The sequence below is a fragment of the Pieris brassicae genome, chromosome 2 (assembly GCF_905147105.1).
Source record: "Pieris brassicae chromosome 2, ilPieBrab1.1, whole genome shotgun sequence".
NCBI classification, from domain to species: Eukaryota; Metazoa; Arthropoda; class Insecta; order Lepidoptera; family Pieridae; genus Pieris; species Pieris brassicae.
In genome coordinates, this window is record NC_059666.1 from 9,781,989 (window position 1) to 9,903,884 (window position 121,896).

General features: G+C 34.3%; 4 protein-coding genes across 4 annotated transcripts; 3 read left to right on the forward strand and 1 right to left on the reverse strand.

Annotated features, from left to right (window-relative positions):
* The first annotated feature begins 31,695 nt into the window (after positions 1–31,695).
* LOC123720231 (putative odorant receptor 92a) lies at positions 31,696–39,168 on the forward strand. The gene is made up of 3 exons (XM_045676770.1): positions 31,696–31,716; positions 32,234–33,235; positions 38,840–39,168. Exons 1-3 carry the CDS (start codon positions 31,696–31,698, stop codon positions 39,044–39,046), a joined length of 1,230 nt encoding a protein of 409 aa, XP_045532726.1. The 3' UTR covers positions 39,047–39,168.
* Positions 39,169–45,515: 6,347 nt separating this feature from the next.
* LOC123719928 (laccase-1) lies at positions 45,516–98,797 on the forward strand. Its single transcript, XM_045676246.1, has 8 exons — positions 45,516–45,781; positions 93,478–93,922; positions 94,812–95,096; positions 95,403–95,878; positions 96,020–96,204; positions 96,940–97,135; positions 97,215–97,427; positions 97,504–98,797. Exons 1-8 carry the CDS (start codon positions 45,685–45,687, stop codon positions 97,890–97,892), a joined length of 2,286 nt encoding a protein of 761 aa, XP_045532202.1. The 5' UTR covers positions 45,516–45,684; the 3' UTR covers positions 97,893–98,797.
* A 1,772-nt stretch (positions 98,798–100,569) lies between these two features.
* On the forward strand, positions 100,570–108,992 carry LOC123720232 (trypsin-2-like). The gene is made up of 6 exons (XM_045676771.1): positions 100,570–100,621; positions 106,115–106,266; positions 106,925–107,076; positions 107,690–107,841; positions 108,622–108,752; positions 108,843–108,992. Exons 1-6 carry the CDS (start codon positions 100,570–100,572, stop codon positions 108,990–108,992), a joined length of 789 nt encoding a protein of 262 aa, XP_045532727.1.
* Positions 108,993–109,013: 21 nt separating this feature from the next.
* LOC123720532 (L-ascorbate oxidase-like) lies at positions 109,014–121,651 on the reverse strand. The gene is made up of 9 exons (XM_045677187.1): positions 121,473–121,651; positions 120,525–120,866; positions 118,348–118,558; positions 116,863–117,026; positions 113,724–113,875; positions 112,140–112,335; positions 111,336–111,530; positions 110,406–110,544; positions 109,014–109,977 (listed from the first exon to the last, which is right to left on the reverse strand). Exons 1-9 carry the CDS (start codon positions 121,594–121,596, stop codon positions 109,746–109,748), a joined length of 1,755 nt encoding a protein of 584 aa, XP_045533143.1. The 5' UTR covers positions 121,597–121,651; the 3' UTR covers positions 109,014–109,745.
* Positions 121,652–121,896: the final 245 nt, after the last annotated feature.

Sequence of the window (121,896 nt, forward strand, 5' to 3'; positions counted from 1 at the left end):
AGCCGGCTCCCTCACGATGTTTTCCTTCACTGATCAAGCAAATGTTTAATGCGCACATAGAAATAAAATTCCATTGGTGCACAGCCGGGGATCGAACCTACGACCTCTAGGATGGAAGTCGCGCTCTAAAGCCACTAGGCCAACACTGCTCTAACTACTACTTGCCTATTAGATTAACAAATGATCATGAAATAGATACAGGAATCTAAGGCCTAAAAAAAGGTTGTAGCGCCATTGGTTTTTTTTATTTCCTTACACATAATGGAATGTACATACGGACCATTTGGGTCCCATTATGTAGTACGAGTACAAAGAATTTCTCGGAAACTAAATGTCAAATAACGATAGTGATGATTTTCAATTTAAATTAGGTAAATTCAGGTTTAGTGGAAGGCAACCAGGGACCCCCTACGGTAGAGACTCCGGAAAAAAAATATTTAAAAACCGCCTACTAAGCACCAGTGAACAATTTTCTTTTGATATGTTTTTTTAAATATTAAAAGAATTAAAAAAAATATTAATTGAAAAACTCAAATGAAAAAATTTATTTGGAAAATAATTAGTATTTTTGTAATTTGTCTCCACTCGTTTGTTGCTCTGATGCCTCCAGGCCTCTAAATCTGGCACTGGGTATACTCAACTTGAAACAGTCAAAATTATATCAAAATCGCATCTGTATTTTTTGAGATATACTCATGAATACATCAGGACGATATAGATAAATAATTATGACCAGATATTTACTTAACGTTAAGACTGACTCCCGTCAAACGCCTCGTCTCTCAATCTCACCCAAACTTCTAAATAACTAAACTGAATTACGAGAAGCAAATCCGTCATGTATTGTCTTATTACAATGTTTACATCCACAGATACGGCATATCACGAATTTAAGGTATGCATTTAGAGGCCTATTAAAATTACGACAACTTGACACTGACGGCCCATGCCCCGAAGGGCGAATTTACCGGTAGTTGGTACTGGGGCATAGTTGAACCAGCGAACTGGTTAATTGACCTTACACGTCATACACTTTCAATTTTTATTAGCGGCAACTATTGCGCAATAGTTATACTGCTAGTTAAGTTTAACTGTTTAAATTTACATGAGACCTAACCGTGGTAAAACAAAACCGTTACCACCTTCAATAATGGGTAAAATCCAGGGTAAACGACGGTAGAAGGAGAATTATGGCTTCGTAAGGTTGAACGGTATTGCGACTGCGAAAGAGTTGCAGATTCTGGCAAACGACAAGACCCTCTTTCCGAGACCGGTCAACCTCCAGAGTGGCACCGAAAGAAGATGAAGAATTATTGATTAGATTTTGATAAGAATATATTGGGAAATGTCCTCAATCTGTAACTTCCAATGACAACCTTCACTTATATATAACGCGGTGAAAAATTATTATTTTGAAGTCGAATGCTATCTGTGTTGGAACTTATACAGATATTTACATCTGGTCAGTTTTGCCATCTGTTCAATTAACATAATAAACTGTCATATTTAATATTAATTAGGTAATTAATCCGTAACTAAATCTGGTGAAACTATTACACAGTTTCATAATGGTAGGTTTATTGCTTAAACGAAAGATAAGTTTTGTCAAAGGCGAGGGCGATTACGACATTGATATGGAAACCGCCTCAGTAGTTGCGTTTTTTGTAGGTTTAATAATACAATTTTTGTGCCTGGTGACGCTCGAGCTGGTGGTTTTTCGCTATCTATTAGGGTCAAGTTGAAGAAAAAAGTAAACCAGGTTACTCACAGTGATAAATATTGTTTTTATTGTAATTTGCCTGATGTTAATTATTTTAAAAAGTACTTTTTTTGTATACCAAAAATATTTCGCCTAAACCAAAATAACACCAACGGTATGGCGGTGATTAAGATTGATATGTATTGCTTTGGATAGGCCAAAGCTAGATTCAAAACAATAATAACAGTATACGCGAAACATCTATTTTGTTACAAACTATTAAAATAATAGATGTCCTTTGTGCCTGGTGAATAAAGTGTATATGAATAAAGTTATTTTGAGTTTGAATTTAATACCCATGTAAGAATTCCAGGACTTTAAAGTTTATTTTATGTAATTTTAGGCGATTTTTTTGCGAAATGTTGACGTTTCTTTTTTTGCGAAATGTTGACGTTTCTTTTTAATAAAGTGAAACTACTCTTATATATGTTAAATAATTATATACAATGAATTAATGAAATGAAACCGTTATTATGCAATAGTCAAATTCATCATATTACGAAATTCACTAAGTATAGACATTTTTATTTTATTTTATTCACAAAAGATTGCCAACACTCAGCACACTGATATCACGAAGGAGAAATAAACAAAAATTCTAAAATGTATAAGTCAAAGAGTCAGGGGAGCGACTATGACCTCCGGACCTAGCGTAAATCAGCTACATTTTTTGAGTTTCGGCCAATAACGCGTTCTCTTAAAAAGGAGGGACAAATACACACACAAAATATTTTTTTTTTAATATTTTGTGTGTGTATTTGTGTATTTGTATTTCGTTAATTTTCTAAAAGATCGAAAAATAACGAGCATTAAAATATAACCTTTCTAAAACTATATCCGGCTCTGCTCAGTTGTTCGCGCATTAATTAAATGTAACAAGGAAGTTTCTTGTTTCCTGGAAAATTTGGAAGGCGGTAAATATCTTAGTGATTAGCGTTACCCCGACTACTTGGTAGCGATATCTATAATCTGTGAATACAATGACTTCTATGACATATTGAATCAGTGTTTCCAAGTACTGTGGACATATACATCCAAATATACATTAATGGGGTTTTCGAGTCGGTCAGTTAGACTAGTCGAGGTTCCTCACTTTAAATCAGAACATTACAACTTACTCCCTCCACTGGTCCAATAGATATAATTGGCCAGATGAATTTAAATTGATTTCGGTAATTGGCACATCAAATGTAGTCAATGACGAGGTCAAATGTAGGCTCACTTGATGTTAAGAGATGCCGCCACCTATGGACACTCAATCTCAAACGGTTATGTCTTTTGTAACACACATCGATTTCTGGGTCTGCTTTCTTGCATTTGTTTTCCTTCACTGTACTTATAGATTAACTGCTGCGCCAAAGTAGGTCTAAAAACTATTACTCTGGCCGTGACAGTTAAGGATTGCTTTCTCTATTATAATACCAAAAATTGTAGCAATGAGAGGGCTGGACTATATTTGAATACAATGGCAAAGTGTATTTAAGTACGTGTCTGAGATCATCTAAGATAAACATGCATTCCGTACTATTTACAAACAATAACAAGTGCCTAGCAAGTGCATAATGTTTTGACACTTCGTGGGAAATTGGGACATTGGCTTTACGCAGTTAGGACACGAACACACGATCGAAGCTAAAAGCGTTTTCTATAAAACGACAAGTCGTTTAATTCTCGAACTTGAGATTTAACATCTGCGCCGGTATTCTATAAATTCTAATAGTGATTGCGACGTTTTAAATGCAATTACTGTGTAGTTCCTTAACCTTGGAATTGCGTGGTACTAACTCAATATTGAAATATGTATTACAATCGCAATCACTATTGGGAGTTACAGGGTACCGACGCTGAATGTAAACGAATTCTACTTCCAATTTATTATTTTTCGCGTTCATTGCTCAATTGAGATTCTTTACTAATGGCGATGAGAACTTCGAGGAACTGATGGTTGGTTGACTTGCACAGAAGGCAAAAGATCACATGGCCGTTCACCAACCAGACTGATCAAGTGAAAGACTGGTCGTCCTCAAAACTGTCAATTGTTATAAGGGAGGCGCTGGACGGAATCTGGGAGAAACAGATTGGTCGCTACAGATGTTTCCTTTCTGACAACGACGCCTAGACATGAGCTACCGACTGAAGAGAGAGAGTTGGTAACTGAATGCAAATTGTTGAAAGGTAAGTTATGCGGGAAAAAACGTAGGTACGCACCTTAACAATTGAGTCATTCAAATTCCAAATGTTATTTCAAAGTCGTGAACATAAAAAGAAGTTAAAGCGTTTTATGGAGACACTTTTCTGCATAACAAAAGAAATGGGTGTCTCTTGGCGATATTGTGCCATTATTTATTATGAAATATATTTTCTAGGTGCATTTGATATGATAATTAACTTTCTAAAATGCTTTTTAAAATTATTATTTTCTGACAGAGAATACCGTTACTGCGTAAGATATTCGCTAATTAGCAGGCATGGAACTACTTAAACTGAAATAATTAACATAATACATTTCAGTGTCCATTAATATATATAATGTTTCTAACTTGAAATTAAAATGTAGTAAAGAACTCAATATTGGAATCGAAAATTCGGACTTTCCATACCGGAATCACAAAGTAGGTTGCAAGCAACAAATTGGTATAGAAACTACATGGAGCACTCCTGGCTGATCGAGGAAATCAAATAATACAACATTTAAAGACTGAAGAACTTTTATTATCATAGACATACATACATTATTATCATAGAATACAAATAATACAATTATTTCATTTTACCTCATTACTACTAAGATTATTACAGTATTTCATCAATTGTAATAGAATTATTACTATCATTGTAATCGTTATTACATATTTTTGTTATTGATGGCTTTGAACCTCTTCGAATTAACCGTGGTAAGGACAATAAAAGATTGCGTGTAACGGAAAAATGTGACGCGTAACGGAATAATGTGAAGCGTAACCGAAAAATGTGACGGTAATTTTTAACGCCGATAAAGAAGTTTCACTTCAAAAATCTAGTACTTTATATATGTACCCGACGGGTAAAAGCCTACTCCAAGCCAAGGAACTCCAGTATCATTTATATTTTTCCTACAGCAAATCGCTCGTCGTCATCGCAATTTCGTCAGCCCATCTAGCACGACTGGCGATTTGATTTTGTGTCGCGTGACTTCGAATATTTCAACAGTCTTTGTGTCTGATGAAGAGATACTTGGTAGAAAAGACTAATGCATTAGATACTTGGATACAAGAGAAAAACAATGAAACATATGTTCTATGCAATTCAATTTATTATTAAGAAATATAGCGTGGCACTAGAATATAGTCATGTTATTTTTATAGAACAGGGACAACGCAGAGTATCTTATGTAGTAATGCTGCTGCTCATGGGTAGTCACCACCACAGGGCTCGCAAGTTCGTTGCCGTCAATTTAATAATTGGTACGCTCTTTTCTGGCCCCACATAGCGGTGGTGTTGGCCAAAAAGTTCCATGTTCCATACACAGTTGTGGAACGACGTCGTCGAGGAAGAATATAACATTCCACCCAAATCACCTCGACGTCCGATAATGTAGCTCAGCTGGAGGTAGGCAAGGTTTCAAGCCGCGAGGAAAGTGACAGCTCCTCACTGATATCAACCGCTTTTCCTTGAATACAGTCAAGTGGAAGAAGCTGATGGTACCGGGGAGGTCACAGCGATGAGAACAGTACTGGCCGAATTTGCGCTGTAAAATGCAAGCGATAGCCCGGAGTGAAGTAGCGTCTCGCCTATGTTACGCTCGTAAAAATTACTCTTACTAGTAGAAGCGGATAAATATCACCTCAGTATTTTAGCATACCTATATATTGCGTAACGCAATTTACGTCTGTAACTAGTTCACGTTGCAATATCATAAACGTTAATTTATTATGAAAATATTTACCTTATCTCAGATAGGTACATAGTATGAATATCATGAGTTTTAATTAGTTAACGTAATCATTTATTCATATACACTGTGCTACTTTATAGTCAAAAGCTGGAGAAACAGATGTCATTATCCAAATGGGCCAGTGTATTAAAAATGCATATGATTTACTGTTTTTTATGGTTTTTCTAGGCCTGAATAAAGACCAATTATTACTATAGGGCAGGATTTGAGAGTTTGAATACAGGAGGCGTACTTAGCGCAAAATGTTTACTTTGAACATTATCCTAAGCTACCGGTTCTAAAACTTCATCGAGAAGCTACATATACCTAGTAATAGTGCGCGACATACAGTGCCTAGTTACTTAGAAGGAAAGATATCGTTTTTAGGACTCGTTCTTTGTTACAACTATCAAATTGAATATGTGTTATTATATAAATAATAATAGCCTTTTGATTCAGATACTTTTATATTTGAGCACGTTTTCTTCAATCTTCTTTTAGGTATCTGTGTGCCCTTTTTGCCAAAGACCTCCTCTAAATCCTGCCCTTCCACTCTGCATCAGATAACTAATTGCTTGCTTATAATTAAGAATTTAAATTATATATATTTTATATTTATTTTCATTAACCTAATGAGTTCCAGGTATCGTAGGAGAATTAGTGGTATTTTAATTCCTGAGAAGGGTCGAAGCGCCGAAATAAGTATGGCGTAGGAAAAATTGTCGATGTGAAATTATGGAGAGCTCTATTTTCCCATAAAAATCAATAGATCTTATGCAGAGGTGGGGGCAAAAATATTAAATACTATACAACTATAACTATATATAATTATACATATATACAATTATTTTAAATTCGTTTATTTTAAAATTGCATAGAAAAATGTAATACATCAGTCTTTTATACCAAATCAGACACAAAGACTGGTGAATTGTCCGAGGTCGCAAGTCACAAGATCAAAACGCCGGCCGCGTTATAGTCAGACGAAATTGAGATGACGACGAGCGATTTGCTGGAAGCAAAATAAAACTTTGTTTGTCTGTAAAGTCGGTTTACGGACGTTAATTTTACGTAATAACGTCATAAGAAAACTTTCATTCATTATCACTTAATATAAATACAATACAAAAGATTGAGTTAATTTTTTTTTTTTTAAATTTAATAAGATTTGTAATTTGGTTTAGTTGGTTTCAATAAACGGCATATGGTTTCAAGTGAAATGACGCGAAATAAATGTAAATATTATATAATATAGGTTAACAAATAATTGCAAGGCAAAGCAAGTGAATTTGATAGAAAGTTACCAGAGCAAGGCCTTCTGGAGGTCACCCGGAAATTTTCATATGTAATTTAAAGCATGCTTAATTGTTCACACTGAAGTGTTGGGAAAATTTCATGATAACTCGTTTCTTGTGTCAGAAATATTTCGTGTTAATAATTTTAATTTATTATTGTTAATACAACCGCTACAACCCTGTATGGCCTAAGAGAGTATCTGTTTTTTTTATAATTTTTATTTTATAGACATCAGTTCTGTTTCTGACACATGTCGCCCATGTTTATTGAGGTTTGCCTTCACCGCAGAAGTAAGTGTTAATTTCAAACTAATAAAGAAATGTCCATTGGTGCAACGCCGTGATTCGAACGCACCTGACCTCACGGTTCAGGGTCGCACAGGCCAATGCTGCTCAATGACTATTATTGTGGTAATAAATAAATATGTTTTGGAATATTTTTTTTAATTATTTATAAAAGTTTAAGTGCTTTATGGGAATCGTTATCAAGATACTACTTTAATGTTGCGATATTAACGCCATCTACTGACGCGAAGATGAATTAGAAAGAAGTCAGGAGTCAGCTGTTACACGTGATATCTCCTTACAACTAAGGATTTATTAGAATTAACTTTTTTAGTTCTTACATGTAAATTTTGATTCAATTTAATAGTATAAATATTTGTATTTTGTAACAGTTGTTAAAGGTTATTTTTTAAACAATTTCCGCGTAGTTTGTCCTACGCCTTATCGATTCACGCCCATGGACACTCAATTTGCCAGAAGGCTTGCAAGTGCTTTGTCCGCCTTTTAAGAATTTCTATGCTCTTTCCTTGAAGGCCAGGAAAAACTTCAGTGGGCACCGGGTTTACATAGAGGTGTTGCGTGACAAAAATTGACTTAAAAACGATCAGTTGTAGTACGGAGCATGTCGTGGTGATACGGTTAAAGTTACGTATTCTGCCATGACATTGATGAAACTCAGATGCGGGTATTAATCAAACATCTTACATGAACACTTTCCATGTTAAATGTGGTAGAAGAACCAGAGATACCCCACAACTCTACGTAAAACTAAGGTATGAAGGCGCTCGGAAAGTGACTGGTCGTCGAAGATTTGTCCGGTAGTACAAGTTTTAGATTTATTATTGTAATGCTTTTATGCAATACGCAAAAGAAAAACTCTCTGATCTTTTTTCTAAATATCTTTTCGCACATAATTGTTCCGACCTTAAGACCAGGGCGTGTCAAGTGCTAGCAGTGATCAAATCTTTTATTACACCAATTTGTAATTGTAGTTATAACTAAAACAATTTGTGGTCATTTATTACTATGACACTCGAAGGTCATTCGAACGCAATTTTAAACCATAAAAACTATACAATGTGAATATCCGGTACATTTAGTACAATTACAGCTTTAAAGATACCTTGAACATGATAGAAACTTTACTTTTAAAGAGACACTCTTTCTTCTTATAAAGTCAGTACTGGAAAGTACGTTACTACGAATATACAACTAACATAAAGCTGCAAAAATTGGTACAACTAGCTTTCTAATTACTGAGGGGAAAATAAAGTTTACTAACGCAGCCTAAACAAACACGTTTATAATTTTAAATAGTGTAACTAAGCTAGTTTAAAAGAAATGAATTAAATTGAAAGGCGTAAACACTGGGGTACGAATTATAATCCAAGTCACGCAGATTTACCCGCATTTATAAAAATATGTAATACTCTATTTAAAATAATTTAGTATGGATAGCATTACTAGTTACTTTTATTATTTTTTGTAATTGTATTGTATTGTTTGTTAAGTTAGTTTGTGTAGTTTTTACCAGGCCTTAGGATTATTGACATTTTATTTTAATTATACTCTCAAACATCACGCGTGTTAAATCGAGGACAATTAAATATATGAAACATATTATAAGAAATGAGATGTATACGTGGGTAAATAACATATTGAGAACTTAAGGCGCTGCGCTAAACAGATCCATGCATAATTGCGTCACACAAATCCCGAGTGGACTTTTGTGTCGAAGAAGTCTGCCAATCGTCGCCGAATATATAGAAAACCAACTTTAATTAATCACAGATGCAGAAGCTTTATTAAAAGATTTATTTCTAATGTTTATTGATCATTTTATTGAAAGATTTATTTCTAATTTATGATAGATATAATATATTCGTAACGAGTTAATAATTTAAACTGATTTATTTAGACATTAAGTTCCGTGAATTATTCTTTTTATATAATAGAAATCACGAGTTCACACGAACCAGGGCGCTACCTTGACGGGATATCTTAAGGATTTGTAACTTTTGTTTATTCTATTATACTGTAATCAAAGCTATGACTATTACTTAAAATAATAATTCGGGGTGACTGAGTTTGAAAATTGACTTCAATTAGACCTCATCGCTTCCACAAAAAATGAAAACTGATGAAGGCTGATCACCTTCTTGCCTATTAGATTAACAAATGATAATGAAACAGATACATAAACGAGACCTGAAAAAGGTTGTATGGCAATGATTTTTTTTTTTATAAAACGAGTCTAGCTCTTTCAAGAAGCAGAAGTTTCCTTCGCAGGCTTCGCGACCTCACTGCTCTGTTCATTTCTGATCCACCCAATTAATTCAACTTTGGGCCAATACAGCCGCATTCCAGAACTGCGTGGATGACTGATTCCTCTGCGCTGAAACAGACACTTCACAAGAGACTGTTTGTCGTGCCAAATACTCAGAGATGTTTATTTAAGGGACAAAGGCCCATCATTGTCCTTATCATTCAGGATTAATTCTGTTGAGGCTTACTCGCTTTGTCACTAGCGGGTTAACTGTAGTGCCACTTTGGACTTGTCTGCAATCTGCGTTACGACCAACGATTTTGATTTTGGTGTTCTGTGGATCTTTGGCGTTAGTCCGTGACAATAAGTACTGAAACAAAAACCTATCGAATAAATCATAGTGGGCAGGGGTCCATTGTACCACACCGACCGACCCCCAAACTCCCCGCGTCACTTTTAAAAGAGGCGTGGGCGGCAGGGGTCTGTAAATTGATTTCCCAAAAAAAAAGCGTTCCATTTCTCTCCTTTCCGGAGAACGTGCTCTGGCCAAAACTCACCGATGTCCAGATTAAGTATTCAGATAAACGAGCTGGGTCTGAATAAACATAGTGGTTCCGGTCACACTTTAAAATCGATTTTCGTTTAGTTTTTATAATTTGATAGATTTGTTTCTCTTTATTATCTCTTAGTGTATGCCTATAAGTGCTTGTCACATTAAAAATTGTATTTGATTTTTTTTTGTACGAATGTATCAGTGTACCGAGCTGTTGGCAATATTCTATTGATAGAAGATACATTTAAAAAGCTCCGATCAGGGTCCCTATCAATTGTAGATCTTCTGAAAGAAGTTGAAAAAAAGTAGTGTATTGTGTTGTGTTATGTTGTGTTGTGTAAGGGCCTCATAGCCTAGCGGTCTTTGTATGTGACTGCTGTGGTGAGGGGTACTGGGTTCGATTCCCGGTTCGAGTGCAAGTTTTAAATTTGTTCTCGGCCTTTGGTAGGGTTGTACGGTACCGGGCGAGTGCTTAAACCGTACATGGAGGGCACGGTCGAATTTCTATAGTATGCAGTGGGCATCGAACTATAGAAAGGAGACTGTGTAGGTTTAGAATGTAGCAAATACGTTCTAGGCCGAGAATGGAAATTACAAGTGGTCAGTAATTCAACATTCCTTTTAGCGCAGATACTGTCTGGGCATGGGTGCTTTGGGCGGTATCTGCACAAGGTGGCGAGGCGGGAAACCTTTCCCATCTGCCACCATTGTGGTCCCCCAGAGGACACGGCGGAGCACACCCTGGCCGATTGTGCCACTTGGTCGAGGCAACGCCATGACCTAGTGTCGGTCGTCGGGACGGACCTCTCGCTACCGAGCGTTGTTGCAGCAATGCTTGGTAGCCAAGAGGCATGGCGTGCGGTGGCCTTCTTCTGTGAGCATATCCTGCTGCAGAAGGATGCTGCCGAGCGTCAGCGGGAGGTGCGTGGCGATGGCCGGAGGGGTTGTGCTCGGCGGCGGCGAGGCGGGGGTGCGGGGGCAAGACGCGAGGAGCGTTTACCCAACAGTATCCCCCTGCGCCGTCGCTGAGCCCGTATGCAGTCATATTCGCCTGAGTTCCCTGGGTTGAATGCCTAGTGCGACCCCCGGGGGACTCAATGCGGTGCCAGACGTCATTCATTCAGAATGAATGTGTCCGGCATAGCAGGCGATATGGAGGGCTCAGGAGGAAATTTTAGTGGGTCGGGTTTCTCCCCTCTGATTAGCAGAGGGATAAGAGTTAACCATCCCCACAGTCCCCGCGATAGCGACTGCATGCGCTCGCGGGCCTGCAGTTGTGCATTTTTACCTCCTTCATAAAAAAATATAAAAAAAATGTTGTGTTGTGTTGTATGATAAACTAAGCTGTATATTCTGGTTTTGTAGCAATTGGAAATTAAACGAGCTTTATTATTATTCTAATAATCTCCACTGAATCTAATTCTTATTACACGAGTATTAACAAAAATAAATATGTATGTTATAATAGCTATTTTGTTTAATCGTGCTTACACTAGCAAATAATAGCAAATTATATATATGGGTTATACAAAGTGTTTCAAGAGCGATGATAATTTTAGAATCTAAGGTTGAAATGTACCGGTCACTTGTTAACCAGGTCGCCGCTTGAACACAAAAGATATAGCCTTAATCCAATAAAGGATTGCATGGCGTCGATTACAGACCGTTGACATAATCGAGCCTGAACATTTCTTAACCGTGACCAAAGGCTAGTATTTCAATATTTAAGATTAAATTTTAAATAACGAATAGGTACTTTATAATTGCAGACATTTATGTGTTCGGTAGTAATTTTTGAATTCGTGAAGCAGGTTACTACTAAAAAACAATTATTTGAAATATCTAATAAGTAACAAATTAATTCTTGATTAAAATTGATATTAGTAGGAAGTTGAAAACATTTTTTTGTTTAATTCTAATAGTTTACACAAATTTGAATGTAAATTCTAGTATTTATACTTTAATACTGTATCTCAGTATCTTCAACTGTCTGTTATATAAGTATGAGACAGTGGGAAAGTGGCCAACGTGTGTGAAATATTAAAAAAAGTTATCTGTAAATTAGTGACAAATACATCAGAATCTAGACGAGATTGGTAATAAGGAAAACTGGAGGACAATGAGGGAGGCCTTAGCCCGTAGGCACAACGAATCGGTTATTGTAGATTAAAAAAACAATAATGTATATATTTTGTGTTCTGATATAAGGCTATAAATAAATAAATATTGTTACAGTCGTTGAATAAATAGTAGGTACAAGACTACTTAGCGTGAAATATCGACTCTGAATAAAAACGTAGGTAAAAAATTTCACTACAGATAATATACCATAAAGATCTTCAAACATCTCTCAACAAAATCCTCTTAATGTTAAAAAATGTCATACCTATAAAACCTAACCATGTGTCTCCAATTACCTACCACCATTTTTCAAATAGCCACATTCTACGTAAAATAGGTGCATCAAGCTATCTATTTAGACATCCAATACATTGTAAAACACGTCATTAAAAAAATATTGTCTTGATCTCCTCTCTACGCTGAATTCAGATGATTTGTACAAGTTAGGATACCTTCATCAGTGAGGGTGTATCAAAAATTGCAGTATTATGCTGTCATTATTAAGTTAATTATTTTAATGTACTGCATGCGCATTATAAAACTTAAATTTATTAGAAAAGACACACCTTTACGTGTACCTAGTAATTTTCCGGCGGACGTATACAACTGTTACAGTCCTTATATAACATTAATTAACTACAATTGAAGCATCATTGCGCAAAGAACCTCATTGATAACTCGAGCGGTAAAGACATTGGAATCAAATCAGTTTTTGTTACGCGGAAGCGAAATAATAATTTACTGATATTGCCTTAAAATACACACGAATTACCGAAGGTTTAGGACCTTCATGGACCGATTTTTAAAAATCACACTATCAAAATGTTGTTTGGGGACGCGAGACTGGGGTACACTCAACCACTCACCTTGTCCTTTGCGTTCTTGACGGTTCGCCAAGGCATTCAATCTAAGGAAAACATTTGGGATTACGTTTTTTATTTTGATACACAGGTTGGTAATATCCAAAATTGTTTTTAAAAATATCCAGAATATAAAAAAGAAATTTAAAGTTTACGTTCTGTTCTTTTGTTAACCAAAGACAATTAAATTAAAAGCCTTATTTCAAATACTTTTAAACTTAAACACATTTATATTTCTATCTATTTTTTTGGTATCTGTTTGGCGTTTTTTCCACATCCCACCAGTCCTGTCTGCACTGTGCCACTCCATGTACCTGCTGTTTTCTTCTCAGTTGTTTGTTTATTGTACTTGTACTGTATTGCACCAGTTTAGTTGTTTCTTCCACCACTTTTCCGTTCCTTTGATTTCTGGTAAGAGAAGTTAAATTGGCGTAATAAGACTGATTGTTATTAATAAAAGTGTTTTTATTTACGCAGCTCTTAAGCCAAACTTAAATTTTGTAACGTCATTGTTTTCAAGTACCACGTGTCAATTAAAATTGCACATAACATCTTTAGTATAAACCACATTACACCTATAATTATGTTGTAATATCTCATAAAAAACTTAATTGAAATAATAAGGACAAGCGAGGCGCTAACAGTTTAATTGCTTGCGAGCTAAACGTGACTGTGATTACAATAAACATTAAAAGTGATATATTTTCTTTTGTTTTATGAATTAGAAAAATAAACCAGTGTCGCTACAAGCCTTAGGATTTATGCAGTGTTGAGATTTTACAATAAGTATGACTGTATCTCAGGGATTCTCTTAGCTTAAGATTTCTTTATTTGTTTCCTTGAACATTTTTAATAGGATGATGTGGGCGTTCAGATGTCGTTCACACCAAGCTTCTTGGAGGCTAATTTAGCCTTTCCTTCCTCATAACTACGAAACTGAATGCCGTTAGATATGTCAACTGGACATATCCGGACTGGATGGCTGGCTAAGGGCCTGGCCAGCATGGGAGACGGAAAGGAGACCGTTGCTAGATGCACTCCAGGGCGAGAATGCAACACTACCAAACGTAGTAAAAGCTTTATTGAGCGCGGGAAATGACAGCCCGTGGATTTTTTTTTTCAATTTCTGCGAGGTGGTCATGAAAATCAAAGAAGAGGCGGAGAGGACCAGGGAGCTTTGTCCCGAAGCCCACCCGCGACAGCGAAAGAAACCGCAGGCCCCTCGCGTAAATGCGCGACACGCCAACTAAATCTTCGCCGCCTAAAAAGTGCCCAAGCGGGGATGCAGGGGTCCATGCGTTTAAAAGAAGGGATGGTGACCCATCCCTGCAAGTACTGAACCCGATCTTCCTAGCTATCTGTAAAAGCGTATGGCCCGGTCTGTGAAGAATACTTGCTGTGTCTGAATCTTTACAAACAAAGGGCGTGGAGAGGCGGACGCAACCGCCGCATCGCATGTCGGGAAGCGGATAGGGCTCTGCTATTACCGCATCCCGCCTAAGGCGATTATTGGTGGCGCCTTGGGGTTTTAGAGGGTATGCACAATAGCGAGTCCCACATAACCCTCACGCTCCAAGAAGTCAAAAAAGATATAACTTAACCTATATTCGAAATATTTTTTTAGTTCTATCTTTCTCTGACCTATTCTGCTATATCAATAAAACTTTTGAATAAATCTATTAAAAGTACAGATCCACAGTTTCCATTATATGTAAAGATTGTTAATCAAGTCTGGTTAAAAGTTAAGTAAATAATGAATAAACCTTAATATATTTAAGGTTTCTCTCTATTCAAGGACTTTAGGATAATTAAACGCCAAATTTAATTGATATCGAGGGTAATGTTCTGACTCCAGTAGCTTTCTCTCTATTGAAACTGGGCAACGCAAATATTATAAGTGTGCAAGTTCTCAATTCCATAACTCTAGTATGTAGAAGGGACGGATGTTTGATACAGTCAGTTTATGTAGTCAGAGATAATTTCCTAATTATAATTAATCAAAAGCCTTTTCTTTCAGATACTTTTACACCTAAACACATTTATATTTTTATCTTCTCACTCCTTATAGATATGGGTGACCTTTTTTGGCAAATCCTGCATTTCCTGTCTGCATTGTGCCTCTCCGTGCCATGTACCACCGTTGACATTGGTTTCGTCTGTTCCTTGGGCACCAGTTGTATACTTTCTTGCTCCACTGTTCTGTAGTATTCTTTATTTTATCTATATTCTTTCCTTTACTAAATATAAAAAAATGCAAAATTTTCAAATATTCGAACCTAGGACCTAACAACTGCTCCTGCAATCCGTAATCATACTAACTTAATTATTAGATTAATAGTGTGGTCAATTAAGCGATAGCGTGTTGATATAATTGATTAATGATTAGAGAATGCTAATTATAGTCAGTGTATAAAATAGAAAGTTATATGTTTCTAGACATCAGACATTTATTTGTAGTTGTAAAAAACGATGTTATTAAAAGGAAAATTAATATATCATTAGAATAATTCCATAATATATATCGTGGCTGTTGCTAAGATCAGAATGCGATACATTATATCATAGTAATATTATAAATTAACTCTGAATTTAACTAAAGAATTGATCTTGTTCTTCATATAGTGCCATCTCCTTGCGAAGGTTGGCAATCATCATGGCTACTTTAATTTTGGATCCCGCGCCTCTAATCTATGACTTGGTGCTTTGGCCAAACCATTGTCTAAGGTTTATCAACCAAGACGTGCGTCTGCGGCCAGGTCTCTTTCTACCTGCCACTTCGCTTATATGACGGAGCTCGTATTTTCGGTGTTACGTAAGACGTGTCCGAAATACTCAAGTTTCTTTTCCTTAGCCGTCATAAGTTTGTTTTTCTACACTCTGTCCAGCACGGTTATATTCCGTATGCGGATCCGTTTCCAATATGTTTTAAGCATACGTCGATAAACCCAGATCGTGAACGCTTTTTTTTGATAAGCGAATCACTTCTTTACGTCCTGAATTACTAAATTTATTTATTTATTTTATTTTTATTTATTTACACTTCGTTACACTACAAAATAAAAATAAAAATTAACATAATTAAATCAAAAGGAGGGCAACTGGCGGCCTTATCGCTTACGAGCGATCTCTTCCAGGCAACCACTACATTTATTCAGGACTTACAGAAATGCAAAATGTTCTTAAATGTAATTAATCTGTGAAATTGTCTATATCTATATCACTCTCCTATAGGTCATGAGCTTGACATTTTGAAATATCATTCGATTGTAATAAAGCCTTAATATTTGTTGGTAATTTAGAGAATATCAACATAGATTTTATTGTAAAGAGAACTGTGTTAGCCTAGTGTGTATGTGTTCATAAATAGCAAGCACCAATAACACCAGCAGTCTGGCTGTGTATTTAAAAAAATCAATGGCGCTACAACCTTTTTAGTTCTAGGCCTCAGATTCTGTATCTGATTCATGATTATTTGTTAATCGAATAGACAAGTAGGTGATCAGCCTTCTGTGCCTGACGCACGCTGTCTACTTTTTGGGTCTAAGACGGCCGGTTTCCTCACGATATTTTCCTTCACCGTTCGAGCTAATGTTATGCGCACATAGAAATAAAATCCATTGGTGCACAGCCAGGGATCGAACCTACGACCTCAGGGATGAGAGTCGCATGCTGAAGCCACTAGGCCAAGACTGCTCACATCTTTTTTTTAATGTAGACATTTACCTGTTATGCTTACGGTCCACGGTGGATATACGGAGAGGTTATATGGGACAGTTATTATACCCTCTCGAAAGCTTCACGATCGTCTCCTTGCTATAGGACGGAGCTGGGTTACAACGAGGTCTGATAACCGCGGCCCGACCAGCCACTCATTTGAGATTTTTCCTTTTTTTTCCTATTAGATATTTATTGATACAATATCCTACCCTAGTGATTACAATAAACCAAATAGATTGTACCAGTGACCCCAAAGCTGATGCTTTCCTCATACAACGAATAAGTATCGCAATACAGCGAGGAAATACTGCCAGCGTTAAAAATAAACTGCCACAGGGACAAAACTTTTTAAATTTGTTTTGCTTTTTTATTATATTTAGTATTGTTGTTGTTTAGGGTTTAATAAAGGATTTATTAATAATAAAAAAAGGAAAAAATAAATCAAATGAGATTATATTTATAATCTAAAATTGATGCCCAGTGCTAGTGTGCATAAACTAAATACCCTCAATATAATATTTATATTTATATCTCTTGCTAACTGCAGATTTTTGACCTATTTACATTTTCGGATTGTAATATATGTCCGAAAAGTCTGTTTAAATGAGTAGGAAACCTTATTTTCTTAAATTTGTTATGATATTATTAATAAAAACATGCCTCGTGCTCTGATAATTTTCATTTTCACTAATATTACGCAAATTATTTGGAAAACGTCTACTTTCGCTATTATATTATGCCTAGACTGTACTAAAACCCAAGAGAGATTCTATAACTTATAACTTTTACTAGATGTTACGACACATTTGAAGCATGAAAACAGTTACCTTTTATTAGTAAACCAACTACTAACAACATTTTAATTTCAGCCTATAGTTTAACTCCCTGATTTACTTATACTTATGTGTATGTGTGTAAATTTTGTGATGTCCTATTTTCTTGTATAATGTTATATATACTCGTTGTTTTAGAACTAATAATTAAATATAACGTTTTCATCGGGCCATATATAAGTTTGACCACGAAACATATTATATATTATATCATCAGTTTCGAACCCAGGAAGCGCCATGTACTCAGCCAAAGAAAAGTATATTATAACATTCAAGGGGAGTTTATAGTGTGAAATACGAAAAAAATATAAAGGAAGTCTCGAGTAAAATCTAATTGGTGATTCTGATGGGTCAAGGGCGTCTCCAGTCAAAAACGCATTGACACGTGACATGATACGTCAAATTACGTCCGTTCCAATCACAATTCGTCTTGCGTTGTTTTACAACCCAGATCACATTCATAAATTTTTCGCACTTGGAGATGAAAACCATTTTATCATGAGACACTTATAAATGTTATGTTCTCCAACTCTATCACATCAACAACCCTTTGCTTTCAAAAAACGTATTTTTCTGACCGAGAGAAGTAAATGTTAATGGCGCTCCAACCATTTAGGTCTGTATCTATTCCGTGATCATTACTTACAGTCCGTTGACTTCTTCGGTCTAAGGCTAAGCTTTACCGAACGATGTTTACTACCTGCAATCGAACCCACCTCCGGAATAAGTGTCACACGTTGAAACCACTAGGCCACACTGTTACTCATTTTAATTATGTCAATTGCTACCTGTAAAAGAAAGAGACGCAAGTTACCGTGTAACAAAATCATCTTTTTTTGTTCCAAAAACTTTCAATTCGATTACGATTTTAATATCGATACTAATAATGAGTTCTGCAGGGCGTGGCGTAACATTGATGCGTCCGGCTTGTAACAATTATTTTGTTATGCAATTTAGAACGTAATGATAACAGGAAAGTATTTTTGCTTGAATAATAAGGCATTGTACGCTATCTAATCACACGTTGTTAAATATCGATTATTATATTACCGGATCGTAACTAGTGTTTTAATTATTATATGAATACACTTCAAATTTTTGATAGGCTCAACTGGACACCCTAGTTATGAAACGTGAAATTAGTTCCAATCATTGCCTTGTTCTCTACTTTCTAAACAAATAAAATGTTTTAGTACATTTCTTCTGAAAAGCCCTCAGAGTTTTTCAAAGACATTTTAGGTTAATACTCGTTTCTGACATGAAACACTCAAAATCCAGGGCATCTTTGCGCGTCTACCGGGAAACACAATACTCCAAGCGTAAAAGTATCAACATTAAAATCTTACTTCATTAAATTAGAAACTACTTAAAATTTAACACGACGTAGCAGGATTACTCAATATTACCTCATTTCTTAATATTTTCTATCAAATTTTTGGGCTGTATACAAAGTATTGTAAAGACTGTGATGTCCACAATAGAACGCCTTGTCGTCCAGGGGAAGATAGAAGGCACTAGACCGCGCGGAAGGTCACCTACGCGTTGGACTGACCAGATCAAGTCTGCCGTAGGAGGTACACTCAATGAGTGTAGCAGGATGACCACTAATAGGGAACGATGGCGAAACGTCGTGAAGCGCATCACATCTGCTCCTTTGATTACCACTACTAAATCGCGATCACGACCGCTCTGTCAAGAGTGTACCGGATAAGAAGGAGTCCACAATTATGACATGTTTATAACTTAAAATAAAAATAATAAATTTTTGATTTGGTTTGATTTCTTGGCCTCTGATTTTTATAGCCATTTTATGATCATTTATCAATCAAATAGACAAGAAGGAGTACAGCCTCCTGTGTCTAACACACACCGTCGACTTTTTGGGAATAAGGCAAACCGGATTCCTTACGATGTTTTCCTTCACCGTTCGAGCGAAAGTTAAATGACCACTTAGAATGATAGTCCGTTGGTGCACAGCTGGACATCGAACCTGCGACCTCACGAATTACAGTCGCACGCTTAAGCCACTAGGCTTTTATATAAGTAAAATGTTTTTAAAAATCCTCCCCTTAGCTTCTTAATATATTTATGTATCCAAATGCAAAAACCTTTGAAACGCAACGCAGCGCTATCGTGTTTATACTTGACAATGCCCACTCTCATCTTAGTAGACAAAATATATTTCACAAGATAACGCCATACATTCCTTCACATTCAACTTATTATTACTTCCTCTTGGCTAACGTAACTGCGCCCGCGCAAGCAGCACGCGAGCTCGCGTGCGCCTTAGAATACGCCTTAAGATTATCTTTAACGATTGTTCTGATATGTAATGTCTTAAGAGGCTTGTTATTTGAATGTCCCCTTGATCATTATCAAGTAGAGTGATTTTTAGTTTATTGTGAACGAAACTAGGCTTAGATATTTTGCACACAGGCGTGTTACAAAACAGATGAAATTTTTTTATGGAACTGACTATTAAATCTGGGATTTCTTTACTTAAAAGGGTTCCCAAATCTTACACAATATAAAGAATTGTTGTGAAATGAATAAAATGTTTTTTTTTATTTCTGTATCCATTTTCTTAATAGATTTTTAAATAGCCTTCTGTGCTTGACACACTGACACTGTTCATTTATGTCTTGAGACGACGCGACGCACGTAAGTAATAATTGACACAAAAATGAATTGCGCATGACAACATGACCTGACATGAGCGAGTCACTCAAATAACAAACGCCTCACTGCAATTAGGAACGAAAGATCTTCAAATGTGTGGAACAGATCAAGTTTCGCTGAGTATGTATGCCCTACGTAGCCTACCTACACTATAATTTCAATAAAATAAATAGACTGCTTAACATCTACCCGCTCACCGTTTACTATTTAAACTGTTAAGGACTAGTTTCTAAACACACCTTGCGCAGAGACAGATGCTTCTGAGACCTAGCATGTCATGTCACTCACATGCACCCACACACTCACACATGCATTACGTCACGCGTGTTACGCGTCACGTACTTAATTCTATTTTAAAAAAAAGATAAGACAATTGTAAACAGTTCAACCATTTCAAAACTTTAGTTTAAAAACCTGATACAGGTATTACTTTACTTAAATGGGCTCCCAAATCCTACATATTGTTACGAGCTAGGGGATCGGATAGAAAATGCCGTAGATTTATTCAAGGGTTTATTTCTTGATAAATCAATGAGGAATTTATGGGCACAAAATTAATTGCAGAGATTCACTAATAACACACAAAAACACAGTCACTAATTACTTCACTTATGCACACTTCACACAGTACTTTATCACTTATATTCACTTTATTCGCACTTTATCGCTTCGGTGTTTCGCTCTTGTTATCGCATTCAAAACTAAGTGACTAGTCGCGTTTCGGCTCGCTTATATATCCCTGGGAATAATTCTAAACAATATTCGAGAACTTTCTAGGCGGGCTTGCTACTGAGTAGCGATTGCAGAATTCTAGAACGTTCGCACTCTTTGTCTCTTTCGCACGTTGCTCCGTCCTTGTCGTACGGCGTTCTAGAGTGCTCGTCTAGTTTCGAGAAAGATCTGATCTTCTCTCTCTCTCTCTCGTATCATTTCGTCCTTGTCTCACACCTAGAAAGTTTGGTCTAGAATATTCCTTCATCCAAGGGGTATAACTAGGCCTGAAAACGGGTCTCCTGAAAACTGCACTACTCGACTACACATGTTCTGAAACCGACTGAAAAAAGGTTTCAGCTTCCTGAAAACTAGGGTAACATTATGAAAATTACAATTTTCTAATATGTGATTGACCCTCTCCTGAAACGGTCAGAAATCATATTACAGCTTGCTGAAAAGTTCTCTAACTAGTGGAAAAATCTAGAAACATTGCAGTCGACCCGTCTTCGTAACAATATTGTAATGATTGTTACTTATATTGAATAAACACTTTTATTTTATTTGTATTATCCGTCGTCTGTGTACACCCTTTTTATATTCAAGACGGAAAAAAACATTTACGCACCCCTCGTAAAATATTCTACATCCCTTCCACGCTTTGCATTTGGAGACTCAGTCGCCAAATATTTTAAAGTGATAAACGCTTCAAAGTATTAAAGGTAACTCTATGTTCAGAACGTACAATTTTATAACATAATATATTTATATATTATGTTACTATAACGTGTTCAAAACTATAAAGTCGATTTAATAATTATCATTCAATTATAAATTTACGTTTTTAAATTGTGTACGAACCAAGGCTTTTGCTCACTCAGGCTTCCTTAGTTTTAGAAGTTTTCATGGGAGTTACGCCCCGAGAGTATAGCCAAACTTGCATTAATTCGTTACATAGCAATTAACATTACATTATTTTGCTCATTTATTTAATTTAGCTAAGATACATATTATAAAACAAAACACTAAGACAATACAGAAAGCCAAAACAAATTACATAGATACACAATATATTATATGAAACAGAAAACAAGTAAGTACATGAATGTAAAAAATATATTTATTAAAAACTAAAGAAATCTGAAACAACAAATAATACTCAATATTTTAAATTACTGGTAAAGAAAATCAGAGTCTTCCCGCCTCTTCCAATACTTCCTCACGTCTTCTTTGGTGAGGTGGATAATATCAATATCCTCATAATTGGTGACATAGATAAAACCCGAAACATTGGCGAATTATGCAGGTTGCAGGCATTTCGAGTTTGTACGAGGCATATGAAGCAATTTCGTCACATAAGGAGGAGAGATTTTAAGAGAAATTAACGACAGCAAATAAGGGCTATCTATCTTCCCATTGAGAATAGCAATTCTTGCTGACTTCGCCGACATTCTAATGAGACAAAATTAAAATATTTGCAAGAACCTGCATAACTATCGAAACATTGATATTTTTTAAAACTAAGCAATTTACAGGAATATTTTATCGTTGTACGCGAGTGGGTAATTGAGTAGAACTAAAATCCACCCCCATGATCCAAGAACCATACAAATGGGATTACGTAGAAAACCTCGTTTTATTGAATGGAAAAAGGTTCTAAATTTGTTTATGCTATAAGTCTAAGAATAACTTTAAGGCTTTAAGAAATAGTTGTTTTCCTTTAAAACGATTAAGGTAACACTAATATACTTCCTGATTTTTAATATGCATATTAATTGCAATTTTATATGAAATTAATATTTAGGAGCTTTCAGAAAAGCTTCAAACTCCGCCAGCGCAACTTATAATCTAACATGTTTGAACTAAGGGCAGGAACATTATTTTTATTAGATCACAGTTAGAAGGATGCATTTATGAGTTAGTTTTTGTTAAAGAGCAGTGATGGCTTCAACGCGCGACCGTCATCCCTGACGTTGTAGGTTCGATCCCCGGCTGTGCACAAATTTACTTTCATTCTAAATGCGCAGTTGACATTCGCTCGAACACGAACTTTTTTAAACGTTAAATACATAATACGTCTGTTTTCAGCTTATAGAAAAGGGCATAATAAGGAAGCCACTTCTATTGGATGAAAATGAACATAATTTAAAATACTCTGCAAGAGTAGAAATTTAACGGTTTCATCACCAAAAAATAACTAAACTCAGTCTTTATAAATCTAGACACAATTATGTATTTGACGCTACAGTTAAACCCGGAATTTCACGTTTTTTACAGCCTACAAGGTTACTGGTTGACTTTTGAAATTTAATCTATTTGTAAATTATTACAATTGAAGGTCATTTTATAAATATATTCTATTAACTAATATCATGATACACTTTTTTAATATGTCTCTTCGAGTGGTACATCCATGGGGGCTGTGTACCGCTATGCAAGCGCCTTAAGGATCGAACGGATAGTTTTGTTTTGCCTGCACCCTTCTTTACCTATTGTATCCCCAGTTACAATTACCGTGGACTTGTAAAAAAGAAGATGCATACAGATAAATACACCATATCCTGTGCTGACTTACCTCTCTCGCTTCATCCACTTTCATGACATTCACGCATGCATGTTCATCGGGTATGGGTATCAATTTTAAACTTGTCCCTTCTCTAGTGTGTCCAGGTATGTACGAGGAGGCCTACCCAACCCGACTTCACGATCCACGGTTGCCTTGTATATCCTACTCGTTAATCTCACTCGTCCAGTCTACATGGCCAGACCAGCTAAGCATTTTATTCGTATCCTTGTCTCTTCTCTCTTAACCTAGACTGCTCATGTATCTCACTATAACTAATAATTTAGAATAATAACGTAATATAAGGAGCAACATTAGTAGTGGTTAGTTGGTGAGGCACAATCCTGAAATTGCGCCTTCAAATCCCGGCAGTGTCAATGATTGATTGAATGTCAGGAAAGCAGCTTGAGTAAACCAGCAGATCTAAGACCCAAAATCACAATTTGTCATGAAAAAGATAACTAATATGATCAAGAAACATATTTGTATATGTCTTTGTAGAGATGTCTGGACAGACGTGCCCTCCATTAGGCCACTTCCGACTGTACATCAGGTGGGACTGTGGCGAAACGTCTATCCAGTTATATATTTTAAAAAAGATCTGAATTCCAAGGCTGGAAGTGTCAATGTCATAGTGTAGTGTGAAGACCAAGGGTGAAACTCCCTGCGACATAATCACGTATGTGGTCAGAGCTAAATCTCCATTCTGACTTACCCCAAGGGTCAAAGCAGAGGTCAGTTCATTTACTTGTTGATTGTGCGACTTTTACAGGAGCCAGGTGTGATCTTAAGCTCGAGACTGGCATGAGGGTATCCCGGCATGGGCTATTCATGTTGCTTCAGCTCATATCACAGCTGAAAAAAATCTACTGCAAGATTGTCAAATATGTCCCGAGTATGTATGTAAATATTATGAGGATATTTCTGGAGTATTTGTTGCAAGGCGGGAGACGCCAAACCTTTAAGTTAACAAAGTCCCTCTCAAGATCTCGACCCTCTTCTTCTGCTTTGCCTCTCAGTCACATGCCTGCCTAATTGCATGCCTGATAGGCTATGGTAAGGGTCAAAGCACAATTCGAAAATACTTGTTGGCTTCTAATATAAAACGAGTTGAAGCTGTAAAAATGAAAGTAATTAAATTGAAATAAAAATTATTCACACGCTTTCTGTCTGACTGAGTTATCTATATAATAGAATTTAAACTACAAGTCTGTACATTGTATTTTTAAAAAGTTATCCTAATTTTTTTCTTTACATTATAAAGTATTTTGTATAACATACTAAAACATATTTGTATATGTTGTCTACTTATATATTGTATATATAGTCTACTTTTATATATATTAATGTGGGGAAATGCCGCAGTGGATGATTATGGGTGTACATGAAAACATTCAATGTAACAGACCTAGAGATGTGTATGTATTTTTTTATTAAAGTTGAGTTGATATAGTACAACATACATCTACGGTATATGTTATAACTATTTTATCTAAAATAATTGACATTTTTTTAAGAAATATTATTATTAAATACAATCAAACTATGTACAAATAAAAATAATAGAAATTTTTGTTAAAAAATTACCAGGAAATAGAGTTTCGAGTTAGATGCCTATGTTCAAAAACCAAATATATCCAGCTCCAGATAAGTACTTTTGAATACTTTAAACGCGTGAAATTCGAAAGAGAAGTGCCTGTAATCCAATGTTGGTTTTTGCAGAGCTTTTATGGTATTGGTAAAAAAACGAAACTTCTAATATGACGAGCTTTCCACCTGTGCTTAAGTCACTTGGCGATATTACGTGCACTCCCTAGACATTTCTTTGAAGCTTCATATTATCGATTGATTTGACTTATTTACTGATTCATAGTTCCATAAATTGTTATACGATTTATCCTACTTAATAATTTGTATTTAGTCACTGCTTATAAATACGTTCTCACGAAACATTTATTGAATTATTTAAACTGGATTAGGAAGGAAGGTTTTATCAATATTTAACAAACAAATTATATTATAAAAAGCCGGTTACATCCATACCACGTCAGGGAGAAACTCGTATAGGTTAGAATTGAGCAACTACGCTCCAGATACTAATAATAATAAAAGCTTAATTATAATCAGTACAAAAAATATTCAGCATAGATTTGATAATGACTTTTTCTTCTCATCCTATACTATACCTAGCTACCTTCAGTACCGACGATCGGAACCCCTTCACGGATAAAGGCCTTCTCCAGCTCAGGGCCAGTTTTAGAGGTCTGGAGACCTCGGGGTAACAAAGGAGTGAAGGCAAATTACAAAACACAAATCATTTTATAAACAAAATGATCAATTTGGTTCAATCGAGTTTTACAATCAATAATTTTTGTGAAACTAAGTAGATTCTTGTAGTATTTAACAAACATATAAAAAAATATTTAAAAAAATGTTTCTTTACTACTTTGTGTGAGCCCTCTTTTACGGAAGCCCTGGGGCTGTAGCCCCACTTAAATCCGGCAGGTTTTTCCAACTGTCACTGTACATGGCTCTCTTTCTCCATTCGCTTCCTGCTTCCGCTTCTATTTCATCCATTCACCTTTTTTGTGCAGCTTCGCTCGAACTCAGTATAAACAAAAACGGAAATAATTGCTAGTCTCAATTACTTATTTTATTATCTATGAAAAGTAGGACAGATGAAAGCTACACTTAAATAAAAATTAATAACATTATCTTTGCATTTTAATAACACTTTATAAACAAAGCAACATTGTTTCTTGGGAAAGCTCCCATAGTTTACTGGTCTTGTAGTTTTTATGACATACACTCTATTAGCATTTCTCTCAAATGCATGCGCACACTCACTCACACATTCACTGATATCTAATGTCTTATAAGACTTATGTTTGATTAGTTGTAGCACTAAACCTAATTTTTCTCAAAAAACTGTTTAAGGCATGTACCACTGTCAAATTGTTATCTAGTTACCCACAACACAGGGACTCCCTAGTCATAGAACAGGGGGCAAATAGTCAGGAGGCTCATCTGATGTTAAGTGATACCGCCGCCCATGGACTCTAACATTGCCAGGAGGCTAGCAAGAGCGTTGCAGGTCTTTTAAGAATTAGTACGCTCTTTTCTTGAAAGACTCGAAGTCAAATTGGTTCGGAAATACTTCAGGGAGAAGCTGGTAGGTATAAAATTGGGGATTGCGACGCTGGATTATCAAAAAAATAAATTGATTTAGTTCTCAAATCTAAGTGACACTTTTGGGGATAAACAATATAAGTGGACCTGGATACCTATTGGACATTATGGGAAACGAGAATGTTATATTACAATTAAAGAGTGTGGGAAAAACTATAGTTCATTCTGACTTCGAGTGACAATTGCGTACATTCTATTTACGCTTAAATTTATTAACAAAAATTTATATGTAACCTAATTAATGTTAGGTTATACATAACTCATGCATAACTTTTTTTACAGAAAATTTTAATAAAATCATGATATGTTACATTTGAAACCACTGTTATTTGTATAATGGTAAACATAGCTGAAGATTTGTGTTCTAAACAAATAGTTTTTAATTTAATTCTTATGTTGATTAACGTTAGGTTATGTAATAACTGACTGGGGAGTCCATTTATTAGTCGCGGTTGCAAATACGTTTTCTCTCGATGTACAAACTTGCTTCTGTACGTCAAACAACCGCTCAGGCCAGTACGTCAGTCTTCTTTTTTGAAGCCATTAGCTTTTGTGTCTTGCTTTTTTAGCTCTAGCCTATAATATATTGAACTTTTCATGTTCATCATGTCCTAGAAGCAATGTTGATCTAATAAATTTGCTAAATTTCTATATTCTAAGTTTAACGTCGTCAGTTTGAAATTCATGAAGGGTATTACGGGTGTTACATTGGAATTGATATTCCGTTTTATAAGCGTCGATTATGCATATTAAGCACTTCTTAATAATGTATATCAAAAGGAGGTTATTCAATCCATGGAAACTTTACTTTAATTACACAACGTCAAGGTGAGACAGTAATTATTTGAATAATTAGAATTCATTATTGATATAGTTTCGTTACATTTCCCCAATTTATAATTTTCGTTACATTTCGTTACAATTACCCAAAAATTGGGTCAATTCGAAAATCGACAAATATTTGTGATTGTGTGAGAATTATTTAAATTACTTACGCACTAGTGGTTCTTTTGAAATTGTTTTCACTGGGCCCACGAACTCGTGTTGCCTTGCTTTATTTTTTACTTAGCCGTATTTCCAATTTATCGATAAAAACCTTCCTCAGAGTTCAAGAAATAAAAAATACTCGAATTGATCCGGCCGTCTTCGAGTTTCGCTACTAACTAAGCATCATATATTTGTTTAAATATGATATACGTATATGTGACCATATATACTATGTATCAAATGACAGTAATTTTTTTCGATCTAAAATAGAAATATTAATGCACTTATTTTTGGTCAAACTGCAACTTATTCAAATACAATATATTCAAGTATTTTAACTTCACTTTTAATATGTTTACGGTTTGCATAATAATTTGTTAAGTCAGTGATCGTTATCCCGGGTAATCGAACATATAACTGCAGGTTGTAGGCACGTGCTTCCATGTATATTATGCAAGGAACGTATAAAGATTCATAACGATTTTCTTAAATCTAAGTGTATTCGTTTTTAATTTAATTATTTTGTGAATTTTTAATAAATATTTCCTGATACAATATGAATTGTAATACATACAAATATACGTTGTATGGTATCCAATCTTGGGTATTAACAGCAAAGGTTATGTTAGATCAATACAAAGAGGTATAGAAAGAAGTTTCATAAATATAAAGTTCCCCAAAGTAAAAAGTGATTACAATAGACAAAAAACTAAAGCAACCGCTGTCCTAACACAAGATTTGAAATTACAATGATAATGGCTGTATATTTAACACTATACTTAGACAACATTAATGACAACTCAATGAAAGGGATCACCCGGGATAAGAGGAGTGGGCTGGCCAAATGTGTCCATATCATCAGGCGACATTTAACAAACAACTTTTAAAATGGAATTTATGGTATGGAAATAAAATAAGGCTTTATTATTATTATTAAAATATAACGAAGTAGAAAGAGATTTTACAAAGAGAACGTTTAATCTCTAATTATCAATTTTCAGAGACAGTGAAAATGTAGACAAAATTTAATGACACTCACAGTGTTTTATCTATCTTAACAGCTTACGGTAAGTAAAATAGCGACATTTATTAAAGTAGCTGAAGAAAAAATCTCCTTCGAATTCCTTAATTGAGCCTGGGATGTTTCAGTGAGGTCTATTTCGAAGTCTTCAAGAGAGAGAATCATTCTTTATGCTCCAAGATCTTAGTAGAATAGTGACAGTATAGCCGTGGAGAGAAAGTAATGGTTTGAGAAAAGCTTGCTTAAGACCTTCAAAATGTCAAAGGTTCGATGTAATCAAATCTTCCATGAAGACAAAGCAAATTTCTACTTCAGGTATCATCATGTATTGTGGTCTTATGAAATATGGTACAATTTATTATAACATATATATAACAAAATCAAAGTCAAATTTTCCATCATCTTTCGTCATCTTTAAAGTTAATAATATATATATATACTATACTATATATTTAGTCATAAAACCGATAGTCGTAACAGCGGCGAGACGTTGATTTTGGTCAATATAACCGGTATGTTGTTCTAAACGATGTCGTCGTAACTGGTTTTGTCTGTTTGAGGACATTAGAAACTAAGATTTTAGTTTTGATGGCCATAAGCCTGGCCTATGTCAGGAGGCCACCATGTTGTTAAAGAAAAATAAAGATCGTTTTTTCAAGTATTCGTAAGTGTTATTTGCATTACTAACGGTCTAAGAGTAAACAGGGTTACAGGAAAAAATATATTTTCCCAATTTTGACATTGTTCCCTTTAGAGTAAAGGCTCTTGGGCCTTGGAGTTCAAGCACAGGCGCTAAATAAAGATTTAAGTTGACGCCTGGTAGATATTATCGGTGACCCTAGAGCTGGTGATTTCCACGCTGAACCTCACACGCTCACCTAATGTTAATGCCAGGGAATGCTGTCAGCATTAAAGGTACATTGCCACGGGAACAAAACCTGTAGATTTGCTATTATTTATTAATTTTTATTGTTATTATTATGTAGGTTAAGGAAATTCTAAGTACTTTATGTGTTGTTTTTTGTGTTGGTAATAATAAATTTCCATGTGATAAGAATGATTGCCGCGCGAGGATTTTCCAAAAGTTTCTGAAGTTCAAGTCAATCACCACGCAAGCTTCAACATAAGTCGCGGGCATAATCTAGTAATAGAAATACCGTACAAGAAAAAGTGAATATAAATGTTTCGGTCATTGTCTTTACACAATGAACCTTTCCCATTATAGTTTATCAAAGTTCATTATCACACAAAAATCATAGCAATGTTAAATTTTTATCTCAAAATCAAATTAAACCTTTGTCCATTGTTTTAAATCGTACAATGACATGATTTCAAAACATCATTCATTATTAAAATAACAGTTCGACCGGACAACTTATAAAACTACATTTTTTACACTACGGAAGTGTACCACAGATAAAAATATACATATCTGTTTGTCTTTTGTTTTGTTATAAGATCCATAATTCTTAATATAAAGCATGTCAAGTAAACATCACATGATGAATATGAATCAATGATTCAGAACAGAAATCATGCATAATATTATGCTGTATATTTTCTGTTTCCATGCGTTTTTTAGTACTGAACGGAAATTACACATACTCAAATTGAAGAAAAACATTTGTTAGGACATCAGCATATCAAAAATCGTTGGCTCGTGTCAGGCACAAGACAAGTTATCAATAGACACACAAATCAAGAGCGGCAATTTTTATTTACAGAATTAAAATTATATTTGAAAAATGTGTTCATCATAAAAAATATATTAAGTGTAAGTTTGTCACCTTATATTGTTGAATTAAGGAATTTTCCTTTTATTCAATAAACGAGGTTGTACTAGCGAGTTTTTCTTATAGCAATATTTTCGATTGATTTCTATATATGTATATGATATGTGTGTGTATATTTACCCATATAAATATGTACCCTTAGAAATGTGCATTCCTAAAGGATAATGTTAAATAGTCAAAAAATACTCGCCTTATTCAATTAAATACTATGATGCAATTCTACTGCTGTTTTTTTTAATTGCAAATATAAATCAATACCGACATCTTAATGGTTCTGCAATTATGAATACATATATGCTTATCTAGCCACTCAACAGGTATCCTGTCAGAAATCTCTCACGGGCTTGAAAATTTAAAAGCGAAAACAGACCATTCAAATCGAGATTACATGTACGGCAAACCCAATTACGAAATTTACCAGTGGGCGTTGAGAATGGGCTCGTTAAATCCTATTTTGTATATTTGAGTTTAAGATAACATGGATCTAATCAATAAAGTGAAAACTGGACCCTACTGACTTTGACGTAATGCCAACGTGTGCGTGACGTATCTCGTTGTATTTCATACAAATAAATCTAAAAGGTTATATATATTCCGAAACTAACCTAGTGAACTTCGTACCACCTAACAATAAATGTCGAGTTACAGATTAGTTGCTAATTTATGATTTTATTGAGGAAATACAATGAATATAAAACTAATACTAAGTTCACTGATTTATTAAGAAACTAATACAAAACACTTCTAAATCACGCATACATACTTGACAACCATTATATGTGTCAATCGTTTTATTACTGACATTATTCTATATTTTTAAAATATTGTTTATAATCGTATATAACATATATATTATTTTTTTCTTTAATTTGAGGAAACAGTTTACCGTGTCTAAGAAATGAACATTACATGTTTGACAGTTATGAAGCTAATGAACATTTTGTACTGTACTTTGTTTTTGTTCGTAAATTTTTCAATGTTTAGACAAATACAATTAATCAAAAACCATGAATATCGCTGCAGCCAGTATATATAATTATAACTTATAATAAGTTATAATGGTTCAAACAAAGCCAAATTTATTTTATAAATTTAATTTAATTTTATACTTCGGTCGGTTACTGTTACGGGTTGGCTGAAATTTTTCTCGATGTTTCCACCAGTGAGAGACGTATTAGAAAATTATAATTTGCATAAAATAAACAATAATAATAAATAAACAGATTCCTCGTCGATTTATTTACAAATGAACTCGTAACATAAATTAATTTAACACAATTCTGGCGAAATTTTGATATATATTTAGTCATTATCTAATACTCACGAAGAATGATTTATCTTAATACTAACGTAATCTTTCACTAATATATAACTTGCCATTTAATTATAATGTGACACACAATTTATTATTTCCTAAAGACACGATAAAAATTACCAAATGCATGGCTAATAAATTATTAGAAACCACTTAGGCATATCAGGTATGCAAATTACGTTTACGCGATAATCTGTTTAATTCAATTCTAGTTATGCAACATTAGCCGATAAGGATTTAGCAGATGGTATCATTACCGACGCCGTAATGACGCTAAAATGCTTAGCAATTTTCTCGTGATTACGCCTAATGTTGATGCCAAGCTTTCGCGTTAGAAAACGTCTTCACACAATTTATTACGTTCGGTCGTCAGATCTTGCCGGCCAGCTTTGCAACAAAGTCACTTAACATGGACAGCAGATTTAAATCATTTAATGAAACGTTCACGCGTTGTGCCTTCGCTTTGGCATTCGCCCTCATCTATCCCAACTCCCGTAACCTTAAAAAGAGAGTATATTACTTCATCGTCGTTATTTTTATTAACTCTCTCATATTGTACTGGTTTTTAATTTATTTATTTAGGTGCCTTTTTACTCTCGACATGATAAATTTCGCGAATAACATCACTATCGGCGTCCTTGCTACTCTTTTCTTCTTCAAAACACCTTACTGCTTATATAAAACGGGTATCTTTGCTAAAGTTTTAGATAAAATTTCCTACGATATGCTCAAAGGTAACGATATGGATGAGGAATACCAGGAAATATATGAACATTATATAAAAATTGGGAAGCTCGGTCAAACTTGTTGGATTCTGATACCGATATTACTGAGTTCACAGTTTCCTTTATATGCAAGCTTTTGTATGATTTACGAAACTTTTACTAGTGGTGAAGGTAAAAGATATATGGTACATGAAATGAGATTAAAACATATTGAGGATAAACAAGACGAAACGCCATATTTCGAGCTGGTGTTTGCTTATAATTTAGTGCAATGCGTCGTTCTGTCGGTAAATTTTGTTGGATTCGATGGATCCTTTTGCATCGCAACAACGCATTTGCGTCTAAAATTGAAGTTGGTGAGTCATAAAATACACCGAGCGTTCCGGGACTCGAAGAACAGATACGAGTTGAAAGCGCGGGTGATAGAAGCTATAGTTGACCACCAAGATGCGCTAGATTTTTACAAGGACATACAGGAAGTGTATGGCGGTTGGCTATTCGTAGTTTTTCTACTCACGTCGTTGTTGATTTCCTTCAATCTATATCAGATATACTTAAGTCGGCGCGTTGACCCTAAATACACGATATTTGCTATCAGTGGTGTCATCCACATGTTTGCGCCTTGTTATTTCGCCTGCAAATTGATAAAGGTACCAGTTTTTTGTTTTTCGTAAATACAGTAACACGATCGTTGTTCATTTGTTTATTTTTTAGTAATCTTATAGCTACACACATACATATTATAAAAGAAAACACTTAAACAATATATGCAGACAAAACATTGTTAAACAAAATATACGAAACAGAAAACATAAGTCAAGTACATAATAGATACAAAATTAATTTAAACAAACTACAACTTAATATTTTAAAGTAAAAAGAAATTGTTACTACTGCTAAAGAAAGGCAAAGTCCTCCCATTTCCTAAAAAATTTCCTCACCCCTCTTTGGTAAGGTGGAAAATGATTACATCTTCATATATTGTATTCTAGTTAGCTAAAAACTGATTAAAGAATTACGCAGATAATTCATGTTAGTACAATCTTGATCTCTTGATCTTATCACAAGCTAAGACGCTTTTAATTTTTTCGATCATGTTCAAAATTTTCAACTGGCAACTGCTTTCCAAGCATCATTAAGGATTATTATACATTGATATCTTTAGTTTTACAATAGAATTAAACTTTATTAATTATGACGTCATCAAATTAGCTTTTAATCATTTCCCTCTTTTATTTATGCCAACTGGGCACAAGGTACTTCGCCAGTGTCGTGTAGATGGAGAAGACACGAAGGAGATTGATCGGTAAAAATAATAATTAAGCTAATTTTGAATATGCATAAAAAAATAGTTGAAATTGGATTGTTAGTTTTGAGACAGCACAGACAACACAAATATGAGTAAAAGCATTATTAAATACTGTTTACTATTAATGAATAATTATTATATATTACACTTTAATTCTATTGCTTTCTATATATTTACATAAAAATCTACAATATGGACTAAACACAAACATTAACAAACATTTAACACTTAAAGGGCGGGGGACTTTAGAGGGAAGAATGTCATAAAGAGGATAAGTTAGTTTGAGACAATTAAATAGTATGTGAGATACAGTGCCTTCATCCAAGCCACACTCACAGATAGAGTGATCCCTAATCCGGAGCTTGGCTAGATGAACAGGGGTGCAAGCATGTCCAAGACGCAGACGCGAGATTGTAGATGTAATCCAGCGATTTGCATTTCGATAATAACAAAACCAGGGTTGTCTTGGTATGTTTGGTTGGATGGAAGCATAAAACTTACCCTTAACCGATTTGGAGTCATTCCAAAATGTCTTCCACGTTCTGTCCAGATATATCTTTGCAAGAGAACAAAGATCCTGAGCTGAATTTTTAAAATGATCTAGAGAACCTGACTCAACAGCTGCTTTGGCACATGAATGAGCAGTCTCATTTCCTGGGATACCTGAGTGGCTAGGAATCCAAACTAGTATGATAGACAATCCTTTTTGATTTGATTGAAGAGGAGTTGCGGGTGCAAGGAGCATGTGATAGTCGGGTTAATCGATGCCAAAGAGGGTGGGATGATATCTGTAACATCTTGCTAACAAAGCGGTCACATAAATACTGCCGGCGGATGTGTAGAGGAGGATCAACACACTCAACCTGCAAAGCATTAGTAGGGGAGGATTTCATTGCACCTAGAATGATTCTTAGGCACCTATACTGAATTTTGTTTAATTTTCCAGCAGCTGATTTGTTAAAGGGATCCAGAACAAACATACAGTAATCCATATGACTACGTACTAAGGCATTATACAATAACTTTAAAGAATAGGGGTGAGCACCCCACCAAACCCCCGCTACTGCTCTTAGTACGTTAATACCTTTTTCACATTTTTTTATTATGTGTTCAGAGTGGGCAATTCCGTTCAGCCGATTGTCTAAATAAATACCTAAAATTTTTACTTTATCTGTCAGGTTGATTGCTTGATTTTCAAATGAAATGAGTAGAGTAGGAATGTATCTCTTCCTTGTAAAAACCACTGCCTGAGATTTGCCAGCTGACAGGGATAAGCCGTGGTCAGACAACCACTGGCCTAGATAATGCAAAGCAGCATTGATACGACAGGATACTTCCCCTATACTGCCTGAGCTGTGATAGAGGACAATATCATCAGCATATTGTAAGATATTACAAAAACTGGTGACAGACAGTTCGAGGTCGTGGGTATAAATGCTATAGAGCAGAGGGCTGAGAACTGAGCCTTGAGGGAGACCTTTCCAGACTAGTCTGGGGGGAAGAGAGGTATTATGATGCTTTATCAGAATAGATCTGCAAAATAGCAGATTACATATGAGATGAACCATCCTCGAAGGTACACTCAGCTTAAGCATTTTCTGCCTGAGCGCCGGAAGTAGGACATTGTCATATGTATGTAAGTAATATCAAGAAACACACCCACAAGGTACTCTCCTTTTGTAAAGGCTAGGCGAATGTCTGTTGTCAGTATACTGAGGCTGTCTGTGGTACTCAAACCCCTCCGGAACCCAAATTGGGAGGAGGGGAGAATATTTCTACTTTCCATTAACCATTCCAGTCGTTCCATGACAAAGCTATGGGTCGATATGAATTTGAATCTGAAGGGATTTTTCCAGGTTTGAGAATGGGAATGACTATTTGAGATGTCCAAGATGCCGGTATAATACCAGTTTCAAAACATTTGTTTATTATTTTAAGGTAGTAAAGTTTAGCTTTGTCATTTAGTCTAGCCAGGAAGGAATATGGAACGCCATCTTCCCCTGGAGTCGAATCTTTGAGACCATGAAGAGCGATTTGAAGCTCAGAGAAAGAAAAGGGAGCATCCATTTAATCGGAAGCTGGAGCTGGAATAGAACTCAGAAATGAGTCCACATAGGGAACGAAAGGTGGAGCCAATTTGTCTGCAAAGTTGTTAATTCAGTCAGAAGGGTTATTTGAAGAATCATCAACATGGTTCAGGGAACGACGGATTCTCCTCACATTTGACCACACAATAGTGGATGGAGAGCGAGGGCTAAGGGATTCACAAAATTGTATCCAACTAGATCTTTTTTTTTTCGATACTAACCTTTTAATTTTAGCATCAAGCCTCTGAAAATTATTAAAGTTCTCCTGAGACATACAAGCTGAGTAAGATTTCTCTGCAGCCCTTCTCTTACCAAACAAATCGCTGCATTCATCATCCCACCAGGGAGAGGAAAGCAGCAAATTTTTAGGAGAGTGCTTTTTGGGGATCTGATAATCGGCCGAAGATTTGAGAGAATTTAAAAATAGATCATAGCAAGACAAGACATTTTCTTCACGTTCCAAATCCGGCAGAGAGTCTACCATACAATCAATGGATTGGGCATACTCTTTCCAGTTTGCTTTTTTGAGTTTATATTTCAAAAGGGGGTTGTGGTAAGAGAGGGGTAAGGATTTGTTGTTTAATGTAATAAGTATGGGAAAATGATCACTGCCATAGGTGGACGGGCGTTCCAAGTTAGTTGCGAGGCCAGGTTAGGGGAGCAGATGGTGAGATCCACTGCAGATTTGGGATTCTGATTAGGGTATACCCTGCGAGTTGGGGAGCCATCATTGAGGATACAGAGATTGACAACGTCGAGTAAGTCAATCAGCAGTGGAGCAAACCTATCACTAGCGTGGCACCCCCACATAGTGTGATGGGTATTAAAGTCACCCATGGCTATGATAGGGCTGGGAAGGGATGATAAAATTGATTGTATCTCGGGAAGAACAGAAGAAGAAGGGTGAGGAATATACAAAGATACAAAAGAAATATCTAAGGTACGAACAGCAATAGCATTAATCTGTTCGCTATGGGTAGGAAGAGGAATTTGGGAGAAAGGGAGGGAATGCCGTACAAAGACAGCACTGCCCGCATACCCATCATTCCTGTCATCCCTCAGACAGGAGAAACCAGGTACCCGAAATCGGTAACCAGGTCTCAGCCATGTCTCCGAGATGGCAACAATTGTGGGTTTATGGAGGTTTATGAGGGAGATCAATTCGTGTTTTCTTGAACGTAAGCTTTTACTATTCCATTGAATTAGGGTTATTGGGTCCGTTTTGTAATAATTTAAAGAGTTGGGATAGGTTTTTGGCAACGTTGGGCGGTAGGGGAATTTCGCTACATGGGGCGACAATACTGAGAAGGAATTCAGAAATAAATTCTAACATTTTGCCCTGAGAGGGAAGGGTGTCAACATTATTGTTGAGAGCACAACCATTTGGGAGAGATGAGGAGCACTCACCAACAATAGTCTGGTGAGCTGTTCTATCGTACCCCTTTGCTAGAGAAGCTTGGGGACGAGAGGAGCGATAGATTGTTTGGTGATAGGAAGTTTTGGTAGGAGTTTGGGCTGTTTGAGGAGATCTTAGAGAATAGACAGGAGGCGTAAACATTTCTTTTGTTATCTCAGCATATGAACGTCGGACAGGTGGAAACTGAATTGCTGCTTCAGTGTATGAGATATTGTTCTGGGACATCACCATTTTTATGGATTGCTGTCGAGTAAATTCTGGACAGCCCTTGTCAGAAGAAAAATGTTTACCTGAGCAATGTAGACATGTGGATGTTTCTAAGGTGACTTCGCACGTATCACCTGTATGGGGCTGAGCACACCTGTAACATCTGGGCTTAGATCGGCAGACCGATTTGATATGACCAAAACGGCAGCAGTTCGGGCACTGTATGGTTGGAAGTTTGTAGGTTTCGACAGGGAGGGAAGTGTGGTAAGAGTAAATCTTAGAAGGGAGCATTTGTCCCCTGAAGGTAAGGACAACAGATTGGGTAGGCACCCAAGTGGTGACACCCTCAGTAACTGATTTTCGGTTCAGTCGCCTTGACTTTAACACCTCACCACATCTAGGAGGAAGCTCTAATGAATCAACGAGTTCGTCCATTGACCAGTCCACCGGTACACCTTTGACCAACCCCATTCTGGTGATGTTATAAGAAGGAATAATAGTTTTAAACTTGCACATAGCGAGAATCGGGTTAACCAGAAAGTTGTTGGCAGCTTCAGCAGAAGAGAACTCAACGGTAATTTTATTACGGCCTACATTTTTTACACCACCGTGTATGACAGAACAAATTTTGTGCTTATGCATAAACTGACCGAATGTAATAGCACGTAACGAGGCTCCAGAAGATGGGTCCTCTACTTCCCGGGAAACTTGGACAATGAATGGACCTTTATCATCATTAGAGTACGATCGAGGGCCATCGGAAAAGGAGGGGTGGACATATAGGTGTTGAACAGACGGGTTCGCCTTAGTGGGATCCGTAATTGTTTTTTTAAAGGAAGGCATATTTCTCTCCTCACCTTGTCGTTTGCGAGACGTAGAAAAGGTTCCCGGGTCGGGAGGTTCGGGGTCAGGATCCATTTTACTGGAACTGTAGCAACTATATAAGTTTAAATTTTATACTTTACCAGCACCAATAGGGTTAGTTTTGTGAAGATAGAACAATAACAACTATTTTAGCTTTGGAAAATCACAGAAGCACCGGAAAAAAAACTAAAATCTCACTGACACGTGCGTCAACCATCCACAACCGATTGTACGTCACCTTTTAATCATTTATACTTTTGAGTTGATTTGACAATTATATTTTTTTTACCGCAATGTATTTTTTTAAACTGCTCTGACGTTAATACCGCAATAGATTGTAAATAAACATTATTCTATTTGTTAATTTCAGTCGAGTGAAGAACTAAGCTGGGACATTTATTCCGCAGCCTGGGAGGAGTGGACAGATCCAGTGGTCACCAAGCTTCTCATCTTCATGATAGCAAAGAGCCAACAGATCCTAATTCTCACTGGAAAGGGCATGGTTCAATTCGACATGCAACTTTTCATTTCAGTCTTGCAAATGTCGTATTCATTTTTTACTTTGATAACCAGTTAATTATAAAACTTTTAAAAAGATTCATATAACGTTGTGACTTCTAGACAATGCCATTCAACTGAAGCACCCATTATTACACATATACATCATTAATTAAATACTAAAACGGATTAGTGCCATTTGACCTAGCCATAAATACTGAAACAAAGTAAAAAAAAAGTTCTATTGCAAATAAAATTTATAACTTTTACAGTGTATTAGTTTAATACATAAATATAAAACAATTGAATATTATATAAAAAGCTTATTCGAAGTGGTTTCCATTGGCTGCAATACAGTATTTTGAGGCCAGATATCAATAGAAGCACGCACTCTTTTAATGGGAAAATTCTTTACTGCCAATCGTACGGATTGTGTTAGGGATTCCAAATTATCATGGCGTTTAGAGTGATGATTTATGGCTTAATCATAATCCAGCTGATTAAGATCGGGACTAGACGATGGCCAGTCTTCAGCTCTGATGAAGTCCGAAACGTTCGTTTCCAACCAAGACTGCGTAGACCAAGCTTTATGACCTGATGCCGAATCTTGCTGGAAGGACTATTCGTTGTTAAGGGGCTTCACTATCTTCTCAAGAATGGTATCTTGATCCATTTGTGCCGATGATTTGATACCTTTTTCATAAAAGTATGGCGCAGTTGCTGCTGCATGCCGCTTTGCTAGTTTAGTAGAACGCTTTAGTAGTTGTTTCGATTTTACCACCCTATTCTTTTTTTTTTAAATATCAGTTAAGAAATGACTAGTACGTTTCTTATAGACTGCAAGTCCTAACTCATATTTTAAAATACGCGACATGGTTCTAGGTTCTACCTTCATCTTCCGAGATAAAATCTTTTGCTCACGGACAAGATTTCTTCGTATTCTTTCCCTTACTGCTTTTTCGTAAGAACACTATGTGGACGATCTTTTTCTGTCAGGTGTCAAACAGAGAAGGTCTCGTTGTGTCCATTAATAGCCCGGTATACAAACATTTTACTAATACCAAGCGTATGTTTTAAAAATTGCATTTGGCTCCATGCCTACTTTGTGTAATGCAATCACAGCGATTTGGTTCTCTTTATCAACCCACTCCATTTTAATATCGCAAAATATTGTACAATGTATTGGCGTCAAAATAAGAAAAATCATATAAAAATGACAGATTCCAAATTCAAATGTAATATTTTGTTTATTTTTAATTGTAACAGTATTTATGGCCAGACTAAGTATAGTTTTGTCCACAATTACAACATGCTAGTTTATCATTGTGACCAAATTTAATAAAAATTCATGGTTATTGTTTTCTTTATTTAAATGTATAAACCGAAATGTTATCCCGTAACTACCACCTTCGTAATATACGAAGAAGGTAAAGTGTTGTCTATCTTTCGGCCAAATAATAATTATCTTGAAATGACTTTAATATATGAAATATTTAATGTATGTCAAACACATTACGCTATTAATCTGAATGTATTTTCATCAATATAGTGATATATGTACTAAATCTCTACATAACATACAACAAAATCACTTTCTATTACACAGATATTCTAGTGATTTGACACAGGCTAAAAATGGATGTCAAATACATTGTTCACTTAGAAAACATGCAGGCATAACAAAAACTTGAAAGATATTTATAAAATTCTTTACGTCTTTAATATAATATTTGTATGATAATATTTGGCATGTACTCCAATTACAAAAAGTGATGAACGTGGGCTGAACCGAAGACGAAATAAGTATTACATAATAATACCATTTGAGAATATTCAAACAATTGAAACTCTTTGTTTGAAGCTATCAATTGGCTTTAATCGTTTAAAATATGAGTTTATAACTAACATAAATTTATGTGGAGTTGCGAAACTAAAAAAACATATGGATTATTTAAAGGATCTTAAATCTACTTCAATATAAGTGTAGTCGACCTATTGGACATTTTCAGAAACGTGAATGTTATAACTAAAGGCCTCATTTTGGCTTCAATTGTGCGATGTTTGCTAACATTTGGATTGTGCTTTTACTTATTATCTAAAATATATATATATATATGTAACTTAACTTATATTAGATTACTTTTCTACTGTCTTAATAAAATATTTTACTGAACCTTAGATGATATATAAACATAGATATATAAACTAACTGATCCGGCGAACTGTTGGAAGGTCGTGGTGCTGTCCATATATAATTGTCTATAATACACTGCATTTGAATTGCTATAGTCGCTAGTCCACCCTATCACGAACTTCATACCGCCTGACAGTTATGTCGTGTAGAATCGAGGGACTAACTAACTAAACTTAATTTATGATTTTATTTAAGTAACACAATGAATACAAAATAAATATCAAGTTCGCTACTATCACCAAATTACAATACTCAACGTTACAATGTGCCTTGATTTGTTGTGTTTTAAAGTGCAGTCGCCTTTCGATAATTTGAAACACAAGAAACCAGAGGCAAATATGAAAATTGCCAAGCGATCAAAATAACAAGCGTATATACCCACTTGTAATGTATTAACAATTAAATACACTTCTTTTATTACGATAAGAAGCCCGTAAAAGTCTTTTTTTGAGTGAGCAATTCCATTCCAATAGATTAAAAAAAACCAATTAACAGGTCTGTGCATCATGACCACTTCAAATTATGGAGAGTAGGGAAGCCCGCACTTCAAATTATCGCCTGTTGGCGAGCAAGATAGTTTAACTTCAACTTTAAATTACGGGGGGACCAATTAACATTCTTTCACATTCATTTTCTTCAATTTAATGAGTATTTTTCAATGGACTTCAAAACAAATTCAAATGCTAGAGATATTCCAACTATCGAGTGTCAACTTTGGCGTGATTCATTTTCATTTGTTTACATATAAGAAATTTCTGAATGCACGCATAAATATAATAATAATGGGAATATTGTTGATTGTTAATTTAATGGTTTACTGTATCAAAGGAAAATTAACTGTGTTTTTTTCTATTCTTTTGTCAATTTTTAATAGTTTCTGCTATTCGGGACGGGAATTTTTAAGACAATTTTTTTTCTTTCTATTTCTATTAGAATTAATTCAACTTCCTTCCTTCAAGAAATGAGCGGATCAATTCTTAAAACTATCTTATTACTAACATAGTTATGGAACCATGTTTTCTTTATTTAAACAATTTTTATTTAAAAGGTAATACCTCACACTTCTGGTAATGTCCATGGGTGGCGGGGCGGTATCACTTAACATCAGTTGATTCTCCTGCCCGTTTGCCTCCTATTACATAAAATAAACAAACTGAGAACAGAAAACCGATATAAAAATAAACATTTATTTCTTCAGGAAAATAAGATTGACTACTTTATTTTCAAAAGGATCAAATATTTTTGAAAATCCATAAAACAGACATCAAAAAAACGTCAGCCTTGAGCCCACCATGTAGGCTTTACTATGTTTACTTGATAGTGATACGTACTTGAAAAGATAACGATCTTTTTGCGTAGGTACGTATCACTAACTACGTAAGTATCTTGTTAAACAAATAATTCCCATTTTCCGAAACACATCAAGGTACTAGAGATATCACGTATAAACAATATTCAAGTGTTTGTCAGTAAAAAAAAACACTCTTGAGAAATAATCTTTGATTAATAATAATTGTCAAGGCATTATTAAACAAACCATATTGTTTAGTATATTTCCATACAATATTAATAAATAAATATATGATTTATATATCATTTAAAAACAATAGAGGTGTACTCTAGATATGGGCTTCAGATTTTTGTATCTGTTTCGTAATCATTTATCTTTTTTAATATGCAAGTGTACCTTACTGTACCTAACATACGCCGACGATTTTTTTAGATTCTATACATATATTATTTTAAGTTAAAGTTAGTAACAATTAGATCTTAGTAAAGAAACAAAATGTACCAATAGCGCGGCATGGACAGCATACCAACGTTTTAAGATATACGTGGTCTTTGGTATCAACACATTCAGGATACCATTGGTGTTGTGCCTACACGATGCGAGATCTAACCTGTCCCTGTTTCGGTTCCGGCAAACATACCATTGCAAGCCCAATAGCTACCTAAACGTGTTGTTAAACTGAACACGGTGCGTATTCAACGCCATCTGGGTAAAACCTACTACAGGCCAGCATATTACCCATAACAGCTACCCATATCAGACAAATCCTCTGCAACCCAATGACCCAAATACTTATATTCCGCTTCTCATTTTCAACAATGTCAAAGTCAAAATGACTTTATTCATGTAGGTAAACAGTACCTACATGAATACGACGTTACTTATAAACGTCAACAGAAAAGAACTTAAATTGATTCTAAATTTATTTACATTTACTACCAAAGAACTGGCAAGAAACTTTCCGCCACTCTTTTTAATCGCTAAGATTTGAGTCATACAAATTGTTTGAACTGGAGCAAATCCTAAGGATTAGGATCATTTAAATATTCGTCAAATTTATAAGAAGCTTTATTGATTAACTTACGTTAGACGAGAGCTTTGAATTTATTTAGTGATAATTCGCTAATTTCGCTTGGGAGTTTGTCGTAAAAACGATTATAATTTCCATATAAGGAGAATCATACATTTCATATAATTTTAACCTTTCTGTGTAACTCCTCATTTGCTCAGTCACAGAATCTTGTTCTCAGAGACTAATAGTATTTTTTGGTTGAACGGTTTCAACATTATTAAGCGGAGTGTTAGAAAGTGGAGAAGAGTGCGTTTCTATCAATTAGGTTGATAATTCGAATCTGAGTTGTGTAATCAAACACACAAGAAGATAGCTCAAGACTCATACGATGAAGGAAATCGTTGTTTACAGAATCGGGGACGTGTGTCAATCAAATGAAAATCAATGAAAGAGGCCCAGAAATTTGGCTGCCACATTTACGAAACATCAAACTTATTAAGTAAAAAAATACATATTACCTTCATTGCATTAGTGTTAAACCACTTAACTTCTTTCTTGCCTTTTTTATTCTCTAGTCTATGTTTATATACTTTTATTTTGAATGGCGTTTGTCCGTAGGCGTTTTATTGTTTAGACTTGTACAGATACCGTCAAACTTCTAGAGCATTAAACAAGGGAGTGGGGGAAAGTTTGCGCATCGTACACAACGCGGGACACAAACGTCAACTGATTTACCAATCACGCGATCGACACGTGCGTCCCACCCCCTCCCAGTGATACCTAAAAATCGGTTCTGCGCAGGCAAAGGCAAAGGACATTTGTTCAAGATGTTTGCCGGTATCTATATCCTACGTATTATTTGCATGGAAGTTCCTATTGGCTTTACAAACTTCAAGTTTAGTTCTGCGCGGAACCACCTGCTGTAACGTTTTCACTAGAGGCACTTAATATATACAAAATCATAGAAGAAGATTTTGATTTGACAACACACTTTCATTTATTGAAGATAAAAAAACTTATAACACAAAGTGTATAATACTTTTATCTAAATAGAAATTTTATGCAAAGAAATTTTAAATAAATTTGATGTAGAATTAAAAAGTGAAATTTATAACTTATTGTGAAATATTTTTAAAACTTTGTAATTATGTTATGATAACAAAATTAATTAAATTAGAAATTTAGAAGTATACCAGGCGGAATGAAATAATTTGCTTATATTGTGTATAAACCAGTGGAATTCTATATCTGTGTACATGATAAAGAGTTTAAATAGGCCATTAGGTATAATAGAGCAAGCTTCTGTGCTTGACACATGCCAGCAATAGTGTTGTATAAGCATTCCGGTTTATATTTAAAAAATGTATAAGAGCAATTTGTTGAGCAAACTATCTTATTAGTTGCGTAACTATACAGGGGACATTTCTAAAATATCCTCCTTATATCCTTATTTGTTTACAAAAACATAAATATTTTTAAGTCAACGGGAATAGACATTCATCGAAGTAGACATGGGGAGAAATTGGCTGTGCCAAAAAATAATCTAGAAGTGTATAGGAAAACAATGTTTTGTATGACATTCAAGGTTTACAATTTACGAAAAAACGCGAGTTTTTAAAAATCGACTTAAAGTATTACTTTTGGAAAAATTATTATATAAATGATTATTTGCGTGAAACATTATAATTCATATAAATTTAATACGCACCAATATATTTTAATAATATAATATTGTATAACTACAAATAATATAACTCGTACTATAATGATATAACTTATAATGTATGGCACTTATAACCTGTAAAATTCAACCGAAGTTTTTTAATCAAGTACCACTAATTCCTCCAAACGACCTCATAAGACTAATTCATGGGAAAATTGATAAGGCAGTGACGTAACGCAACGGTACTAGGTGATATCGATAGCAAAAGTGGCGACCCTGGCTCCCCGCCACTCTCGCGTGGGGGAAATACCACCACCAGGTCCCTTCACCTTAGCGCGCCGCGACTCAACCAATGACCGTTCGTCTCGAGTCGGCGAAAGGTTTTATATACAAGTGGAATTTGCTCTGCCAAATTGCTACAAGTCAAAATATAGGGTAGTCGGGCAGTTCACTTAGCGTGTAGAGCCTGGCGAGCACGGGCTGTGTCAGCGTGTCTCGGAGTTTTGGAATTTTGCAAATGCTGTAGTGCCTTCATTAGTATAAAGAACTTTGTGAAAATGGGGTGCAGTGCGAGATACTATTTGTTGACTCTGACCATGTGCCTTGTGTCTGAGCAAGCTTTCGGTGTAAGAGTGATGCCAAAACGGAAAAAAGGTAATTTTTTATAGTTTTTAACGACTTAACTTCGAATTTTCGGTAATTTATTTTACATTTATAAAATAATTACAATGAAACGTAATTTACTTTGCATAAAAACAATAAGGATTGTATATTTACATACATTTTCCTGTTTTCTCAGACAAAAATATCAAGTAATAATATTAAAGGAAACAAAAATATAATTGAATTGAACGATTTATAAATAATTTATGTATTCAGTATTTTCAATATATTTCACATTATAACCCATATTTCTATTCATAAAATATTTACGTACATTTGATATTGATGAATAACTCTTAGTTAGACTTCGATACTCCAGCATGGCAATTTTAATTCTTCGCGCTAAGATAATTAAAACTAAACAATTATGTCAGCAAATATATAGTTATGAATATTAATCATATTAATTTATTAACATTTTTTTATTTAATTATAAACAAATCTAATTATTAAAAAACTTTATTCACTTAAATTAAAATATAATAACGCACAATTTGCCATTTCACTGATGCAGATGTACTAGAGCAACTAACAAATAATTTAAAAAAATATTTTATACAAATATTATTATATTAACTGGGTTTAATCTATGAAAGTATAGAGATATTTCTATATTCTATTGCTTATTTTCGTTTATCTCTTTTAATAAAATAAATGAGTGGCACTACCTTTTTGGTCTCAGGTCTGGGTCTTTTTACGCCTCAGACTTCTGTATCTGTTTCATGATCATTTGTCAATGTAATACTCAAGTAGGTGATCGGCCTCCTGTGACCGACCGACATGCTGTCGGTTTCTTATGTATCTATTATGATGTATTCTTTCACCGTTTTAGCGAATTATAAATGCGCAAATAGAAATAAAGTTAAATGGTCCCAGCCAGGGATCGAACCAAGGACCTCATGGATTAGAATTGCACGCTGAAGTCACTAGCCCATCACTGATCTTACCTACGTACCTAATTTATAATTGAGGTTTCACACTTGGAAAGTGTTAACCATAAAATTTATTTCGTGTACTGTTATGAAATAATCAAAGAAATAACGGTATACAAATCTTGTATTTGCATGTGAGGTACAAAGTGGTTCGGTACGCAGCCTTCATCTCGCTGATAATCAACCTATTTTACGAAATTATTTTAACAAAACTTGATTGACTACAAGTAGTTATAGACATCCGTTTCATTCCCCTTAAATATATCATAACGATTTTAACTACGCAACTAAAAGATTCGACAACTTGGACTTAAAATATTTCTACTTCAGTTTAAAGTATTTCCGTCTCCTCATGGAACAGAGCACCCCATTTCCAAAAAGCGTGGCAGTGACACAAACCTACAGAATAATCCTTTAAGTGGCTAAGTCCTAAGGCCTGAACTGTCATTGGCCACTCCAGTAAATGGACATTTTTTTTTAAATTTTCTATTAGGTCCATTGTTATATGGCTACTCTTCGACTTGCATGAAAAATCAATGAAGAGCCAATGAATCAATAAATACACAATATTTGTTTGCCCCATACAGGTACCTTTAAAGCCTGTATATATCAATTTCATACATACCACAAAGGAAGGCATTGAACAATTCTGCGCTCATTGAATAATCAAGAACCGCTAACCATATGTTTATATCTGTATAAAGACAATTCCGGTTTTACGATTTGAATTTTGCATCGTCAAATTTCAAATGGGTCACTCTTACTGTTATTTTTATACATAACAGAGAGAATATAGATTTGGAATATATAAGAAATCTTTTCGATTATTAATAATATTACATTTATCTAGGTCTACTTCCGACAATAACAATCACAGTCTATTAAACATGTGTGTGTACTTATGTACACGCGTTAGAAGTTATACTTCTTTGGCGTAACAATATAAAAATCTTTTTGAATTTTTTATCTTTCGCCGTATTCTACGTTTGTAGAGAAAACGACACTAACAATATAAAAAAGATATTTAACACATAGAAAGTTTTATTAAAACGCTCTATCTAGTTAAATCAAGTTTATTTAAATATCACAAAAAAATATTTCTACATAATTGAAGAAATTTACATTTTTTATTTTAAAATGTTGACTATGTTGATAACTTCATGGTGTCGTTTTTTTGTGAAGGTGTGCGGGTGTCGGTTATTTGTGACGGTGGGCGCGTGCATCGTAAATACTCTCATCATTTTTCCCTAACGCGCCAATCAAGTATAACTTCGTGTTTTTATGTCTGTCTATGGAGTACACTTAACAGAAAAAAATTATACTTTTCTTTGCCCACCCAAGAGGTAAAAGGAAAACAGCACGCTACATCTATTAAGATAATTACACTGTATACATAACGTTTAAGTGATTGATTTGATAATCGCGGTTTCTTATATTAACTGTCACTTTTTACCAAGCTTGCAAAAAACGATCCGTGCGTAATGTGCGTAATTAGAAACGTTGTATATGTTATTAAATATGGCAAGACTTATCGAAAACGTTTCAAATCGTCCTTTAATTGTGTCAAGCACCATGAAAATACTTGCAAGATTTTTCAAGACAAATGAAAACGCCATTAAAACAATTGACTTATTAAAATTTCCAAAATAAAGTTATGCAATAAAAATTGTTCCATTTTCAAATTTCCAACAAGATTTTTTAACAAGACGTAGCCATTGAAGCGATACCAGGAGGAGACAAATTTCACAGAACAGTAATTTCTCATGAAGCGTACATTAACGGTCATGCATTCCTTTTCTAATTTCCCGCGGAAAAATACTCAGTCTGTGGAAATAAACTACTTACTAATAATGAAATATTTGATAAGACATTAAACAGACACCTGCTTGTGCCCGACTTATAGCAGTTTGATCGCATTTGCATGATATTGATTACAATACAATAAACTATATTTTATACTACTTTAAATTGTGAATAATGCTGTTTAAGACTTTCTTTGAGGACCAAGAATCGTTAATAGAAACGGACACAGCAATAAATATCGTTCTCTTTTCACTTTTGACAATTATTAACTTTACGAATTTAACCAGCGTTTAAAAAATTACGCAATAAATTAGAAACCACGGAAAAATGCGGATTCATTGAAATATATGAATATCGTGACAGTTGACACTTTCTTAAAGATTTCTTGAAATTTTCGAGAATATTGTGGCCGGACGAGTCGTTCAAGTTGGGAGTTGGTATGTTGTGGCATCCTTCAAGTATCAATTAGTAAACCAGTACTTGGCGTACACGTGAGAATAACATAACTAACTTTTTGTTAAAATTCCTTTTAAAACCACTTAACGATTACACTAAGTATAGAACGTCTATCAAAACCATTGCGGCAAATTATTGGACCTCACAAAAATCCTACTCCGCCTACAGACAAACCAATAAAGACACTTACTACTATTTACACTTAGTACTATAAATCTTCTTTTCAAAAAATCGTTAAAAAAACACCGTATTCAAATCAATAAAAATTAAAAGTCTACTTACTTCTTGTTATTTTTGCTACTGTAAAGTCGTGTTTGAATGTATGTGTTTTAATGAAATATTTATTGATTTATTTATGTAATAGTTTACTACATTCTACATTATACTATATCTATATTACAAACTCTTTTATCTAATATGTATGACAATATAGGTAAATATAAATGCTACAAAAAATACAATCAAAATATGTACAAGATAAAATAACAATACCAATTTTTTTTTGTTATGCAAAAAAAAATATCTACATGCTAACAATACAACAAAATTCTTCCCACACAAAGATAGTCAATAACTGCAGCATGTAAACCCGTAAAATCCCGTGAAGAGCCAAATACACTTTATAATGATGCGGTAGTAAGTAACGACTTGGTAGCGGTATAACATTGCTTATAAAATAAAAAAATCAGTGGCGCCACAACATTTTTAGGCCTCTGATTACTGTATCTGATTCATAATCAATCTAATAGGTAGGTAGGCTCCTGTGCCTGACACACGCCGTCAACTTTTTGGGTCTAAGGCAACATTTCCTCACAACGTTTTCCTTCACCGTTCCAACGATTGTTGATGTGCACATAGAAAGTTTTCTGCACAGGATCAAACATATGACCCGGGATGAGAGTCGCACGCTGAAGCCACTAGGCCAACACTACCCTAACTGGTTTATAACCAGTCTATTTAGATCGTAAATAGAACGCCATAGATCAGCGATGATTGCGAACTTTTACCGCTAAAAAGTTAAATTGACCAGTAAGAGCAAGTCATCCGGCGCGCGAGTCGCGTGTGGATTTCCTACGAGTTTTTCACAATAATTACTATTAGAATTAGCTCACGATTTGTCTGCTGACTCGTTTGATGGTCGGACACTTTCGTTTTCTTATAATACATATATTCGAACTCGGACTGTAACTGTTTGATAGAAATGTTTATTTATTTACTAATCCTACACCTAACGTAAAATATATACATCAAAAAACGTTTTTCGTATTCCAAATTTAAAGAATACAAATATGCATATGGTTCAAATATTTACGAAAGGAAAATATCATTAAAAAATATTAAATACGTTAGTAATTCGGCGGTGTTTGAGTGTGAAAGTAAGGGAGGGTGTGTATGTGGGGTATGCTCATGATGCAGGTGATTTAGCAGTAGAGAACCAAAAAGCTTCTACTATGTAAAGTCCAGATATTTAATGTAGTTATTTTTTTAATTATAATGTCAAAGAAGACAGACTGTATTTAACTATTAACGCAGGCTTAAAAACGAACAAAAGTTTTACTATATTCCAACATTTTAAAATTAAAGTTGCTGTAAAAATTATCTCTATCAAAACAGAATTAAAAATACATACAATTAGCCCATAATGAATACATTATTGTTTCATTCATTAACATATTCTTCAATAACATTAAATATGATAATGAAATTATTTCCCAAGTTTTAAAATAATCGCAATAAATCTACGCATTATTTATATTAATGGCAAAAATATTTAAAATTAAAACGTGTTAATTACCTGCGTAACATAGAACTGTTATTTCGCAGTTAAATTTTTTAATTATATTGCGTAACGCATTAATGTGGACCATAACCATTTAACGAAAGCAGTTGTTTAACCTGGTTAATTTTACGTATTTTAATTGTCTAAAACTAGGGTACTCCTTCTAGTTTGCAGTTTCGCAAACTTACCAATATTATTCAATACCAAACATACAACACTTCTTAGTATTACACTACAACGTACAGTTAACGAAAATATATCCAGTCCCGAGTTATGTAACCAAACATTAGTTACAATTTAGTTAATATTTAAAAGCGTAAGCAAAATGAAATCATCATCGCGCACTTGAAGACGATATGAGCCCTTTAGTTTTTACCATACTCATAAATTGTAATTTAACATTATCGATTCCCATAATGTCCAATAACATAAGTGTCACTTGTCAATAAGCCAAGTTAGATATTTGTTTATCAAGCGTCGCAAGCCCACTGCCTCATTATCTTAGTTATAAGCTCATGTTTAAAAGAATTAAAGCCAGTGGTTTCCCCCTTCAAACAAAAGGCTTTATTTGAACATATCCATATAACAACCGAACTTTACTCTCGTCAAAAGGATTCTTTAAATAATAAAGAAATGAAGAACCTTTTTAGGTCTGGACCTCCGATATCTCAATTGTTTATGATAATTTGTCAATATAATAGGCAAGTGATCAGCATCCTGAGCCTGACATACGCCGTCGCCTACTGGAATCCAGCCAGACGGCTTCCTCGCGATGTTTTTCTTCACAGTTCGAGCGAATGTTAAATGCCATTGGTGCACAGCCGGGGATCGAACCTCCTCAGAGTCACACGCTGAAGCCATTAGGCCAACACTGATGCTTACAAGATGGAGATTTTAATTTCCTACTTTATTACACTTTACAAGTATATCTATTATCGCCTAGATTAGTATAAGAAGCGATTACAATATGATATTAAAAACAGAGAACGCAATGAACTATTTCTAAACGCTTAGACAAGACGGCTTAGTTAAAATACACAAGAACTCTCTATTAAGGCCAAAAATCTAGTATTCCGTTCGCGTTTGCAGTTTGTCGCTTCGAACGCACTTTATTACATTATTTATCACTAAGATTCACATACATTTTTCTGTTAAATACGATTTTGTTTATTTAGTTCGCATTACACATAGACGCTGAAAATATTTTCTCTTAAAGTTAAAGGGGTTTGGTCAGTAAAATTATAATTGTAAACTACAAATATTTAAATAAAGTTTTTAGTACAGTCATGTGTTCATAATTGGCAAATGCGAATACCTAATTGGCGTTTTATGACCTAGCAATACTAGAAAAATGCTGACTGTAAAGAGGTTTCCTATTGATTATATACGAGATTATTCACAAGTAAAAGTAATTTCACTTTCTTACAATCATTAACATAACATATACAAACATAACGCGATGATTTGAAATACTAAAACCTTTTGTTTATACGTCACTCGATGACTGGAAGTCTTCCATGGTCCGCTTCACAAGACACTTTCTTTTGCGAACTAGCGAGCTGTGGAATCGACTCCCGGTGGGGGTCTTCCCTGGGAGATACGACTTCGAATACGACAAGACGAATGTTTAAAGAAAGAGCCCGGCTCCTCCCTCAAAGGCCGGCAACGCATACGCTAAAATGGGTATCTATGGGGTGCGATGACTGCCCTTTTTATACGTCCTGTAGTCTCGTTTCCCCCCTATACTACAAAATAACGAATAATAACGTTATATTGTTAATATACTTCATGTGTTCATTTCATCATACAGTATTTTGACTACGAGCCGAAACGTTATATTCCATACTAAATTTTATAAATGTTAAATCAAATAATATATTCGGAAATATGTTGGATAGCCTGTTAGTAATGATATATCAATATGGTGAAAGAATGTATACCATAGTTTATATGTTTTTACATACATTCATTTAATTTAATTGATTTAGATAAACTTTTATTTAGTAAACAAAATAAGCAACCATTACATTTTATCTAATGCAGTTACATTTACATCACACACAAAAACATACACATAAATTAGCAACACAACATTAAACTACTATTTCTACTAACTATTTCTTACAGTATAGGAAGTGGAACTTTTGTCAGTTCACTCAACGGACACTTAAAAACGTCTGTTAATCTATGCGGTTTATTTATTTTTACACATTGTGTCAGGTGTGCGCATTACTTACAATATAGTATATGATTACATTACAGACATGATTATTATATAGTAGTTTTTCATATAATTTCTACATATGGATCTGTCTCGTTAGCACATAGTATGGTAAAATCCATCAACATCATACGATATTTGACATTGCTCTAACCTAGAACATTAATCACACATACCTTAACATATAAGACTTACATTTGAACACAATTTGCTACATTTACGAACAAAATATTTGGTCCAAATACTTATAAAGGGTGTCTCAGCTCCGATTTTTTATTTTAAACACAAATTTCTCGGTATCCCACGGGGCTAGCGGGAGGGGAGTTGTAGCGTTCGGTAGGTACGAAGTGCGGACTTTTTAATAGCTAGCGCAGTTAGTACTAACTGTTCAGCCTAGAGTTTCAGAGAGTTTATTTTTCTACCAATTATTTTTCATATAAAAAAGTGCCTATTTTTCTCATGAGTGACTGTTAGTTACTGAATAGTATTTTTGCTTACCATCTAGGAAAATTTATATCAAACTAGCTGACCCGGAAAACGTCGTTTTGCCATGTATATTATTTCCAGGAAACATTATTTTTAGTTTAATAAAAATATCTACTATGTATAATAAAAATAGGGGTTGATCGTAGAGGGGTGACAATTAAGGGTTGTATGTATTTTTGTATGCTGTATCATAAAACAATAATAAAATTCTAAAAAATAAAAATTAATGTTATTTGTCATGGTATGAATTAGCTGATGTAATGGTTGCTTAGTTTGTGAAGAAGTTACAGTAAGCTTTATACGAAATATTGTGTCACTACTCTCGGATGGACCTCATCGCAGCCTACCAATAAATATCCCCTTCATAAACTTAATTACTGAAGGTCGGGGTTGTCTTGAAAAGCCCTAAGTCCTACCTCCAAACCACTCTATCCTAAGCTTATCTCAGTACATTAGGGTTGACACCCGTAATTGTCCTTACCTGGTAAGACCAACGGGTAGGCGACCGCAACTTCTTCTGCCATTACCAACTTGTCGAGACTATTTGTTCTTCCTCCCACAATAGATTCATACATCTTCATCGAGCCTTGCAACCAGGATTTCAAATTTCACTTAAAAAATTTATATTCTGACCACAAAAAGCACGAATTTCACAAATGCCGATAGATTTACTCTCTAATCTATATGTAGGTTATTTTTAGATTCATTTGCATTCACGTCATGGCTTTTTAATGCTCATAGGGTTCGTAATGGCATTAAAGAACTTTTAAATTACGTTACTGATTTGTTTAAATTATTTTTTTCAAGAGAATAGTCACTCATATTGGTATTGTATGAGTAATGAAATATTATTCTCGTCTACTAAGGGAAAGAGCGTACCAATTTTTCAATTACTAGCAAGGCAGTCAAGTCAAGTCACAAGTCCTCTGGCGTCGATCACTTAACATCAGATGAGCCTCTGGCCCCTGTTTTAAATTTCTTTATTTTTCTTCCACATAAATTAAGTAACTAAGTCTCGGAGGAATAAAAAGGACCAAGTTCTTTGAAGATACTTTAATCGGACCAAGGCACTGTGGGTGATTTATATATTCTGATTGCTGACATTCTGACATATCATTGATTATTCTTAATCAGTTTGCGTTTTATCGTAAATCGAATTAAAAACCACAATATGCTATGCATAGCTACAGAAACTGTTCTGCTTTCAACTTTAACTTTATAAAAATAATTTTATCGACTTTAAATAATTGACTGATAAGCTTGAAGCCATAAAAGCTTTAACAATTAACCTCGAACCAATTTAACCTTACGCATTACAAAATGCCGGCAACATTGGTCACATTTCACGAATTAATAAAGCATTATCTATTATCTAGACATGGTCTATTGGAAGGCCACCGTCACTTTTAAACAAAAGAGGTGCGTGATATGAATTACAGCTAGACTAGTATGCCGTGTTGTAGTCAAGGAACATTCAATGATCATTATTTAAATAATTCTCAAGCGTATAATATAGTGGTTTCAACTTGCGACTCTCATCCCTGGGGTCGTAGATTTAATCCCCGGTTGTGCATCAATGGACTTTCTATGTGCGCATTTAACATTCGTTCGAACGGTGAAGGAAAACATCGTGAGGAAATAGGCTGGCCTTAAACCCAAAAAGTCTACGGTTTGTATCAGGCACAGGCTGTTCAACTACTTGCCTATTATATTGACAAGTGATCATGAAACAGATACAGAAATCTAAGGCCCTAAAAGATTATAGCGACAGTGGTTTATTGCTAACTTAATCACGATCGCGAAAGGACAGATGTGGACGTAAAGACCTCTCAGTCAATTAAAAACAAAGAATTTCGTAACTTTCTAAAACCCACTTAATCAATCAATGATCGATTTGAATGATTAGCTTCCTCATCTCGATATTGAATAACTGATGGTAACATCATATTCATACTGGTTTACATTCAGTATGACGTCATTATTCATGAATTCGACGAATCTATCGACCACAGATTATATCCCCGTTGGAGTCAAAAATAAAAATACGATTTTTTTGTAGAAATGTTTTTCATCTGTTTTTCAATCTATACATGCAATATTCTTGTTTCCGCTTACGTGATATTGCGCCCGTGTTACATGTACAGAGTTAGGAGGGTAAGGTTATGTTAGATTAGATTAGTAATAATATTGTCTTCACTTTTTATCTAAAGTATAACACCTTGTAAAGGAATTGTAAAAACCTATACATATTTTCTACAACAATAATTGCGGAAACATATTGTGCTCAAAGAATTTAATTCCTAGGAAATAAATACAATGTCATCAAAACATTTAAGAAATTATTTTTGAATTACTCTATTATAGACAATTGATGTTTTTTATCAAAACGACACGTCATGTACTATGATATTATATTACGGAAGTTTGAAATTTTAAGTTAAAATCAAGACGTGAGTTATGAGTTATTCCTTATTAACCTAAATGAAACATCCAGAATTATGCTACAGGGCTCATCCTGCCGTAATATTAAATCTTTTAAAGTTAATTGTAATGCAGTTTTCAAGGATTTATTTATTTGTAATACTACAACTAACATAAATGATATATAACAAAAACAATCATACTAAAATATAGCCAAAGATGGAACATATACAAAAAGATTTAAACATTTACGAAAGGATTAAAATAAATAAAAAATATTAATTACATATAAGTAATACCTAATTCAGCTGTTTTATGTGATGGTGTGAAAGTGAGCGTATGTATGTATGAGTATGTGGGGCGTGGTTGAATGTCTACGAAGTAGAATTCTGCCGTTAGAATATATACAATAAATGACCCCCATAGTGCTGCTGAAACATGTATTTTAAGAAAAAGCTGAGTTTTTTATTTACTTGAAAACAATTACTTTTATCCCATTTGTTTTTTAACCCAAACTGTTATAACAAAAAAATCTATGTATTAAAATTTAAATGACAGGCCAAAACGCGCGTCTTTTGCACAGACTAACAAACAAATTAAATAAAAAAAAACAGTTAATTATAGATAATTAATAATCTAAGAAATTTTATTATTTCTTTACATATATACTTAGATTATAATTAAGCTTTCGTTTTTCTTGAAAAAGCTTCGCCTTTTTATTTAATTTATAGAACTCTTGAGGTACACATACTTCGAAATAATATAAAACTTAAACAATTTTCTTCAGTAACATCTTCTAATACATATGTCTATTCAAACTGCATAGCGTTACTCTGTCGCCATCAATATAACATTGCCACGTATAATTTAAAACTTTCTCTAAGACGAAATCTGTTATAGTTACTATTAGATTTCGGTTTCTTGGGAACTAATCATTTACATTAAGCCGCGGAAAATTCGCGCTTGTACTTAATAAAATTGCAAGGTCAGTAATTCGACAGTACAGTGCCTTTGTTCAATGGGCCTGATGGGTATATCAGAAGACGACATCGTCCTCCGATACTTCTAGGAAAGCTTGGGCCTAGGAATTCTGATAAACCATATATGATTCCCTGATACTTTTATTAATGATCGACAGGTTTACGGAACGTTTCTTTTCCGTTGAATGAACTGACAAAAGTTTTACTGTTTGTAAGTGGCTAGGAATTTTAGCGAGTGATTTCAACTTTTAAAAATTTCAACATTATAAAATTTGATATTTCAAAAGCGTATCGTTATCATACAGTAGCACGATGTCCAATGAATATGCCCGAAAGATTTTTTTTATTAATTGCATTAATTTAAATTAATGTTAAACAGTTTTTATCTCATTATGTAAATATTATGAATTAATTTATAAACTTTCAAATTTTCTAGTGAGATTATATAATTATTAATATCAATATTTTATGAATGTCAAAACTGTCAAATTAACTACCGGGTCAATGTGAAATTGTGTTGTTTCTATCTGTCACTTTTCATAACAGCGTGAACACAATTTGACAGATAGACGAATGGTTACTGTAGTTAAAAGAGTGCTTTTAGACTCAGGTATTAGGTCCTTCAAGAGCGTACCAATTCTTAAAAGGCCGGCAACGCACTTGAGTGTCCATGGGTGTTATCACTTAACATCAGGTGAGCCTCCTGCCCATTTGTCTCCTTTATGGGTGCATAAATGAAACATATTTTAGCCCCAAGTAACCTGCTTAAACTAATTTAATTTGTGTGAAATTTTATAAAATTAAACAATAATTTTAAGTGAAATCGAATCCCCGATTATTGGCATTCGACTTAAACATCGTTAAGTCTAGGTCAAGACCATGAAGCGGCCGTGGCATCGAATAACCATCCGATGTTATCGAACTTGATACACAATAATTGAAACGAATATTTAGTCGTTTACATTAACTACACAGAATATCAAACGGATTGGACATGAAGAAAATACTAATATAGGGCATATGGAAAACCCATTTTTAAATATTTTGTTTTTAAATACAATACGCTAAATGCGTTGAACAAAAACGCTTAAGAGGCATGAATAATGTTATATCTCGGTCGGTCGGAAATTCTATATTTAAATAGCGTAGTATAAAAAAATCATAAATATGTTCGGTCAGTTACTACACCGAATTAAAATTTAGTCATAATCGTATGCATGTAGGTTTTATTTTACATACATAGAATAGGTTGCATATGACTGGAACTGGAAATAGTCGCAAGGTTACATAATGTCCTTTAGGTATTTATCTACCGTGGGAAACGCGCTGATTACTTACTGAACTTTCAATTCTTGTACACAATAACACAAAGATGTTATTGTCTGCCAGTACGTATAAAATTTGAAATTATGTGCGTTAGTATTGCCTAACCATAAACCGATTTTGATTTGTATTTTTTTAAATTTCGAACGAATTTGTTGTGAAATTTTAAATTGGTTGCTTTTACTAATCAAGTTGTTCCGATTCAGTCACTTATAGCCCGTACAAGCATAGCAGAAATAACTAAATGCGTTTACGCATTATTTTTAACTTGCTTTGTATTTCGTAAGTCGGTCAATAATTCAATACAAGAATGCTATTTGGTATTTGATCCAGTTCGTATCAGCGCAGCTGGCATCTACAGAACATTATTCCCATGGTAATTGAGAATTGTACTAAAAATGCAAATTAGATTAAAAAAAGGTATTTCGTACAAAATATGTGATAAATATATACAAACTAAAACAGTAAAATTCAATTAACGATATACAATACAATTCCAAGCGACAACAACAAAAACATCTCAGCTTCAATAGTATACAGTTATTGCAAGCTATATAAGGATTAGCTGTGGTTATTTTAAATCTATTGCCATACATGATTGAACTTTCACTAAACCACGCATTATGTTAATTTCGCACGCCTTGAAACAGATAGTATTAATAATTTATTGGTAAGCAACGCATTTAGAAAACGTAATGCATATAAATTTAATGATAGAAATTCTAGAGCCAAGTAGAGACAAGAATAATGATGTTCGCTTTTAAAATCTTACCATATAAATCAATTAGTAAGATTGCCATTTTTAAATTTTCTAGTTTTTTCCATGTAATTGCTTTACATAGCATTGAATTATATTTTTAAATTTCGTATGCTAAATCTACTTTATCTCTATTGCTTCCTTTACGAAGAAAAATCATGCATTCCATTTTTAAATTTACTTTTTTGTCTCATGTATATCAATTGCTTAACCTAATAAAACATTGCATTCTATTTATATTTTCTTATTATACCTATATTGCTTCCATTTAAAAAACCTGCATTCCATTTTTTAATTTTCTTGTCCCATTTATATTTATTATACTACTAGCGGACCCCACAGACTTCGTTCTGTCAAAAAGATTTGAAATGTGACAGTTTTTTATAACCAATTTTATAGTTGTCGCAAAAAATTCTCATGAGGGTGATGGTGGCAGAACCATGATGATAGACCGATGTGTGAGGTACAGCTCGGGCGACCAAAGTATCTTCGCTTCCACGAACTTTGGCCACTCTTCTGTTACCCACCCCGACTGGGATGTCTGCTAGGGCTTCAAACTAAGAGGCGAACTTAGGGTTCAAACCTGATTGGAGAATAATCTAAAAGGATAGTGGGAACCTAAAAGTGACAAATATTTAAAAATTGTGTGCCTCATTGATATATTTACCTATTAGTATGTATTCAAATAATTTTGCTCAGAATTTGAATTATTAATTAAATTAATAATTCAAAAATTAAATCCTTTTTTTATATAAAAGAAATAATATCGCGAAGCCAACCAAATTAAAAATCAGTACTAATGATCTATACCTCTCGCATTTTTTGACTTTTCAATTTGGTCGATATTATCACTTGTTGTGTTTCGTAACGCAACATTGCTTAGAGATCAGTGAGTGCTTGTAATTTAATATGAACTTTATTGAATAGCAATAAAGCTCAAATTGACTCTACATTTTATTTACAAAACGATTGTATGGGTAAAAGAAAAGGGCTGTTTTAGGGTTTTCCCGGAAATTATTCGAATTTTTCTCGCCGTAAAAACCATCCTTAGACTTCAACGAACATTTAAAAAAAAAAGAATTAGTACAATTGGTCCAGGCGTTGCGTTGAGTTATGCGCTTACCAACACATTTTGCGATTCATTTTTATATTATAGATAATATTATTATAATATTATACTTGTCCCATATATAAATATTAATCACATATAAAAACATCGTATTCTATTTTTAAATTTCAAATTCTAAATCGCTTTTATATTGCTTCCTTATAAAAGAAAAAAATGCATTCCATTTTTAAAGACCTTGTGAAATCTACAGCTCAATTTTTATTAATCGGCTTATTTAGAGTGAATTAACCATAACCATTTAAAAAAGGGCCTATTAATTTTAAGGCGTAATTTTAATATTATTTGGTTGCATATAAACTTTATATTACAGAGTGACTAGTGAGAGACCGGATGGCGCTAATTAAATAATAATTTTAATATTTCGGTATTTCAAAACTGTGCAGATATTATAGGAATAATTTAAAAAAAATATCAAAGTGTTGCCTAATTAAAATAATTAAAACAAGTCGAAATAACATTCAAATCGGGCCTTGTTTACAATTTAACCGGCTAACCCTGTAACGTCATCAATCAATACTTTCACACATTCATACAAAAAAAGCACAAACAAACGATTCTCTCTAAGGGTCGAAGAAAAGAGCGTACTAATTCTTAAAAGGCCAGCAACACACTTGCGAGCCTCTGGCCTTAACATCATGTGAGCCAACAAAAAACATATTATACAATTTTCTTTGAAATATGGTTTTAATAGTTTATTTTAATTCATTATGGTTTTATATAAATTGGCTAAAATACGAATTTCGCATAGGTCACATATACACCAAATTTCGCGGATATTTAAGTGTAATTCGTATCGTTTTTGACCATCAAATATTGTAAGACTATTTATTAGTAACCATAAGAAAGGTCTGCCACAGGGACCAATCTTTTTAAATTATTTTTAATTTTATTTATATTTTTGCTTTGTAAAAATTAAAACATCCGATACATGCATTACTTTTGGATTAATTGTGAGAACTATAATCTGGTTCAAGGACAGGTATACTTTTACTTTCGCCGAACTGTAGTGCAATGACTGGGGCAACGGGTTTATTTACTGGATTAACGGTGACAAGGTTGAGAAATACGTTTAATACGCAATTATGAAATGTTGTTCCGACTCCACTATCACCTACGCAAAAATCAATCACGCAACTTATATCTTGTATAAAAAAACAACCGGAAACTCACTTTTAAGCCTTCTGATGTTTTAGGGTGAAACGAGCCTACTTCTTCTTTTCTTCTAGAGCCAACTGCTTAGGGAGCGTTCAAGTATTACGTAACGGATATTGGGGGGGTGGTCCTCTTGTAAAACCTTACGATGCGGGGCGGGGATTGAATTACGTGTTATTGTTAATATTATTTTCCACCGACATGCGGCCAGGTCTATACTACCTTGCACTTTGCCTTCACGAAACGAAACTGATATATGGCAGTAATCGTAGCCCATAGACACCCATGTGGTGCTAGTCTTTGAGGGAGGAGTACACTTTTTTTTAAATTGGAGTTCGTAACCCCAGATGGGGGGGGCATCTGGGGTTGATTCCGCAGTTCGCTGGCTAAAGAATATATCTAGTATAGCGGATCACGAAAATCTGTATGAATGTAAATGCCGTTTGCCCTAACTAAAGAACTGTTTTGTCTCTTACCGTCAAATTGTGACATCTTCTTTATCAGGTTAGATAAAAGGGAAACTAAACAAAACTAAAGCACTAGACGAATCGTTATATTCGTGATTGGTTGTATTATGCTAGGGTGTACAGATGTCCACCAATCTCATATTAATTTTTTCTTTTGCCAACTAGCGAGCTGGCTTATCGACTCCCAGTGGGGGTCTTCCCTGGAAATAAGAGTAAGAGTATACTCCTCCCTCAAAGACGACAACGCACCAACAAAAATGGCTGTCCATGCACTGCGTAGACAGCCTTTTTTGGGCGTCCGGTATCCTCGTTTTTCCCCCTATCGTCTTTATTCTCACCCAGTTTTAGCTAAAATAGTACAATGAGATTGACAAAGGGTCGCATAGAAAGTGACAATATGACAGTTGACCATTTGCAAACATACCACGCACGAATGAAACCTTTGCAGTTTCCGGACCATTAAGCGCACCGGACAAGGCCAGGCCGCGTGAATGGGCCAGAACACGACAAATGCATTCCGAATAACCTATGTTTAAGGCAATTTCGTAGTTCTTACAGATACGTTAAAGCCTATTACGCCACGATTATGATTTAAAAGCGGATCTAATTGATTTTGAATAACAGACATGTCGACAACGCCCTTGCTATCGGAGCGATCTTACCTTTTTACCATTTAGCACGTAATGTCATTGTTGCCGATTAGGTGCAGTGAAATATTTACGAAACATTGTGTCAAATCTATAACATTTTGCAATCATTCATTCGCAACGATAGAAATTATGATTTCAGGTTTTAATATAATCAAATTCATTCTAATAACCCTGGTTATGTATTTTATTTATACATTAGTTTAGTGTAGAATCGGTGTCCACACTTAGATCCGTCAAGTACTGGATAATTACGCCAGACACCTTCTACAAGCTCAGAAGTTTCCTGGGAACTTGGCTTCACGGAGCGACTTCACTGCTGCTGTTCGTTGAGAAGCCACAGACCAGTGTTGACATATCAGAGGATTTCCCCCTATATTTAGGGGTTTATCAAGCGTGTTAGGGGCAGAATAGGCGGAAAGAATATTTGGGGGCTTTTTAGAAATTCTAAAAACACACCAAAGACAGTTTTTTTGTTATTGTATATCACGTTCCTGATTTAGGAACTAGGAAATCAAATTAGTCTAGGGGTACGTCGTCGAGACCATCTGGCAACACTGCCACAGACACACAATCCAGGACTATCTCTCAAGCTAGTTTTTATTAATAGGTAGGATTCAAGATCTTTCTCCCATAAATCTTAAATAACAAACAGTCTCTTTCTTCATTTTCTAGTAGTAGTAGCAAGTAGCAAAACGTTAATAGAATTGAGTATAAGTCGTAGATCATTTTAATTATACTTATTGCATATTTTATGTATATACGAATAAATTATTTAACAGTCAAAGGATGTGAATTAATTATTGAAGTCCGGAGATTTAATGGCATTCATGAGTTATGGAAACGGAATGAAACGCTACTACGCCCAGTTCATTAACATATCCCTGCCTTTACAATGAATTATTAACACAAAAACTACAGTGTGTTGTTATGCCAGTAGATAGTGTGATTCCTGAGGAGGCTTAGAAGTATAACTCATTACGGTTTAATGAATATTTACCGAAATATATTGTTGAAGACGTCGTAATAAAATCTTGCTAAATGATATTTAGAACCTAAATCAAAGTTGAAATTAACAAAAATGAATCTTAAAGATTTTTTTAAAATTAAAATAGCTATTTCCACATTTGTTAAATTAAAATGTCCATAAATCAATAACGCTACAACCGTTTTAGGTCTGAGCCTCAGATTTCTGTATCTATTTCATGATCAGTTGTTAATCCAATAGGCAAGTAGGTGGCCTACTGTGCCTGACATACGCCGTCGACTTATTGGGTCTAAGGCAAGCCGGTTTCCTCACGAAAGGAAAATCCTTTACCATTCGAGCGAATGCTAAATGCACACATATGGACCTTCCATTGGTGCACAGCCGAGGATCGAACCTACGACCTCAGATATGAGATTCGGACGCTGAAGCCACTAGGCCAACACTACTACAGTCTGCGAGTACATATTAATAAAACTTACAGCTATCAAATAACAACATTCCAATCATATCATATTCTGAAAAGCACTTTTCAACTTCGAGTGCTGTGAATAAAATAAATTCACGTTTATATACGTTAAAGATATATATCTTGTAATACTCAAGAACAATGTTGATAAAATGTATTGTCAACATTAAAGTTTGTGAGTTTGAACCCTACTGTGCATTAAAAGATCCTCTATCAGTGCAGTTAACGAAATAGTAGTTAGTAGTAGTAGTTATAGTTAAAGAAAGCATCGTTACGCACATGTTTGTAGGTTTCAGATACTGTACACACTGTACAGTGCAGTAACAGTGTACAGTGTAGTGTAATGTACAATATACAAGAAATAGTTTTGATCATACAAGTTACAGATAAAGTAACTATGTCAAAATGTATAATAAGCACTTAACACGCAATCTTGTTGAATAAATTAACTTATAAATTATTGCATATACAGACACGACATAGCCCTACAAAATGTATATGTATAAATTAATTAACAACGATCACTTTAAGGATGAAACAATTATGTAATACTAACTTGTATATCAATAACCTAAATCACTTAAAAGCCGGCAACGCACTCGCCAGCTCATTAAAGGCGGTATCAACATCAGGTGAGCCTCCAGCTCCGAGCCAGCCTCCGAGCTCGTTTGCTCGTTTGCTCGTTTTGTTCTATAAAAAAGAAAACGAGATGTTGAAAAAGTCTCGATTCTGAAGCGTTGATAAAATGCCCAAGTGAATTTTTTGGAATCACAGTGTTCACACAAAACATTTGTATATAAAATCCTCGTAAACTCCTCGAATTTAAAATATTCTAGTATTTTGGAAATTAACTCCATGTTTTTATTTTTTCTTGTTATTATTAACTCGGGCTGTTTTAGCGAGCGTAGCTCGGCCAGAATGGGCGTCTCCTGAGAGACTCGAACCTCGGCTTGAGCCGTCGCGGATTGGAACAGATCTGCTCCACAGCATAATGCTGAGCCAGAAATAACTGGTATTTCTACTACACACTCTTTTTTTTCATTCCATTATTTTTTAATTTTTCTTTTTTGATTATTATTATTTGGTGTGCTTCATTAGTAACAAATTCTAAGTCTGTCTGTCTGTCTGGAGTGAGCAAAGCCAACTTCCAAACTAGTTTTATAGTCGGACTTAGCCAGCTAGACTAAGGTCCAAAATTTAAAAGCTTAAATTTTGGATTTTAAAGTCAGCGTTTAGTTAAATGAAAGCAATATCAAAACATCTGAATAACATTACAATCCCAACAACATTTTTTTTCTGGGTTACATTTATCAGAGTAGCTTAAGTATTTAACGGATAACACAATTGACAACAATTGCACATCGTATTAGCTATTATAATGCCATTAAAGTGCCAAGTTTGTCGCAACACGACGCTCATGTGACATTAAGTAGACAGATGAATTGCGTGAACCTCATCATAAGGATATGAACTTGCAACTTTGACAACTTGAACTTTCTATTAATATCTTACCTTTTAAGTCATATACAAGGTATACGGTAGTATGACTAGTCGTTTTCTCTCAAAGTTTACCAAACGATTCGTAGGTTACAAAATAAATTGTCACGTTTTTTGGAAATAATGTAAGATATCATACACAAGAAAAACAATTACATAGTGTTTATTATTTTATTTATATTTTTATTGCCTTTTGTAGTATATATATTAATTAAACAATTGCAGCACCAATATTTACGACTCATCATCATCACATAGTATTTTCGCGTACTTTATTGTTATCTTATAGTTGGGTAGAATTACCAGAAATAAGTTACGATAAATTATTATAAAGAACAGGTGGTAAGTCTCTTAACAAATTGTTGATACAGCCAAAACGTAGAAATACCAACGGCACGTTACAGTTACGATTGTTTTAGGATGTAAAACGCGTTATAACGGAACGTCTTTGTTCTATGTGAAAGTAAACATTTATTTTAATCTATGTATAACTATTTTTTTATTTTAATTACATATTGTATATTAAAATAGATGTATCTTATTGTTGAAATGTGTATGCTATACAGTAATAATGGACACTAGATATATACAAAATTATGCATTTATCTAATAAATTATATATGATTAAACTATTACAATTTCAGCCAAAATAGCAAAGAAAAAAATTATATTCTCTTTTTAATTTTTTTTGTTAACAACTGATGCTTTTGAACCAAATTATTATATTCTTATAAAGAAACGAATCTGGCTCACACCGGCTTGAACTCATATCATGTAAGATTTTAATGATCGAACAGATAAAATATTATGGGTGTAAAATTAAATAATACCGATCCAAATATGAAGATTTTAATTCCCACTGACATTGAATTACATTTCCTTTTTCAAATACTTTTGCTCATTATTTTTAATTAGCAATTCATGAGAGATGGGAATTTTATTCATTATTCACGGGCGCGGGCGCCGCACCATCGTATCTTGAACGTGTCCTTACTCTATAAACAAGTCATCAGAAAAAGTGACACATGTCAATGTAAACACGTTTAACCGGCGTTGGAAGAAATTTTTCTCACTCCACGAGTTTCTAAAAGTCTTGACATCCGAAATAGTAGACCTATTTAATGGAAAATGACGAAAACTAGTATACTTAGTTTATTTATTTATTTTTTAAAGTTCAACACTTATATAATGGTAATATATGTGTTGTCTCATATATACTTACTTACTACTTACTTAATGTCCTATAACCCCTAGGTGGGGCAGAGGGCGTCCACAGTGAGTCTCCATCGCGTTCGGTCTTGAGCCTCGTGTTTCACCTCGCGCCAAGTCTTTCCGGCTCTCTTTGCCTCGTCCGCAACTGTTCGGCGCCAGGTTTGTTTGGGACGGCCACGCTTCCGCTTTCCTTGCGGATTCCAATCAAGCGCCTGCTTGGGAATATGATTGAGATCCCTTCGGAGTGTATGGCCTATCCAATTCCATTTGCGTCGCTTGATCTGCTGGCTGATCGGGGTTTCTCGACAGCGCTCCCAAAGTTGCTCGTTAGAGATCTTTTCAGGCCAGTAGATGTTAAGAATACGGCGAAGACAGCGGTTAACGAAGACTTGGAGTCGGTGCGAGATGTGTTTGGTGACCTTCCACGTTTCACACCCATAGAGCAGCACAGATTTGACGTTGGATCCGAATATTTTAACCTTGATTCGACGCGTCAACATCCGTGACTGCCATATAGGCCGAAGTTGTGCAAAGGTTGCTCTGGCCTTGGCAATGCGCGAAGTGATGACCTCTTCTGTACCTCCAGTTTCAGACACGACGCTTCCGAGGTAAACAAATTGTTGAACGCTTTCTATGTCCTCTGCACCCACCCGCATTGGGGTGCGATTCACAACTCCAACACGCATTTCTTTCGTTTTCCGGGTGTTGATTTTGAGTCCCGCAAATCCCGCCTCGCGTTCCAGGTCGTCCAACTTAGATTGCATGTCGCGGTGCGCGTGACTCAGCAGACAGAGGTCATCGGCGTAATCCAAATCTTCTAAGATGTTGGTTAATCCCCACTCTATTCCGCGACGCTGGTTCTGATGTATGCGATCCATAATCCCGTCGAGAACAACCAGGAAAAGTAGTGGCGAGAGTAAGCAGCCTTGCCGGACGCCTGCGTGCACTTGAATATCGTCTGAGACGAGACCATCGTGAATCACTCTACAAGAATAGTTCCTATAGCTGGCCTTAACTAGGTTAATTATCTTTGGCGGGACACCAATGTTAGAGAGTCGCGACCATATGCTGCTCCATCTCAACGTATCGAAAGCTTTTTCGAAGTCAACAAAGGTAAGATAAATCTCTCTCTGCCATTCTGATGCCTGTTCGAGAATGATACGAAGAGTGTTAATTTGGTCGGTACACGAGCGGTTAGGCCGGAAGCCAGCTTGTTCTATGCGAAGGAGAGGCTCAACGGCTGCAGACAACCTGTCCAAGATAATTCTGCAGAAAACCTTGGAAGGGGCCGAGAGCAAGGTGATACCTCTCCAATTGCTGCATTGGCTTAGATCACCTTTTTTGGGCACAGTAATAAGAAGGCCCCTATTCCAGTCCTCCGGAAGCTTCTCGCTGGCCCAGATTTTCCCAATCAAAGGTGTCAGCGTGTCGACGGTAGTAGCCAAGTCCGCTTTTAACATTTCTGCGGCTATTAAATCAAGCCCTGGTGCTTTACCAGTCTTAAGACCCATGACCGCTCTCTCCACTTCATCACGTGTAGGTGGTTCGATATCGATGCCTAGTGGCCTGGGTGGTGGAAATGTGTCTTGCATGCCTCCATGCGTAGCTGTGGGACAAAAGGTTTCCTCGAAGTGTTCACGCCAGCGTCGTAGTTGCCCTTCTGCTGTTACGATAAGTTGACCGTCTTTGTCTCATATATAATAATACTATATTTATTGCTATAATGTCGTCAATTGTTTCATAAATGTTAATTTAGTCTACAAGGGCTGTTCGGCTACAGTCAGAGCATTTCACAACCGAATGGCAGTGATGTTGAATGAGGAATTGAAACATTAAAAAGAGGTGATGAGAACTTAAAGAAACTGATCGTGGTTGGTAACACAGAAGGTAAAAAGTCACTTGGCCGTTCACCAACTATGTGGACGAATCAATTGAAAGACTCAACGTCCTAAAAACTATAAACTGTCACATGAATGGCGCTGGACAGAAACCGGTGAAAACAGATTGTCCGCAAAAGATGCTTCCTTGTTGACCACGAAAGCATTGATTTCAGATAAACTTCGTTGTCTTTGTTATGTAGCCAACTATAATGTTAAGCAAACAGAAAAGCTTTGTTATTATAGAATTTGATTTGATTTGACACTCAAGGTAATGTAAACTACCTAAGGTAAGGTAAACTCATTACCTTCAGCGCGAAATCTGTCCAGCGAGCATTCTCTTGAGGTCTGAGAACGTGAAAAAGTCTTTGGGTGCCTTTAGTCCAAAATACATTCACTCTTCTCGATTTTACAATACTACTAACTATTCTAAGCTAAACCTAATTTCCCGTAAAACATTACTAGTATTAACTGACTTTCTACATTGATGTAAAACTAAAATTGGCAGTAAAATTCTCTAAACAACTACGCATTATATTCAGTGTTTTTAGCGATCTTTGTAGCTTGAGTAGTGCAACAAAGTAATGTTCCCGCGTCAATATTGTCTCATTATTATGCCAATAATTTCTCATAACTGGGACAACAAGAAACGTTATAATTATCAAAAGAATTAGAATACGTTGCGATTGTTTATTATGTAAAGACAATCAAAGGTTCTTCATTCGTGATATAGTAGCATAAAGCCTAAATTATTATAAATATTATCCAGATTAGGTATTCTGAAACCCATAGTTACTTTTTGAAATTGTTTTTTTGTCTTCTATAAAATAAACAAATAAAATAGTATTACAAAAAAGACTTCTAACCTCTTATAAAAACTAAATCAGTCAAATCCCACTCTTTCGTCTCATCTTAAATTGTGCTAACGATTAATGGAGTATGAACTGCCCTAAAACTAGAATGGGAAAAGACTTTATTATAGACATATTGTATGGACTTATTTATTGCTGGCTGCAAATGCATATCATTTTTATTTCTTATTTTCTTTCATTATTTGTGAACTGTTCTCATACTGTGATAAATGGGGTGTAATACTCACTATTAATAGCTAGGTGTGTGTGTGCTTATAAAATGGCCACTGTGTATTTAAGAAATATTTAACGACTATGAAAGCGTTTCTTCGACCAAATTTTGTCAACTTAATTTTATGGCCGACAAAATTGGCTTCCGCGAAAATTACATATTAAGTCAATATTTCATAATCAGTTATAACAGTTATCACATAATCGCACAAGATCGTGTGACTTCACAGATCTTCATTATGCCCACGTGTTATTAAAAGATGCAGAGATAACATGTGAAACTCAAAGTTATACAACTGGAAATATTAACTTACTCATAACTGCTTCCGTAGTGGTCATGCAGATAGATGTAGCCTCTGTGTCCGTGGTATTGGTCTGGCTTGAAAGTAAAAACCTTCTGTGTTATTTCAATCTAGCTGCGACAGCCTATAAATAAAAGCAGTGGTACAAGCTTTTAGTTCTGGATCTCCGGTCTCACTCTAGTTGTGTTTTTGTATACAATCGTCAATAAATTTCAGGTTAATAAGTAAAAAGGCATAAGTATGAGTGCGACAATAATAGAGAATTACAGAAAAGTGAACTCGGGATTTCCAATCCCAAGAAAACATTTCACCTAATTTCGAGTTGGGTAGGGCTTGTCTACCTTAATTAAATCCATGGGGTAGTAAGAAAGGAAAAGTTAAAAGTACCCATAACCGACGAGAATGCATGGTGAATGTCAAAAGGATGAAGCGAAAGAGGTATGTCAGGTAGCAAATGAGATTCGTGGTCTCTGACTACCCAGTATGGAATTCGCTAATTTTCTTAATTAACAAACTAAGCTTAATACTTATAATTTTTTTTACTTATGAATTGTTTTTATTGTTTCAGGTAAACATCACATAAGAATAAGTACATAGAACGCGAGTCGAGAAAGTCAAACGTACGTTCCTAAAAAATACGGCACGTTTCCTAACTATATTAGTTACACAATACTAATAAACTAAATAATAATACATAACAGCTGTGATGGCCTAGTGCCTTCAGCGTGTCACTCTCATGCCTGAAGTCGTAAGTTCGATCCCGGCTGTGCACCAATGGTCTTTCTGTATATATGCGTATTTAACATTCGCTCGAACGGTGAAGGAAACCGGCTTGCCCTAAACCTAGCACTACAACCTTTTTAGGTCTGGCCCTCAGATTTCTGCTTCATGATCATTTGTCAATCTCACCGTCGACTTTTTGGGTGTAAGGCAAGCCGGTTTCCTCACGATATTTTCCAACTAATGGTAATTTAACTACATAATTCGTTGATCATATCGTAATTTTAATTATCAAACAGGAAACTAACGTACAAAGTTAATTCAAGAACATATTCTGGCACTGAAACTGCCTGCATATTTAAGACATTAATATAATAATTAAAACAAGCTACCGGTCTTTGAAGCAATGCAAGTTAATAAATATAAGGTCAAGCAATTGTTAAAAATCAGTTCCGTTTTAACCGTACCTTGTATTTATCGTTCTAGAAAAAAAGACATTAAAAATGAGTCACAATTTCAATGCAATTTATTGCAAGCTCAGTGTTGGACAAATTTGATTTTTGTCCTCCCAAAAATCAAACCCAGGATATTTTTTTTAATATCAACAAACGGTGGGCAGTAGGCTCACCTTATGTAAATTCATACCGCCGCCCATGGACACTCACATTGCCATTATAGGCTGATAACATTAACTGTCCACTACAAATCACTTGAATAATTTACAAAAGTGGATTGACTAAAGATTGTATATATCTTCTCTATATATATATAAAATTCTCGTGTCACAATGTTTGTTGCCATACTCCTCCGAAACTCCATATTTAGTAAGTCTGAGAATCGGCTACTATCTATCTTTCACACCCCTAAGTAATAAGGGGTGCCCCCTCAAATTTCATTTTTTTATTTTTAATGATACAACATACAACCCTTAATTGTCACCCCTCTACGATGAACCCCTATTTTTTATTATGGTACATAGTTATTTTTATTGAACTAAATAAAGGTTTCCTATAAATAATATACATGGCAAAACGACGTTTGCCGGGTCAGCAATAATATTTTTCTTTTCCCGAAAATCGATTTTCGGGTAACATTAACTGAGTATAACATTACCTAAGGTCCACCACAAATCGCTTTAATAGCCGAGTACTACAAATGTGGATTGACTAAAAATTGCAACATTATATATGATTCATTCTTTTTTTTACTAAAGACAAGCTTATCTGGCATATTTGCAGAATATTGGTGACAAATAACGACTTCCTTATATTATGCCGTTGTCGTCGCAAACCTGTAGTATACGTACGAAAACCCACTTGCCCAGGAGTCGTATTGTACCGCTTTTCGGTCAAACACCCAGGCCATGACCGTAGGTCGTTAAGATCCTATCTCTAACAATGGCGCCGCCAAGCGAGATGATTTTGAAACTTGTTAGTTACGTTAAATATATGCGGCTTAGTTGTCACACGGGTTATAAAAATAAATTTAAAAAGTAAACACGGCTCTCATTGAACTATCATTAGAGCACTCCGCATGATCAATGTGGTAGAAAATGCTGGAAGAACTAACATCAGGATGATCATAACTAAGAGCCTAGTTGATGAGGACTCGATCCGCCCTGCATTAGATGCGAACAAATGGAATTAGATGGTACTGCAGTCTTAGTTTATGATCAAAACGTATAATCGATTTCAGTCGGCACTCACTAAGACTAAATATGCAATGAAATTTGAACTGCTGTAATAAGCTCCGGAAGGCAGCGGAAGCACTATGTCACTATTTCTCACCGTAGACCTGACATTAATATATTGCTAGCGCATTCTAAGCGGAGATGAGAATATCCGGTAGTCTATAGCTGTTATGCTAATTTAAATAACCATATTTCCCGTAACGTAATAGAAACGCTGGTTTCTTCGCAAAGCGCGTGTCGATATTAAGACGGCGAAAAATCGCCTTACGACACGTTGTCACCAATGTATTCAGAGGTTTGGGACATGTACCATGGAGAGATCCAGAATGTTTCCAAAAACTCATCGTGACTGGCAGAGAGGAGGTCACTAGACGAGGTTGATCTCCTACTCGGTGGACCGATCAAGTCTTACCATCACCCAGGCGCAGAGGCTTGCCGAAGACAGGGGAGTGTGGAGTGGTGTGGTGCCTCTAAGTCGAAATTCAGAAGTAAAAAGTGCGATTGAAGAAGATTAATATGATAAAAAGGCAGTATTTTAATTTTAGCGACGACGTTTTCGGATGCAATATCTATCGAATATCATAATATTGCATACGGAAACGTCTTTGCCTATTAGAAGTTACCGGCGTTGTAAACCTGAATGTTACACAAGTAAAAAAAATCCCAGCATTTTCAGACCGTTCAGTAGTGTCGTAAGATTATTTAAAATTGATAGACTGAAAAAAGCGCGACCAATTAACGAAAATATAAGATTTATTAGGTTTTGACACTGATAAAGCGAAAGTAGTACTCGCTCCAGATAATAAAATTACTATTGAAGTGAAAACCAGTATACGCGCACGGAATTAAACACGTTTCTGAACTACGGTCAAGTATAAGGAAGAGTTTATTATGGGTTAATATATTTATGCCACGTTTAATCTTACATAACGCCTTTACTTACTTTTATTTAAGAACAAATAAAAACAATTGTTATCAGTTTTTTAATTTGTTAGAATTATTTGTTCGTTAAAGTTTAACACCACAAACTGCTATCTACAGTATATGTTGCTAGCTATCTTTTGTAACATATATGAGTATTCTTGTCGTCTTAAGCGTAATTTTGTAGCTGTCATTATTTATACACTGAAACTGATTCAGGAGACATCTAATTTTCTTTAGTCTAAAAACGTTATGGGTAATGTATGGTGAATGTCATGAAAGAAGATGAAGATAGGTATCACGATAAGTGATCCGTTCTACCCCTCCTGGAATAAGGCATGAATGTAAATACATACAATATTCTATATATTTTCTGTTTCCACTATAGATAAGTATTGATCTGGTTCCTAATAAATGATTTTTCAATTGCATCCAGCCGGTCGCGCGTGATCAACACATAAATTCTATAAGGTTCGACAATAATTAGATGTGTACCATAATTAATTCAAACCACGTAAGTTAATTAGAAAATTATTTATAAAAAAATACCTGCGATTAATTAGGAAAAGCAATGTACCATTATCAGCTCATGTAAACAATACAGTCATAAAACACTTCCGTCTCTCATACATCTATATTAGATAGTTCCGCCACAATCTCTCCAGTAATTAAACAATAACAAATACAATGACTGTGGTTCTACAATTTATGGTAGATTAACACATGCCTCATAAATCCCTAACAACGCGGAAATTATAATCTTATGTTTTAACACTTCGGAGTAACTCCAAGAGTTGTTTGGGGCACTTTTGCCTCTAATTCTCCGTAAAAAAATCACCAGATCCTGTTCCCGACCGATTCTTGCATAGGAAAGTAATTGGCCTTTTGTGTCTATTAACAGGAAAACTCTCCTATACAGAACCTTCGTTAAATCGTACCAAAAGTGGAAGAAACGGACAGATGTTACAAGTAAGAATTTACTTGAAAAACAAATGAATTGTTTTTTAGTCTGCAATTTTTTAAAACTTTCTAAGTGCAAATCATTGTGTCACACATGTCTCACACTGCAATTTACAAACGTGGAGTTGAAAATAATTATCTTGATATTTTAATGGCAACACCGACACTGAAATATGTAGAGTCAAGTTGCGTTCAAGATGTAATTTATCATCGAGATGAGCTAGCCCATTATTGCCAGTGTAGAAATTCATTCAACATTTGCACAATTTAATGAGATCAAATGCGTGCCGACTTCGTAAATGTCAACGGAAGTGAATCATGAAATAACTTTATTAATATGAGTTTAAAAAGTTCCCTGCAATTAAGTTGGTCAATGTCAGGTTAGAGATTTTAACTGCTGGGACATACGCGAATTCATGCGCCTCATACGCCGAGACTAATATTTACTAATCGGATAGAAGTTAATCTTGAATATTCAATTTGAAACTGAAGATATAAAATTAAAAATACGCTTTTAACATTAAGCAGTTGGCCTAGTAACTATAGCATTTGGCCTTTTACCGAGGTCGTAATTTTGATCCCCAAAACACTACATAAATTGTGAGACAATCAAATTTAAATGATTGTCGAGACAATATGAATGACACCGCTGTATGATGCATACCTACATTTATGGCTCTTATAGTCATAATAGGTTGGGAAACCCGCGAATATATTATGAGAACCGGTGATTCATTTCCTAATAAACCGGAGTCAAACGTGTTATTTACATTTTTTCTTTTAATTATGGCGGTAACGGTATCGGTGTGGTTTTTTGGAATGGAATCCCATCTCATCATCAGCCCTCAGCTCGGGATGTTGTTGTGGTTACCATGGTTACCGTGATTTTAACCTCACTTTAAAAATAATGTATTTAATTTCCTCAGCACTATACTCGTAGATGTTATAGACTGAAAATGGTTACCATGGTTTCCCTTTACTAGTCGTGGTTTTCACAGTAAAACTTATATGAAATTTACAATAATATAAGACTTCTTTGTCTCATTTTTAAGTCAAGAGCATTGATGGTTTGAAATATATTAAATTATTCAGCTTTGCTAACTGATGCATAAAGCGCTGATTGGAATGAATCAATGTTAATTGCTAGAGAACAATGTTCTTACATAACCCATTACGAAAATCGTAATTGCCAAAAATTGGAACAACGAATTTTATATATTATATTTATAATTATTTCGTGCGCTGATGCGTAGAATAGCTGTTTTGTTACCACAAGACTTCATAACTGGTTATATAACTTTCTTTCTTTGACTTAATTGATGAAGTATACTAAATGATGAGCTAATTAAGAAATTTGTACTAGATAAAATATATATAGCTCATTCAAGCAGTCAAACATTTACGGGTAATAAAAAATACTTTAGTTTAAGATAAAATACTTTACCAGATATAACACAAATTTATAATTTGAACATGGATGCTTAGTGACGTCGGAATTATATTTTTACAATTAATTACAATCGAAATACTTACAGTTAAATTTTGTAAGAAACTTATATTATATATTTTGTATTACGTGTCTGTTTTATTTAATCATGTTGTTTGTAAAAGTATTAACACACTGAATTGTGGTTAACGGGCCACAGACAAAACATTAGACCCCACACAAAAAATAAATTATTCGAATTTAGAATATAGCATTAGTCTGTGGCCAGGTGCGACCGTAAGATCAATCATCATTATGTGATGCAAGCGTATATTATTTACAAATTGCTTCACGTTAAAAGTAAACAATCATTATTCGCGAAGGCTCTTGATTAACTTGACAATAAAAATTAAGCAACATTGCAACACTTTTAACATAATTAGATTTTATTTAAATTAAAATTTAACATAGAGAAACTTACTATTAACGTACATTTTTAAGATAAAGTAAGGAAGTTGCAGAATTATTTTTACATTCGGCTAACCTTAATACAGCTATTCTTTATGGGTAAAGTATCAACCTTTCTCCAACCTTGATTGGCTTGATTTTTCTTAAACAACAATAACTTTTTGGTATGTATCGAAGATATATCCTTGAAATAGACAAAGAAATGCATACACTACACATGTGTAGTACTTTTACTGCAAAAAAAACTCTTAATTTATATACATTACGGTCACATGCACCAACACACTCACTCATGCATTCACGCGTGTAACGCTTGTAGTTTAATAAATTTAACTGAAAAAAAATATTAACTTTGTTATGGAAGGGCAACCCGATACAGATATTTTTACTTAAAAGGGTTTTCAAATCTTACAAATTGTAATGCATTGTTATAATGAATAAGCACTTTTTTATATAGAAATGCTATATCAAATTTCAATTCATATAGTAACAATATCTCCAATAAGCTGAAGAATACAAAATTGACTTATATATACATCATCATATATTTGGATATTGCATTTAAAAATCATAGTATTTATAACTTATTAACATAAAAAAATATTATGTAAATAATAAAAAACTTAAATCCACGACCCACTGAATTGGGCACGCCCAAACAATTTTTGTTACAAAATCGTGTTGTTTCGTTTCATTATCTTGCATGACACACGAATTGCATTTGATATAAAATGTTTCATAGTTGAGTGAATTTAGAGCAGCGGTCTAGATTTGAATTAATGAATTTTCAGCTTTTCTTTTATAGGAACCTCTTGTGAAATAGATTGCTTTAAGATGAATTCTTGTAAATGGTATCGTGGCTTCTATTTATATCTCTTCAGAATTTTTCTTACAATAAAGTGTATTTACAAATTATTTACATTTAGTATAACAAAAACTAATACAACTAATTGGGGTAGTTATTTTGACATTGCGTGAGCGAAAATGTGTCGTAATACCTAATATTTTAAATAGTTTTTTTCAATTGACAATCAGTGCCTGACACACCGTCGACTTTTTGGTTCTAAGCCAAGCAGGTTTCCTCGCGATGTTTTCCTATACCGTTCGAGTGTAAATACGAGCGTAGAAAGTCTATTGGTGCACAGTCGGGGGTGGAACGTACGGCCTCAGGGATGACAGCCACTGGCCACTGCTCAAAATCACCTCATTTACATGGTCTAATTAGGTAATTCACATAAACGCCTACAATGTATGTCAACACTCGATTATTCCCGTTAACAATAGTTAATCGTGCGAAAATGTGGACAAGCGATTTTGTATATTTATCTCATACAGTTCACATTGGGAAATAATTGTATATCTGTGTGAAGGTATAGTTTTTCGTATATTTGCACTAGATTAAAGCCCCGTGTCCTTGCATAGTCTTATTTATAGATAGATTTTTGACAAATTAATTTACAAATTATTTTACGCTTTTCTAAGAAAAACATGGCTTATACAGATTACTGTCAATAACACGTCAAAGTGAATTTCGTTATAGTTCTCTCAATAACCACAGTTGCGCTTATGTTGTAAACACAGGATAGCGCGGTAACAAAATCAGTATTGAAAATTGATCTCTTCTTTATAGTTACAAAGTAGTACGAGGAATAATAATTTGGGTTTCGGTGATATGAATATAAATAACCTGGTGACACACATCTTTACCCCAAAAACCCTCAAATTAAAAGGCCCACTTACTAGACGTGGGCGACGACCTCACAGATCCTACAGATCAATAACCTCTCAAATTCTCACCGAGAATTGTATTTTGATTATTCCCACTACCGAAAACGATTGCCCGATTTCGGAGGCTTTGACACGGAATCAACCCATCTGAAATTATCATAATAATATGTTTTTTTTCAATAAATCGGGGAGCAAACAGCCAGGAGGCTCATCTGATTAAATTGATACCGCCCATGGACAAACACATTGCCAGAAGCCTCGCAAGTGGGTTGCCGGCCTTTTAATAATTGGTACGGAAATGTTTCAGTAAATATGTAAATAGTCTGGATGTCTCCATGAAACTTTTACCGATTTTAAATCTATCGGAGACCTGTATTTATATATTTTATTCGGTAACGTGTTTTGTTAGCCAAGCTATTGTTCATGATAATTATGGAGTCCAATTAATTGCTGTAAGGGGTCCAAGGTCGGTTACGGTTTGTAGTGATGTCGCCAACCACCTTCCGCTGTTACAAATCATATCAACTATAAGGAAGGTCGGTTTTGTAACTTTGGGTAACGCAAATGTTTTTTTAATAGTCTGTGCTCCACAGATTAGTAAGGCGTATAAATACAAACTATTACAATTCCGGCTTAGAATTTATGAGTATGTTTGGATAGTCCACAATATTTTGGTCAATATTATAATGCATTCCGCAATCTGTACGTCATTTTAATTAATATAACTGAAACATGGGTTGGAGCATGCAAAAAAATCTGACTTACAAACACTACAAAATAAATTAGTAAAGTAGTTTAGATCAGTTTTTCCCAACGTGAGGATCACGCCGGGGGCGGCAATTTGATTGTTCAAAAATTCTTAAAATTATATGGAATTTCAGTTTTTTATTATATGTTTCGAAAAATGGCTTACTGTATCTTATAAGCCTATCATTTAACAAGAGAGTGAGTAAGAGTTTCTTTAGTGAACCTTTTTTTTATATTAAACGTTATGTATGATACATTTAGGGGAATGAGAATTTTAGAAAGGCTAAGGTCCACCTTCTTTTGTTTGTTATTGTTTTGATACATTTTTTTAAAACATACTAATAAAATCTACCAACAAATTATGACCTGTATCTTAATTAATATTAAGTTTCTAATGTAAAATAAATATCACTTTGTAACGCCCAATAAGGCGTTTAAACGTTATTCCTCATGAGTAAGATTCAGAGTCGAGGCTTGGAGCCTAAGTATGTCTTTGGATTGGTCTTTGACGTAAGTAATAGCTGCAAACAACATACACTATCTGCAATATTATCAGTTTTCACGAGAGAGTTTTTTAAATACGATAACTATAAAATGAATAACGCTTTTTAAAATTTGAAATAGTAAATAGTTACGGCATTTTTTATTTATTTATTGATTGAAACTACGTGTATGCATATATTATAAAAGAAAATATGACATCACAAATTTTACACACATATGTAAGCAAGCAAGGGAACAAATTAAACAAAAAGAACATTAACCAAAACTAAATAGAAACTTGAACCTCATCAAACCCATGCTGTTCTTGAATAACAGTTTAATAAAACTACACATTTGATTGAATATGACGCGTTCAAATACTTTGCTAAAAGTGTTTTGAATTTTAACTAAATAATAACAGTTTGTCGCTCTCCTGGAAAACTAGTGATATTGCAGATAGCCGTTTTTTGCAGCAGTCGAGATGTAACCCTTCAAATGTTTCTTAATATGAATTGGAATTTTACTGTTAAATTAATTTAACATAACTTATTGAAATTCCACAAAATTACAACTAATTTTAAATGCAACCTCGATACTGGTATTGTACATAATAATTTTCTGTGACGTAATATTTCTAAAGGCTTCGATATGATAAGAGATCTTTATGTAAATTGATAACGAAAATTATAGTTTGTTGTATACTAATAACAATATTTCACGATAATTACACTGCATTTCGCGCTTAGAATTATAATTTAGCCCAGATACCGATAGGAATTATTTAGTAAATCATACACTTTTTACTGTCTTGACAGGCAAATGTATTGCCAAATGAAACCGCATCCAATCATCCTTCTTGGTAATTATAATTTATAACAGAGAGAAAATATGTCCATATTGACTAACATATAACGACTTCAAGAGGAAAAGTGTGATAAGCAAGAGTAATTTATTATTTATTTATTTATACATGGCCAAATTTCAACAAACATCGCTGTTTGACCAAACCTTAAACTATTATACAAGTTTTACAAAATCCACAGAAAATATTTAGCTATCAATCAATAATAATAATAATCAATGGCTCTACAACCTTTTTAGGTCTGGGCCTCAGATTTTTGAATCTGTTTCATGATCATTTGTTCATCTAATAGGCATGTAGGTGCCTTCTGTGCCTGACGCACGCCGTATACTTTTTTTTTGGGTCTAAGGCAAGCCGGTTTCCTCACGATGTTTTCCTTTACCGTTCGAGCTACTGTTAAATGCGCACATAGAAAGAAAGTCCATTGGTGCACAGCCAGGGATGGAACCTACGACCTCAGGGATGAGGTCGCACACTTACGCCACTAAGCCAACACTGCTCCGAGCTATCAATTAACCCTATCTAACCCTTAAATCATAATACACTTGCTTGTTCAGTGCGATTCGAATACACAGCAATAAGGTTATGTTATCGGCAGCAGTGATGAAATAGTTTGGGCAATATAAGCATAATAAACGTACATATAGTTATATTTTTCTTGTATCGAACGCTGTATGCCTTATAATCACTATTGAACTTCACATAACGCTTTAACACAAAGCTCTTGTGGGAGTGTGCCAAATCTAATACATTTTGAAGGCACGGAAGGTGAGCAAGCTCAGAGCAGATAACTTTTAAAATATATAATTCAAGACAAATTCTGTAATTTGGTGAAAAAGTTGTCAATAAAACCAATAAATATAGTAACATTTTATTAGTACCAAATCTGTAGAATGTTGAATTATTTATGAATTGCATGATATCGAGAGCATGTTGGAGACGTTTGTAGATCAAGTTTTATAGATATTTATTCGAAAATACCATTACGTACTACAGATATTTGGATAAAATACCAAATTACTAACACTTACCTTCAGCTACTTATTTTGTGAATACGAAAATAAGGCTTAGGAGGTTTTAAGAAAATGATCGTGAAACATTTATATTCATTATCTATTCATTTTTTCGGGAATCCAATTTATTTTTGACATACGTTTGTTTTAAGAAGAAATAAACCGGTGGCCTAGGCCTCAGATTTCTGTATGATAAATTACCAATCTAATAGGCAAATAGGTGATCAAACTTCTGTGCCTGATACTCTAAGTCTCGACTAAAAAATTAACCCTAGGACTTTTAGTTGGTGCGAGAATCTGGCGATCCATCGTGTTTGTAAAATCTGCTTTATTAAAGTTAAACCAATATGCAAGGACAGCAACGCACCCACATAGAAGTCCAAGGGCTGCGGCAGTACCTTTTACGAGTTTAAAAACCGTACCTAACTTGATCCTTTTTCCTTTATCATTTGATTTGTCTTTCTCTAAAAGCGTCTACGCACAACCCTGAAATCAGTGGCAATAGCGGAACAATGGTGATGGATGAAATCAGCTCGTAATTCGAATCGGCAGTAGTATACTCTACACACTATTAGAGTACGATTTGCCTACACACGAGGTAATCCAGGTTGGGATGGGGTTCCCACCACTTTTTGGGGTCGTGTGCAGACTTTAAGTCAACTTCAGTTAGTTCCACACAAGATTTTGCAATCTCAATATACAATTTATTAAGTTGATTATGATGAAAATTCCACATCAAACAAAATATTACAATTACTCATTACAATAATTAGCAACAAATTAAACAAAAACTATTCTTGACACCCAAAACGAATTAAGAATATAAAGCACGTAGAATTAGTACATTAATAGACCAATTTGCCTTAGATTAAAGAAAAGAGGCATTGAGTGTGTCTATGGATGGCGGTATCACTTAACATCAGGTGAGCCTCCTGCCCGTTTGCCCCTGTTCTATAAAAAAAAATTCTGAACGTCGTATTACAGATAACAGAACAGAAACCAAATAAATTCATGAAGCATACTTTGCAGTAACTGAAGCCGCTGTAAAAAATACCGTTATACAATAATGTAGAATGCAAAAACAGTGTTCATGATTTGTGAGAGCGTAAGTAATTGCTGATGTCAAGGTATTTGCAATGGCAATACAATCGACTTGACAAATCTTGATTTGCATTACCTTGCATTGACAACTTAAATTGATGCACCTCTAAACAGATCTGCAACGACACTTTGATGACACCCGAGGCTGATCCATTTTATGGCAATCTCTATGCCTTCATGCATAAGATGCTGTAGCCACTGTTCCGTCACAAATAATATTTATATATCTTAATCTAATCTATTGTCATTTATCTTTAGTTTTTATTTATTTTCCCATTTATAATTGTAATGTTTTCCTTCAAATGTTCTGCAGACTTGTCATTGATTGTAATTTTTTTATGTCGTGTGTTCTCTGTATATGTTTCGCTTGCGTACCTTTTAACAATACATAAATGATAAGATTTTATTTGGACTGCTAGACTAAAGGCTATTCTTGTATCACGCATTGCATTGATTGTGGCAAAGGCGTTAGGTGAAGGATCCTTGCAAAATCAGCTATGGCCTTAATTTATGACGAATATTGAGACCTTAAGATGTATCAGCTTCACCATTTAACCTTCTATGTTTGAACCCAAATGATATAAAGTCTTGGTTGGTAAAATGGTTATAGCATGGAAATAAGCACCTACGGGAAAGTAGGAAAAAATATTTTTAAAATATCTCAGTATTCTCAATTAACTTTCAATGGCTTTCAATCAATTGAACTACAAGAAACTTGAACTATTATGTGTATGGTCCCTGTATATATTTAACTATAATAATTATCAAACTGTCACATTATATTAATACTAAAATGTAAAATATGATATTTACTTTTATGTAAATGTAAATGTTTAGTTATGACACAGTCCATTTTTAATCATATCAAAATCATTCCTATCATTTACACTTATGAACGTGAACTTATGAACTTATTTAAATTGTCTACCAGTTCTGAAATCGAGAAGAACTGGCAATAAACTTTTTCAGAAATAGAAATATGAAGGCCGTCAACTCTATAAACGCGTAAAAACCATTAGTTTTCACCAATAGATTGTTTGATTCCTGAAATATTGAGGGGTACTATTATGGTTTTATCAATAAAATTATAGGATTGTTGAGGCGCTCGCAAAAAAGACGTTTCCTTCTCTATTAGTTAAGTCTAGCATTTGTAGGACACGTAACTTGAGAAGCCTATATCAAGCGCAATTACACGCAGATTACACTGACCAAATGACACCAATTTCACATGTCCCTACACCTTGTTTGATTTTAAGATAATTTTCTACTTATCCAAAACGTTCTATGGGTGAAAAAATCTATCAAAAACGCAAATAGGGAATTATTTGCTGTCAAAATCACTCACGAAGTCCAAAACATTCTATGGCTTTAAATGCAATCACAACTGACCCCTGTCTCTAACAATAGGACAGACCAGCAGGGATATGACCAGTAAATTATACATTCCCCATATCTGGTACTGAATCACGTCTAATTTATGTATTTCAAATTAAAATTTAAGAACGCAATCTCGCTTATAATTACACTGTTGATCAACACAGCTTATTTGGCTACACTTTGAGTTTAAAATAATAAACGCAATTCGTACTAAATTACTCAGCAGTTTCTATGTAAAATGTAAACGCAACATAATTAGAACCCTGTACGAAAAACCGTGGGAATGTTTTCCTATAAAACTGCCTTCCCACAGTATCGAGTAATGTAACAATTACTTAACATTTCTTCCGGTATACGAATACACAATTTATTTAAAAGTATCGAATTACAAGCGATTAAAGTCAAAATTCTACTACATTTAGTTAGCTACTGATACACAATTAGTACTTTCCTAGTTTATAATAATCCTCATCACCATCGTCACACTTCATCGACTTTATCTATTCAGGCCCGGATTTAGGGGTGGGCTACGGCCTCCACAATAGAAGTTGTTTGAAATTCCGACTTGTGAATACTAGTAAACTAATTTTCTTTTGATACATTTTATATGCTTTTTAAATACTAAAATAATCTCGACGTCCGTCGTTCCACAACTACAATAAGCAAAAAACCCTCAAGAATCTTAAAAATTGTTCTAATAATCATTTATCTACAGACCCGATCAATATTTGAATATTTTTTGACGTAATCTGGGATAGAAAACATAACAAAAATGTCATATTTAACCAAGGTTAAAAATTTTTAATTATTGATACGTTATAAATTGTTTTGTCACGATTTCTAACAGACCAATATCTAAAGTGAAGGTAGAATACATAAATTAACAAGGCAATTATATTGAGATTAAACGTGTGTTACGTATAGAAATAATGAACAATATAGTTATTAAAAATAATTTTATTAACGACTCACGAATTTCTATCATTTAGTTCCCATTTTTTGTATTCCCACAGACTCATCGTTAAATCAAACCCGATACTTAAAACTATACCTAACCATATCCATACCACGGCATCAGACAATGAAAACAAATGAATGTCGCCAACGGCCGCTTCGAAGTTGACAGTTTCAAAAATAATATCATAAAATAACTTGTTTACCACTATTAATGGGGAAAATGGGAAGTTATTTTGACATTTGTTAAGTCAAACGGATCATGTAATCTTCTCTTGTAATCAACATCTTGGAATAAGAAAACGTATATTATTTATAACAGTATGTCAATGTATTACCAAAAAAATCCTGACAAATTATGCTTTTTTTTAACTAAACGTGCCATCAATTATAGTATGAACACGAAAGTTAGCGAGCAAACAAAACGTACTCTCGATTTCTAAAGCAAAAATGAAAAGTTCTTATTCTAACGCTAAGTATTACGTAAAATCTCTGATTTAAAATTCTTTTTTTTTTAATAGTTCGTATATTCTGAAGGAATTTTAGCATTATTTCGTTATTGATAAAAAAATATTGTGTAACAAACACCATAGACTAGTTCTTCAATTCAATTATTAATTTGTTACATACATGACACTGTCAGAATATTTGAGATTGTCAATGTCAGGTTCAATATTCTTTGACCTTTATTAGATGAATCTTAAAATAAATGAATATGATTGTTATTAATTTAAAACGATTTAATACCTTTTTAATTATATTCTGGGACGTATATTACTTAAATTATATTCAGGACAGGATAATTATGTTGTGAAATAATACATTTAGTTTTTAAGGAAGTATGGTATCACACGGTCCTCTAACTAGCAAAGAACCTTATGTGTTCAGCTAACCCCTGATAGTTTCGGAAATAAAAGCTTTAAGATAAAAAAATGAAGTTGGGTTCTATTAAAATTACATTTTTCTTTATCATGGTGCCAACTTACTCATTCAAACCCCAGCTCTGAGACCTAAAAAGTTTCTTGGCCTCCGGAACGAGACCCAAGCGCTCTCTGGCCACCTCCATGCTCATTGCTAGCTTTAAGCGACAGCAGCTCTGTCATTCAGTCGTACCGAGACCAATTCAAAATATTCCAAAGTAGTACAAATTAGGCTTTAATTTCCTATCTGATAAGATAAGATTCAATAACATTTTCAAAACGAACTATAAGTCTTTTTCATCATTTATATTCTGACTTCACAATTTATATAACGCTTTCAGGTTATCTAATAATTGATTACACAAAAAACGAAGACAATATCGAATTAGGTAAGATCTAGAAACTAACCCAATAAGAAATCTTCAAGTCTAAGTCCAATCTATTTTTAAGTAGCAAGAAATTTAATTTTTGCCAAGTGGAGCAAGTTTACTTTTTACAACTATTTAGAATGACTTTACCATACTTTTTGCGTGTTCTTTTACCTGCGTGGTCACGTGTTATGAATACTTTCTGTAATTATTTTAGGAACAGCTTTATAATGTCCTTATTCGTTCACAAAAACATAAATATTTTTAAGTCAACGAATAGACAACTGTCGAAGTACACATGGGGGGAAATTGGCTATGCCAAAAATGTATCTTGAATTGTATAGGAAATGCACCTTTTAAGCAATCAAGGTTTATAATAATTTACTAATAACATTATAAGATCCTTCTCAGTAGAGTTTTTAAAATTATACTTTTGGAAAAAAATATATGAATTGAATGAGAATTTGCGCGAAACGTTATAATTAATATTGGTTTGATAACATAATAATATATTTTAATATTGTGATATTTTATTACTTCAATTAATATGACTCATAATGTATAAAAAAAAACCTTTTAAAACAAATTTACGCCATTATGTGTTGATGCTGCCTCCAGTCTATATAAATTAAGAAATAAATGTTTTTCATTTCGCGAAATTGGATGCAATCAAAGAAATTCAGTATTGAAATAATTGAGTAATAAAAAACAATAGCTATCTTGCACGCATCTCACACGATGCAAACTTATGCAATGGAAAAAGTTTTATATACCATTCTTACATTGGATAATTAAAAATGCCTTCGTTTAAACCAATTTTAAGTGTTTTCCGTATTATGTAAGATGTTAGGTAAATACAAATATCATTCATGTGTTTGTTAATAACATACTAAAATTTATTTAAAAAAACATCTGTTATTATTAATTAGAAAATATATTATTCAGAGAAGGGCTGGAAATATTATATTTCCGGAAAAACTATAATTGTTTCGGGTTCGGGCCCTCCTATTAACCTTGAAATTCGCAGACCACATACCAATAGCGCTACAACTTTTAAGGTCTGGGCAGTTTTCTGTATCTGTACCGTGATCGTTTCTCATAGGCAAGTAGTTCGGTCCTTCTGTGCCTGAACTGTCGGCTTTTTGGCTCTAAGGCGTATGCCGCAGGTTTCCTTCACCGTATAAGCGCGTGTTAAAGGCGCACATAGAAAGTCCGTCGGTGCACAGCCTGGGATGGAACATACGTCCCCAGGTCGAGTCACTCCTTGAAACCATTAGGCCAACACTGCTCATCACGTTACAGGTCTTCATTTGGAAGGTGGAAAGCTATCAGTTTTATTAAGAAAAATAATAATGTTACATACAAGGTACAGTTGTGTTAGTTAAACAGACAGAATATATTATGTAATAATTAATAAGCAATTGTTAAATGAGGACATACAAAAAGCCAGCATACTTCTGTGATTGGAACTCGATTGAGAGGCGCTCAAGCAACTATCTTTATTAAAGAATTTATAACTACAACATAGCCATATTAGATATATTACAACTCTCGTGAGTGAGTTTTTTTATCAACAAATTGCAACGAATCAATTTCGTTTTGCTTTCTATATTGTTACGTATTTACGCATTTCAAGAGACATTATGACAGTAAACTTTCTATCGTAACGCAATTTAAAATTGTAATTTAAAATTAACGGAAAATGAATGAATCGATTTTTTTATTTTATCGCATTAGGTATTCAATGTTGAAACTCATTGCTCTTCCCACTGATTATCCCACATACCTATGCTTTGCTTCTGAGGTTTCCTATATATGTTATTAAAGGTAAGGCGGTTCCAGTTTAAATTTATAACATAAATCGTTATGATAGCGGAATTCGAAATTACAATTATATTATAAACAAATGACGATCGATTGCTTCAATGTCTAAATCATTTGAGATAATCTTGATATGGTGAGTTTTGTGTTTTTATGTTCAATGTATAAATGTGATTCTTCTACATAAAGGACTTGTTATACAAAAATTATATAAGAGTCCAACCGTTTAACTATCTCTTACTACTTAAAATGTACGTAGTTCGGAAATTGTAATTAGCTACTTGTCCCAAAAAGGATTTCAATGGCAAACTAAGAGCTCAACCGTGTTACGTGTAAAACTCAATTTGCTCTCAAAGTGCCGGCAAAGTGGACACTTTCACTCTTCACGCCCGAGCGGGCGCAATTGTTTAAGTAAAAGCTCAGATTTCCTGAACAATAATCACCTCTCAATAAAATTTTATACTACAACTTATGTAATTGTTACGACTCATTTGTTGCATTAGGTGTACAAAGTATGGCGTAATACGCCTTTAAATTAAACCGTGTAAAATTAAGAAAAATGGCGTTAATCATGAAAGGAATTGCTATTTGTACAGATTGTATTTATAAAGAAAACAGTCTATCAATATAACCATCAGTGACACAGATACTTATCTATTCATCATACATACATAAAAGGACAGAAATAATGAGCTTAAAAGAGATACCTATAGTAAACCCCCTTGACATCGCGGTACTCTAACGCACTTTTGTATTACGTTATTTTAATCCCTTGTATAACACAGGTATGTCCCCATATAACGCGGGCCCAACGTGGGCCAATATTTCTGTACTGTGACATTTATAATGATTTGTACACACTTATTTGGTTCATAAATTAGCTTTTTTTAAACCTTTTTATTTTTATGAGATAAGATAAACGTGAATTTATACATAATGCGTTATATGTGGTGATACAAGCGCGTGCGTGAATACTAATAACGCATTTCCTATAACGCGGAACAAATTTAAAGTCATGTTAATTATTCGACACTATCGTATTGGCTTACGTCTGTATAGTATATATGAATTATGAAAATAGATAATAACCTTACTATTACAATCACAATGGTACTGAAGATGATTCACTGACGCTCTGCAAAACGCTTTGTTTTGTAAAAATTGGGAAGGAAAATATTTATATAGATATATAGATGCGTTACACCAAGCCAAGATAAACTATTGTGACGAAATTTTTATAGATCACGTATATATTTGAATCCATTTGTCTCTTTTCATTATAGAATGAAGGTAATTTGCTAGAAAGAGACGCAATTTAATAATAGTAAAAGTTCACACATTAATTGCCTGGAAGAAATTGCTCGAAAGCGCCAAGGCCGACAGTTGGCCTCCTTTTTATTGAATTGTTTTAATTGCAGTGTATCTCGGCATACTTGCAACGAAGTGTTATTAATGTAGAATTGAAATTGGATGTTTAGGATTTTCCTTATAAAGTTATTGGCCCACTTTGTTTCTTCAGTATGATTCAGTTCAGGGAAAATGGCAATCAATGAAGTGTAACGAACGAACATAACATATTTACGATTACGTTGTGCTTCTTGGTGAAAATTGTTTACATTACTTTGGACACAGATCAAAATCAATATAAGTAATTATTCATTTATAAAGTTATGGAATTGTTCATTAATATAATGCTCATGTTGAACTGAAGGTTAAGCGTCACTTTTATAGGTTAAAATAATCAAAAACATCATGTCATTATAAGACACAAAATGTCTACAGGAATAGGTAATACATATAATAAATAAATCAGTGGCGCTACAACCTTTTTAGGTTTGAGCCTCAAATTTCAATATCTGTTTCATTATAATTTGTCAAATTAATAGGGAAGTAGCCTGTGCCTGACACACATATACGACTTTTTGAGTCTTAGACAAGCCGGTTTCCTCACGATGTTTTCCTTTACCGTTCGAGCGAATGTTAAATAGAGCACATAGACAGAACCTCCATCGATGTCCAAGAGTCGAACGCTGATGGCACACACACACACACACAAATGGCACATATACTGTAATTAAAATAGAAAAACGTCTTTCGATTTAGCGTGAGGCCTAAAAATCTTGATGCTTGAATAATTTATGAGGTCTTGGCCACGGAATTCTGATACTTTTGTTATAGAGTTGTGTGTTTGTACTTGTGCACAATACACATATTTTTAATTCTCCTTTGTACTTAAGTGACACACAAAGAGCCAGTTTTACCGTAACTGAATAACACTCATTTTTATTACACAAATAAAATTGTTGCATTTTCTGGGAATTGTTTTATGGTTATGAATAATGAACATCCTGTTATGCCTTACCAAATTGGGGCATGGGACAGACATGTTTCTGAAAATAATCTAATAGACAGTAGTTATATAAAACGATAGTTATAGTTGGGATAAAAATCAAAATATCATACAATCTGCCTCAATCATATTTTTATACAAAAAAAAATCTCTAAAGCATGATTCATTTAATAGTGTAGCGAGTGTTTTTGTTTCTAAATGTCACCCGCCAATTATTTTAACAAATTCATAGGCGTGAAAATATTTTCAATAAAAACAATATATTAATAGTCATAATCCAGTTTTAAAGATACTAAATAGTAATTCATCATAAACATTATACAATGTAACATCGTAAGATATACCCATCCATTAATTACATCATAGCCGCCCACCTCAATAAATCGCAATTAACGTCATTTATCATCGACAATAAGGGCTAAAATTGTATAATGATAAAGCACGTGGGATTGAAAACGATAGGTATCTTTGTATTTATTACTGGAGCGAATTGCAAACAACGTAATTGAAAGCCGATGAACAGATATGCCCTAAGGCACATTATGATTTATATTTATGTAATAATTATATATTACTTCAATATCTATTAAGACTTGTATGATATAAGTTTGTATAGTAATTATCAGTCAAGCGAATTAGTTTTGGATAGTGTATAGCCTTCTGAATATTGTATTGTATTTGTCTTACAATAACTTGGAACCAGACGGGACCTATAGTTAACCTACTATGTAATAAAAGTCCTGCGGGTGCAACCCAAGCGTGCTCCGACTGGATTCTTTTGGGATATATATGTGCGACGGTGAAGGCCAGAACCAGTCTGTTGCACTGATCCCCGTAATCAAAGACGTTGCTACTAAATGCTGTTACCGACATTATCAACATATTTATATGATCGCAGAGTGAATTCACAGTAGCGATATTGAATATATTATGTGTTTAAAATTGTATACTTTATTTTATTTTTATTCGACAGTATCATATTGGCATAGCCCATAATGATTATCTATGTATTTCCGTAATAAATAAAATAGATAAATATCACCTTGACAGATATTATGACTGTCTCGTGCGGAGTTACGGAAATTCGCACTCTGAAATCAAGTAAAAATATAAACAAGAGCTCATATAATTTCAGCGTTAATCAGTCTTAATTTCCCAAAAATGTAAGACTGAATGAGTTATTATAAGAGATTAAAACGTATAAAACAACTAATAGGTACCATGGAGACCATCTTAGATGCAAACGGATGGATGGCCGGCGAAGCCATCTCAGGCCTGATTTACGATAGCCAAAATGATGAACTAAAAGCCAAAAATATATGAGGTTGGAGGATGACCAAGACCCTTGATGATAAAAAGACACAAATTATTTTCCACAGAAATTATTAGTAAAATGCCTAGTAGAGCTTAACCGAGCGTATCGGTCAATAAAATTGTATAAATTATTCATCATAATCTAAACAAGTTAACATTAGGGCGCAATAAAATCTAATATTTGTGCAATATTACGACCGAATTAACATAAATACCCAATTAGAACAATAATAAACTTTTAGTTGCGAAGTAAATTGATACTATCGGTTTGAATCTATACAAGGAAATGTTTATTAAACAAAAGCAATCTATTAAATAATATTCGTAATAATGGCAATTTATTACGAATACGCAAGTGATCCGGCATAAAAATAATGTTAAATATGAATTACTTTTTACAATAAAAGGTAATTCGTTAAAAATCTAACGGACGATTGCTAACTAAATGTTTGGTTGGTGTGGTAATACGTAATCCAATCCACGAATGATTTTTTTTATATTTGAAAATGATACGTACGCTGAGGAAATTGACATTAAGTCTCCAATAATGAACTTTATGCTGACATTTTAAACCATTTGAATTAGTGTTAGTGCACGTTAGTCTTAAGTACACAACAGTGTTAAGTGAACAAATATAATGCAAGAACAGAGTGTCTTATTAGTAAATTAGGTTAGACTTAAAATTACTTATTAGTGATAAGTTTAAAGTTCCGTGATGTCTCAGTGAAGATACAATGTATTGAAAAAATGTGTGCGTGTACTAGTGTACACACGTAAGAAGTGATACTTTTTTGTGACCTTATTTTTCGAAAAAATATCTAATATATGCAATTTTACAGAAATTGGTTAAATAAAGTAAAATTAGATAAAGTTAAACAAAAGGCTTTTATTATCATAGACAGCAATACAAATAATACAATTATTTCATTTTACCTTATTACTACTAAGATTATTACAGAATTTCATTAAATGTAATAGAATTATTACTATCATTGCTATCGTTATTATATATTTTTGTTATTAATGGCTCTTTTTATGTGGCTATTAATCTCGTCGAATCAACCGTGGTAGGGACAAGTAAGTAGTTTTTTTTTCTTACATACTTCCATATTTACAAAAATACCAGTTGTATATGTCGATCTTATACAGCATTGGTCAATTCATCAATATTAAATAATTAGATTGAAAGCTAACTGAAAAGATATTGTATATGTGAATCATGAAATGTCGCTGAAAAAGCCACTTCGAAAGAGAAATATTTAGCAAAATATAGTATCTCAATTTACAGTAGTTAATTAATCAATGATTTAAAATCAAATTAAACCTTAAGTTTAATGACTATCGACTAAATATTAAAGCTGTTTTAAAATTGTAATGCCTTGAATATATTGAATATCAATATTTCGAGTGATTTATCACATACAAGTGTGTAACTAGACTTTAATTACTTTAAAAAAGGTATTTTTTAGTATTTCAAATAATTTCATTGAGCAGTTTCGCGACTATTTCCAATTGTAATGTGTTTTACAAAAGTTTTAAGTAACTAGCGATTTCAAATACAATTTGCGACAAAATTTTATATTTCAAACGTTATTCAATTACAAGGAAGTAAAAGTTGGTTCAGGGCCGCGGCCCCAAGCTAACCTATTAACAAAAACTAATAGTCAGCAGAACGAAATACGATTGTATCAAAGTGTTCAACTGACGAATAAAATAGCCCGAAGTTTCACAACTAGGAAGTAAAAGTCCTTGCTTTAAGGATAGATACGAAATGTCCAGTACGGTATTTCAAAATCCCTGTGACAACACAGTCACTGCTTTAACCACTATAACAAACAATTTGCATAAATGCACCTGTACTGAATCGCCGTGGGCTTATCGCAAACATATCGGTGGACACGATTTCAAATCACAAGATATTGAACAATGGCGAAATAAAGCATTGTAAATTGCGAACAGAGAAGTGTCTATACATAACTCATAACGAACAATAAGCATAGATAATATTAATAGAGCCGTTTTGGCTTCATCGAGCGACTCTTCGCTCGCTGAAGACCTCAAGAAGAAGAGTCTTCTTGAGGTCTTTCTATATGCGCAGTCGTTCCAACGGTGCAGAAAATCTTAATGAGGAAATCGACACGTCTTAGATCCAAATTATCGACGGCGTGCGTCAGGCACAGGAAGCTGACCTACTTGCCTATTAGATTGAAAAAATATCATGAAACAGATTCAGAAATTTGACGCCCAGGCCTAAAGAGGTTGTAGCGCCACTGCTTTTATTTTTAATATGAATAGAGCGTATTAAGATCGTATCTAAACCAATAAGTACTACGAGTATAAAAAAATAATCACGATTACAAATCAATAAATAACCGAACACTTCCTCGTGCCAATACAATGAAATGTTTTTAATAAAGGCATTGACTGCGGAACTCACGTTTAGGGAGAAACGGAATTTAATGTTTTTTTTTCTTGTTTCGTTACAGAAGCAATCGGCACATCAGAAGACCAATCTACATCCGCATCGTGGTGGCAGGCGGGTACAGCTACACCGTTCCGGGACACCTTAAACAATGGATTCGCATCAACACATGGGATTGTCCAGACACACCCGACTGGCAATGATCCCTTTTCAACATTCGGAACGGTTGACAGCACAGCTGGGCCCTCATCTAATCCCTTTGCGCAAACTAGTGGCAGCGGTCCACTTAGTGGTACCTTCAGGAGTAACCCTCTCCCACCCCTGACGAGAAACGGGAATGGCAAGCTGGGCCTGAAACATTTGGATTTCACGAGCAGTGCCACAGCTGAACTTAGACGTAACTCAGCCCTATCAGCTCCTGATGAATGTGCCAGAGCATGCAGGGAAAACGAGCCACCGAGAATTTGCTACTATCATTTTACACTCGAGTTTTACACGGTTCTTGGAGCGTGAGTACCTGTTAATTGATATGTTAACCGTATTCAGTATCCGGTTTCGCTTTAATTCGCGGGCGTTAACTAGATAATAAGAATTCTATTGTTTTTAACAACTCACATTTACCGTTATTTATGAATTTCCTGTTAATTTTTTATTATTGCATCATACTTTGATAACGTTATAATGCAGTATTTGCATTTATGTATTAAAAGTGTAGGTAAAGTGTTATTCGCTTTATTATCTAAATATTTATATTAAAATAACATAATACTGCTAACACAAATTAATTTAACAAAAAACAATAACTAACCTTAAAATATAATAACTAAAATTACTTTTTATTAGGAGTCCCTTTAGGTCCCTTTAAAGTTAATAATTTAATTCGTAGTTGTATTTAATTTTGTTCTAAAAACATTTTATACTCCTATTCATAATATTCAGTCTCGAGTCAAGTCAGTTTGAATAGTGATAGCTGTTAAAAGTGTATGTAATTGAGGGAATAATGTTGTTACATTTGATAGTCATGAAACACTTTCAGCAACATTTATACGGTCCAAGAGATCCAAATACAACTACCGTAGATTCATAGGCGTCAACTATATCAATCTCAATTAATAGTCAATATGTAATGATAGTAATGTGATAGAATTTTAATTGGATATAAAACCTTTTTCTTTATGAGCAACTGTTCCATACAATTAATTCACTTAAGCCTGTATTACCTCAAATTTTATTCATTAAATTAAAACTTTACGAATTTTTATTTCGTAATTCTATAGCTTGGTTTCTTAACGTCTTGTTTGTTTTTTGTTTCGTGTGATTTTTATTGGTTATGCATTCTTGTCGATAGGGTTACGATTTTTGTAAAATAAAATAATAATTTTTTATTTCTATTTTCAGAGCTTGTCAAGTATGTACTCCAAATGCAACGAACGTTGTGTGGTCGCATTGTCAATGTGTGTTGGCTGACGGAGTTGAAAGAGGTATTTTATCTACAAACAGAATGTTGCCTGGACCCTCAATCCAAGTGTGTGAAAACGATAAAGTAGTTGTTGACGTTGAAAACCATATGGAAGGCATGGAAGTGACAATTCACTGGCACGGTATCTGGCAACGTGGTTCTCAGTACTACGATGGTGTTCCCTTCGTTACTCAATGTCCTATACAACAAGGAAACACTTTTAGGTAAGTAAATCAACCCAACACATATTCCTTGATTTTGCAAAGTGGATGTAAATTCTAAGAGAATAAAATAAATAACAATAATATATGAAAACTCTGCTTTTACAAGTGTCGAATACATATTTTAGTTTTTTTTTACTTAGAGTAAATTACACTTCATACATTTCATCTGATGTGTTTTATAAGGATACCCGAAGGATACAGATACGGGATATAATCAAAGACATTTTGCTTGTATAAAATAGTTATATGTATAAATCCTCTACAATGGCATCCTTTATTTTAATCTAAACATATATTATTTTATAGATACCAATGGCAAGGAAATGCTGGTACTCACTTCTGGCATGCGCACACTGGTCTGCAAAAGTTGGACGGTCTTTATGGAAGCATCGTTGTCCGTCAACCGCCATCAAAGGATCCTAACAGTCATTTGTACGATTACGATTTAACCACACACGTGATGCTTCTCAGTGACTGGCTCCACGAAGACGCCGCTGAAAGGTATCCAGGTCGTTTAGCTGTTAACACTGGACAAGATCCCGAAAACGTTTTGATTAACGGTAAAGGACAGTTCAGAGACCCTAACACTGGCTTCATGACCAATACACCACTGGAAGTATTCACAATTACACCTGGAAGAAGGTACAGGTTTAGAATGATTAACGCGTTTGCTTCAGTTTGTCCGGCGCAGGTCACTTTCGAAGGCCATAATCTTACAGTAATTGCAACCGACGGCGAGCCGGTGCAACCCGTCCAAGTCAATACCATTATCTCGTTCTCTGGTAAGTTAGATAACCGCATTTCCTTGTAACAATTATGTCAAAAAGCCCTATTAAATTATCAAACTACAAATTACTTAAGTAATAGCCTTCAAGTAAGGTCGTTACTTTATGAGAATATTAATTGGAAACTTGATATTTCAGGTGAACGATACGACTTTGTCATCGAAGCTAACAATATCCCTGGCGCGTACTGGATACAAGTACGTGGTCTTGGAGAATGTGGTATTAAAAGAGCACAACAACTGGGAATCCTTAGGTACGCTAGGGGTCCATACCAGCCGTCGACTCCATCACCAACATACGACATTGGAATACCACAGGGAGTGGTGAGTTTTATTTTATTGTATATAGTTAGTACAAAAATCCATGTACAAATGCCAATTTATTGTAAATTTTCACAATTTTTATTACGGGCTAGATTTATATGCCTTATTTAGATACATGATGAGGGTATACCGCAGCATTCTTTGGTATTAAAGTTGAGCTAAATTTAGTAAAATTTACTTAAGTGGAGTCATAGTATCTGAGATCCATAGGAATGTTGAACACTTTATTTACTAATTGGCGGAAATTGCAAATAAAATTCTCGCCAATACGCAACACGGCGATATAATTAAGTAGATTTTGTTGCACACAGTTGCTTCAACTTTAATATCAAAAGTACTGCGACAAGTTTTTAAAATACAAACCACCTTCCCTTAATTTAATAGAAAATTTGTACCATATATTTATACTGTATAAAATATGAATCATAGTTAGTTGTTATAGTATTATCCAGATATAATACGGGAATCCCTCTCCATATACTGATAATATTTAGCAGAAAGGTTTCACTTATCACCCTTTTAAAAAGCACAAAATACAAATGTACCTCATAACAAGCGGCACCTTTCTCCTACTTGTCAAGTACAAACCCCAGTAGTTAGAAATTCGCTTACAAGTATTGATTGCAAACAAAACAAAAATTATAAATACAGAGAAAGTGGATACTTATTAATTTGTAGCGTAGTATGCACGTAATATTAGTAATTGCACGTAGCTTATCCTAACTAACTATTCAGGTAATGAACCCCTTGGATGCGAGGTGTAACGAACCCAGGAATGATGCAATTTGTGTAAGCCAACTGAAAAATGCCAGACACATTGATCCAGCTATTTTACAAGATAGACCCGACGTTAAGATATTCTTGCCATTCCGTTTCTTCGTGTACCGACCGGAAATGCTTTTCCAACCGAATACGTACAACAGATACTTAGGTAAGATGGTATTACAATTGTTACGTCTTTAAATAATTTCAATTGAATTCCTGTTTAATACGTGTGACAACTTTCACAGTGGCACCGCAGGGAGATCATGTAATCAGTTTAATAGATGAAATCTCGTATATGTCCCCACCTGCACCTCTCATCAGCCAGTACGACGACATAAACCCCGACCAATTCTGCAACGGTGATAACAGACCCGCCGATTGCGGACAAAACTGCATGTGCACACATAAAATCGATATCCCTCTTAACGCGGTAGTGGAAATTGTTCTTGTAGATGAAGGTATGTTGAAATTTAATTACGTGGCGTTACATTACAATTCAATGCAAATTTTTCTAATTATGCTTTTCACTTTCAGTACAAATCGTGAACTTATCTCACCCGTTCCACTTGCACGGATATGCATACAATGTTGTCGGTATCGGACGGTCGCCCGACCAGAACGTTAAGAAAATTAACCTGAAGCATGCTCTAGATCTAGACAGAAGAGGTTTGTTAGAACGTCATTTGAAACAAGGAGATTTGCCACCAGCAAAGGATACCATTGCCGTTCCCAACAACGGATACGTCATCTTGAGATTTAGAGCTACAAACCCTGGCTTCTGGCTTCTTCACTGTCACTTCTTATTCCACATAGTAATAGGTATGAACGTCGTACTTCAAGTTGGAACGCAAGCTGATCTGCCGCCAGTGCCTCCCAATTTCCCGACGTGCGGAGATCACCTTCCTCCGATCACGGCTAACTAATCCGGTTCCTAGAACATACTATGTTTCAAACTTGCAAAATTGGTAAACCAGTTGAGTTTAATGTTAACTAAGTGTAATTTTATGTTTGTCTAGTGTGATGTGTTTGGTGGAATCGAAGTGCTCGACTCTACCGTGTGTTTATATTGTATTAGAATGATCAGCTGAATTTCTTGATAGTATGTGATTATTTAAAAGGTGATTCTCTTTCTGTGTGCATTTTATCATTATTCTGAATGATATCTACGTGTCATCAAAATTATTTGAGGCTTATTTAATTGTAATGGACATAACAATTTTGTTCTTGACTTGCCATGTAACGTGTTTTTTTTCAACGTTTGTATTGTAAATTTAAAACTAACTGCAACATTGTCGTGCATTTATAAGTCCCTCTATTATGGTCCAATATTTACGCGAATGCTTCAAAGTACAACTTAGGGTATTATCTTAAACATTCAAATAGTTGGGCATTCTGCACGTCGGTGTGAATAAAATTAGTAGATATTATTAACCTAACTAACAAGCATGGCAACACGTCCTGTAGTGTATTGTAAATATATTCTCCAATTGTAAATACACAATTAACTCGGTTGTATCCATGTACACGACAACGAAATATGAAGACTGCGTACAATTGCACTCACAACCAGGCATTGGAGAGTGATTTTCACCTGTAGAGTGTTTTAAAAACTCTTATACAAGAGTATTTTTCATAGAAATCTACGTTACCAATAAAGTTACCATAAAGTAAGGTTTACGTGTCGTAAGTTACGTTTCGACATATGTTTGATTTGGCTAAAAACTTTAAGATAAATATCACACATTCAGAGCAATTTAATATTATAGTGCAACGATTACAAATAAACATATTTATAACATTTTATTTTAAGAAATTTGTAAATTTTTGTACCATTTAATAAAATATAAAATAAAATCGTTTGTGTTACTCAACATTCGCAAAACTCTTGCTAATCAAAGTGTGTATAACTGCGATATTAGTGGACAATATATTTCTTTAAATTAATTATATAATCAATTATCACGCAGTTTCAACGTTTTTGACGTCTTAATGTGTAAAACATAATCCAGGAAATTTTCCCATTATATAAACACCACTGTAAAAAAATCCTTGTAATTATTAGAATGGTTTGGTAAATTTCCTCCAGGAAATAGTGTAGTTAATCACAATTTAGTTAGACATTTTAGAACCTTTGGTGGAGTGAACGTGGATCGTAGCAAGGTTGTATTATATTGAATGAAATTATGATTAAAACTGAATTCATATTAATAAAATATTATTTCATAGGTATTAAATCCACTGGATGCAATTTGCGATGTTAAACGTAACGACGCGGTGTGTGTCAGCAATTTGAAATCGGCAAAGGCAATTTCGAAAGACATATTGCAGGAACGACCAGATGTAAAAATATTCCTGCCATTCAGATTCCATTTCTATAAGCCGAAAGAACTCTTTAAGGAGAACACATACAGGAACTATTTAGGTAAGCTTTTTTTATGAAGTAGTATAACTCAATACTTATTTATTTATTGGAGTGAGTACATCATACATACTATATCTACTGTATATGTTACAAGATATCTTATCTAAAATACTATCTAAAAATTTTTTTAAACATAACGTTACGAAAAATCGAAATAAAATAAAAATACTAAATAATAGTTAAGCATGGAGAGTGTTCAGAGGAGTTGTTCGGATTAATACCTGCAGCTGAGTTTCATCATCGGACGTTGAGGCAGAATACAAAATTCTACCCGTATACCTCGACGTCCGCCGTTCCACGACTGATCCTATTTCAAGTCAATTTTTGCCGTGCACCACCGCTATGTGGAACCAGCTGCCCACTGAAGTATTCCCGAACCAATTCGACTTAGGGTCCTTCAAGACGTACCAATGCCGCACTCGCGAGCCCTCTGGCATTGAGAGTGTCCATGGGCGGCGGTATCACTTAACATCAGGTGAACCTTTTCCCTCTGTTCTATAAAAATAAAATACCAGCAAAGAACGGTTTAGGTATTTACTTACCAATTCTTTCTTTAAAATTGATCAGATACTACCGAATATATAAAGCTCCAGATTAGTACTGTTTAATCCGTTGTAATCGCGAAGAATTTAAATGAGAGGTGCTTCAGGCACCAGCAACCACCTCATATGTTGGTTTTTGCAGACGAAAATTGGAAAAATCTGCTGATTGTATGATGTATCATGCATCTAGTGTAGACCTAGGTCTAACTAACTACTAGTAGTTACAGCGTGTGACCCTCATTCCTGAGTTCGTAGGTTCGAACCCCGGTTACGTATCAAGGTAAAGGAAAACATTGTGAGGAAACCGACATGACTTTAAGCCATAAAAACGTATATATGTATACTTGCCACGCCTGCACATTCCCACTTGCCTATTAACAAAACAAATCCGAAGCAGCTACACCACCAGGCACAAATGTATCACCACTGGTATTTCTTTTAAAACTCAGACTTTTATAATATAAATATTTTCCAGTTGCTCCGGGCGGTGATCACGTTCTAAGTTTAGTGGATGAAATATCGTACCGGGCACCACCTGCGCCACCACTTTCACAGATGCACGAACTGTCTCCGGAGCTATTCTGCAATGGCGACAATAGACCAGAGAACTGTGCAGTGGACTGCAGGTGTACTCATATGATTGATGTACCTCTCAACTCTATTGTGGAAATAGTGTTGGTGGATGAAGGTATGTTATTTTTATTCTTGCGCCGTCTTTGCTAAAAATTTAGAGAAGATATATTTGTCGTTCTAGTTCGTAATTAAGGAACTTTAAAATTACTCGACCTATATAAATAAAATCACTTTTACACACATTATCCTTAATATATGACTCAATATATATTACATATTTTAAGGCTATAATTATTTCCCTAATGCAATAACAATTGAATTTAATTAATTCAAGAGCAGTGTTGGCCTATGGGCTTCAGCGTGCGACGCTCATCCCTGAGGTCGTAGGTTCGGTGGTGCAGGTGCCGGCTATGCACCATGTATGCATGGATTTTTTGTTTCTATGTGCGCATTAAACAATAGCTTGAACGGTGAAGAAAAACATCGTGTGGAAACCGATTTGCCTTAGACCCAAAAAGTCGACACAGGAGGCACAGAAAGCTGATCACGTACTTGTCAATACACAAATGATCATGAAACAGATACAGAAATCTGAGACCCAGACCTAAAAAGGTTGTAGCGCCATTGATTTATTTAATTAAATAATAATATCCTTTTTATTTCACAATAACTTTAAGATAATAATTAGTCAATCTCTAGATTATTTTTGTAGCTTCTGTAACTAGTATACATTTGGTAACAATTATATACAGTACGAATTTCATTGATCTCTGCTCTGAGAAGCCTTTTTTAATTATTATAATAGAACAGTACTCTCATCCTTGAAGCCATAGGTTCGATCCCCGGCTGTGCACCAATGGACCTTCTGTCTATGTGACATTCGCTCGAAACGTGAAGGAAAATATCGTGAAAAAACTGGTTTACCTTAGTGCCAGCCACAGGAGGATCACCTACTTGCCTATTAGATTAACGAATGATCATGAAACAGATACATAAATCTGAGGCCCAGAACCTTAAAACTTTGTAGTACCACTAGTTTATATATACAAGCAGAAACTCAATTCAAAACGACTTTTGTACATAATATATTGGAAAGTTAGGACGTATCAAACAGTGATATATCATTACATTATGTTTCACTATAATCTCTTAAGGAGAATTGATAATTTCTTAATATCTCTTTGAACCCTTATTTAACGGGTTCTATTTACTTGATTGATTTCTCTCTGAAACATTTGAGTACACCAATATATATACAGTATAAAATAAGATTTTATCAAAACAATAACAATAAACCGTGCGATTACAGTTCAATCGCCGAATCTATCTCATCCGTTCCATCTCCACGGGACGTCTTACTCTGTCATCGGTATGGGAAGGTCACCAGACAAGAATATCAAGAAAATCAACCTGAAGCATGCTCTAGATCTTGACAGGAAGGGACTATTGCACAGGCAGTATGATCTACCGCCTTTGAAAGATACTCTAGCTGTACCAAACAACGGATATGTCGTTTTACGATTAAAGGCGGATAACCCAGGTAATTAAGTGTATCCGTATTTCCGAACCAATTCGACTATTTTCGAACTAATTTGACTTGGGGTCCTTCAAGAAGAGAGCGTACAAATTCTTAAAAGGCTAACGCAATTCCGAGCCTTCTGGTAATGTGAGTATCCCACTTAACATCAGGTGAGCCTGCTCGTTTAAAAAATAAACGTAATGCTTGAAAATTTACAATCTAGTTCGGATAGTTTTCACTGCCTCCGTGACACAGTTGCTTGGTTAATAAAAATGTCTCGAGTGTTGGGTTCCACTTCCAGCAAAACAATTGACGGTATTGATTAAAGTCCTCCAACTTTTGTTACATAACGGTAATTTCCCACGCGATTTAATTGATTTTTTTATTTATGAAACAGTTCTGTAACTGCTCTTTCTTTTTTCAGGATACTGGCTGTTCCACTGCCACTTCATATATCACATAGTCATAGGAATGAACCTAATATTACACATCGGGACGCAGTCAGATCTCCCGCCAGTACCACCAAACTTTCCCCGATGCGGGCATCATTTACCGTCTATAACACCACCTTACTATCCTATTCACTAACGTTTAGCGGAATATAGAAGAAATCCAATTACACTTGCAAATACACGCAACCACGTAATACCAAAATTGCTTTACAAAAACTGGCTCAGTGATAATCCTGATGACGACGTAGATAAACTGCCAATATTTACGGGATTATAGTTTATCGTAGTCTGACAATAGTCGCTGGAGCTTTTAGCTATTAGCCTTATAATATAATAACGCGGAGTTTACTCAAACAAGTATCTTGCCAACATAATAATAAATAATAAATCATTTGCAACGTATGACTAAAGAAGATCAAAATATATGCACGCAAGTTAAATCTGAAGTAATCGTTTTGGATTAGTCAGTTGCTTTTTTACTTTGATTGCTAAAACATCCCTTGAAAATTTTATCACTAACAAGATTTCATGATTGTTATTAATCTGTGGCTGAAGTACCTACTAGGATCCCAAGTTCTGAAACTAGATATATTTAAAAGTGACAGACCCTTTTTATAGCATTATGAATTTTGTAATAACTACTAATAATTACGTAAAATATTGACAGTTTTGTTTGGTGTAATTCAGTTTTTCAAGATGTTATGCCCTGACGAGGCCTTTAAGGCGGTTCGGCATCTTTTACAAGATTTTCCTACATCTATTAATTATCTAGGAAACCAAAGGTCCTGTTTGTTTCTGACATTTCTGCTAATCGAAATATAACAATACTTTTGTAAATATTAAGCATTAAGAATACTCGCATAATATTTTTTTATTATAGGTAGATTATATTGCTATGTACAACCAAAATAATAAATTTACTTTAGTGATTATTGCAATTTTGTAAATCATGATTATATGCTTTTCTTGCATTTTTGGTTGTGTGAATATTAAATTCGTTTGTAATGTTGGTCAAATATTTTAAGTGTATTATAATTTTGTAACAATTTGGCTGATATTAAATGAATTTAATAAATAAAGATCTATAAAAGTTGATAAACAAGATTTAATTTCGGAGATTTTATTTTGGTGTGGAGATTTTCTCATTTTAAAAAAAATCTGGAATAATTCCAAAATTTATTAATAACATGTTCCTGTTTTTTGCCAATAGTTTTTTGTGCTTAAGTTTGTCATTACAAGTACATAAGGTTTAAATTATTTTTATTATATTTAACAACTAAACTCTATTTAATATTTATTTTAGAAAGGGTAAACGTAACAAATATTTAATAACGATGTTCTCCATACCAATATAATTTAATTTTAGTGAAACATAGTCAATTTAAATAAAATATTTTAAAATATAATATATTTTTTATTACCATACCTCTCATTAAGTCGATTCGATTACCGGAGCAGTAAACCGTGAAAGCATTGCTGAAATATCCATTTTTATACTTTCTTTTTATATATACTAAGCGGTATTACCACGATAGTAATCAGCTCATTCGGCTGCTAATGCAGCATGACACTCCCACTACTTGGACTGACTGCGCTGGTGGAAGTAGTTGTTGTTCAATTATCCCAACAGAGGATGGGGTCGTCACTGCCCTACGCTTAAAAAAGCCCTTTTACGACACCCACAGGTAGAGATGGGGAGCTGCTATTCTATAAGCCGGCACCACACGGCCAAACAAACTAAAGTTTCTTCACTCAAATTATGTAATCGTACGACAGTTGTCAAATTTGTACACGTGTCTTTTGAAGATTAGGCCTAACTAAAGCATATTAATTGAATACTAATACAGCCTACGAACTTTTAAATTTTATCTGTTTCATAGGTTATTTAAACTAGTGAAATAAAAACCCTTCTGCATCTAACACGTATATGTATTATGTTTCCGCGTAAGCGCGATACACTAGATTAAATACGCAACTATAGGGAGACATTTTTGAGTGCACAGCCGCCTCCTAACGATTAGAGTGTAACATTCCTACTAGGCTAAAGATGAACTAGGCTAAAGATTTAAACAATTATGTGTAATACAAATCATATTATAGGTGAGAAAACTTGAAAAACTTTATCCTTCAAGCATAAATCAGTTTTTGGACATATTTACTACGCAGTACGCTAAATACTTGAGCTCGATTAATATTCTAATAACCCGTAGCTGTTAAAGGTCGTTCTACAGGGTGATACTACCACTACACAGCGATTTATACATAAGAAATCATTTTAATATTGTCTATGTCAGAAGAGAACAAAACTATTTGCAGAAGAAAACAATATGTTTATTACTTCTATCTAATTATTTGTAATTGTTTTTCTGTAATTAATGGCCAGTAAATTAAGAATTTAATATTTTCTTCAACAACACGATCGCTTGGTAAACGCAACCAGATGGACCGACTGAAGTAAAAGACTCAACGCCCTAAATGGTACCCAAGTAAGAGAGGAGCTGGACAGAAACTGGTTGTAACACATAATCCAGATGTTGCTGACCACGACGCTCAGGCATGGGCTGTCGCGAAGAGTACTGTCTAATATTATATTTTGCTAGAACAGCGTTTTACACGAAGTTCGCAGATTAGAAACTTGTCTTAATTATTAGTCGCTTGATGATAAAAAAAGGTTTGGGTTATTTTAAACACACAGAAGAACAGCTATTTTAAAGAAAAATGAACTCAACTTAGCTTTTGTTTGCTATCAGCAACAGTGATTTTTAGTTTCAGTTAATGGAACTTCTTACATCACTATTCTATGCTGGAGATTCTGGTTTTTCGGTTATCAAAACGCAGAAGATGCATCTATAAAATAGCGCAGGGCGATGGATAGGGAGCGAGACTTTTCTTACTTAACAGTCCTTCCAACAAGGGCTGTTGGAACCACATAGTATTCTAAGCTGGAGGTTCTAGTTTTTCGGTTCTCAAAATGCAGAAAAAGCAGAAAATTGCGTTAAGACAATGGACAGGAAGCGAGACATAAAACTCCTTATAATTACTGTTAAAAGAAGCGTTAATTTTAGTAAATTGGTAACATAAAAACAACATAAACAATAAGTTACTCACGAACATCAAATAAAGTGTTTATGGAATTAATAATAATACGTCTCGGTTTTGATAACTTTGTATTTTAACTTATATATGATATGATATACTTTCTTTTGTTATAGCACACCCCTTAGTGATAATTACAATATGGCTTTAATAAAAGTGTGAAATCTGATTGCAATGTAAGTTATTAGTGAAAATTTTATCGCTATGCACTTCACTGTTTATTTGATTTTAGCGCTCTGTTCGGGAGTATTTTCAGGTAAATTTTAATTTTAAAATTGATTTATTTTAAAACAATAAAGCTTACTTTGAAGTTTTTTTTGTTATAAAGCGGATTTTGTATTACATGTAAATGCAATGTGAATAAAAAAAAGGCTATATAAATTTAGCATTAAATTAAGTATAACTTTTCGTTACCTTAACAAAAATCTGTAATTTTTCCCAATAAAAAACGATCATCTTGAAATATTTTAATGACTATAATATTTAAAAAAACCTCACATAATATCTTTATTCGCAAGACTTTTTTAAAAATTTTTTCTAGCAACCACAAAAAATGAAGCTGTTCCACAAGCAAGGATAATCGGTGGACATGAAGCTAAACCGAACAGTCACCCATATTTAGTATCCTTACAATTACGATTTCTTTGGCTGCGTGGCCATATTTGTGGCGGGAGCATCATCAAAGAAAATTGGGTTAGAAAATTCATAGTCAACTTACAACTTAAAGCTATTGCAAATATATCCTTTTTTGTAAATTTTAAAGTAAACTTTTTTTCTTTAAATTTAGACAATTATGGTATATAATAGTATTTTTATATTCAGTGTTTACTATTCCTAATGATTAATTAGGATAACCGTTTTAACCGTCCGTATAAAATGCCGCCAAGTAAGTCTATAAGTCGCGCGTTTGCATGTAAGAAGCAGGCGATAGAACTTACAAACATTAACACAACGCTTACATAGCAATATGTAAAGCACCTAGTTTGTTAAATCTGCGTAATAACGAGAATAATAAACAAAAATTTACGCTGTCACATTAATAGCGTCTACAAACTCATTAACCGAATCGGTTAAAGTTACCAGTAATTAAACACGATAATCAGAAACAGACCGAATTATTTTATTACATAATATTTTGTACATGTGTAGTCGATTAATCTATACATAGTCTTAAAACATAATTAAGTAAGAAACTAGCTTTAGATTTTTGTTCGTAAGTGTTGCGATGTTTATAAGTTTTAATTCCTGCTACTTTATACTTAGCTAATACGCGACGTTTAGATTTGACGACCTTTATCAACGACTTCAATAAACCGTTCTCTGATGATAAACATAATTTCATTTATCATAGGTACTAACAGCAGCCCATTGTATTCAAGAGTCATGGCTTACAAGATGGCTGCCTTTGGAGGCTGTTGCTGGAACAAACGATGTTTATGATTTTGGATCATTAGCTCAAGTGAACTCAGTAGACCAAAGAATACCACATCCCAAATACCAAGGGTATACCTTAAATTTATTGTTCAAATTAATCCCAAAACACCACAGCGAAACGAGGGAAACAAGCAAACAGAGTGGAAGAGTCTAAGTGGTACTGTTAGTGTAGCGAGCGTTTCCTCTTATCACAAATCTTGCTCTCATCTCAAAGCAAAATATCTTTCGCTCGGCTGCTCGCATGTCAAAACACTCGGGTATTGTATATCGAGGTACCAGTGTTGTAGTTAATATGTGAAAATTAATTTGATTCAAGTACTTGTACAGACATACATAACAATAATAACTAACGAAACATACACTGAAACACAAAAAAAAAAATATCAAATATGGGAAGAAAAAAAGGCATAAGGTACCTTTTTAGCGTGTAATGTGTATGTGTTGTGGTAGTAACTGGGTCTGGCACAGCATTATACTGTGGAACAGACGTGTTCCACAGCGCTGGTCATTCTGCCAGAGACCATAACATTCTCTTATAAATATATATTACCCATAATATAATGATTACAGAACCTTAATTTCTGTTACAAGTTTAAAATAATTGACCAAAATATAATTCCAGCGGAATCGGTCCATACGACATTGCTGTACTTCGAACTGCGACACCATTCTACTTCACCAGAGAAGTGCAACCAATACAGTTACCATTAAATAGTAATATCGATGGCGAGTCCCTGCAATTGGCCGGATGGGGTGCGTTAAGAACAACATCTTTCCTTCCAGATTTGCCCAACAGATTACAAGAAGTAGAAGTCAAATACATTTCTTATGATGGTGAGATTTTTTTTTACTCTGCAGATACAAAATATTACAATATATATCGAAATATATATAAAGATCTTCAAAATATGGTGTACAGTAAAGATATCTTTTATTATTTATTTACAAAAAACACAATCCTGTCCTAAAAGCTGGTTAATAAATCAACATAAATACATAACCGATAAAAAAATAACACTCGAAATATTAAACAAACATAAGAAATACATGCTTTGACTGATGTAATACAGCAAAACATATTATGTGTTTTTTTTTAAAATATTAGTCCTAGCTACGATCGGCATACATACGAATGTCCCCTTCTGGGCATCTCCATCAGGCACATTCAAGCTATGGCATTGTTGTACGAATTACTGTTCTTGCTCTGAATTAATTTCTTAAGAACTAGAGAGAGATTCAGAGCTGTGAAAGGTCGATAAAAATACTTTGATCGTCTTAAATGTAAACCCGACCAACAACCTAGGGTATTCTATCTAATTGATGAACGCCGGCTGCCCGCCCGAAAAAGCATGACTCATTGTCGCGTTACGCTCATTATCCCGCTACTCTCATGGTACACTTTCACGGCACGGCATCTCTCTTACACTTGAAGACTTCAGTACGCAAGCATTTCATCTATGTTTTGCTATATGTTGTCACGTTAAACTATTGACCATAAAACCGACTTTACAGACAACAATTTTTTTTGGAGATTCCTTTATATGGCTTAAATTATATATTTTTTTATTTATCACTTTTGATCATTATTTTAAAATTTTGACATTTCGATTTCAGAATGCTTCAAAGCTGTTGCAGAACTTCTAGAAAACGATGAACTTAATCCACTTGACAGAAATGCACACATTTGTACTGGTCCTCTATCTGGAGGTATAGCAGCCTGTAGTGGGGATTCAGGTGGACCATTGATTGAAATGGTACCATCAGAAGCTAATGATGACGAAGCTTATGATGATAACTTTGAAGATAGTGATAAACTTAGGATTAGGAATGATGATTCAAGTATACCAGTAATTCGTGGTATCGTCTCATGGGGTATAAGTCCGTGTGGTATCGATGGGGGTCCAACCGTATTTACCAATGTCTTTGAGTATATGGACTTCGTTAAGCAATATAGCGAAACTGTATATTCATCAGTTAATAAATGAATTAAAATACAATTTATCACTTAAATTTTATTTAATAAATATACCTTAACGTAATTATTTACATACAATTTATAGTAATCGTCCTAAAACGCGTTCTCGTATAAGGCGATTTTTGCCCCCCATATAACACGGTATTTCCCCCCTATAACGCGGAGATTTTTCAAGTTATACTTTTGTCGTGTGAAATTTACAATGATTTGTCAAGTCTATAAATAGTTTGACATACCATTTCACCTGTTTCAATTGTGTTGTTCGTATCTTAGTTTTAAATTGATAAAAAAAACGGTTTTACGAGAATACTCCTGCAACGTGATTCCTATAAAACGGCATTAAAGGCAGGCTTACTGTACATCACGATTATTCACGTAAAAATCTCAGGAAATAATTTTAGTGTAATCAACTTCATACACTTTCATACAGGCAAATAAAGTAGTGCATTATTAGTAGACTAAGATCCGTCTTCTTCTGTTAATCGAATTAAGTCTACTGTGTGGACTGAGTTTCCGCACAAGTCCTGGCTAATTACGCCAGCCTACCTCCTTATTCAGAAGATTCCTTATGGTTTTATGATATTATAGTGTTCGATATATGTGTCTAGATGGGCTGGCTGACTTTAGCTGTTAATTAGAATTACCTACAACTCTGTGAGTGCCTTCGGTACAATTACAATACGAACAGCTAACTAGTAGAAATTTTGGTCGACATGAGGCACCTAGCTACACCTCCAGCGTTAATGGAATTAGAAGATCAGTCTTAATTAAGCAACACATCTGGGGGTTTATAGCTTCCACAGCTAGGAAGAGAATCCACAACCGTCTTAGGTATTGTTATAGGAACACTGATAAGAATTGCAGCAGGCAGCGTGAGACTGCAAGACCTGCATTCCAGTAGCCAGTGGCCACCATGATCTGGATTTATTCTGACTATCGTAAAACCTTTGTTGGGGACTGTAACTGTGTCTTTCATTGGTGGATTTTGTAAATTTCTGAAAAAGAAATTGTGAGTCAAGATAACTACAGTGTTTTGTCATTGTGTAGTAAGTAAGTAAGTAACAAGTTCTTCATACATTTGAAACAGATCAAACATATGAATATTTAATTCTATAATAATATATAAAATTCTATTGGACTTAGGTGCGTTTATTCTTAAATATTATTTTTCTGAATTATTATTTTTTGTTTAAAGCGTATCAGATAATACTTGATGTAGAAATTCACATAATGGAATTTGCGTAGTGAAATGAAAAGAATGAAAGAGGCGACATCTACCTTAAAATTCAGCCAAAGGCCAACTATACTTTTCCATTTCTTGGTTTCTCATATAATATCTTTAAACTATTTATTTTGAACGAAAGGTATTGTTGCTTTTTCCTATACTAATAAAATAAATATCTATTTAGCTATGTTTATGTACCTTTCAATCAAGCCACCCCTGTCTAGTTTCTCAAACTCCTCTTTTGATAAAGGTAGTCCTGCTGGACTCTGCCATGTTGCGACCACGTACATAGGTAGTCCATGCATGTGAAATGTATACGAGTCGTTGCTATGGACACCTGAAAATGAGATAATAAACATAAACGCAATGTCTACTGTGTCTAGTTTATATACTATAATATATCCACCATGATCGATACTATTTAAACCATAAGAGATAACTGCCTTACTAATACGCAATTTATTAGTAATTACGAGAATAAAAATAATATAGATGCGGATTTTTGCTTCTTCGGCATGTTGAAGAGATCAAATGTGGAAAGAAAATATATTAAAGCTTTTTTTTGGAACAGGATCTCGATGTGGACCTGAAGTCTTTGACAGCTCAGCTCGGGCAGCGCGGGTTGTCAATCACCTGAAGGGCTTGAAGACTGGAGTGTGCCATGTATGAAGAGACCTCGCCTTCCCCCGGGGCAGGAGGTTTTTTACCCTAATCTGAATTAGCTTTGCGACACAGGGGCCTTTTTGTGAGTAAGGGGAACGCAACAATGAGTTTGGATGGTGATGGCTATGATGGGAAGCTCCAGGTCGTGGTGGAGATCGACCTTCCTCACGGAAAGCGGCGCACCGATCGCGATTCATGAGAATCGCGACTAGAGCGCCTGTAGCTGGCCGACCAGTTTACCCACAACTGGCTCCGAAGGCATCCCGAAGGCCCAAGCGGCTTATATTGAGATCTTGTATTTACGCTTTGAACTTGGAAAAAACTTCACTATCGTGTTACACAATATCATCGTATTAGTTCTAGTTAGAGATTGTGATTGTACACGTCACGACAAACTTTATATAAGGCAATTTCTTTCAATGTATGATTACATATGTAGTCATCATATAGAAACAACTAATTTACCTTCATTTACTAATATCAATTCCAACTGTTCATTCTGATTAGCTCTTAAAATTTGCAGACATTGCACATCCTTATGTTTATGTGTTTCAACGCTGCAGGCAATATCCTTGAATACATCCCTGGGCTTCATCAGCAATGGCGCGTTTGGGTAAAGGAAATTCCTGCCATTTATCTGGACAACGCCTTCCTTGAGAGCTGTAAAATTAGATTATTAATGAAGCATTGTTTCGTGTGTGTCTACTTGCCGTATAAACATATGCATAAAAATATAAATAAAACACATGGACAAGGTTCCCTTTCCTTAAGCTTAATTTTCGGCCGCATGTCTGCCTAAAATCAGGTGGGAAAAAGACACTGATATGGTTCATAGAAGTCACATTAGGGTCACGAAACTTTTAAACTATAAAAATTACAAAACCAAATGTTACATACATTATTAACAAAGAATTACCATGAACAAACTCAAAGTCAGTTCATTTATTAGTCCACCAAAAATGGCAGTTTTGGACGTTAAAAAAATAAAAAGCTGATTGTAGTTTCCCCTTCCAAAGGGCAGTTTCGTGTGGAGAAGAATGAGCAAGAAACTCCACACTTTTTACACTCCTTTTAACCAACGTATAATACTTATAAATATTGGTGTATCTACACATACGTACGCACACGTATGTGTTTTGTGTGCGTGCGTGTTTGTCAGAGGCTATGTGTGTAAATTATTGAACAATATTTGTTAGAACTACATAACCTCCGTAGTCAATTGAGATTAAAATGTTTATAAAATGATGTGAGCTTTACTAGTCTACTTACATAATGCTGTAGGGAAAAAAGGTTTCTTCGGCACAACATCGCTCAGATATCGAAAATCAAGATCTGCATCTTTAACTTCTACGCTATGTTTATCAATACCAAGATAAACTGACTTCACGGATGGCAGGAGTGTTACATCTTTGTAAGATATAAGTTTCTGTCCGAAGACAATATCATCCTTATCGACTTCGGTGTTCTGTAATTAAATTTAGTACATTAGCTAATGTTTTAATTACTTAAAATACAGAACGAGAAATAAAGTGGGCAGTATCCGACGAATGCTCCAAAGATACCAATAGCTTTAACAATGTAAATAGAGCGTAGGTGACCGATGTAACGATGTTTTTCTATATACAATCGATTTCAAAATCATTTATTGATAAAGGTACCGTACAGTAAAGGTAAGGAACACAATGTACCCTTATGAACGTCAAAAAAGTAGATTAAGTATACACCCCTAAAGATAAAATATACATTCGTAATTACTTAAATTAAACAAAAATAAATAAAATTTAATACTTTAAATGTTTTGAACCCAATAATAATAAAATAAAATAATAATATGTATACCAAAAATATATAAATACAACAATAAACTAAAAATAAAATAGTCTAATAAAAAATAATAAAATAAATATAAACTTGCTATCTCAGACTATTCCACATATAATAAAAAATCAAATTCGAACAATGTCCTATGTTTTGCTTAGTTGACTGATCGAGTTTATCATGTCTACCCACATTTTTGTTGTTGTTTTGTTTTGTAATTTTATATACCTACTGTGTGCTCTAATTATTAATCTTAGTTTTACATATTATTTCTCAGTAAGTGAAATATGTATGCAATTCTTAAGAGAAATAAAGTTATTCTTAAACCGTAAAAAGAGAAATGTATATGAAATGCTTCCAATTTTACATTTACTGCCAGTTCACAAATCAAGGGCGTAGAACGGAAGAGAAGAACTGGCAATAAATTCTCCGCCACCCGTTTTGAGTCGTCAAGTTCTTTGTTTTACACAACGTTTGTAACCACTATACCACGTTACACGTGAGATCTTAAGTAATTAATAAGAATAAAATAAATTAAATGCCAAAGATTAATCCTCTATGGTGAAATAAAGGTTAATACACCCTACCAAAACCTATTTTTGCGAGCCTATTGAAAACCTACAACTGAATTTCATCGCTTATTCATAGTGTGATAGTATAACCAACCAGTTGAGGTTCCCCGTGACCTCAGAAGTAAAATGATTTCGTTCAATCAATTTCTATGAAAATTCCTACCATGGCCTCTTGTTGGAACCTAAATTTGACATTTCAGCCGGTAACCTATGACAAAATAAACAATTCTAGAAAAGTTGTTTTTTTTTGTATCGAAGAGTCCAAATAATAGTACAACATATAAAATTCAAAATTTTATCACGATTCAAATCGTGTAAAAGAGTGAAAAGTTAAGGGTTATATTAATTTTAATGTTAAAATATTGGGGTAGGCTGGTACTTAGGGGTACAAAACATTACGACCTAACCCATACAGTCACACACATGGTGGATTAAACAATATAACACAATTATAATTAATTACCGGATTCTGTTCTATCATGGAAGTATAATTAAACCCCTGATATAGAAACATAGAGTGAGTCTTCAATCCATCACATTGGTTTTCACCCTCAACCTGAAGCCAGTATCCACCACTCGGCTGATCAGCTCGAACCACAATGTCCATACGTTCACCTAAAATGAAAATATTCTATCAAAAACTTTTTTTAAAGTTTTTTTGATATATAACGCAGGCTATTATGTCTTTTACATATCAACATCTACTATGTCGGATACACGAACATAGTTCAGAACATTATAGGGGTCAGGTGGTCTATATATATGATTCTTGAGATCTCGACAATATTTATTGATGTGTAACGGAAGAAATAAATACTAAGCACATTGACATAAAATCATTCTGTGATCCATCAATATCTGTTAATATTCATAGTGTGTGTGCGCGTGTATTATTGTATATTATTTTATCATTAAGGTAAGTTCATTAAAACAATAAATACCTACCTTAATTTATCATTACTTTACTTTTATAGTCCATTACTATACAACACGTCTACTCAGAAGAATGATCATCTGATTACTGACGATATCGTAGTCAATATCTATTGAAAGTTCAATACGACCAGCTGATTCAATATGTATTGAAACAGGTATCGTAACATTGGATCGCTATATATATTGACCGTCTGAGCTCTGCCATAAAACACTAAGACCGGTAACGAACACTACATTAGTTTAAGATATACTAAAGAATTAAGTCAATATTATACTTATTAACCATAGTAACAACTAACAGTCAATATATTCAGATGCGTTCAAGTATTGCGTCACGCAATTTTTAGAGATTCTTGACCCCACCCCCTGAAACGCGCCCTAACGTTTTCTGTACCCAATAGTAAAACGTTTCGTGACCACCCTTTACCAGTGACTCTTTATACCTAAAACTTAACATGTATAAAGTACTGGAAAGTCGAAAATAATATTAACCATAACGCATAATCCCCGCCCCCGCTTCCGCCCCGCATCGTAACAACAAACTCCAGCTTTTAAATATCTATGAGCCCACTGTCAAAATAAAATCAATTTCACTTGTCTATCATCATTTATTATCTATGTATACCATTATTTATTATCTATGTATACCATTATTTATTATCTATGTCTATCATTATACTAATTCAATCGTATACTAACAAGTCGAACGCATAAATCGTTTCGCTATAGAAAGTGAGATTGCCAAGTGAAAACTCGTTTTACGGTTATTATCTGACCTCTAAGATGAACAATACTTTCTCTGTGTTTTTTACGTAAACGTTATTATTATAACTTCGAGTTCTAAATGTCGTATGGAATAACACGAGTCATTAAGTATAATTATATTGCTATAAAATGCTGAATTTATAGTCTAACACTTTTAAATCCAAGTCAAAATATCACTAACAGAGAGAACACTTATTTCTATTTGAATCAAAAACTGTTATATGTCTGAACTATTATAAAATATTGAATAAAAATGTCTAAATATGAAGTCTAAGTACTAAGTAAACAATTGTGTAACAATATTTTGTATAAAGTATTACCAAAAAATTCACAAGTCAGCGTAAATATTCTATTATGGCCTAACGTTAGGTAAACAGAAGATCTTTACGTAACAAAATACTTTCTTCATGTCACATAAAATCACTTCCTAATAATAATGTCATAAAAATACGGCTTTTATAGGTCGCAACACGGTTCGAGTAGATTCCAAATAACTGTTCCTTCACAATATTTTTAATATAGCTTTAAAACATTTTTAATTGCATTTTGAATTAAAATTTTAAATGCAGCGATGTTGATTTGAACCCCAATTGTGCCCTGATTTTTAACAGTTGTTCATACGGAAAATGGATGTATACTTGGGAAGATGTAAATAAGATAAGCAGAGAAGTATTGGAAAATTATGGTAATTTCACTCCGTCGGATGCTAAATACTAATGGTTAACATGACATGGACATAATGTAATCTAATGTATTACTCGAATAAAGGCTTTTTATAACTATCAGCTACAAAATCTTTACAGGAAAAACAGTGTCAGTTTTTTTCTTATTTTAAATGTATTTTTGTATAAATCTTGACTTCCTTGTGAATAATTATTGCCATGATATTTCCTGCCTTTGTTTTCAAAAGGTCATTGAACCTTTCTGAATCATATGACTTCGTTAACTTTATACACAATGTTACGATCATAATAAATAATAATATAGCGCAAGTTTCCACTTTATACTGCATATTCTATTTCTTTATATCTAACAGATGCAAATCTCCTCGATTTTTCTGTGAAAGTGGTTTGAAAGATTTATATCATCCTATACTTTACGTAATCAACGTCTCTTGTTTCTATTAAATTTATTGTAAATTTACGATACAACTTTTAAGTAACGTTTAATTTAAAATTATAAAATACGAATGTTACCGAAGCATGCAACGCATCACAGAAACAATTAAACTTTAAAATTCAGTTTTAATTATTTTAAACATTATAAATTGCAATGGAAAAATACATGTTTTTAAACAAAACTTTTCCTGTTCATTTTTTCGACGAATTAATGCCCATAGTTTAAACGTGGACGTGGTATGGTTGTCTTATCGTCTTATACGGACTAGCGTCTTTTTGATTACCACCATAATTAATTAAAAATAAACTATATGGGAAGGCCTAAGAGGAAGAAGAGGGTACCATTAAAAAAGGTGGATAGAAGATACAGAAGCGTTAGCAGGAAGAGAAAGAAGAAAGAAAGCCATGGATATTTGGAAAATGCTGGACGAGGCATTTACCGATTCCGGTCAATGGTACTGAAGGTATCGAGTAACAAAAAAAATGTATATAACAAATCTAATCTATATATTCAACATTTTTAAATATTGGAAATAAACGGGCATTTTATTAGGTAAAATGAGTTACTGTGAATAGGTAGCGAAACAAGAGAATGACCCGTTGAAAGTAAGAAGGTTATAAATAACTTGCAGGAAATATTCATAATAAATAAGGAATAGAGATAAGTTGAAGCTCTATTGTCTTTGAAAAAAATATTAATATTAATGTTTGTGTGTGTCATTATAATAGATCTAACAAATAAGTCGTCAATTTATCGCCACTATTTAGCTAAAAACTACGTACCTGGATATAACCTTACAGTGCTAGTTGTAACAGGTTGGACTGGTTTCCCGTCACTTGCGACAACAGTCACCATATGACCGTCTATGCTGATGAGTACTGGGCATTCGAGAGCTATTGCGTTTATTAACCGCAATCGGTAAGCATATGAATGCATTACAAAAATCCTGTAAAGAAAAAATTAAGCTTTGATGAATTTTATTTTATTTCAAACATCACACATGTTAAAATCAGATACTTACATAATCATATACGCAAGATAATAATAAAAATAGCAAATAATGAACACTGCAAGTTTTCTAACACGACTCCGCGAAAGGTCTCCATGAAGTTGCTGCAAATGTCTACCGATTCATTTTTCTTCACAGTTTTATTCTAAATCCGACATTATCTGTCTTTATTACATATAATAAAACAGAATGTATAATTAAAAGAGAAAGTGAACTAACCCCAAAACTACGATTCTCTTGTGTCTAGTCTGGCTAGTGTCTAGCTAGTCTCTTCACATTGACCTATTAATGATTTTAAGTAAAATAAAAATTAATCAATGGGGCTACAACCTTTTTGGGTCTGGGTCTCAGATTTCTATATCTGTTTCATGATCATTTGGTAATCTAATAGAGCAACCAGCCTTCTGTTCCTGACGCACGCCGTCAACTTTTTGGGTCTAATGCAAGCCGGTTTCCTCAAGATGTTTACCTTTACCGTTCGAGTGAATGTTTAATGCGCACATAGAAACAAAGTCCATTGGTGTACAGCCGGGGATCGAACCTACGATCTTAGGGATGAGTTGCATGCTGAAGCCTTAGGCCAACAATACTCAATAATTTTAAGTACTTGAATTAATAAATTCTACGTAACACTTACAATTTTATAATTATCTACTATTGCACAAGAAGAATGCTTTCCGTTTCAGCATATGACAGGTTGAGATGATGTTGATTAAGGCTGGTTAAAGAGTCGCGCTGACGCTTGGCGCTAAGAGACCAATATGTTGTGACTATAGAAGCATTTCAGAGTGACACCGACAGCTACGCGCTGATGGCTACGCGTTGACTTTAAAACCAGCCTAAGATTGATAGCGAATGTTTTGAGTCATAGTGAAAATTTTGTTTTCAAGAAAAAAAATTGTTTAAAGAGAAAAGCTTTGAGCGAAGTAAGTGCGTTTATCGGTAGCTTATATTGTGTACTTTTGCGTTTAGTATAATGTAGTGTTTTTGTTTCCAGAAAAGTCGGCACATTGCCAAGTAATCTAATCATGAGAAGTATTATTTCATTACTCAATTAGGGTAGCGCAAATGCTTCATATAGGATATCTTAAGCGCAACCGGCAATCGCAATTAATAAATTCTCAGATCACTTACACACACACATACACACTTCTTACGATCCAACGAAGACAAAGGCATAAACGCTATTTATTTAGAGAGAGAGAGTGTGTGTGATCTATATTCTATTTGTCGGATCAATTTAATGAATTTAACTTACTTTGTATAATCTTGTCCATTAATCACCAATCCATCTGGTAAAACCTTGGTTAGGTCTTCCAAAGTCCCCGAAAGTAGTTGAGGGAACCTAGCACCAATGACGAGAGTATGTTCTTCCCTTCTATTGAAGTCATACAGGGAGGAATGGGGTTCTAACGGTTGTGGTTGTTCTACTATCAGAGAGCCGTAAACGCCATCACTTTGGTGAGTTACTGAAAACAACATCAATCAACTTAACTGGTATTATATAGGTCGACAACGCGCCGGTGCTGGGGGATCTTAGGTGGTACCATTGAGTAAACGAAGAGCCCAGAGGCCCACTGTTATTTAAAAAAGTCACATCTCCTATTCTAATAACTGGTCCAGCTGCTAACTGGAAATTGTTTGACAGAGAATCAAACCCTTGATGTTATATCTGAAACGAAGGCCACAACGCAATGAGTTTTCTCGTTAACATTTGAAATTTTACGTTCAAACGAATTAAATTAAAAAAAAGTGCTGATATTGCTTCTAAATCCATTTTCTCGGAAACATGGAACCTCCAAAAACATAAAAGCAACAAATTCGCTCTTATCAACGAGTATATAATCAAGCTATTACAACATAAAATCACATTTATTTATAAATACCGGAACCGGATTACTAGAACTAGTTTTCCAGCAATGCGAATATTGTAGAATATATTTATTTTACATTTATATATGACCTTATTATTCATTGTTATCTTATCCCTCGAGGCTTGAAGCAGATTGTTTAAGAAAATTACACAAAAAGTACTAATTATATTTATTAACCCTACAGACACACAACATATAGACTCAAACGTCACGCTCTTATCGCTAAAGCAATACCAGGAGGATTATGAGGATTCTGAGGATCTGTTGTTAAGTTATGTGCCCATAGACACACACAAATATTTTCTATGCTATATGTTTCATCTTTTTTGTTTCTGCCAGATGATTACCCAATCGAATAAATGGCACAATCATTAGACAACCAGTTTATTAAATGTTGATACAAATGCTACGGCTAACTATCTTTCAGGCCACTAGTTAAACGGCGCTGTTTAGAATAGAGACTAAGCTGTTTATTGAACTGCTAATTAAGCTAGTTGGCTACGACATACATCACAATAGTTACTGAACATATTTTAATGAATCTGAGATGGTTCCTTAAGCAAATTCATTATAAGAATCGCATTAAAATCTCAATATGACTTTAACTTTAGATATATCTCAACAAAAATACTACTACTACTGTATTACTTTAAGAATGTTTTGAAATAAATGATTTGACTTTGTTTTTGAATAACGAATATATTTAGTTTCTTCGCGAATGCAACGGAATAAACGAATATCGATTACGAATTATCTACAAAATTCGCCAATGTTTTGGATTTTAGCTAACAATAACACGAATTATGATAATGTCAACATTTTCAATCTTACCAAAGAAGATATGAGAAAATATTTTAAGAAGCGATAAAACTATGACTTTATTTAACAATTGTAACAAATTAGTTTTCCTTGTTTTTATCTTTTAATGTACTTATTTCACTTATGTTTTGTTTATCAATTTAATCTGTTTTGGATTTGTATACAGTCTAAGTGTTTTTTTTTTTTATATAATATAGATATATGTAGCTGTAGGATTACTTATAAATAAATACATAATTTAGAATAGTTTATAAAAAGATTACTAGAAGAAAAAATAACCATCAAAACAGTTATATTGAGGTAATCATAAACTCATTACTTTCACTCGAGCCTTGTGTACGTGTAGGAGTCACTAGATGAAAACACTTTCTTCGTAACTAGCTTTACTCTCGATAGCAATATCGTAAAGATTTCTTATTGCGTTCCTGTTTATAATGATAGGTTTGTTCCCGGCGAAACAATAAACCGTGTGATTAAGATACGCCTTATTAAGACTCGGACATGTGCTCAATATAATACTTTTTAAAAGCCTTCGTCATAAATCTTATATAAATTGAATATTGGTATTGTAAAATAATTAAAAGATTAGTTATAAAAATTGGACACAACCCTAAGAAATCTCAATCAAACCTTTTGCTTATATACTATCCGGCTTGTCAAAACATGTTTGACTACCTTATAAAAATACCTACTAAAATAATGATACCATGCAAAAACTTTCTAAATGTTTCATATATCTTACCCGAATCAGCGTGGTAAAAAAATGTTCCAGGTGACGACGCCTTGAACGCATATTTGAAGGTAGACCCATAGCTTATAGGACACTGCGTGATCATTGGAACTCCATCCATATACGGCGTCCCGCGTTGCTCCAATCCATGCCAGTGTATCGCCAGATCTTGGTCTGGTATTTTATTCCTGACCTCCACGACGATTATATCGTGTATACAGACATGTATGGGTGGACCTGGGCTCTGTCCGTTGACGGTGAGAGGTATTTTATCTACGGTAGGCTCGATGTCAAACTTGTAATAACACCTTCGCGGTTTCACGTTGAACTTGCAAGGTCGATGACACGATTTGTCTGTAAAGCATTTTGCAACAGAATTGCTTATTGTAAAAAGGGAAAATTGTTGTTTACAAAGAATCAACGTTTATAGTTGAGAAACCCGTAAACAGTTTATCTATAATTACATTGCAACGGTTTTTTTTTAAATTGGTTAATTCGTTTATCGACGAGCAGTGTTGGCCTAGAGGCTATAGGGTGCGACTCTCGTCCATGAAGTCATAAGTTCGATTCCAGCTGTGCTGTGTTCCAGCGCCACTAATTTATTTACTTTTATGTGTAGCTCATTACCGAAGAAATATATACCTATAAAATATATCTGATTGTCAGCACTGAACCGGTTATAATGGATGTAGCAAAACAGTATATTTTGAAGGACATATACGTATGTAATAACGAATAACGTTGATTGCATTGTTTCAATTAGCTGTTAAATGTTAGCTTAGTTGGCAAAAGGGCGAACTGGAGTCCTGGGTTTTGTTCCTTGTAAGTTATTGTATGGAGAACATAAGAAAATAAAACACAGCTTACTTGCCCATGGTTTGGTCGCAGAAGATCTCTTTGCTCCACTTGAACCAGATAACACATTTTACATTATAATTAGTAACATTAATGTAAACTAACCTGAACTTTTGGTGGTATCCGTCAAAAAATTCACGTCATTCGATGGTGCGAAACTCTCCAGCGAAGCCTTACCGTCGTTGCTTATATTTGAGATAACAAACACGAAAAAAACAATTAATTTCATTTTTATACTTAATCTATAAGCATTGTATAACTGATATTAATGCGCAAGACGTGTAGTTCTCGCCGCTAGTGCGATTTCACTAAGTTTACAAGGCGAAGGCAATCTAAAGCCCGCAGTCCGCATTATGGGGGCGTTGCAATTTCCACTACTAGTTTCGTTTACTTCGAGACGTTTTAACTGAGATATCTAGAAAATGATAAGAATAATAATTTATTTGTAAGAATATGGTACTAAAATGTTATGATGGTATAATCTAACGTTCGCATATTCTGCCTCAAATAATGGAGTGAAAATTTTGTC

Bases quoted from the DNA above. Each gene is read 5' to 3' on its own strand.
- LOC123720231 (XM_045676770.1), top strand. From the start codon at position 31,696: ATGTTTCCACCAGTGAGAGAC. The intron at 31,717-32,233 runs GTATTAGAAAAT...TTCGGTCGTCAG, and splicing joins TGTTTCCACCAGTGAGAGAC to ATCTTGCCGGCCAGCTTTGC. The intron at 33,236-38,839 runs GTACCAGTTTTT...TGTTAATTTCAG, and splicing joins TCGCCTGCAAATTGATAAAG to TCGAGTGAAGAACTAAGCTG.
- LOC123719928 (XM_045676246.1), top strand. From the start codon at position 45,685: ATGGGGTGCAGTGCGAGATACTATTTGTTGACTCTGACCATGTGCCTT. The intron at 95,879-96,019 runs GTAAGTTAGATA...TTGATATTTCAG, and splicing joins TACCATTATCTCGTTCTCTG to GTGAACGATACGACTTTGTC. The intron at 96,205-96,939 runs GTGAGTTTTATT...CTAACTATTCAG, and splicing joins TTGGAATACCACAGGGAGTG to GTAATGAACCCCTTGGATGC.
- LOC123720232 (XM_045676771.1), top strand. From the start codon at position 100,570: ATGATTGATGTACCTCTCAACTCTATTGTGGAAATAGTGTTGGTGGAT. The intron at 107,842-108,621 runs GTGAGATTTTTT...TTTCGATTTCAG, and splicing joins CAAATACATTTCTTATGATG to AATGCTTCAAAGCTGTTGCA. The intron at 108,753-108,842 runs ATTGAAATGGTA...AGGAATGATGAT, and splicing joins GGGATTCAGGTGGACCATTG to TCAAGTATACCAGTAATTCG.
- LOC123720532 (XM_045677187.1), bottom strand. From the start codon at position 121,596: ATGAAATTAATTGTTTTTTTCGTGTTTGTTATCTCAAATATAAGCAAC. The intron at 113,876-116,862 runs GTACGTAGTTTT...TTTTCATTTTAG, and splicing joins CACTGTAAGGTTATATCCAG to GTGAACGTATGGACATTGTG. The intron at 109,978-110,405 runs GTACATAAACAT...TTTCTTTTTCAG, and splicing joins AGGGGTGGCTTGATTGAAAG to AAATTTACAAAATCCACCAA.